This window comes from Mixophyes fleayi, chromosome 5 (genome assembly GCF_038048845.1).
Source record: "Mixophyes fleayi isolate aMixFle1 chromosome 5, aMixFle1.hap1, whole genome shotgun sequence".
NCBI lineage: Eukaryota > Metazoa > Chordata > Amphibia > Anura > Limnodynastidae > Mixophyes > Mixophyes fleayi.
The window spans coordinates 278829035-278973213 of NC_134406.1; the positions used below are offsets into that span (position 1 = coordinate 278829035).

Consider the following 144179-nt stretch of genomic DNA (forward strand, 5'->3'; position numbering starts at 1 on the left):
ATAATGATGTAATATACAGTATAGAGATGGCGTACGTGTATATAATGATGTAATATACAGTATAGAGGTGGCGTACGTGTATATAATGCTGTAATATACAGTATAGAGGCGGCGTACGTGTATATAATAATGTAATATACAGTATAGAGGTGGCGTACGTGTATATAATGCTGTAATATACAGTATAGAGGCGGCGTACGTGTATATAATGATGTAATATACAGTATAGAGGTGGCGTACGTGTATATAATGCTGTAATATACAGTATAGAGGCGGTGTCCCTGTATAATGCTGTAATATACAGTATAGAGATGGTGTACGTGTATATAATGATGTAATATACAGTATAGAGGCGGCGTACGTGTATATAATGATGTAATATACAGTATAGAGATGGCGTACGTGTATATAATGCTGTAATATACAGTATAGAGATGGCGTACGTGTATATAATGCTGTAATATACAGTATAGAGGTGGCGTACGTGTATATAATGCTGTAATATACAGTATAGAGGTGGTGTACGTGTATATAATGCTGTAATATACAGTATAGAGGTGGCGTACGTGTATATAATGATGTAATATACAGTATAGAGGTGGCGTACGTGTATATAATGATGTAATATACAGTATAGAGGTGGCGTATGTGTCTATAATGATGTAATATACAGTATAGAGGTGGCGTACGTGTATATAATGATGTAATATACAGTATAGAGGTGGCGTACATGTATATAATGCTGTAATATACAGTATAGAGGTGGCGTACGTGTATATAATGCTGTAATATACAGTATAGAGGTGGCGTACGTGTATATAATGATGTAATATACAGTATAGAGGCTGCGCCCCTGTATATAATGCTGTAATATACAGTATAGAGGCGGTGTTGCTTTATATAATGATGTAATATACAGTATAGAGGCGGCGTACGTGTATATAATGCTGTAATATACAGTATAGAGGCGGCGTACGTGTATATAATGATGTAATATAGAGTATAGAGGTGGCGTACGTGTATAAATTGCTGTAATATACAGTATAGAGGCGGTGTCCCTGTATAATGCTGTAATATACAGTATAGAGATGGCGTACGTGTATATAATGATGTAATATACAGTATAGAGGTGGCATACGTGTATATAATGCTGTAATATACAGTACAGAGGCGGTGTCCCTGTATAATGCTGTAATATACAGTATAGAGGCAGCTTCCCTGTATATAATGCTGTAATATACAGTATAGAGGCTGCGTACGTGTATATAATGCTGTAATATACAGTATAGAAGCGGTGTCCCTGTATAATGCTGTAATATACAGTATAGAGGCAGCTTCCCTGTATATAATGCTGTAATATACAGTATAGAGGCGGCGTACGTGTATATAATGCTGTAATATACAGTATAGAGGCAGCTTCCCTGTATTTAATGCTGTAATATACAGTATAGAGGCGGTGTCCCTGTATAATGCTGTAATATACAGTATAGAGGCAGCGTCCTTGTCTATAATGCTGTAATATACAGTATAGTGGCAGCTTCCCTGTATTTAATGCTGCAATATACAGTATAGAGGCGTCATCCCTGTATATAATGCTGTAATATGGAGTATTGAAGGAGTATCCCTGTATAATGCTGTAATATACAGTATAGAAGCTGTGCCCCCGTATAATGCTGTAATACACAGTATTGAGGCAGAATGCTCGGATCTTGGCCTCAGCTGACAATCCAGAGAGAAATAATTGCAGCAGCTCAGACTGGATTGAGAACAGAGGAGCGATCACATTGTGTAATCTTGTTTCTATACAACAACTAATCCTGATCCCATTTCACTAGCGTGTAGCTTCCCGTAAATAACACAATTGTCTGCATCTCTCATATTATTACTGTGTCTAATGTCTGTTATTACATCCAGTAATGTCCTGTTTTCATGCAGGGAAACTATAATGAATAGTATATTATAATAATGCTGTGTGTGTGTGTGTGTGTGTGTTATTATGCAGGGTGTAATTACAAGTCTGGCAGTGAATGGGTTACACGTATGACACACACCAGCCAGTCGCACTGTTAAATCGCTCTGATTAATTCTCAGCTGCTGATTGAGAAACTCAGGAATTCCAGAGGAACCTGCCCCCCCCCCCCCCCCAGCTTGGTGAGGATCGAGGGGGCTTTTCACGTTACTCAGAACCTCCTGTTATGTAGCTGTTGTATGTTATATATTTTCCCCAGCTGACATATTGTGTTGACTAATTAATAATATTTTCAGGAACCAATGAGAATAAAATCTCTATAACTCAATTCTGATTCTGTGTCTCAATAAACTGGGAGATGATCTGGATGATTATTAGAGGTGGTAACTGCACTATACATCTGAACTATTATTGTCTGTGTGTCTCCATAGTAAGATATAGAGGTTCAGGGTCTTACATTCTCAAGTACGCTGCAAAATCCAGAGAGAGAAATGTACATGAAGGCAGCTGCTTGTTGTTATATTACCACTGAGCCTCTCCTTCTGCAGTCACTGCGAGGAGCTCTGCTTTTGGAGGGAGTGAGGAAATGTTTTAGGTCAAAATACAATCATAAAAGTATTTTAAAATATATATTATATGACTACAGGTACAAGCTATGGATTGACTACTGCATACTAACAGGGCCGGATGAAGGGAATGGAGGCCCCTGGGCTAAGGGGGCCTCCATTCCCCCGTGAGGACCCCCCCCCGTGATCCGAGCCGCCCCCAAGGCACTTACCTCCTTCTCCTGGCATTGCGGTCCTTCCCCGGTGCGCTGTACGCTCCTTACTGAGGAGATCTCGTGAGAATGAGACTCAGGAGATCTCCTCAGTATGGAGACTACAGCGCGCCGGGGAAGGACCGCAGTGAAAGTGCTCAGCAGCATTGATCGCGCCGGGGGGGCGCCCCCGCCCCCGCCCCATCAATACTGCTGCTGAGCACTTTCAAGGGCCCCCTGGATGCCCGAAGCCCCTGGGCTGTAGCCCAGTTAGCCCTAGGGTTAATCCGACCCTGCATACTAACCATCAGAATGAGCCCAGCTTCTCTATGATAATAACCAGATAGAGCTCAGTTCCTGTATACTAATCACTAGATAGGGCTCATTTCCTGTATACTAGTCACTAGATAGGGCTCAGTTCCTGTATACTAATCACTAGATAGGGCTCAGTTTCTGTATACTAATCACTAGATAGGGCTCAGTTCCTGTATACTAGTGACTAGATAGGGCTCAGTTCCTGTATACTAGTCACTAGATAGGGCTCAGTTCCTGTATACTAGTCACTAGATAGGGCTCAGTTCCTGTATACTAGTCACTAGATAGGGCTCAGTTCCTGTATACTAGTCACTAGATAGGGCTCAGTTCCTGTATACTAATCACTAGATAGGGCTCAGTTTCTGTATACTAATCACTAGATAGGGCTCAGTTCCTGTATACTAATCACTAGATAGGGCTCAGTTCCTGTATACTAGTCACTAGATAGGGCTCAGTTTCTGTATACTAGTCACTAGATAGGGCTCAGTTCCTGTATACTAGTCACTAGATAGGGCTCAGTTTCTGTATACTAATCACTAGATAGGGCTCAGTTCCTGTATACTAATCACTAGATAGGGCTCAGTTTCTGTATACTAATCACTAGATAGGGCTCAGTTTCTGTATACTAATCACTAGATAGGGCTCAGTTCCTGTATACTAGTGACTAGATAGGGTTCAGTTTCTGTATACTAGTCACTAGATAGGGCTCAGTTCCTGTATACTAGTCACTAGATAGGGCTCAATTCCTGTATACTAGTCACTAGATAGGGCTCAGTTCCTGTATACTAATCACTAGATAGGGCTCAGTTTCTGTATACTAATCACTAGATAGGGCTCAGTTCCTGTATACTAGTCACTAGATAGGGCTCAGTTCCTGTATACTAATCACTAGATAGGGCTTAGTTCTTGTATACTAGTCACAGATAGGGCTCAGTTCCTGTATACTTATCACTAGATAAGGCTCAGTTCCTGTATACTAGTCACTAGATAGGGCTCAGTTCCTGTATACTAATCACTAGATAGGGCTCAGTTCCTGTATACTAATCACTAGATAGGGCTCAGTTCCTGTATACTAGTCACTAGATAGGGCTCAGTTCCTGTATACTAATCACTAGATAGGGCTCAGTTCTTGTATACTAGTCACAGATAGGGCTCAGTTTCTGTATACTAGTCACTAGATTGGGTTCAGCTTCTGTATACTAGTCACAGATAGGGCTCAGTTCCTGTATACTAGTCACAGATAGGGCTCAGTTCCTGTATACTAGTCACAGATAGGGCGCAGTTTCTGTATACTAGTCACTAGATTGGGTTCAGCTACTCTAAGATAATCACCAGATAGGGCTCAGTTTCTGTATACTAGTCACTAGATAGGGCTCGGTTCCTGTATACTTGTCACTAGATAGGGCTCAGCTTATGCTAGTCTATTCCCTGGAGATTAGTGTACAACAGATCCCATTCCCTATTGACCAGTGTACAATAGATCCCATTCCCTGGTGACCAGTGTACAATAGATCCCAATCCCTGATGACCAGTGTACAATAGATCACATTCTCTGGTGACCAGTGTACAATAGATCCCATTTCCTGTTGATCAGTGTACAATAGATCCCATTCCCTGTTGACCAGTGTACAATATAATCCATTCTCCAGTGACCAGTGTACAATAGATTCCATTCTCCAGTGACCAGTGTACAATAGATTCCATTCTCCTGTGACCATTGTACAATAGATTCCATTCTCTGGTGACCATTATACAATAGATCCCATTCTCCGGTGACCAGTGTACAATAGATCCATTCTCTGGTGACCATTGTACAAAAGATCCCATTCTCTGGTGACCATTGTACAAAAGATCCCATTCCCCAGTGACCAGTGTACAGCAGATCCCATTCCCTACTAATCAGTGTACAATAGATCCCATTCCCTGGTGACCAGTGTACAATAGATCCCAATCCCTGATGACCAGTGTACAATAGATCCCATTCTCCGGTGACCAGTGTACAATAGATCCCATTCTCTGGTGACCAGTGTACAATAGATCCCATTCTCTGGTGGCCAGTGTACAATAGATCCCATTCTCTGGTGACCAGTGTACAATAGATCCCATTCTCCGGTGACCAGGGTACAATAGATCCCATTCTCTGGTGACCAGTGTACAATAGATCCCATTCTCCGATGACTATTGCACAATAGATTCCATTCTCCGGTGACCATTGTACAATAGATTCCATTCTCCGGTGACCAGTGTACAATAGATCCCATTCTCTGGTGACCATTGTACAATAGATCCCATTCTCTGGTGACCAGTGTGCAATAGATCCCATTCTCCGGTGATCAGGGTACAATAGATCCCATTCTCCGGTGACCAGGGTACAATAGATCCCATTCTCCGGTGGCCAGTGTACAAAAGATCCCATTCTCTGGTGACCAGTGTACAATAGATCCCATTCTCTGGTGACCATTGTACAATAGATTCCATTCTCCGGTGACCAGTGTACAATAGATCCCATTCTCTGGTGACCAGTGTACAACAGATCCCATTCCCTACTGATCAGTGTACAATCGATCCCATTCTCTGGTGACCAGTGTACAATAGATCCCATTCTCTGGTGACCAGTGTACAATAGATCCCATTCTCCGGTGACCAGGGTACAATAGATCCCATTCTCTGGTGACCAGTGTACAATAGATCCCATTCTCCGGTGACCATTGCACAATAGATTCCATTCTCCGGTGACCATTGTACAATAGATTCCATTCTCCAGTGGCCAGTGTACAATAGATCCCATTCTCCGGTGACCAGTGTACAATAGATCCCATTCTCTGGTGACCAGTGTACAATAGATCCCATTCTCTGGTGACCAGTGTACAATAGATTCCATTCTCCGGTGACCAGTGTACAATAGATCCCATTCTCTGGTGACCAGTGTACAACAGATCCCATTCCCTACTGATCAGTGTACAATCGATCCCATTCTCTGGTGACCAGTGTACAATAGATCCCATTCTCCGGTGACCAGGGTACAATAGATCCCATTCTCCGGTGACCAGGGTACAATAGATCCCATTCTCTGGTGACCAGTGTACAATAGATCCCATTCTCCGGTGACCATTGCACAATATATTCCATTCTCCGGTGACCATTGTACAATAGATTCCATTCTCCAGTGACCAGTGTACAATAGATCCCATTCTCCGGTGACCAGTGTACAATAGATCCATTCTCTGGTGACCATTGTACAAAAGATCCCATTCTCTGGTGACCATTGTACAAAAGATCCCATTCTCTGGTGACCATTGTGCAAAAGATCCCATTCCCCAGTGTACAACAGATCCCATTCCCTACTGATCAGTGTACAATAGATCCCATTCCCTGGTGACCAGTGTACAATAGATCCCAATCCCTGATGACCAGTGTACAATAGATCCCATTTGCCGGTGACCAGTGTACAATAGATCCTATTCTCTGGTGACCAGGGTACAATAGATCCCATTCTCTGGTGACCAGTGTACAATAGATCCCATTCTCCGGTGACCAGGGTACAATAGATCCCATTCTCTGGTGACCAGGGTGCAATAGATCCCATTCCTTGGTGACCAGTGTACAATAGATCCCATTCTCTGGTGACCAGGGTGCAATAGATCCCATTCCTTGGTGACCAGTGTACAATAGATCCCATTCCCTGATGATCAGTGTACAATAGATCCCATTCCCTTTTGACCAATGTACAATAGAATCCATTCTCCAGTGACCAGTGAACAATAGATCCCATTCTCTGGTGACCATTGTACAATAGATCCCATTCTCTGGTGACCATTGTACAATAGATCCAATTCTCTGGTTACCAGCGTACAATAGATCCCATTCTCTGGTGACCAACGTACAATAGATCCCATTCTCTGGTGACCAGGGTACAATAGATCCCATTCTCCGGTGACCAGTGTACAATAGATCCCATTCTCCGGTGACCATTGCACAATAGATTCCATTCTCCGGTGACCATTGTACAATAGATTCCATTCTCCGGTGACCAGTGTACAATAGATCCCATTCTCTGGTGACCATTGTACAATAGATCCCATTCTCTGGTGACCATTATACAATAGATCCCATTCTCCGGTGACCAGTGTACAATAGATCCATTCTCTGGTGACCATTGTACAAAAGATCCCATTCTCTGGTGACCATTGTACAAAAGATCCCATTCTCTGGTGACCAGGGTACAATAGATCCCATTCTCTGGTGACCAACGTACAATAGATCCCATTCTCTGGTGACCAGGGTACAATAGATCCCATTCTCCGGTGACCAGTGTACAATAGATCCCATTCTCCGGTGACCATTGCACAATAGATTCCATTCTCCGGTGACCATTGTACAATAGATTCCATTCTCCGGTGACCAGTGTACAATAGATCCCATTCTCTGGTGACCATTGTACAATAGATCCCATTCTCTGGTGACCATTATACAATAGATCCCATTCTCCGGTGACCAGTGTACAATAGATCCATTCTCTGGTGACCATTGTACAAAAGATCCCATTCTCTGGTGACCATTGTACAAAAGATCCCATTCTCTGGTGACCATTGTGCAAAAGATCCCATTCCCCAGTGTACAACATATGCCATTCCCTACTGATCAGTGTACAATAGATCCCATTCCCTGGTGACCAGTGTACAATAGATCCCAATCCCTGATGACCAGTGTACAATAGATCCCATTCTCCGGTGACCAGTGTACAATAGATCCCATTCTCTGGTGACCAGTGTACAATAGATCCCATTCTCCGGTGACCAGGGTACAATAGATCCCATTCTCTGGTGACCAGGGTGCAATAGATCCCATTCCTTGGTGACCAGTGTACAATAGATCCCATTCCCTGATGATCAGTGTACAATAGATCCCATTCTCCGGTGACCAGTGTACAATAGATCCCATTCTCTGGTGACCAGGGTACAATAGATCCCATTCTCTGGTGACCAGGGTGCAATAGATCCCATTCTCCGGTGACCAGGGTACAATAGATCCCATTCTCTGGTGACCAGGGTGCAATAGATCCCATTCCTTGGTGACCAGTGTACAATAGATCCCATTTCCTTAATGATCAGTGTACAATAGATCCCATTCCCTTTTGACCATTGTACAATAGAATCCATTCTCCAGTGACCAGTGAACAATAGATCCCATTCTCTGGTGACCATTGTACAATAGATCCAATTCTCCAGTTACCAGCGTACAATAGATCCCAATCTCTGGTGACCAGGGTACAATAGATCCCATTCTCCGGTGACCAGTGTACAATAGATCCCATTCTCCGGTGACCAGTGTACAATAGATCCCATTCTCCTGTGATCAGTGTACAATAGATCCCATTCTCCGGTGACCAGTGTACAATAGATCCCATTCTCCGGTGACCAGTGTACAATAGATCCCATTCTCCGGTGATCAGTGTAGAAAAGATCCCATTCTCCGGTGACCAGGGTACAATAGATGCCATTCTCTGGTGACCAGTGTACAATAGATCCCATTCCTTGGTGACCAGTGTACAATAGATCCCATTCTCCAGTGACCAGTGTACAATAGATCCCATTCTCCGGTGACCAGTGTACAATAGATCCCATTCTCCGGTGGTCAGTGTACAAAAGATCCCATTCTCCGGTGACCAGTGTACAATAGATGCCATTCTCTGGTGACCAGGGTACAATAGATCCCATTCCTTGGTGACCAGTGTACAATAGATCCCATTCTCTGGTTACCTGTGTACAATAGATCCCATTCCCTGGTGACCAGTGTACAATAATATAACGGACTGCACATACTAGGATTCCTTGCTGCACACAAGTCCTCTGCTGTGAGTTTATTGGTATAGAGAAAAGAAGCTGCTGCCAATAGGCTAAAATAAGCCCCTTACTAGTACCTGCGCAAGAAATACTGATCCACAACACACCTGGCCACATCCAACAAATGGGCCTCGTGTCCTATGATGCTGACACAAGATTGTGAATAGCCCACACGCACCAACGCGGTCTTTTCAGTCTTTAGTCAGTGCATCAGCAGTTTGCAGAAGATGGCGAATCTGCGGTACACAGACAAGTACATTGCGGGTTCATATTAATTATATTAACTTCTTTTATCCTTACAAACTGCCAGACAAAAATACAAATAGATTTACAGTGTATTTATTGTGAAAAGAAAATTAGGTGAAAATAAGTTTTCCTGGTCCATTAATCAACCTGTTCTGTTTATCTTATTGTTGCTTATACCATTGTGGGAAATGGATTTCCAGGGAATGTGAAGTGTCACAATTACTGTATAGAAACAGAATCCCACTTTCATGTTCATTCTCCTCCATGTAGAAGCATTTCAGTTAAGAATTTTGTTTAGTTACACTTGAAATACTTCAAATAACCCAAAGCTTCTGCAATAGTTTCTTCCACTTCACTCTACAAGTGACGTTCTTGGCGTGGGACGTAGATGTTCCCAGATGAGCTTCGTCACGTTGTAGAACGATCACAAGGATCAGCTCATACTGGTAAGTGGGTGAGAGGACCCATCTCTCTCAATAATTCTGCTGCTCTCCAGTTTGGTTCTTCATGAATGAAAATGTCTGATGTTCTCAAGAACATGTCTTCTCTTGTTACGTACATTTTGCAATATTAAGCATTAATAATTTTATACTTGGCAAATACCTGGGCATAAGAACAATGAACATATTGATAAAAGTGAATTACCTACCCCTGAACCTGCCCACTGGGTGTCGCTAGTTCAGGTCTACCCATTCTACACTTCTTAGTTGAAGCCCATAGTGTGATGTCTCCCATACCTTGATGAACTATATGATACTTGAAGAATCATCAGCTATGGAGTCATCCAAGATTTACAGTATCCTACAAGATTATAGCTGGCCTCACGTGGGTGGCCTCTGGTTCTCCTGCAAAGAACTTTGTGACATACCCCCTGAATCCATGACTCAAGAAATGCATTAAATGCTCTATGTGTCTGTACGTTTGCTTATTTAACAGCAGTCCTGGATAGGTCATCTTGGGTAATCCAGGAGTTGGATCCTTGGCTCCTGAAAAATGTTTGTTAGACAACAACCCCTGTGTGTCGAGACTGAGATTTACTTCTGTACAATTAACTTCTGGTGAAACTGATCTAATGACCAAGTTATTGTTAATACAGATGTCTCATCAATACGAACCCATGGACCTGAAGGGTTTTCCAAGTCACCTCTCTGGTAGTGAATGGATGGCTGGACCTAAGCAGGACAGTCTACAGACCCTCAGAGCTGGGACATGTTAGGTGCGGTGTGAGGAGGGAAGACAGAAACATTCATCTTCTTCTGGTTGAAGAAATGATGGGACTTCTGGAACACCACCAGACAGACACAGCTACCTCTGTATATGGCATTCTGTGTATACAGCTCTACTGCCCCTCTTATTTATAGGGATGTCACCAATTTCTAACAAGCACAATATCTTCTGGCTGGTACTGAGGTTCCTCCACTATATAAGATTAACCCTTCTGGTTATTTTTAAAGTGCCTCCTGTTGTTATTATATTTATTAGCATTCATCCTTGCCATATAGCCCTACTGTGCGCCGTGGGTCAATATTATGTTTACAAAGATTATTCCAGTCACCTGGTAAGACCATGTCCAGCTCAACATATCAGCTGTGTGTGAAGCCGTATTGACTATAAAGGGGCAGTTCTATGTATAGGAGTGTATTGGGGCAGCCCCGTGTATTAGGACAGTCCTGTGTAGTGGGGGCAGTTCTGTGTGTGGGGCAGTTCTATGTATAGGGGCAGTTCTGTGTATTGGGGGCAGTCCTGTGTATTAGGGGCAGTCCTCTGAGTGGGGGCAGATCAGGGATCTTTCTGTGATGTGAACATTCCTTGCAGACGGAATCAGTATCTCAGCCGGTTATTCAGAGAATGAGACAGAGGTGAGTGTTTCTGTATTATAGTGTATTATATGTACCACACAGCCTGTGTATAACACTGTATGTACCACACAGCCTGTGTATAACACTGTATGTACCACACAGCCTGTGTATAACACTGTATGTACCACACAGCCTCTGTGTATAACACTGTATGTACCACACAGCCTGTGTATAACACTGTATGTACCACACAGCCTGTGTATAACACTGTATGTACCACACATCCTCTATGTATAACACTGTATGTACCACACAGCCTGTGTATAACACTGTATGTACCACACAGCCTGTGTATAACACTGTATGTACCACACAGCCTGTGTATAACACTGTATGTACCACACAGCTTGTGTATAACACTGTATGTACCACACAGCCTCTGTGTATAACACTGTATGTACCACACAGCCTCTGTGTATAACAGTTTATGTACCACACATCCTCTGTGTATAACAGTTTATGTACCACACAGCCTCTGTGTATAACACTGTATGTACCACACAGCCTCTGTGTATAACACTGTATGTACCACACAGCCTGTGTATAACACTGTATGTACCACACATCCTCTGTGTATAACACTGTATGTACCACACAGCCTCTGTGTATAACACTGTATGTACCACACAGCCTCTGTGTATAACAGTGTATGTACCACACAGCCTCTGTGTATAACACTGTATGTACCACACATCCTCTGTGTATAACACTGTATGTACCACACAGCCTCTGTGTATAACAGTTTATGTACCACACAGCCTCTGTGTATAACAGTGTATGTACCACACAGCCTCTGTGTATAACAGTGTATGTATCACACAGCCTCTGTGTATAACACTGTATGTACCACACAGCCTCTGTGTATAACAGTGTATGTACCACACAGCCTCTGTGTATAACACTGTATGTACCACACAGCCTCTGTGTATAACACTGTATGTACCACACAGCCTCTGTGTATAACAGTGTATGTACCACACAGCCTCTGTGTATAACACTGTATGTACCACACATCCTCTGTGTATAACACTGTATGTACCACACAGCCTCTGTGTATAACAGTTTATGTACCACACATCCTCTGTGTATAACAGTGTATGTACCACACAGCCTCTGTGTATAACAGTGTATGTATCACACAGCCTCTGTGTATAACACTGTATGTACCACACAGCCTCTGTGTATAACAGTGTATGTACCACACAGCCTCTGTGTATAACACTGTATGTACCACACAGCCTCTGTGTATAACACTGTATGTACCACACAGCCTGTGTATAACAGTGTATGTACCACACAGCCTCTGTGTATAACACTGTATGTACCACACAGCCTCTGTGTATAACAGTGTATTTACCACACAGCCTCTGTGTATAACACTGTATGTACCACACAGCCTCTGTGTATAACACTGTATGTACCACACAGCCTGTGTATAACAGTGTATGTACCACACAGCCTCTGTGTATAACACTGTATGTACCACACAGCCTCTGTGTATAACAGTGTATGTACCACACAGCCTCTGTGTATAACACTGTATGTACCACACAGCCTCTGTGTATAACAGTGTATGTACCACACATCCTCTGTGTATAACAGTGTATGTACCACACATCCTCTGTGTATAACAGTGTATGTACCACACAGCCTGTGTATAACAGTGTATGTACCACACAGCCTGTGTATAACAGTGTATGTACCACACAGCCTCTGTGTATAACAGTGTATGTACCACACATCCTCTGTGTATAACAGTGTATGTACCACACAGCCTGTGTATAACAGTGTATGTACCACACAGCCTCTGTGTATAACACTGTATGTACCACACATTCTCTGTGTATAACAGTGTATGTACCACACATTCTCTGTGTATAACAGTGTATGTACCACATATCCTCTGTGTATAACAGTGTATGTACCACACAGCCTGTGTATAACAGTAAGCTTACACATCACGTACTGAAGCTGGGTACACACTACACGGTTTTCGTCCAATAATCGGCTCAATCAGCCGACATACGACCGCTCGTTCAAAAGTCGGGTCAGTGTGTACAGTCACACGATGGTGGAAAGTCTGCCCAAGTGGACGATTATCGCCTCATTTGGTTGGTCGCATCGTTTAATATTTTCGTTCCAATCTCGTTTCCGCTGTGTAGTGTATAAGCTTCCGACCGATCCACAACAGTGAGTACGAAATTACAGTCATTGCTCACGACAACATGGCTGTAAAAAGTCACTAACGGGACGTCCGCTCTTCCCTTTATCGTCCTAAACAAGGCTGTGTGTATGCAGTCCATGGACCGAGCGATCGGAACATCGATCGCATTTAAAATCGCTCAGCATAAAAAGTTGGTGGAAAATTCTGTAGTGTGTACCCAGCTTTAGTTTAGGATTTTGTGTTTATTGTTTAGTTTGGCATTTTATGTATTGTATTTGTGTAACTATATCAGTGTGTAAATATTTGTTTTCTTGTTGACAATTATGTATATTGTATGTGTGTGTGGTCATAGTGCGTGTATATGTGTAATAGTGTCATAGTAAATGTACATGTGTGATGATGTCATAGTGCGTGTACGTATGTGATGTGTCATAGTGTGTGTACATGTGTGATGTGTAGTGTACGTGTGCGATGGTGTCATAGTGCGTGTATGTGTGCGATGGTGTCATAGTGTGTACGTGTGTGACGTGTCATAGTGTGTGTGTACGTGTGTGATAATGTCATAGTGCGTGTACATGTGTGATGTGTAGTGTATGTGTGTGATGTGTCATAGTGTGTGTACGTGTGATTTGTCATAGTGTGTGTACGTATGTGATAGTGCATGTACGTGTGTGATGGTGTCATAGTGCGTGTACGTGTGCGATGGTGTCATAGTGCGTGTACGTGTGCGATGGTGTCATAGTGCGTGTACGTGTGCGATGGTGTCATAGTGTGTGTACGTGTGTGATGGTGTCATAGTGCGTGTACGTGTGTGATGTGTCATAGTGCGTGTACATGTGTGATGTGTCATAGTGCGTGTACGTGTGCAATGGTGTCATAGTGCGTGTACGTGTGCGATGGTGTCATAGTGCGTGTACGTGTGCGATGGTGTCATAGTGCATGTACGTGTGTGATGTGTCATAGTGTGTGTACGTGTGCAATGGTGTCATAGTGCGTGTACGTGTGTGATGTGTCATAGTGCGTGTACATGTGCGATGGTGTCATAGTGCGTGTACGTGTGCGATGGTGTCATAGTGCGTGTACGTGTGTGATGTGTCATAGTGCGTGTACGTGTGCAATGGTGTCATACACAGAGGCTGTGTGGTACATACACTGTTATACACAGAGGCTGTGTGGTACATACAGTGTTATACACAGAGGCTGTGTGTCATAGTGCGTGTATATGCGTGAGATGTGTCATAGTGCATGTACATGTGCGATGTGTCATAGTGTGTGTACATGTGTGATGTGTCATAGTGCGTGTACGTGTGTGATGTGTCATAGTGTGTGTACGTATGTGATAGTGCATGTACATGTGCGATGGTGTCATAGTGCGTGTATATGTGCACTGGTGTCATAGTGCGTGTACGTGTGCGATGGTGTCATAGTGCGTGTACGTGTGTGATGTGTCATAGTGCGTGTACGTGTGCGATGGTGTCATAGTGCGTGTACGTGTGTGATGTGTCATAGTGCATGTATGTGTGCGATGGTGTCATAGTGCGTGTATATGCGTGAGATGTGTCATAGTGCATGTACATGTGCGATGTGTCATAGTGTGTGTACATGTGTGATGTGTCATAGTGTGTGTACATGTGTGTGATGTGTCATAGTGCGTGTACGTGTGTGATGTGTCATAGTGCGTGTACATGTGCGATGTGTCATAGTGTGTGTACATGTGTGATGTGTCATAGTGTGTGTACGTGTGTGATGTGTCATAGTGTGTGTACGTGTGCGATGGTGTCATAGTGCGTGTACGTGTGTGATGTGTCATAGTGCGTGTACGTGTGTGATGTGTCATAGTGCGTGTACGTGTGCGATGTGTCATAGTGCGTGTACGTGTGTGATGTGTCATAGTGCGTGTACGTGTGTGATGTGTCATAGTGCGTGTACGTGTGTGATGTGTCATAGTGCGTGTACGTGTGTGATGTGTCATAGTGTGTGTACGTGTGCGATGGTGTCATAGTGTGTGTACATGTGCGATGGTGTCATAGTGCGTGTACGTGTGTGATGTGTCATAGTGCGTGTACGTGTGCGATGGTGTCATAGTGCGTGTACATGTGTGATGTGTCATAGTGCGTGTACGTGTGTGATGTGTCATAGTGCGTGTACGTGTGTGATGTGTCATAGTGCGTGTACGTGTGTGATGTGTCATAGTGCGTGTACATGTGCGATGGTGTCATAGTGCGTGTACGTGTGCGATGTGTCATAGTGTGTGTACGTGTGTGATGTGTCATAGTGCGTGTACGTGTGTGATGTGTCATAGTGCGTGTACGTGTGTGATGTGTCATAGTGCGTGTACGTGTGTGATGTGTCATAGTGCGTGTACGTATGTGATAGTGCATGTACATGTGCGATGGTGTCATAGTGCGTGTATATGTGCAATGGTGTCATAGTGCGTGTACGTGTGCGATGGTGTCATAGTGCGTGTACGTGTGCGATGTGTCATAGTGCATGTATGTGTGCGATGGTGTCATAGTGCGTGTATATGCGTGAGATGTGTCATAGTGCATGTACATGTGCGATGTGTCATAGTGTGTGTACATGTGTGATGTGTCATAGTGCGTGTACGTGTGTGATGTGTCATAGTGTGTGTACGTATGTGATAGTGCATGTACATGTGCGATGGTGTCATAGTGCGTGTATATGTGCACTGGTGTCATAGTGCGTGTACGTGTGCGATGGTGTCATAGTGCGTGTACGTGTGTGATGTGTCATAGTGCGTGTACGTGTGCGATGGTGTCATAGTGCGTGTACGTGTGTGATGTGTCATAGTGCATGTATGTGTGCGATGGTGTCATAGTGCGTGTATATGCGTGAGATGTGTCATAGTGCATGTACATGTGTGATGTGTCATAGTGTGTGTACATGTGTGTGATGTGTCATAGTGCGTGTACGTGTGTGATGTGTTATAGTGCGTGTACATGTGCGATGTGTCATAGTGTGTGTACATGTGTGATGTGTCATAGTGTGTGTACGTGTGTGATGTGTCATAGTGCATGTATGTGTGCGATGTGTCATAGTGCATGTATGTGTGCGATGGTGTCATAGTGCGTGTATATGCGTGAGATGTGTCATAGTGCATGTACATGTGTGATGTGTCATAGTGTGTGTACATGTGTGTGATGTGTCATAGTGCGTGTACGTGTGTGATGTGTTATAGTGCGTGTACATGTGCGATGTGTCATAGTGTGTGTACATGTGTGATGTGTCATAGTGTGTGTACGTGTGTGATGTGTCATAGTGTGTGTACTTGTGCGATGGTGTCATAGTGCGTGTACGTGTGTGATGTGTCATAGTGCGTGTACGTGTGTGATGTGTCATAGTGCGTGTACGTGTGCGATGTGTCATAGTGCGTGTACATGTGTGATGTGTCATAGTGCGTGTACGTGTGTGATGTGTCATAGTGCGTGTACGTGTGTGATGTGTCATAGTGCGTGTACGTGTGTGATGTGTCATAGTACGTGTACGTGTGTGATGTGTCATAGTGTGTGTACGTGTGCGATGGTGTCATAGTGTGTGTACATGTGCGATGGTGTCATAGTGCGTGTACGTGTGTGATGTGTCATAGTGCGTGTACGTGTGCGATGGTGTCATAGTGCGTGTACATGTGTGATGTGTCATAGTGCGTGTACGTGTGTGATGTGTCATAGTGCGTGTACGTGTGTGATGTGTCATAGTGCGTGTACGTGTGTGATGTGTCATAGTGTGTGTACATGTGCGATGGTGTCATAGTGCGTGTATATGTGCAATGGTGTCATAGTGCGTGTACGTGTGTGATGTGTCATAGTGCGTGTACGTGTGCGATGGTGTCATAGTGCATGTACGTGTGTGATGTGTCATAGTGCGTGTACGTGTGCGATGTGTCATAGTGCGTGTACGTGTGCGATGTGTCATAGTGTGTGTACATGTGTGATGTGTCATAGTGCGTGTACGTGTGTGATGTGTCATAGTGCGTGTACGTGTGTGATGTGTCATAGTGCGTGTACATGTGCGATGTGTCATAGTGCGTGTACATGTGCGATGTGTCATAGTGTGTGTACATGTGTGATGTGTCATAGTGTGTGTACATGTGTGATGTGTTATAGTGCATGTACGTGTGCGATGGTGTCATAGTGCGTGTACGTGTGTAATGTGTCATAGTGCGTGTACGTGTGTGATGTGTCATAGTGCGTGTACGTGTGTGATGTGTCATAGTGCGTGTACGTGTGCGATGTGTCATAGTGTGTGTATTTGTGTATAATGTGGCATTTTGTTCAGAATTATGTTGTTGTATTTCGTATTGGAGATGTAATGTCTGGATACACCATTTTGTATATTTAAAAGAAAAGGAACTTACAATCTAATACTATAATAATCATACAATATTATAATGCTGTCACAAGGAGCTTACAATCTAGTTTTATATGGGTGATGTAGTGGGACATACAGACACCAGCACGCTGCATACATAATAACATGCGACTATAGCAGTGGTTCCCAAACTTTCTCAGTTCGAGGCACCTTTAGGGTAACCATAATTTTTCCAAGGCACCCCTAAGCCAAAATAGTTACCGGGTAGTCCCGTTTTTTAAGGAGTTTGTTATACGTTGGGTTATCCTACGTGTAAAGTCATTTCTACGCGGTTTCCTCTATTACTGTGTTTGTTTCCAGCAAAGTTTGTGGCATTAAAAATGTATTTATTTATCATTATTGTTTATAGTTATAATTCTACAGAGCTGTACGGTAAATATGTATCATTCACATCAATGTGGTTATTTTCTTATAAACTATTGAACCAAGTAAATGCTACTTCTGTTGTATCATGCACTATACTCTTCACATGATAATGTCACAATCACACTGGGGAGAATGGACTTACACCTGTTAGTAGGTGATGCTACTGAGCGCGTGGAGCCTAACACGCCCCGGTGTTCACCGGGGACCCCCGCTAGGAGGTTTGGTTTTAGCTGCGCGGCACTCAGAGGTAACTAGAGTGTAGTGGACAAGCAGAACCAGGAAATACAAATGAAGTCAATATGTGATGCAGAAGGATAGTCAGTGTAACTGAGGTCAAACCAGGAGATCCCAACTGAACCAGAACAAGAGACTAAGGATTGGTTAGGAACAAGCAAAGTCAACAACAGAAGGAGCAGTATAGAAAGGAACCAGGGGTGAAGGTAACAGGGACAGATCTAGAAGCGATCCAATATTCTGGCATTGGATCAGTACCAGAGCCTGCATTATATACGCTGCCCAGAAATATTTCCGGCGGTCGGTGATGTCCGGGACGCTTCTACTCAGCCAGCTGAAAACTCCGGGTAGGCAACGGGCGTGCACCAATAGGAACCGAAGGCGTTCATTCATGCTGCCATGGATAAGATCCAGGGTGGCACCTGCCAGTACCCTCCCTCTTACAGATACGTCCATCATTAGCCAAGATGCTCCTTCTTTGAGGAAATCTTTTCATGAATTTGGCCAGAAGACCTGGAGCTTAAGCCTCTTATGCATTAACCCAGGTCCTTTCTTGGGGGCTGTAAACCTCCCAATAACTAAGGGCTGAAGTCTCCAATAACGAATTTTAAATTCTTCTCCAAACTGGCTGTTTAAAGAATTTATTCATCACCAGCAGTTTTAACAAGGACATATGGAATACATTGTGTGCTGTAAGGGAAGAGGGTAACGCCAGCGTAAAAGTCACTGGATTAATAACTTGTAAGATGCGGCAGGGTCCAATACAACGAGGAGCCAATTTCAAGGTGGGTACCTGGAGCCTTAGATAACTAAACACTGTCTCCAACTTGCAGTATTGGTCACCGTCTCTTATTGGTGGCTTTTTTGTAGAGAAGAAACATCTTCACCAATCTGGTTTGGAACCAAATGTGAGAAAAATCACGGACAAGGGATTCCCCATCGGGAATGGTAGTGTATTTGACAGAAGAAAATACGGGCAACTCAGGGTGGTTACCAAAGATAATGATGAATGACTGAATGAGGGCACATGTACAGTCATGGCCAAAAGTTTTGAGAATGACACAAATTCTATTTTTCACAAAGTCTGCTGCCTCCGTTTTTATGATGGCAATTTGCATATACTCCAGACTATCATGTGATCAGATGAATTGCAATTAATTTCAAAGTCCCTCTTTGCCATGACAATGATCTTTATCCCAAAATCAACATTTCCACTGCAATTCAGCCCTGCCACAAAAGGACCAGTTGACATCAGGTAAGTGATTCTCTCGTTAACACAGGTGAGAGTGTTGACGAGGACAAGGCTGGAGATCACTCTTTCAAGCTGATTGAGATAGAATAACATACTGAAAGCTTTAAAAGGAGGGTGGTGCTTGAAATCATTGTTTTTCCTCTGTTAACCATGGTTACCTGCAAGAAAACATGTGCAGTCATCATTGCTTTGCACAAAAAGAACTTCACAGGCAAGGATATTGCTGTAAGATTGCATCTAAATCAACCATTTATTGGATCATCAAGAACTTCAAGGAAAGAGGTTCAATAGTTGTGAAAAAGGCTTCAGGGTGCCCAAGAACGTCTAGCAAGCGCCAGGACCGTCTCCTAAAGTTGATTTAGCTGTGGGATCGGGGCACCACCAGTGCAGAGCTTGCTCAGGAATGGCAGCAGGCAGGTGTGAGTGCATCTGCACACAGAGGGAGGCAAACACTTTTGGAGGATGGCCTGGTGTCAAGAAGTCCAGCAAAGAAGCCACTTCTCTCCAGAAAAAACATCAGAGACAGACTGATATTCTGCAAAAGGTACAGGGATTGGACTGCTGAGGACTGGGGTAAAGTCATTTTCTCTGATGAATCCCCTCTCAGATTGTTTGGGGCATCTGGAAAAACGAAGGAAAGGTGAGCGCTACCATTAGTCCTGTGTCATGCCAACAGTAGAGCATCCTGAGACCATTCATGTGTGGGGCTGCTTCTCAGCCAAGGGAGTGGGCTCACTCACAATTTTGTCTAAGAACACAGCCATGAATAAAGAATGGTACCAAAACATCCTCCAAGAGCAACTTCTCCCAACCATCCAAGAACAGTTTGGTGATGAACAATGTATTTTCCAGCATGATGGAGCACCTTGCCATAAGGCAAAAGTGGTGACTAAGTGGCTCGGTGATCAAAACATCGAAATTTTGGGCCCATGGCCAGGAAACTACCCAGACCTTAATCCCATTGAGAGCTTGTGGTCAATCCTCAAGAGACGGGTGGACAAACAAAAACCCACAAATTCTGACAAACTCCAAGCATTCAGCTAGTTTTAAGCCATGACCCCAACAAAGCACATTAGGGAAGGTACTGGTGAGAGCCAAAATACTGGCTGGGTTCAGAACTGGTTTAGGGTCAGGTGTGGTCTGATGATTCAAAGTGTCAAAGAAGAAAAGCGTAGGTTCTCTGATTCTTGGAGCCGCTTTTTATGTTCTGTTCCATTGGTAATATAATAGGTGGGTGTCACAAACTTACCTGCTCCACAGTCCTGTGTTGCTGATTTCCTCTCCCTCTGTGTAGAACTCAGCACTTGCTGGTTCGGGCGGTCACATGATCGTAGCTGGGAGGCAGCTTAGTGTTTCTGCAGAGTATATAATCCTCACTCTGAGACTATAGCAGTGTCAGAGCAACAAGTGTCTGACTCCTGGTCCTTGTTCAGTTCCTGTGCTCTCGCTCCCCGAGTTGTTATCCTGCTCATTGACTGCTTGTGTACCAGACTCCGGCTCCGTCGTGACACTCCATCTGCCTCCTGACTCTGTACCTCATTGTTCTCCTGTGTACCAGACCCCGGCTTGTCCTGACACTCCATCTACCTCCTGACTCTGTACCTCATTGCCCTCCTGTGTACCAGACCCTGGCTTGTCCTGACTCTCCATCTGCCTCCTGACTCTGTACCTCATTGCCCTCCTGTGTACCAGACCTCGGCTTGTCCTGACTCTCCATCTACCTCCTAACTCTGTACCTCATTGCCCTCCTGTGTACCAGACTCTGGCTCCGTCCTGACTCTACATCTACCTCCTGACTCTGTACCTCATTGCCCTCCTGTGTACCAGACTCCGGCTCCGTCGTGACACTCCATCTGCCTCCTGACTCTGTACCTCATTGTTCTCCTGTGTACCAGACCCCGGCTTGTCCTGACACTCCATCTACCTCCTGACTCTGTACCTCATTGCCCTCCTGTGTACCAGACCCTGGCTTGTCCTGACTCTCCATCTGCCTCCTGACTCTGTACCTCATTGCCCTCCTGTGTACCAGACCCCGGCTTGTCCTGACTCTCCATCTACCTCCTAACTCTGTACCTCATTGCCCTCCTGTGTACCAGACCCCGGCTTGTCCTGACTCTCCATCTACCTCCTAACTCTGTACCTCACTGCCCTCCTGTGTACCAGACCCCGGCTTGCCTTGACTCTACATCTACCTCCTGACTCTGTACCTCATTGCCCTCCTGTGTACCAGACCCCGGCTTGTCCTGACTCTCCATCTACCTCCTGACTCTGTACCTCACTGCCCTCCTGTGTACCAGACCCCGGCTTGTCCTGACTCTCCATCTACCTCCTGACTCTGTACCTCACTGCCCTCCTGTGTACCAGACCCCGGCTTGTCCTGACTCTCCATCTACCTCCTGACTCTGTACCTCACTGCCCTCCTGTGTACCAGACCCCGGCTTGCCTTGACTCTCCATCTACCTCCTGACTCTGTACCTCATTGCCCTCCTGTGTACCAGACCCCGGCTTGTCCTGACTCTCCATCTACCTCCTGACTCTGTACCTCACTGCCCTCCTGTGTACCAGACCCCGGCTTGTCCTGACTCTCCATCTACCTCCTGACTCTGTACCTCACTGCCCTCCTGTGTACCAGACCCCGGCTTGTCCTGACTCTCCATCTACCTCCTAACTCTGTACCTCATTGCCCTCCTGTGTACCAGACTCTGGCTCCGTCCTGACTCTACATCTACCTCCTGACTCTGTACCTCATTGCCCTCCTGTGTACCAGACCCCGGCTTGTCCTGACTCTCCATCTACCTACTGACTCTGTACCTCACTGCCCTCCTGTGTACCAGACCCCGGCTTGTCCTGACTCTCCATCTACCTCCTGACTCTGTACCTCACTGCCCTCCTGTGTACCAGACCCCGGCTTGTCCTGACTCTCCATCTACCTCCTGACTCTGTACCTCACTGCCCTCCTGTGTACCAGACCCCGGCTTGTCTTGACTCTCCATCTACCTCCTGACTCTGTACCTCATTGCCCTCCTGTGTACCAGACCCCGGCTTGTCCTGACTCTCCATCTACCTCCTGACTCTGTACCTCACTGCCCTCCTGTGTACCAGACCCCGGCTTGTCCTGACTCTCCATCTACCTCCTGACTCTGTACCTCACTGCCCTCCTGTGTACCAGACCCCGGCTTGTCTTGACTCTCCATCTACCTCCCGACTCTGTACCTCACTGCCCTCCTGTGTACCAGACCCCGGCTTGTCCTGACTCTCCATCTACCTCCTGGCTCTGTACCTCACTGCCCTCCTGTGTACCAGACCCCGGCTTGTCCTGACTCTCCATCTACCTCCTGACTCTATACCTCACTGCCCTCCTGTGTACCAGACCCCGGCTTGTCCTGACTCTCCATCTACCTCCTGACTCTGTACCTCACTGCCCTCCTGTGTTCCAGACCACAGCTTGTCCTGACTCTCCATCTACCTCCTGACTCTGTACCTTATTGTCCTCCTGTGTACCAGACCCCGGCTTGTCCTGACTCTCCATCTACCTCCTGACTATGTACCTCACTGCCCTCCTGTGTACCAGACCCCGGCTTGTCCTGACTCTCCATCTACCTCCTGACTCTGTACCTCATTGCCCTCCTGTGTACCAGACCCCGGCTTGTCCTGACTCTCCATCTACCTCTTGACTCTGTACCTCATTGCCCTCCTGTGTACCAGACCCCAGCTTGTCCTGACACTCCTCCTGCCACCAGAACCTATTACTTATTAACTATTTGTGTACCTATTCAGACTCAGTTACTCTAATTGTTGCTTCTTCCATCCCCTCTAGTGTTACACCTAGTGGCAGGTCAGGGGACCGCTAAGTCCATCCCACCTTGCGGCGGTTCTTGATGAATACCGGGGAATCCGTTGGACTCTGCATCATTGGTCGGCCAGCGCCAATCTAGGTTAGCACAAGGAATCCTACCTCTGAATTTGTTACAGCGGGAACTTGTTACCTGGAGATTATGGCACGAGTGGTCAATCCGTGGCAGGGAGTAACTGTACTGGGGTGGGGCTTGTTGGGACCGCTGCTGAACCTGCAATAAAGATACAGAAATTCCCAATGTCTGCTGGAGAAGAAAATGTGCAGGACATAATACATAAGACTAAAACCAGGAATCAGAGATTTCTGCAAAAGCATACGGGTTTCAGGAGCAAGATGGCGGAGGAGAGATGGCGGTTCTTGTTATGTGTAGGTAAAGGTGTGGAGAGAGCAACATTTTTAGGGTGTTCTTTGCTGCGCAGAGCGATCCTCACGGCCATTTCCACGCAGCTCATAGCAGAGATTGGGGCTCATCTAACACTATAACAATCTACGACGCACTCCAAGCAATGCAATAACGTCCTCTCCCTTTCATCATTCATTTAGTGCATAAGTGGGCTGAACAAAACCGTTTTCAGGAATATGGTCAGAGGTGATTCCTAGGCCCAGAAGTGGACATGCACAATATGCTATGCACCATCTAACCCTGGAAGCAATGCCCTCGTCAATGTGCCCTCCCACCGCTTTATCTTGTTTACATCCTCCTGTGGACACACTGCAATCCATTCTTCCACTCGTGTGCAGATCCTTACCTTGCCAGGAACCCCACTATCTGCCCAACGCCCCCCATCCACAACGCAAACTCTAACCCCTCACAAACACTGTAATCGTCACAACCAAATCTGTGTGCTCCAAGTATGTTCAACTCATTAGGGCAAATCAAATGTAGGAGCATGAGATCACATATATATGTGTGTTTACTGGAGTGTATATATGAGGGGGGTTATGTAGGAAGGGGGTGTATATGGTGTGTGGGGGTGTATATGTTGGGGGGTGTATATGTGTGTGGGGGGTTATATGGGGAGAGGGGTTATATGGGGTATATATAAGTGGGGGGGTTATGTGGGAAGGGGGGTTATATGGGGAGGGGGTGTATATGGGGTAGGGGAGTGTGTGTATATGGGGAAGGGGTGTATATGTTGGGGGTGTATATGCTGGGAGGATGTATATATGTGGGGGGTTATGTAGGAAGGGGGTGTATATGTGTGTGGGGTGTATATGTTGGAGGGGTTATATGGGGAGGGGGGTGTATATGTTGGGGGGTGTATATGCTGGGAGGATGTATATATGTGGGGGGTTATGTAGGAAGGGGGTGTATATGTGTGTGGGGTGTATATGTTGGGGGGTGTATATGTTGGAGGGGTTATATGAGGGGGTGTATATGTTGGGGGGGTGTATATGGGGAGGGGGTGTATATATGTGTGTGGGGAGGGTTATTATATGGGGTATATATGTGGGGGGTTATGTGGGAAGGGGGGTTATATGGGGAGGGGGTGTATATGGGGAAGGGGTGTGTATATGGGGAAGGGGTGTATATGTTGGGGGTGTATATGCTGGGAGGATGTATATATGTGGGGGGTTATGTAGGAAGGGGGTGTATATGTGTGTGGGGTGTATATGTTGGGGGGTGTATATGTTGGAGGGGTTATATGAGGAGGGGGTGTATATGTTGGGGGGGGGGTGTATATGGGGAGGGGGTGTATATATGTGTGTGGGGAGGGTTATTATATGGGGGTATATATGTGGGGGGTTATGTGGGAAGGGGGGTTATATGGAGAGGGGGGTGTATATGGGGAGGGGGTGTGTATGTTGGGGGTGTATATGCTGGGATGGATGTATATATGTGGGGGGGTTATGTAGGAAGGGGGTGTATAGTGTGTGGTATGTGGGGTGTATATTGGGGGTGTATATATTGGAGGGGTTATATGAGTGAGATGTGAGGGGGTGTATAAGTGGTTTGGGTGTGTGTATCTGGAGGGTGTATATGTTGGAGGGGTTATATGTGGAGAGGGTGTATATGTTAGGAGGGGTGTATATTATTGTGGGTGTATAGCTGGGAGGATGTATATATGTGGGGGGTTATGTAGGAAGGGGGTGTATATGTGTGTGGGGTGTATATGTTGGGGGGTGTATATGTTGGAGGGGTTATATGAGGAGGGGGTGTATATGTTGGGGGGGTGTATATGGGGAGGGGGTGTATATGTTGGGGGTGTATATGCTGGGAGGATGTATATATGTGGGGGGTTATGTAGGAAGGGGGTGTATATGTGTGTGGGGGTGTATATATTGGAGGGGTTATATGAGGAGGGGGTGTATATGTTGGGGGGGTGTATATGGGGAGGGGGTGTATATGTGTTTCGGGTGTATATGTTGGAGGGGTTATATAGGGAGGGGGTGTATATGTTGGGGGTGTATATGCTGGGAGGATGTATATATGTGGGGGGTTATGTAGGAAGGGGGTGTATATGTTGGGGGGTGTATATGTTGGAGGGGTTATATGAGGAGGGGGTGTATATGTTGGGGGGGTGTATATGGGGAGGGGGTGTATATGTTGGGGGTGTATATGCTGGGAGGATGTATATATGTGGGGGGTTATGTAGGAAGGGGGTGTATATGTGTGTGGGGTGTATATGTTGGGGGGTGTATATGTTGGAGGGGTTATATGAGGAGGGGGTGTATATGTTGGGGGGGTGTATATGGGGAGGGGGTGTATATGGGGAGGGGGTGTATATGTGTGTGGGGTGTATATGTTGGGGGGTGTATATATTGGAGGGGTTATATGAGGAGGGGGTGTATATGGGGAGGGGGTGTATATGTTGGGGGTGTATATGCTGGGAGGATGTATATATGTGGGGGGTTATGTAGGAAGGGGGTGTATATGTGTGTGGAGTGTATATGTTGGGGGGTGTATATGTTGGGGGGGTGTATATGGGGAGGGGGTGTATATGTGTTTCGGGTGTATATGTTGGAGGGGTTATATAGGGAGGGGGTGTATATGTTGGGGGTGTATATGCTGGGAGGATGTATATATGTGGGGGGTTATGTAGGAAGGGGGTGTATATGTGTGTGGAGTGTATATGTTGGGGGGTGTATATATTGGAGGGGTTATATGAGGAAGGGGTGTATATGTTGGGGGGGGGTGTATATGGGGAGGGGGTGTATATATGTGTGTGGGGAGGGTTATTATATGGGGTATATATGTGGGGGGTTATGTGGGAAGGGGGGGGTTATATGGGGAGGGGGTGTATATGTTGGGGGTGTATATGCTGGGAGGATGTATATATGTGGGGGGTTATGTAGGAAGGGGGTGTATATGTGTGTGGAGTGTATATGTTGGGGGGTGTATATGTTGGGGGGGTGTATATGGGGAGGGGGTGTATATGTGTTTCGGGTGTATATGTTGGAGGGGTTATATAGGGAGGGGGTGTATATGTTGGGGGTGTATATGCTGGGAGGATGTATATATGTGGGGGGTTATGTAGGAAGGGGGTGTATATGTGTGTGGAGTGTATATGTTGGGGGGTGTATATATTGGAGGGGTTATATGAGGAAGGGGTGTATATGTTGGGGGGGGGGTGTATATGGGGAGGGGGTGTATATATGTGTGTGGGGAGGGTTATTATATGGGGTATATATGTGGGGGGTTATGTGGGAAGGGGGGGTTATATGGGGAGGGGGTGTATATGTTGGGGGTGTATATGCTGGGAGGATGTATATATGTGGGGGGTTATGTAGGAAGGGGGTGTATATGTTGGGGGGGTGTATATGGGGAGGGGGGTTATATAATATCACTCATACCCCTAGTGGGGGCTCTGCAGGACCTTTCCCAGGGTGCTTTGCATTAGAGGAGAGGGTCTGGTCATGTGGTCTCCCCTTGTCCACATCACGTGACTGTCTGTCAGACTGATCACATGACCGGTCCTGTCCCATTCAGCCGGCTGCCCGGGGATGACAGGTGAGCCCGAAACCGGGTAACCCCTTCCCTGCCGGAGCCCGAGCCCGGGTAACCCCCCCCCCCCCCGGCGGAGCCCGAGACCGGGTAACCCCCCCCCCCCCCCCGCCGGAGCCCGAAGCCGGGTAACCCCTTCCCTGCCGGAGCCCGAAGCCGGGTAACCCCCCCCCCCCCCCCCGGCGGTGCCCGAGACCGGGTAACCCCCCCCCCATCCCCCCCCCCCACACTATCCTGTCCATCCATCATTAACCCCCTCCCTGCCGGAGGCTGCACAGATGATTCTCCTCCTACATAGCAGTGATTACCCCCCTGTAACACCCGGAGTGTTGGGGATGTATTAGTATTAGTATAGTATAGTATTAGTATTAGTATAGTATTAGTATAGTATTAGTATAGTATAGTATTAGTATTAGTATTAGTATAGTATTAGTATAGTATTAGTATTAGTATTAGTATAGTATAGTATTAGTATTAGTATAGTATAGTATAGTATTAGTATAGTATTAGTATAGTATTAGTATTAGTATAGTATTAGTATTAGTATTAGTATAGTATTAGTATTAGTATAGTATTAGTATTAGTATTAGTATAGTATTAGTATTAGTATTAGTATAGTATTAGTATAGTATTAGTATAGTATAGTATAGTATTAGTATAGTATTAGTATAGTATTAGTATTAGTATAGTATTAGTATTAGTATTAGTATAGTATTAGTATTAGTATAGTATTAGTATTAGTATTAGTATAGTATTAGTATTAGTATAGTATTAGTATTAGTATAGTATTAGTATTAGTATAGTATTAGTATTAGGAAATATTATTATCCACAATAGATGAGAAAGTTCATTTAATTAAAAATAAACTAAACTAACCTGCAGTACCAGCTGTGACCACAGGGAGCACCAGACACTCACCATGGTGTAATATACAATATAATGTATGTGTGACAAGATGGACCTCCTATGCCCCCCTGTCCATGTTGCTGGGGATAGACTGGGCTTTCCTTTCCCTGTCCCCTTTCTTTATCCCAAATTGCGCCCCTCTTACCTGCGGCCACCGTTAGGCTTCTTCACAATGTGTTTTAGTAGCGCTTCTACATTCTACAGGCAACGCCTACTGCGCCCGGCATGATCATTCAACACATTCGATAATGTTCTGCTTTTTAAACAGTCAGATTTAGCGCTATGTCAGGGATGAGAAGTTCAGATAATCCATGTCAGGATAAGTGTTGTCGGATATGTGACAGTTGCTACAATGACTACCACCTCTGTAACCAATCCAGGTGCTTCATGCAGCCTGCACATAAATCAGCCTAGAGGGGTTTAACACCTTTTGATATTGAATGTTTACCATTCAGGATGTAATGTATGCAAGATTAGAGAATAACGCAATTTAATTTACAAAATTCACAGCAATCTGTGATATCCTAATTTACTTGTATCCTGAGTCTACATTGTTCAGACAGATTCTAAGATACAGGAAGAAAACCTACACAGGATCGAAAGGTAACAGCCTCCTGCTTTGTTGGTCACTTCACAAGAAAATACTTAATTTGCATGATTAGTCTGACTTCAGAAGTTACAAAACAATTTCCTCCCAACATTTTCCTATTGTATCAGAAATCAGTACATTTGTAATACAATCATATAACACACAAGTTAATCCGTGCATGATACTCATGCATTCTAGTCAAATCAAGCTACTTAAGGTGTTAAAAAGGTTCTTGTCATGCACTTGGGCCATAGCCCAGGCCTCCTTAGGGGAAGAGCGTTACTTCCCGACGTAAGCGCCCTTTTTTAACGTGGTTTTGTCCACATGTCACCACCTCATCATTCTTCTCCATCACCTCATCCTTCATTTTCATCGCCACATCTATCCAGATGTCTATCCAGACACAGGGATCTCTCTCAGCGGTCCTGAGTATCACACTCCTCTCACTCTGTCACCCCCGGCAACCACCAACCACTCCCCACTGTCACCCCCGGCAACCACAAACCACTCCCCACTGTCACCCCGGCAACCACCAACCATCCCACCTGTCACTTCTCCTTCAAGAAATATATATATATTTTTTTTAAATCTTTATAAACACTTTTAACAATTAACAAATTAAATTAACAAATTAAAAACATCTTAGTATACCAAATTTCAGCCCTTTCTGAATTTTTTCCCCCACACACACTAAGAATTTAGTAGGTCAGTGTATAACTCCGCCCAGCAGGTGGCGCTGCAGCTTGGTTTTATTTTTTACACACACACACACACACACACAGACTAATACACGCCACTAGACATTTATATTATAGAGTATCAAAAATCAATACATTTGCAATGATATACAGAGGTGCACTGCACTCCTAATTAAAATGAATATCTACAATAAGTTATTTCTACGTGATCCAGCCACACTCCTCCCCCCCCTTGTCCATGCGAGCAACCAGCGGGTCATATCCCCACTATTTGGCCCCTGGTTCCAAAGTCTCTTGGGGCTACCAGAGGTGACCCGGGGGATTCAGCTCTTCCTGCCGAGATAGTCATAAGCTTGAAGTGCAAGGCTCCAACGCAAGAATCAGCCATTCTCCCCTGAGGTGTGTTGTAGCCACTTTAAAGGATTATGATCAATCACCAGAGTAGAATGTCATCCATACAAATAAGGTTGAAGTTTCTTGTCTGCCCAAACAAGTGCAAAACATTCCTTTTCAATTGTGGCATACCCCAAATCCCTGTTTTTTGCTCAAATAGGCCACAGGGTGCTCCTGCCCATCTGGCCCCACCTGGCTAAGTACTGCTCCCAGTCCATACTGTGACGCGTCAGTTTGCACAATAAAGTCCTTGTCATAATTGGGCACCAACAGTACTGGAGCACGAACCAGGGCTTCCTTTAATGATTGAAATGCCAGCTCACAAGCAGGTGTCGAGTCAACTATCTTGGGGAGTTTCTTCTTAGCGAGATTGGTCAGGGGCTTGGCTACAGTACTAAAGTCTGGGAAGAAACGTCTGAGGTACTCTCTGGTCCCTAAGAAGGCCAGTACTTGTCTTTGGGTTGTGGGGTGGGGCCAGTTTTGGATTGCCTCTACCTTAGCTGGTTCTGGCTTAACCCTACCTTCCCCCACACGATGCCCAAGGTACTGTACCTCTGATATCCCCATTTGACACTTGTCTGCTCTGATGGTCAGACCTGCCCACTGAATTTTTTTGCCTGCCGCAGGATTTACTGAAAATGGCAATGTCATCCAAGTAAGGCTGAGCAAAGCCCTTACATCCTTCCAGCAGTTAATCAAGTACCCGCTGGAATGTGGCTGGCACGTTCTTCATCCCACATGGCATGGACTTAAACTCAAACGTGCCAAATGATGTGATGAACGTCGACTGTCCCTGAGCCTCGGGGGTCAGCGGTATCTGCCAATACCCCTTGCTCAAGTCAAAGGTTGAGATATACTTTGCTCCAGCTAACTCGTCTAACAGAGCGTCAATGTGGGGCAGGGGATAGTCATCAGAACATGGTCACCTCGTTCAACCAGCGGTAATCTGCTCAAAACCGCGTTGTCTTGTCCTTCTTGGGAACCAATACAACGGAGGATACCCATGGACTATGCGATTTCTGAATGACACCTAGTTCAAGCATCGCCTGCACATCACCGTATATACATTCCTTGGCCTCTGGTGAGACCCAATAAGCGGGTTGCCTAATTGGCCTTTGCTCACCAGTGTTCACGTGGTGCATCACCAAGGAAGTCTGGCCGGGCTTCCTACTGAACTGAGTCGCAAAGGGCCACAGCACTGCCTCAAGCTGCTCCGTCTTGCGGGCACTCAACTGCTCAGCCCAGCCCACTTCCTCCACACCACTTTCACCTCTGGTATCCGGGAGGAGGTCAGGTAGTGGCTCACTTCCTGGTTCCTCAGTCGCTAAGCAGCAATCCGCTACTACCGACTCCACGCGCTCGTGGTATGCCTTCAACATATTCACATAGGCATTTTGAGACCTTTACGATCCAGCCCAGGCAGCCTGGAGCTTCGTGGGCATCAGAACAAGGACCTTCTGCCCTACCTCAAATACTCTGTCGTAAGCGCCCTAGGTTAGCTTGTGCAAACCCCATGAGATTCTCTCACCGATCTCTGAGCTTCAACACATAATCCGCCACAGAGACATCCTGGGTGGGTAGCTCCCCTTCCCAAGACACCCGCCACAATTCAAGGGGTCCATGGACTCTGCAGACATACAGTAGTTTAAAAGGGGAGAAACCGGTAGACTCCTGCGGCACTTCCTGATAAGCAAACAGGAGGTGTGGCAGGTAATGTTCCCAGTCCACTCCCCCTACGAAATTATAATTGCCCATAGCATGTGCTTCAGAGCCCCATTGAACCGCTTGCATTGTCCGTTAGTCTGAGGACGGTAGGGAGCGGTACGGAGTTGCTGCACTCCACACTTTGCCCAGAGACACTGCACCAATTTACTCATGAACTGTGTCCCTTGATCGGTTAGGATCTCACAAAGGAACCCTACTGTACTTGCTGAAAAGGTTCCCCAATTATTGGCAAGGACAAGAGGGGAGCACGAGCACTGGGGTGCCCGAGACGCTGGCACACATCACAGGACTTACAGTAGGCCTGGACGTCGTCCGACATTCCAGGTCAGAGAAAGTTCTTTGTCAGGCACTTCAGTGTTAAGTCTCTTCCCTGGTGTCCTGCCATAGGGATTTTGTAGGCAGCTGACATCAGTTGTGCGTGAAAGCTCTGTGGAACCACCAGTTGAACTTGCTCCCAGACTATTCTATCCCCATCTACCTTCCTAGCTACACGGTACAGCAACCTTTACACCATGTCACACTCCCCATCTCCATCCCCGGAAGGCCGCTGCCTGCTTGGTGCCTCATGCCTTCCAGGGAGGGAACCGTCGGCTGAGCTGCCTTAAAATCTTTCCTGCTGCCCTCACTATCATCTAAGTCAGGACACTCTGCATTGGGGTCTATGTGGGGCTTATTAGGATCAGTGAAAGTGCGGTCATTCAAAGGGAAGTCGCGGTGGTCAGCTTTACTTCCTGTCCAGCACCCATTCTTTCACCTCCGGTTCTTGGCACATCAAGTCTATTAACTCCTCCACGGTCTGGGCTCCCCTCTCCCACTTCCGGGCAGACTCCCACAGCAGCTTGACAAACTCCTCATGGGTGGCGTGGAGGTTCTGGGCAAGGTCCCGGAACTTTTTTTGCCGATAGCTGTCTAGAGTAATAGTGTAACTATAAAGGAGTGCCTTTTTTACTATATCATAGTCCGCACAGTCCTCTGAGGGCAGCCCACAGTAGGCCTCCAATGCACGTCCTTGCAGTGTGGGCACCAAATGCTTAACACATTCCTCTCTGGTTACAGCGTGTAGTCTGCAGGTCCTTTCAAATACTTGCAGGTGCTTATCAATATTTCCAACATTGTCCTCAATTTTAGGACAAGGTAAAGACGATAGCCCTGATTCCCTATGGGTCGTCTCCCCCCTGGGCTGTACCTCTGGTGCCCTTCCCTCTTGGTGCCATGCCTCGATGACCTGTGCTCAGCTACAGTCGCATTGTCCCCTAAGGACGCCAGCTGCATCTTTAGCCCGGCAGCCCTGCGCTCATCATAGGACAGAGGGGCTGGTTCTCCAGGTACAGTCTGTTGAGAAGAGGTTGCAGCTGTCTGGGGGTCTGGTTCACCTTGTTCCCAGTTTTCAACTGGGCCGCCTCCGGGGTACCATTCTCTTGGTGCCACTCTCATCTCCGCTGTGTTTGGTGAATGGCTGATATCCAAGCCCTTGGCACTGCACAGAGTCTCAAGGTCCGCCCTGGACACATTGGCGTAATCAGACATCCTGTGCATTCTCCTGGCTGCAGTTATTTTTCTCCCCAATAACTCGGCTCTCCTGACTGGTGCACAAAAAGCCACCTGGGGTTATCCCACCGCTGTCACCAGAAATCTGTGACATGATGGTCCGCCTATGCCATCCTGTCTGTGCTTGCTGGGGACTGGCTGGGCTTGCCTTGCCACCGTCCCCTTCCTGTATCCCAAATTGCGCCCCTCTAACCGCAATAAGAGGAGTCTGCTGCCACCACAAGGCTCCTTCCCCAGCACCTAGAACCAGTTCCTTCTGGGTAACTTTTGCTGCTAGTGTACCCATTCGCTGGGCACCTGGACTGGGGACCTGACCTCTTGCCTTCAGATCAGGGTTGCTGTGGATGGTTCCCCCTGACCTATCACACTGACCAAAGCTGCAAGGTAACGGGCAGAGCGTTGGTACTGGATGCTGGGTCCCCAACCTCAGTACCTACGTAGGCGTCAAAGCAGGATCTTAAATCAGTGATGTTTTATTAATTCAAATGTCCTAATAAGGAGAACTACACTAGTTTGTGGTACTAGTAATCTTCAGAAAGGTACAGATGGAATAATACTGCTTGGTCAAACAGTGCTCCTTTTTATAGAGATTTAAAGACATACCCTGGCAAGAGGTAATCCAACCTTCTGCCCCTCTAACAAATCCAGGTGCTTCATTCTGCCTGCACATAAATCAACCTGGGGGGGTTTAACACCTTTTTACATTGAATGTTTACCATTCAGGATGTAATATTCTCTCATCTTGAATTTAATGCAATTTAACTTAGAAAATTCACAGCAATCTGGGATATCCTAAATTACTAATATAAAAAATCAGTACATTTGCAATGATGTACAGAGGTGCACTGCACTCCTAATTAAAATACATATCTACAATAAATTATTTCTACGTTGTCTAGCCACAGCATGAATATGTGTATTATACTTGTGTAATATACAATATAATGTATGTGTGATATGTGTAATTTACAATATAATGTATGTATGATATGTGTATTATTCTTGTGTAATATACAATATAATGTATGTGTGATATGTGTAATATGCAATATAATGTATGTGTAATATGCAATATAATGTATGTGTGATATGTATATTATACTTGTGTAATATACAATATAATGTATGTATGATATGTGTAATATGCAATATAATGTATGTATGATATGTATATTCTTGTGTAATATACAATATAATGTATGTGTGATATGTGTAATATGCAATATAATGTATGTGTGATATGTATATTATACTTGTGTAATATACAATATAATGTATGTGTGATATGTGTAATATGCAATATAATGTATGTATGATATGTATATTATACTTGTGTAATATACAATATAATGTATGTGTGATATGTGTAATATGCAATATAATGTATGTATGATATGTATATTATACTTGTGTAATATACAATATAATGTATGTGTGATATGTATATTATACTTTTATAAGACCAAACTTTGCAGGGATCCATGGTGAACACCAGGGATGTGTTAGACACTGCGCTTCTTTGTCCAGTTGCGTCAACTGCTAACAGTCTAGCAGTTATACGTCCATTCTTCCTAGTGATTTGTGACAGAATGCTTTGCCCAAGAAAAGTATGGGTGGTGCTGGAGAACAATCTGCTGATCTGCTTCAGCATCCAGCATTACAGGTGAAACAGCAAGAATTGAATCAGGCCCAGCACCTTCATTGCCTGCAAGGGCTGGATACTATTCAGGTGTTTCTGACTCTGCCTGTACAGGTCGCCTCTTCATCTGCACCGGCCCTGGTGTTTCCTACTGACTCCAATTAGCATATCCCTACTCCAGACAAGTTTGATGGAGGTCCCAAGAAATGCCGGGGATTTCTTAACCAATGTACGATCCAGTTCAAACTCCCCCCCAAGAAACTTCTCTTCTGACAGAGCGAAGTTTGCGTCTTTCTAAGCTCTCACTTGGATATCCTCCTATGCAAACAGAACAATGCTATTCTGTAGAATTCCTCAGCATTCATGGAGGATGTCAGAAAGAACTTTGAGCCTGGCAGAGTTTTTTCGTCGCTTCCATTTTTTTAAGCTCTGGCAGGGCTTCATGATGTTGGGTTAATATCCTCTGCAATTCTGCACAGTAGCCTCTAAACTTGAGTGGAACAATGAGTCCTTAATGGCGGCCTTTTAGCAAGGCATGACCTACCGGATTTAGGATGAACTAACCTCCAAGGATCTTCCTTTGGAGCTAGACCAATTAATCTCCCTATGTGTCAGGGTTGACATTCACTTCAGGGAGTGGATTCAGGAAAGGTCTCCCGACGGCTTTTAGTTCAAATGGTGTTCAGGTTCATAACCCTTGAGCTCATGCAAGTGGGTCACTCCATCTTTTGCATGAGGAGCAAGTGTGGACATTCAAGAACAATTATTATTATCGTTTATTTGTAAGGCGCCACAGTGCTCTGCAGCACCGTACAGTAGGGAAAACAAGCCATACATAAAACAAGGACATACAAGGCAGACAAAATAAATGCAGACATAAAAACAAAGGGTATGGAGGACCCTGCTCATTAGACAGCTTACATTCTAAGTGGAAGAGGGCACAGCTGAAACAAGAGGAGCGAATGTGGCTCAGAGTGGAGATTGGGACAGTTTGTGAGGGTGCATTAGTGTGAATAGTATCATCAAGGATAAGCTAAGCTTTAAAAAAAATAGATGTTTTTTAGAGAGCGTCTAAAGATTTGTACGTTGTGGGAAAGTCTGATTGGGCGTGGTAGGGAATTCCATAAGTGGGGAGCAGCATGGGAGAAGTAGGCGCAAGTGAGAGGAGGATACCAGAGACGAGACAAGGTGAAGGTCAGAGGTAGATCTAAGAGGGCGGGAGGGAGGGTATATTGATATGAGATGTGAGATGTATGAAGGGATGGTGTTGAGGGCTTTGTAGGTAAGGGTGAGTAATATGAATTTGATTCTGGAGGACACGGAGCCAGTGTAGGGATTTGCAGAGTGGTGCAGCAGATGGGGAGCGGTGAGAGAGGAAGATCAGTCTTGAAGCAGCATTTAGGATGGATAGAAGTGTGGATATATGGGTGTCAGGAATGCCAGATAGCAGGAGGTTGCAGTAGTGAAGACGGGAGATGATGAGAGAATGGATAAGAGTTTTGGTAGCATGTTGAGTAAGAAACATGCCTTGCCAGTGTGTCTCAATGTCCCGAGAGAATATAAACAGTCCCGATATCTCAGGAGGAATACAGGCAGTCGCGATGTCTCGGGAGGAATACAGGCAGTCCAGATGTCTCTGGAGGAATACAGGCAGTCCCGATGTCTCTGGAGGAATACAGGCAGTCCCGATGTCTCGGGAGGAATACAGGCAGTCCCGATATCTCGGGAGGAATACAGGCAGTCCCGATGTCTCGGGAGGAATACAGGCAGTCCAGATGTCTCTGGAGGAATACAGGCAGTCACAATATCTCGGGAGGAATACAGGCAGTCCCGATGTCCCGATGTTTGCCATATATCCAACAGTTTTTTAGGAGTATTCGTAGGGGACTATAAAGAGATAATAGGGTGACAATAAAGTGGTAGTGGGGTGGCTGTAAAGTAGAAGGTTGCATATAAACTGTTAGTAGGGTGGGATTGAATGTTTTACTGATTAGATGATACAAGGGATCTTAATAGGGGGCAGTTACAAGACCCCAGTGCTGCCTGTGTTCTCTGTTATATGTAAAGTGGACAATTCGGAGCATTTATGTGGTTCTTACGTATCGGACACAGGCTTATAATTATTATATATCATTAAATAATCATAAAACAGCACATACTATAAAAAGATACACATTGTGGTTACTGTTTACTGTGCTTTACAAATCAGTCAAGTAATTTGCAGGGACAGAGAGGATTTTGGTCCAGGTGGAGGTCTTTGTACTGGCTGCCATATATATGTATATAGGAGTGGAGATGTACGAGTAGTTGGACTGAGGATATATCCTGTAATTTCTGCCTTGTAACTGAGCAACTGTCAGAGACCCCCTCTCACTACCAATGTCTGACTGTCCGAGATGAGTACAGGCAACCAACAATGCATGTCCAGCCACGTGTAATGTTTGTCCACATGTAATGTAATGGCCAGCTTCGTGTAATGTCCAGCCACATGTAATGTTTGTCCATATGTAATGTCCAGCCACATGTAATGTAATGTCCAGCCACATGTAATGTAATGTCCAGCATGTAATGTAGTGTCCAGCCACATGTAATGTAATGTCCGGCCACATGTAATGTCCAGCCACATGTAATGTCCAGCATGTAATGTAATGTCCAGCCCCATGTAATGTAATGTCCGGCCACATGTAATATCCAGCCACATCATCATCATCATCATCATCATTTATTTATATAGCGCCAACATATTCCGTAGCGCTTTACAATTGGGGACAAACGTAATAAACTAATAAACAAACTGGGTAAAACAGACAAAGAGGTGAGGAGGCTGCTCGCAAGCTTACAATCTATGGGACAATGGGAGATTGACACATGAGGTTAAGTATACATTTTGCATCTTGGTCCAGCCAGACTGCAAAGGTAAGGTGACTCATAAGCTAAATGATCCTGTCACACAACAATGTTGGTCCGGGGGTAGTTGTCTTGTGTGAAATTGTGTAACAGGCTAAAGGTAGTGAGGTTAAGATGGTGGTTGAGGAATATTATAAGCTTGTCTGAAGAGGTAGGTTTTCAGAGAACGCTTGAAAGTTTGTAGAACAGAGGAGAGTCTTATTGTGCGAGGGAGAGAGTTCCATAGAGTGGGTGCAGCCCGAAAAAAGTCCTGTAACAGGGAATGGGAGGATGTTATGAGGGTGGATGAGAGACGCAGATCTTTTGCAGAACGGAGTTGCCAAGTTGGGAGATATTTTGAGACAAGAGGAGATGTATGTTGGTGCAGCTTTGTTGATGGCCTTGTAGGTTAGTAAAAGTATTTTATATTGGATTCGGTAGAAGACAGGCAGCCAGTGTAGAGACATACAGAGTGATTCAACAGAGGAATAGCTATTTGCAAGGAAAATCAGTCTTGCCGAAGCATGCAAAATAGATTTTAGGGGTTTGAGTCTGTTTTTGGGAAGACCAGTAAGGAGGGAATTGCAATAGTCAATGCGGGAGATGATTAGTGCATGAATTAAGGTTTTAGCAGTGTCTTGTGTGAGATATGTGCGGATTCTGGAAATGTTCTTTAGATGTATGTAACATGATTTAGATATAGAGTCAATGTGGGGAACAAAGGATAGGCGTGAATCAAGGATTACACCTAGGCAGCGAGCTTGTGGGGTGGGATTTATGGTCATGTTATCAACAGAGATAGAAATGTCAGGTATGCTCTTGTTGGCGGGTGGGAATATTATTAACTCTGTTTTAGAAAGATTAAGTTTGAGTTGACGAGAGGACATCCAAGATGAAATGGCAGAAAGACAGTCAGTTACACGGGACAACACAGATGTCGAGATATCAGGAGAGGATAGATAGATTTGGGTATCATCCGCATAGAGATGATACTGAAAGCCAAAGGAACTTATTAGATTTCCAAGAGAAGCGGTATAGATAGAGAACAGCAGAGGACCTAGCACCGAGCCTTGTGGTACTCCAACTGATAGGGGAAGCGGAGCAGAGGTGGCTCCAGAGAAATTAACAGTGAAAGAGCGATTAGAGAGGTAAGATGAGAACCAGGATAGAACTGTGTCTTGAAGACCTAGGGATTGCAGCGTTTGTATGAGAAGAGAGTGGTCAATGGTGTCAAATGCAGCCGAGAGATCAAGGAGAATTAGGAGAGAGTAATGGCGTTCAGTCTTAGCAGTGATCAGATCATTAACAACCTTGGTCAGCGCAGTCTCTGTGGAGTGTTGAGAACGAAAGCCAGACTGAAGAGGATCCAACAGGTTGTTTGCGGAAAGAAAGCGTGTGAGGCGAGTGTAGGCAAGTCTCTCTAGAAGCTTGGAGGTGCAAGGGAGCTGAGAGATGGGACGGTAATTTGAGAGAGAGTTTGGGTCGGAGTTTTGTTTTTTTAGAATAGGAGTAATCACTGCATGCTTGTATAGTGATGGAAAGATGCCAGTAGAGAGTGAGAGATTACAGATTTGAGTTAGAGGTGAAATGAGCACAGAAGACAGGGATCTACCAATTTGCGAGGGAATAGGATCAAGAGGACAGGAGGTAGAGTAGGAAGATAAGAAGAGCGTAGAAATTTCCTCTTCATTTGTGGGGTCAAATGAAGAAAGGGTGTCAGAGGGTAGTGGGAAGGAAATGAGCTGATGGCTTGTTGAGGAAGAGGATACCATTTCTAGTCTGATCTTGTCAATCTTGTCCTTGAAGTAGGAAGCAATATCCTGAGCACTGATAGTAGATGGAGGGTTCGGGGTGGGAGGATTGAGAAGATGATTAAATGTATTGAAAAGGCGTTTGGGGTTAGAAGCCTGAGCATAGATAAGAGATTGAAAGTATGTTTGTTTTGCAGTGTCCAGAGCATTTCGATAGGAGTGGTAGACAGAAGTATATGTGAAGAAGTCATTAGAGCTTCGAGATTTACGCCAGTGACGTTCTGCTTTACGGGACAGTTTTTGAAGATTTCGTGTTGCTTTGGTGTGCCACGGTTGACATCGAAGTCGACGTGTAGTATGAAGTGTCGCTGGAGCCACTTGATCAAGGGCCGTTGCTAAGGTTAGGTGAAAATGAGGTACTGCCATCTCAGGGGATGAGAATGTAGAGATAGGGGAGAGAAGGTGTTGGAGAGAGGTGGAAAATTGTTGAAGATTAATAGAATTAAGATGTCTACGAGTATGAGGAGGCTTGGTTGAGTAAGACAGTAGAGAGGTTAGAGCAGTGGGGGTGAGAGTGTAGCTGATAAGGTGATGATCCGAGAGGGGGAAGGGTGTGTTAAGAAAATTAGAAACTGAGCATAGTCTAGAGAAAACAAGATCAAGGCAGTGGCCATCCTTATGAGTAGATGATTCAATCCACTGGGAGAGGTCAAGTGAGGATGTTAGAGAGAGTAGTTTGGAAGCAGCTTTGGAAGGTGGGTTATCAATGGGGATGTTGAAGTCACCCATGATGATGGTGGGGATATCTGAAGATAAGAAGTGAGGGAGCCATGCAGAGAAATCCTCAATAAATTGTTGGTGTGCTCCAGGGGGACGATAGATCACCGCAACACGTAGGGAAAATGGATTAAAAATGCGAATAGCATGTACTTCAAAAGATGTGAACGTGAGTGATGGGACATTTGGTAGAACTGTGTATGTGCACTGTGGGGAGAGAAGTAGTCCAACCCCACCTCCTTGTCTGCCTTCAGGTCTGGAGGTGTGGGTGAGATGGAGGCCACCATGTGAAAGTGCTGCAGGTGAGGCAGTGTCTGATTGCATGAGCCATGTTTCTGTTATTGCCAGAAGGTTGAGGTTTTTTGAGAGGAAGAGATCATGAACGGAGGTAAGTTTGTTACAAACAGAGCGTGCATTCCAAAGGGCACATTTAAAGGACTTGGGAAGAGAGGGGAGACAGGTGATGTGTTTGAGGTTTGCTATAGAACGGTAGTGTTCTGATGTATGTGTGTGTGAGGAGTGTGGGGGACCTGGATTAGGTGATATATCACCAGCTAATAGAAGCAGAGTGAGCGAAAGATAGGCAAGGGGATTGTAAGATGTGTGACCTTTTATTTTCTGGCGACAGGTGGAGGCTGTACTTGTTAGAGATAATAAATAGGATAACAGTTCATGGGTGTTAAATAGAGGTGAGTGGAGTAATGCAGGTGCAATATGAACAAATTTGTGTGTTGGTGGAGGGGTGAAAGATGACACAGTCCTAAAGATCATGCCATGAAATGAGACTAAGAAAAGCAATTTGTGAAACATTGTGATAAAAGGGGTAAAAGCAACAAGCAAGGGTATTTTAAGAATTACCTCTTAGCGGTCTTCCATATAAATAGACAAGTAGTGCAGAAATAGGCTGTGGCAGATGCAGCTTATTGCTGGGAGTAAAATCCAGTCAAATGTAGTCCAATGTTTGTCCAACTGTGTTGTCTAACTGTGCATTTTCGTCCACTTTGTGAGAAAATCCCACTTAGTGTAGAAATCACACACGTCTAACCCCACATGTAATGTTTGTCCACATGTAATGTCCAGCATGTAATGTAATGTCCAGCCACATGTAATGTCCAGCCACATGTAATGTAATGTCCGGCCACATGTAATGTTTGTCCATATGTAATGTCCAGCATGTAATGTAATGTCCGGCCACATGTAATGTTTGTCCATATGTAATGTCCAGCATGTAATGTAATGTCCAGCCTCGTGTGGGGCCTGATTCATTAAGGAAAGTGAAGCAAAAAAAAAAAATACTTTTGCACCTTGGCAAATCCACGCTGCATTGGAGGGGGAGGTAAATTTAAAATGAGGGGACAGATTTGTAGTTGGGGCAAGGCATGTCCTAAATTAACGTTAAGTTTCAGTGTAAAAATAAAGCTATCAAGTATTTGTGTGGCACATGAAAAAGCCGTCAGTATTTTCCCTACATGTAAAATAATAAACTAATTTGCACTCCCCGCATTGTAATATGGTTTGTCCAGGAGAAAACTTACTCCTTTTTTTGTTTTACTTTGCTTAATGAATCAGGCCTGTAATGTCCAACTATGTGCCCCCGTACCCGTAATATACCAGCTATGTGCCCCCGTGCCTCTAATATACCAGCTATGTGCCCCGTGCCTCTAATATACTAGCTATGTGCCCCCGTACCCGTAATATACCAGCTATGTGCCCCCGTACCCGTAATATACCAGCTATGTGCCCCCGTGCCTCTAATATACCAGCTATGTGCCCCCGTGCCTCTAATATACCAGCTATGTGCCCCCGTGCCTCGAATATACCAGCTATGTGCCCCCGTACCTCTAATATACCAGCTATGTGCCCCCGTACCTCTAATATGCCAGCTATAATGCCCCCGTGCCTCTAATATACCAGCTATGTGCCCCGTGCCTCTAATATACCAGCTACGTGCCCCCGTACCTCTAATATACCAGCTATGTGCCCCCGTGCCTCATATACCAGCTATGTGCCTCTAATATACCAGCTATGTGCCCCCATTCCTCTAATATACCAGCTATGTGCCCTCGTGCCTCTAATATACCAGCTATATGCCCCGTGCCTCTAATATACCAGCTATGTGCCCCGTGCCTCTAATATACCAGCTATGTGCCCCGTACCTCTAATATACCAGCTATGTGCCCCCGTGCCTCAAATATACCAGCTATCTGCCCCAGTACATCTAATATACCAGCTATGTGCCCCCGTATCTCGAATTTATCTGCTACGTGTCCTCGTACATCTAATATACCAGCTATGTGCCCCCGTTCCTCTAATATACCAGCTATGTGCCTCCGTGCTTCTAATATACCAACTATGTGCCCCCGTGCCTCGAATATACCAGCTATGTGCCCCCGTACCTCTAATATACCAGCTATGTGCCCCCGTACCTCTAATATACCAGCTATCTGCCCCAGTACATCTAATATATCAGCTATGTGCCCCGTACCTCGAATTTATCTGCTACGTGCCTTTGTACCTCTAATATACCAGCTATGTGCCCCCATACCTCTAATATACCATCTACATGCCCCATACCTCTATTATTCCAGTGATGTGCCCCAAATACAGCAGCTATGTGGCCCGTACCGCTAATATTCCAAAAAATGCACAAAGTGCTGCATAACCGTAAAATATAATCCCTATGCATCCATGCATTATGTACCTTTCCTATGTCCCGATGCTTAACATGCAGATGTGTGTCCCATAACCATTAAATCACTGCCATATGCTCTAAGTGTCTATATATTAGTCCTGTGCCCCCATACCTCCTCTTCTTCCCAATCCTACCTCATCCCTACTGTTACTCTTCACTGCTACCTTATCCCTGCTTTTCTTTCCCACCACTACCTTATTGCATTTTCTGCCCACTTCTATTCTATCCCTCCTTTTCCCAATATTATTCTATCCCTGCTTTTACATCCCACTATTATTCTATCTCTACTCTTTCATTTATCTTCCATCTTATCCCAAATATTATTTTCCATCCCACGTCTACCTTCCGTTTCCTGAAAGGTTTTTTTTTATATCTGCCCTATATGAAGGGGGTGCAATGTTCTCAGCTCACCTATATAAAGAGGTGCAGTGTTCTCAGCTCCCCTATATACAGGGGTGCAGTGTTCTCAGCTTCCCTATATAAAGAATTGCAGTGTTCTCAGCTCCTCTATATAAATGGGTGCAGTATTCTCAGCTCCCCTCTGTAAACAGGTGTAGTGTTCTCAGCTCCCCTATATAAAGAAGTGCAGTGTTCTCAGCTCTCCTCTGTATATAGGTGCAGTGTTCTAAGCTCCCCTATATAAAGAGGTGCAATGTTCTCAGCTGCCCTATATAAAGGGGTGCAATGTTGTCATCTTCTCTATATAAAGGAGTGCAGTGTTCTCGGCTCCCCTATATAAAAGGGTGTAGTATTCTCGGCTCCCCTATATAAAGGGGGGAAGTTCTCACCTCCCCTATATAAAGAGGTTCAGGTTTTTTTTAGCTCTCCTATATAAAAGTGTGTAGTATTTTCAGCTCCCCTTTATAAAGGGGTACAGTGTTCTCAACTCCCCACTGTAATGGGGTGCAGTGTTCTCAGCTCCCCTATATAAAGAGGTGCAATGTTCTCAGCTGACCTATATAAAGGGGTGCAATGTTGTCATTTCTATATAAAGGTGTGCAGTGTTCCACCTCCCCTATATAAAAAGATGCAGTGTTCTCAGTCCCCATATATAAAGAGGTGGAATGTTTTCAGCTGCCCTATATAAAGCGTGCAGTGTTCTCAGCTCCCCTATATAAAGGGGTGCAATGTTCTAGTCTCCCCTCTGTACCAAGGTGTAGTTTTCTCAGCTCTCCTATATAAAGGCAGTGTTCTCAGCTCCCCTTTGTACAGAGGTGCAGTGTTCTCAGCTCCCCTATATAAAGGGGTGCCGTGTTCTCAGCTCCCCTCCGTACAGAGGTGCAGTGTTCTCCACTCCCCTATATAAATGGGTGCAACATTCTCAGCTCCCCTTTGTACAGATGTGCAGTGTTCTCCACTCCCCTGTATAAAGGGGTGCAATATTCTCAGCTCCCCTCTGTACAGAGGTGCAGTGTTCTCAGCTCCCCTATATAAAGGGGTGCAGTGTTCTCAGCTCCCCTCTGTACAGAGGTGCAATGTTCTCTCCCCTATATAAAGGGGTGCTGGGATGTTTATACCTCCTCATCTCTCCTTATTATAGAACTCATCTCACCTACAGACATCACTTGCTTTATATGAAGCGTTACATACATTACAGACACAATTATACATGTCCAGTGATCTCTGAAATTGAAAGTATTTGGTGTAAGACATTTTCTCCTCCTGTCAGTAATATTAATTATTGGGGTTTCAGCCAGTCTATGTGCGGGTGAAGGTTTGCTGCCCTGTCTCCCCTGCTCTCAATAACTGAACGGGTCACCTGATCTTGCATCTGCTGAACTACAATGTTGTGTATTGTTGTCTCAGGTTATGATGCCCCAACGCCTCCCACGGCGAGAGCGCGATAAGGAGAAGGGCTGACAAGGAGCCTCATTCTGAAGCTATATTGACGCTTCTCCCTTAGACTGGATCTGCAGCGTCACTCTCCGTTATCATCTCTGTCTGCCATGAGCAGCTCCCAGGTGTCCACTGAGATCCACGAGATTGTGTCATCTGCTATCCAGAATGTGAGTACCAGCCATACATTAGTCACGTCTCTATCCAGAATGTGAGTACCAGCCATACATTAGTCACGTCTCTATCCAGAATGTGAGTACCAGCCATACATTAGTCACGTCTCTATCCAGAATGTGTACCAGCCATACATTAGTCACGTCTCTATCCAGAATGTGAGTACCAGCCATACACTAGTCACGTCTCTATCCAGAATGTGAGTACCAGCCATACATTAGTCACGTCTCTATCCAGAATGTGTACCAGCCATACATTAATCACGTCTCTATCCAGAATGTGAGTACCAGCCATACATTAGTCACGTCTCTATCCAGAATGTGAGTACCAGCCATACATTAGTCACGTCTCTATCCAGAATGTGAGTACCAGCCATACATTAGTCACGTCTCTATCCAGAATGTGTACCAGCCATACATTAGTCACGTCTCTATCCAGAATGTGAGTACCAGCCATACATTAGTCACGTCTCTATCCAGAATGTGAGTACCAGCCATACACTAGTCACGTCTCTATCCAGAATGTGAGTACCAGCCATACATTAGTCACGTCTCTCTCCAGAATGTGAATATCAGCTATAGGTAGATCAGCCCTCTATCCAGAATGTGAGTACCAGCCATACATTAGTCACGTCTCTATCCAGAATGTGTACCAGCCATACATTAATCACGTCTCTATCCAGAATGTGAGTACCAGCCATACATTAGTCACGTCTCTATCCAGAATGTGAATATCAGCTATAGGTAGATCAGCCCTCTATCCAGAATGGGAGTACCAGCCATACATTAGTCACGTCTCTATCCAGAATGTGAGTACCTGCCATACATATGGCAGACGGTTATCTATAATATATATGTACTTGGTATTTATAGGTCAGGCCTCTATCTATAGTGTATATACTGGGTGTTTATAGGTCAGGCCTCTATCTATAATTTATATACTTGGTATTTATAGGTCAGGCCTCTATAATGTATATACTGGGTGTTTATAGGTCAGGCCTCTATCTATAATTTATATACTGGGTGTTTATAGGTCAGGCTTCTATCTATAATGTATATTCTGGGTGTTTATAGGTCGCGCCTCTATCTATAATGTATATACTGGGTGTTTACAGGTCAGGCCTCTATCTATAATGTATATACTGGGTGTTTATAGGTCAGGCCTCTATAATGTATATACTGGGTGTTTATAGGTCAGGCCTCTATAATGTATATACTGGGTGTTTATAGGTTAGGCCTCTATCTATAATGTATATACTGGGTGTTTACAGGTCAGGCCTCTATCTATAATGTATATACTGGGTGTTTATAGGTCAGGCCTCTATAATGTATATACTGGGTGTTTATAGGTCAGGCCTCTATAATGTATATACTGGGTGTTTATAGGTTAGGCCTCTATCTATAATGTATATACTGGGTGTTTATAGGTCAGGCCTCTATAATGTATATACTGGGTGTTTATAGGTCAGGCCTCTATATTGTATATACTGGGTGTTTATAGGTTAGGCCTCTATAATGTATATACTGGGTGTTTATAGGTCAGGCCTCTATAATGTATATACTGGGTGTTTATAGGTCAGGCCTCTATCTATAATGTATATAATGTGTTTATAGGTCAGGCCTCTATCTATAATGTATATACTGGGTGTTTATAGGTCAGGCCTCTATCTATAATGTATATAATGTGTTTATAGGTCAGGCCTCTATCTATAATGTATATACTGGGTGTTTATAGGTCAGGCCTCTATCTATAGTGTATATCATACTTGCCAACTCTCCCTGAATGTCAGGGAGACTCCCTGAAATAGGGGTGATCTCCCTCACTCCCTGAAGAGTCTGGCATTCTCCCTGATGCTGAGCCAGTACAAGACGTGGTTGGCTTCGCCATCTGTGGCATGATGACACAGTTCAGAAATTGTGTCCTATGTCCATGTATTGATGCCTATGGAGGTGGCCATTTTCATGGAGACCAAGATTTAATCAAAGACTGACAGGTAAGACAACATGACTTCAGTAATGGAGACAGAAATGTAAAAGACATTTCAGTCTCTAGAGATTCAGTAGCTGCTTTTCTTTAACGCATAGTTGCCTACTCTCCCGTAATGGCTTAATGACGCAAATATCCCGTCATCTTAGCTCGTTTAGAGGGCAGGGCCAAAATGATGCAATTTGACAAGCGCCGAAGCTCCGCCCCCACACGCCCACCTCCCCCGGGATCTCCCTGAAGCCAACGAGGGAAAGTTGGCAAGTATGGTGTATATACTGGGTGTTTATAGGTCAGACCTCTATCTATAATGTATATACTGGGTGTTTATAGGTCAGGCCTCTATAATGTATATACTGGGTGTTTATAGGTCAGGCCTCTATAATGTATATACTGGGTGTTTATAGGTCAGGCCTCTATCTATAATGTATATACTGGGTGTTTATAGGTCAGACCTCTATCTATAATTTATATACTGGGTGTTTATAGGTCAAGCCTCTATCTATAGTGTATATACTGGGTGTTTATAGGTCAGGCCTCTATCTATAATGTATATATTAGGCCTTGTAAAATAACATACGAGGTATGTCTATTAAATTACGACAAAACAGTCAGAACTGGTTATAACTCCATATGTAGTAACCTTGAACCTGCATGACAGCTGCAACACTCTATGACGTTCAGTTGGTTGTGTTTTCTGTAGAGTGATGAAAAAAAGTTTAAAAGTTGAACAACGTGTCAATTTGAAATTTTTAGTAAAATTGCACAAAACACCAACAGAATGTTTTCAGATGCTTACTACGGCCTGTCGTGTGCGCCTGTGTTTGAGTGGCACAAAGATTTAGTAAGTGACGTGACAATGTCGAAGATGATAGACGACCTTGTACTTCAAGAACCAGAGAAAATCTAGAAAAAATCAGTCAGATTGTTTGAAAAGACGCCGTACGAATGATAGCTGAATCCGTGAACATTGACAGACACCGTATGGAAAATTTTGTGTGAGGACCTTAACATGACGAAAGTTTGTGCAAAGATGGTCCCAAGGGTTCTCACACCAGAGCAAAAAGAATGTCGCAAGGAATGTTGTGTTGACATTCTGCAGCAACTTGACACAGACCCAAACCTGTGTCATAAAGTAATCACTTGTGATGAGACCTGGATCTTCCAGTACGATCCTGAAACCAAAAGACAGTCAATGCCTGGAAAACACCGTCATCACTAAGGATGAAAAATCTTGTCAAAATTCAAAGCAATGCTCATTGTTTTTTTCGATATCAAGGGTGTAATTTTGGAGGAATGGGTTCCAGAAGGCACAACAGTTAATCAGCATTATTATAAGGAAGTTTTGCAAAAGCTAAAAGAGTCAGAAATAAACAGCCGCAACTGTGGAAAAACGGTTCTGTCTTCACCAGGACAATGCTCCTGCTCACACAGCACTTTCTGTGAGGCAGTTTATGACCGACAGACACATTACTACACTTGAACATCCTCCATATTCGCCCGGTTTAGCACCTTGCGATTTTTATCTTTTCCCAAAAGTTAAATCAGAGCTTAAAGGGACACATTGTGAGTCAGTTGATGCTGTAAAGAAGAAAACGGCAGATATGTTGAAACAAGTGACAGAAATGGATTTGCTCCGTGTCTTCGACCAGTGGAAAACAAGACTACAGCGACGTATTAGTGCAAATGGAGAGTATATTGATGGGGACAAACATTAAATTTGTAATACTAATAAATAAAGGTGAGTTATTTAATCAGTTTCGTTATTTAATAGACATACCTCGTATATATTTCATATGCAGCATCTGTCACTAAGTTCCTCTGTACATACATGTATCACGCTGTGTGTATGACGACTTGAAGCCATGTAAAGTGTTCTGTGAGGATCAGATTCCACCCATAGGGAACAAGGAGATGAATCCTCTCCTCACTGGGCAATAGAAGACGTGACCTCTGCTGCCCCCTGCTGGCTGGAACTAGTATTAGTATTGTTCGTCTGCTGTGATAGCTCCATCAGGTATTGGGGGACAGTGATGAAAGCTCCTTATGGACAAGATACATAGGGGTCCTAAAACATAGTGAATTATTAATAATAATAAACCCAGAATCTAACATGCTGTGAGCTCTGCAGGAAGCCCCTTATAGCAGTTATATACAGTGAACACATAGGGTAAATGTCCGGGCTTTACTTGTATGTAATACAGGGGAGTCGTACCGCTAATCTTAGCGGGTGGTGTCCGCTATTCTGAAACTCGGGAAACAAGTTAATCACATTTTAGGAGACATTTGGGGCTTTTACCATTTAGTTGTATTAGACACCCCCCAGAGGAGTCGTCATGGAAACAGTGATACATTTTCGGGTCTAGGTGGTGACACATTTGGCTAGATTCGGGACAGTTGGGTGGATAACCAGATAGCTGAGTACTTAACCTCGGAGGTATTTATTGTGGGCTGGATACACAGTTATTGTAAGTGCCAACTGTCAATGGTTGGTTGGGGGCCAACGGCAGATTTGTTATTGAAACGTGTCCCCTTCTACCCTCTCTAGTTATGTTGCCTCTCCGATTTGTGGGGGTGTGTCTGGTTCAGATCAAAGGAAAAACAAACGGCACTTTAATAACAAAAACAAAATAGCGGAGATTCTCCCCTGGCAGGAAATGTGGAGTCAGCACCAGGACACAACACAAGTCAGACCAGAGTTGTCTGAGGACGAAGTATCCAAAATACCACAAATTAAAATTGCATTATATATACTTAGTGTTGTTCATGGTGTTACTGCAATATGTAGTTATTTACTGAGAGAGAAAGGGGGAAGAGGAGAGAGAGATTGCAGAAATTTAGAAAGCAGCAAAATTCACCCAAAAAATTTAAATATAATGAAAATATCTAAAAATGAAAACCAGAAAACAAAATAACAAATTACGAAATAATAATCCAGGGAGAAAATGGAGATCCGTAGTCAGTCCAGATATTTAGGAGCCAGTGTTGGGGTTATTTCTCACTCTATCACTTTACACCCGTGTGTTAGGAACCCCTCCAGCCGGCACAACACAGCCCGGAGTCTACTCTGCCAGTCAGGTGTTCACTGGAGCCCCTGATGGTGGGGACAGACTGGGCTGCAGACTGACAGAGGGTCGTGAAGTGTGCACCGGCTGGGGAGAACCCAGGCAAGCGGAGTGGAATCCAAGCAGAGGTCAGGGGCCGGCAGCAGACAACAGTACGAATAAACAAGCTGAGGTCAGGGGTCACGAACAGACAGGGAGGTCGGTATTCAAGCCAGAGGTCAGGGTCACGAGATTCACAAGCAAAGTCCAAATCCAAGCCAAGGGTCATACACGGGTAACAGTCCAACAGGTTTTCACCAATTTCAGGCAGAAGCAGGAACAGGAGCAGATTAAGCAGACAGGAACTGGACGCTATAACCGGCAGGGAGGCTAAGCCCTCCCTGCCTAATATACAGAGTTTGGCCAATCAGGGCTTAGCCCTGAAATACATCCCAGATGCGCTACCCAGCTAAATTAGCCCGCAGGCTACACTAGCGCATGCGCCCGGCTGCCTCACTTGCCGGGGCGCATCATTTGTTATACACGGCGTCCGGCCATTGCCTTGGCAACGGTCGGGCCCGAGAAACCGGAAGTGATGCCCCGGTCGTCATGGAGACGGCCGGGACGTTCACAGACACCGGAAGTGAGTCGCGGCGGTGCCCGAGGCCGCCGCGGCTCCTAACAGTACCCCCCCCCCTTGAGGAGGGGTCAAGGAACCCCGACACCCAGGTTTTTTAGGGAATTTTTTGAAGAATTCTCTTAAAAGTTTTGTAGCATTAAGTTTCCTTCGCGGGACCCAGGACCGCTCCTCCAAGCCGCGATTCCTCCACTGTACCAGGAAGTGCACCTGACCCTGTATGTTCTTAGAATCGAGGATCTTCTGAATTATGTATCTTTGAGGTTTATTCCGATTCTGTACATGCAGACTTGGATGCTGGGATTGACTTGGGTATAGCACAGGTTTGAGCAAAGAAGAATGGAACGTGTTTGGTATCCTTAATGAGCCAGGAATTTTCAACCTAAATGCCACGGCATTGATCTGCTTAACAATGAGAAACGGACCGATGAATTTAGGACCCAATTTCCTGCAGGGCTGTCTGAGCCTAATATTTCGTGTAGAAAGCCACACTTTCTGGCCCACTTTGAGGGAGCAGGTGGTACAGTGGCGATCCGAAAAAATTTTCGCAGAAAATGAAGCCCGTCTTAAGGCAGATTGCACTTTTTTCCAAATGACCTGGAGGTCAGCAGCTGTGGAGCGAATCTCCGGAATACCAGCGGATCTGAGGGAATACAAGGAATTTGATCTGGGATGAAAACCAAAGTTGCAATAGAATGGTGAGATTTGTGTAGATGAATGATATGAATTGTTATAGGCAAATTCTGCCCAAGGCAATAAGGACGACCAGTTGTCGTGAAATTCAGACGTGTAGCACCGTAAAAACTGCTCCAAGGACTGATTAACCCTTTTAGTCTGCCCATTAGACTGCGGGTGGTATGCAGACGACAGGCTAATCTTGATTCCAAGCAGGGTACAAAAGGATTTCCAAAACTGTGCTATAAATTGCGAACCACGATCCGACACGATATCGGTAGGAAGTCCATGAAGACGGAATATATGCTGGATAAACAGCATAGCCAAATCTCGGGCACTAGGGAGCCTAGGTAACGGTATGAAATGTGACATTTTGCTGAAGCGGTCAACTACCACCCATATGGTGTTATGTCCTGCAGAGAGTGGTAGATCGACTATAAAGTCCATTGATAAATGTGTCCAAGGCTTCGCAGGGATGGGCAATGGAACCAATTGGCCTGTAGGCCGACTCCTGGGGACTTTATTCCTGGCACAATTATCACAAGAGAGGACATAACTTTTGACGTCAGCAGACAATGATTGCCACCAGACTGTTCGGGAGAGAATCTCCAGCGTTTTCTGAACTCCAGGATGTTCAGCAGTCTTACTATTATGTGCTTCTGCAAGAACCGCCTTCCTTAAATGAACCGGAACAAAAGACGTCCCTCTGGCATATTATCAGGAGCTAGTCTTTGGAACCTTTGAAGTGTTGTGCTCAGGTCTTGAGTTAGCCCGGCATGAATTATGGAAGAAGGAATGATGGGTTCCGGATTAGTAACTGGAACATGGTGTGCCAAGAAGCTCCGAGATAGCGCATCTGCCCGGACATTTTTAGAACCTGGTCGGTAGGTGATTATGAAATTAAAACGGGTAAAGAACAGCGACCAACGGGCCTGTCTGGGGTTCAGGCGTTTGGCCGATTGTATATATTGCAAGTTTTTATGGTCCGTGATAACAGAAATTTGATGTATTGCACCCTCCAGCCAATGTCGCCACTCCTCAAAGACCCATTTAATGGCCAGTAGTTCCCTATTGCCCACATCATAGTTGGCTTCGGCTGAAGAGAACTTACGTGAGAAGTAGGCACATGGGTGCAGACGGTGAGTATGAGAGTCCTTCTGAGATAATATAGCACCGACATCAGAGGCGTCGACTTCAAGAACAAACGTTTTTTTAGGATCTGGGTGTCTAAGGACCTGAGCGGATACAAAGGCCTTTTTCAAGTTTTCAAATGCAGCTATTGCTTGAGCCGACCGATTAGCGGAATCCATTCCTTTGCGGGTCAGGGTGACAATAGGAGCCGCAATATCAGCAAAGCCATGAATGAACCTTCTATAATAATTAGCGAAGCCCAGGAACCTCTGCACCGCCTTGAGATTATTTGGTTGCACCCAATCCAGGATAGCTTGTACCTTGGTTGGATCCATAGAGAACCCTTCTGAAGAAATTACGTAACCTAGGAAGGATACCTTCTGCACCTCAAACTCACACTTTTCTAACTTGGCGTAAAGGTGGTGTTCTCGCAATTTCTGTAGGACCTGTTTGACATGACCCCGATGTATAGTTAATGATTTGGAGTAAATGAGAATGTCGTCTAAATAAACAACCACAAAATAATCGAGAAACTCCCGTAGCACTTCATTAATCAGGTCTTGAAACACAGCAGGTGCATTACTGAGGCCAAACGGCATGACCAGATATTCGTAGTGGCCAGAGTGTGTATTGAATGCCGTCTTCCATTCATCTCCCTCTCTGATGCGGATGAGGTTGTACGCTCCACGGAGATCGATTTTGGTGAAGATGGTGGCACCTCTTAACTGATCATATAACACTGAGATGAGAGGGAGAGGATAGGTGTTCTTGACTGTAATTTGATTGAGACCCCGGTAATCAATGCAGGGCCGCAGTCCACCATCTTTTTTTGACACAAAGAAGCATCCGGCACCTACAGGAGATTTAGATGGCCTGATGAACCCCTTCTCAAGATTCTCCTCAATATAAGCCTGCATGGACTTGGTCTCGGGACCAGAGAGAGAATACAAGCGCCCCTTCGGTAACTTGGACCCAGGAATTAGCTTGATGGCACAGGATAGGGCTTGATTGCGGTAGGGTGAAAGCCCAGGTCTGGGGGTCACCTTGCAGGAGGGAGATGACAATTCCAACTCTCTGCTGTTCCGAACCAGAAGACTGAGGTCTCAGCCGAAAATAGAGTTTGCAACTTTCTTTAAAATTCCAAAACAGGGCTCTATTTCCGGAGAACCGATCCGGCAAGTTTAACTTGGGTTCAACAACAGAACTGGAAATGGGCAATGTAGACTGGGATTTCTCCTCTTGAGAGGACAACCGCTGGGACAACCCCTGGACCGTTTGGTACAGGGTCTCAACATGACCTGCTAGGGCTTGAAATGGAGACGATTTGGTTCCGCTTTCATCCATCGTAAACTTGTCTCCAGAACGTCTGTTTTTGGGCCAGTTATAATGTTAGGAACCCCTCCAGCCGGCACAACACAGCCCGGAGTCTACTCTGCCAGTCAAGTGTTCACTGGAGCCCCTGATGGTGGGGACAGACTGGGCTGCAGACTGACAGAGGGTCGTGAAGTGTGCACCGGCTGGGGAGAACCCAGGCAAGCGGAGTGGAATCCAAGCAGAGATCAGGGGCCGGCAGCAGACAACAGTACGAATAAACAAGCTGAGGTCAGGGGTCACGAACAGACAGGGAGGTCGGTATTCAAGCCAGAGGTCAGGGTCACGAGATTCACAAGCAAAGTCCAAATCCAAGCCAAGGGTCATACACGGGTAACAGTCCAACAGGTTTTCACCAATTTCAGGCGGAAGCAGGAACAGGAGCAGATTAAGCAGACAGGAACTGGACGCTGTAATCGGCAGGGAGGCTAAGCCCTCCCTGCTTAATATACAGAGTTTGGCCAATCAGGGCTTAGCCCTGAAATACATCCCAGGTGCGCTACCCAGCTAAATTAGCCCGCAGGCTACACTAGCGCGTGCACCCAGCTGCCTCACTTGCCGGGGCGCATTGTTTGTTATACACGGCGTCCGGCCATTGCCTTGGCAACGGTCGGGCCCGAGAAACCAGAAGTGACGCCCCGGTCGTCAGGGAGACGGCCGGGACGTTCACAGACACCGGAAGTGAGTTGCGGCGGTGCCCGAGGCCACAGCGGCTCCTGACACCATGTTACTTGTTGTCCAGATTATAGTAAGGGCTGAAGCTCTCATCTATCTGTATCTGTGCAATCTCTCCAAATTACAATATATCCCAATGTGTCATTAATATGGACCATACGTGCTCAGTAAGGAGGTTCGTACTGTAATCTGGACAACAAGTAACACGGATGTAAAGTGTGAGAGTGGATAATAACACCCGACAAGCAGATAACTAACACCGGAACATTGAGACTTTCAGGGCACCACATACAACATTAAGTATTGTGAAAAGCGTGCCTGTGCCTACACATCGCTCCTCACACCGGCTTCTGCTGAACCACTTTGACTTTTATTTACTTGTCAGGATGGATAAACAATCTTGGCAGTGTCTTTAGCAATCACATCAAACATATTCACAGACATAAACACAGTCCCATAGCCCTAAAAGCTGGTCATCAAAGTTAGGTCCCTAACTGGTCACTGGACACTTGTTGGCATCAGTCTCTCTCTCTCTCTCTCTCTCTCTCTCTCTCTCTGTGTCTCTCTCTCTCTCTCTCTCTCGAGAGAGAGAGAGACACCCTCTCACTTCCTAACCCATATTAATCCCTTCATATGTGTAAAGTAGGTTATTTGTAACACAAATGGCCCTTATGTCTGCGATATGATTGTGAGCTCCACTGCTACAGGGGACTAATTTGCCTGATTGTAAAGCGCTGCAGAATATGTTGGCGCTATAATAATAACAATAGCGTGTTTCTCCCCGGCAGACATCGCCCCATTGTCCTACTAATCCATGTCCCACAAAGACAGACGCATTTGTGCAAATATAGGTTCACATTACGTAAGCACTTTGGGAGGAACGCGTTGCTAGGGGTTATTATTAACACTTATTTATATAATGCAATTGGGGACAAACCGTAAAATAAAATAAGACCGGATATTAACAAACAAAGCGATAAGAGGGTGCTGCTCACCAGCTTACAGTTTGATGTATGAGGGTAAGTGCCACTTATTGTATATTCGTCCAGCCAGATTGTCTTACGGGCAAGTGCTTATTGGGGCTCTATGAACCAGTCACACAACAATGTTGGGGGTCAGAGGTTGGTTTGAGTATAGAAAGTCTTGTGTAGATGTGTTGGTGGGGGGGGTAATCGCGTAGATTGATCTAGGGAAGCTTACAGGATGATTTGGGAATTTGATTGCTTGAAGATTAAGAGGATTTGGATACAGATTGGTTGTGGGGAAGAAAGGACAGGTCTGACTCATAGATGACCCTTAGGCATCGAGCTTGGGGGATAGGATTTATTGTCATGTTGCCCACAGATATAGAGCTGTCAGATAGGTAACTTCTGTGGGATTGTGGGAATATTGTCTGCTACGTTTTTTTGAAAAATTGAACTTGAGGTGCTTAGCGGACATCCAAGAACAATTGGCAGAAAGATGACCAAAAATATGGTGAGAGATTTGGGGAGGTTAAATAAATTTGTGTATCATCCGCATAGAGATGATACTTAAATCAAAAGGAGCTTATTAGTTTCCCTAGAGAAGTGGTGTAGATAGAGAATAGCAGAGGACTGTCACGGCTCAGGGTATTTATGGATCCCTTTTGCCACTACTTAGATGTTATAGCAGTGGATGGTGGAGGTTGAACAAAACACAGAAGATGTTAGTAGCGTTGCAATATAGTATATTGATAGATGGTATAACAGCAACAGTATAAGATATGTACAACTCAGCAAGCTGAGTACACGGCAGTTCACAAAATACAATGAAATCACGAAACAAGTTCAGTTGGTAACCAATAACAACGGCATGAAGATTAAACGCACATAACTTGAATAACTGAACTGGCTACTAGCTTGGCAATATCTTCTTGATAACAGTCCAGCAACTAATAATTAGCAGAGTAATAATAATAGCTGTGCCAAACATAGAACCACAGATGACAAGGTAACTTGATTGTAGTTCAGTAAAGAATACAGGCAGCCGAGCAGAGAGGTAGTTGAGCCAATCAATATGAGTGCAGATGTAATGGGCAACTCACGAGCCAGTTCAGTGTGTAGATGTAGAAGTCCAGCACACAGGTAACAGCAGTAGGAGATTCAGTAAGCAGTGTGGAACTACAAGTACCAGGTATGATGGTTGTAGATGTAGTAGTCCAGCACACAGGTAACAGCCATATGAGATTCAGTAAGCAGTGTGGAACTACAAGTACCAGGTATGGTGGTTGTAGATGTAGAAGTCCAGCACACAGGTAACAGCAGTAGGAGATTCAGTAAGCAGTGTGGAACTACAAGTACCAGGTATGATGGTTTGTAGATGTAGAAGTCCAGCACACAGGTAACAGCAGTAGGAGATTCAGTAAGCAGTGTGGAACTATAAGTACCAGGTATGATGGTTGTAGATGTAGTAGTCCAGTACACAGGTAACAGCAGTAGGAGATTCAGTAAGCAGTGTGGAACTACAAGTACCAGGTATGATGGTTTGTAGATGTAGAAGTCCAGCACACAGGTAACAGCAGTAGGAGATTCAGTAAGCAGTGTGGAACTATAAGTACCAGGTATGATGGTTGTAGATGTAGAAGTCCAGTACACAGGTAACAGCAGTAGGAGATTCAGTAAGCAGTGTGGAACTACAAGTACCAGGTATGATGGTTGTAGATGTAGTAGTCCAGTACACAGGTAACAGCAGTAGGAGATTCAGTAAGCAGTGTGGAACTACAAGTACCAGGTATGGAGGTTGTAGATGTAGAAGTCCAGCACACAGGTAACAGCAGTAGGAGATTCAGCCTAGACCAAGGTAGACTGAGTAACACGAAGATCAGGCAATGAGCCCATAACCTTGGGAGGTTCATATAGTGCTCCAGGACCAATGAGGTTTAGGGAGTGGTCCAGATCACCGTAGCTAGGAATACCTGTGAAAGTAATGTCTCTGAAAGAGAAGCAGAATCATGGTTCTTAAAGGGAAAGTCACAGAGCCGGGACCTGACTATAGGACCGGCGTGTGACAAAGACCTAGCACTGAGCCTTGTGGTCTCCAACTGATAAAGGAATCGGAGTAGAGGTGGATCCAGAGAAATTAACACTGAAAGAGCGATTAGATAGGTGGGATGGGAGGGTGGAAGCCTGAGCAGAATTTCAATAGCAGTGGTAGATACCGGTATATGTGAGGAAGTGCTTAGAAGAACGATACTTTCGCCTATGTTGTTCTAGTTAGCGAGAAGCCATTGTGTTTCTTTAGTGTGCCACACCTCATATCGTGGTCAATGTGGAGTGTAAAGTGTAGATGGAGCTACCTGATGGATCTAGGGTTTGATTATGATGTGGCCAGATCAGGAGAGGAGAATGTACGCATTGAGAAGTTGTTGCAGAGAGGTGAGAACTGAGATTTCTATGGGAAGGGGGGGGGTCTATAAAGTGGCAGAAGTAGGAAGTGAATAGTTCCATAATATATCAAAATAACTTCAGTTTTTGTTCTAAGCTGGTTGTGAAAGGGTTGGCAGTTTTATAGAATATTTACCAGAAATTCCTGCTTCAGCCACTTTTATTCACCCCAAACAGGATGATTTTCATCTGCTTGGGCTGCCGAGGGCATTGTAGGGTGTTAGGTGATTCCCATGATGCTTTGTCCTCAGATAACAGTGCTGAGATCATGGCTTTGGTTCTGACCAAGGCCCTCTCTGTCTGTAACATGTATGTTCTCCCCATGTTGGTTCTCTGGTTTGTGTGTGTGAATTTCCAATGGAACAGGGGCTGATGTGGGTGATTAGACATATTACATTGCTGGGAAACATGGTGGTGCTGTTTAACTAACCGGTAATGAATAATGATTGAACCTACGTTGGTGAAACCAGAGGGATGATGGGAGATGTTGGGACTAGTCAGGATTTTCTGGTTATTTTTCTGCCCTTCTCTTCCCATCACTTCCTGTCACTGTCTCCCTGATTACTTGTGTTTGTACTCTTGTTAATCAGTAACTCCAGCCTGTGATCCGCAGTCTCGCCTGGGTACACCTCGGGTCTTTCTGAGTGGGAGCTGGTTAATTCCAGCTCTGGAGGTCTTAGAATTATCTAGCTGTAGATTATGGACATCAGTTATTATTATAGATGTTAAACGGTTAAACCTGGACCCACGCTCCTGCCTGTGAAGGGGTTAATCGTCTCTGTGTCTTCCTGACTTGTGTGTGACAGACGTGTGCTCCATGTGTGTGAGTCAGGAGCTCTCTTCCCTACAAAGTCTATGGATTTCCTTCTGAACCAGGTGAGAGGCTGCAGACATGCATGGGGTTACTGGGGGGAAGCTGCGTATCATGTGTGTCCCCTCCTCACCCCCCTGAGTGAGCTCCCAGCCCATGGAATGTAAGTGCCCAGATGGTGGTCATCTAGGCACGTCCACGTATTTATATAATTTGGGCAGATCGGGGGCCTTCCAGGCTGAGTACTAGACAAGTGTGATAAATGGGTGGAGCGAGCACTTTTTTAGGGGGTTCTCTGCTTTGTGGGAGGGCTAGCATCTCACAGGTGCCAGAGATCGGGGCTCATCCTATTCTATACATTTTGCACCTCCCTTTGCGCTGGGTGGATAATTAGATGCACTTACACAGAGAAGCATTGTGGGTCTGCGCTGTCTGTGTCATTCTTTTAGTGTTTTATTATTTTTCTCACCTGTGATTCTTTGTGTTTCATCATATACAAAGACTGCTGGCTCCACAGTCTTCTTTCAGTATGGGGTATTGATTACAGAGATTATTGGTCTCTACGCTGTCGATAGATCTAACAATGGGGATTCACATCGTTACATTGAAAGATCACCGCTAATTGCTGATTTGTTGCTCTGGTTACTGCTTGTGGCAGTGTGCTGATAAATGACAACCTGTGGCAGTGTGCTGATAAATGACAACCTGTGGCAGTGTGCTGATAAATGACAACCTGTGGCAGTGTGCTGATAAATGACAACGTATGGCAGTGTGTTGATAAATGACAACCTGTGGCAGTGTGCTGATAAATGACAACCTGTGGCAGTGTGCTGATAAATGACAACGTATGGCAGTGTGTTGATAAATGACAACCTGTGGCAGTGTGCTGATAAATGACAACCTGTGGCAGTGTGCTGATAAATGACAACGTATGGCAGTGTGTTGATAAATGACAACCTGTGGCAGTGTGCTGATAAATGACAACCTGTGGCAGTGTGCTGATAAATGACAACCTGTGGCAGTGTGCTGATAAATGACAACGTATGGCAGTGTGTTGATAAATGACAACCTGTGGCAGTGTGCTGATAAATGACAACCTGTGGCAGTGTGAAGGTAAATGACGTTAGACATACACACGTTGCAGCAGGTTAGTGACTTGGGGTCTTTATCTGCAGGTCTTCTATACAGAGCCTCGTGTTTGGGAGATAACAAGGCTTCGTGTGTCACCTTAGGTAGCACGGACGCTCATTAGTTGTCTCTGCACCCAGCCATACAGAATTGGTGGGAGATATAGATACTTGTTATATGAGATTACCTTTTCTCATAATTTATATCTTCCACATAATCTAGGAAATCAGAAAGTCAGAGGCGTAAGCAGACATTTCTGGGCCCTTAGCATTGTTTAAGGGCCCCTGTGACGGGGAGGCAGGTGACCCCAATGTGGTAGTTACATCCACTTACCCGAGTGACATCTGAAACTCTCTCTGGTTGTCTGAGTAGAATAATGTGACTAGACCAGTGGGTCCCAAACTTTCTCAGGCACCTTTAGGTGCTTCTCACCTGCCCTGGCCGCGGCACCCCTGTGAGATCGCTGCGGCACACAGTTTGGGAACCACTGGACTAGACTCTGCTGAGCACAGCCCTAATGAGCAGACTGACCTGTACTGCCATAGACACTGTGCAAATGCTAAACCACCAAAGTGTCCAAATATATCTGTGCTGTATAAAACACTTAGATAATGCGGCATTTGCTATGAATACTTTGTGATGGTCCAAGTACCTAATACCAGTGGAGGAGAGGGGTAAACGCTTTGTTTTGTGGAGACACATACGGGGGATGTAGGGGCCTCTGACCGGAGCTAGTTCTAGGGGGGAGGTTTAGAAATTTTATTACCACCTAAATTACTGTTACCGAGGTCTTTGCTGATACCGAGATCTTTACTGATACCGAGATCTTTAGTGATATTAGATCTATAGTGATAAGGGATCCAAAATCGTCGCAGTTGAGGCCAAATGCGAAGCAGCAACTGTTTTAACATGCGCCCCCCTGGTTTGCACTTGCCCCTGCACGTATACGTCTTGGCCCCAGTCTGCACCTGTGCACAATTGCGCAAACACTCCCTTACTGTACTGTGTTAGAGCACCCCCAGAGGAAGACTGGTGACAGTGCAGATTCACGCCACTCTTCATGTGTTCATATGTGTGCGCCCACTTTTCTGGGCTACGCATACTGGTGTGGTACACATTGTGTCAGTGGAGCGTTTGTGCAATGAGACATTTATATCTCCGACCTCCCATTGTTCTGCGTTTCTTGGTCTCTATGCATCTGCTGGAAAGAAGCCAAATACACAATCTGGGAATGATATAGATATAAAGACTGATACGGGTCAAAGGGACGACAGAGATAGTCTTAATGAGTCAGGGTGACTGGTGGGAATGTCGGAGCTGTAGGTACTGCTAAGGTTTACTGATAAGTGGATTATAATTGACTGCGTGCAGCACTGTATAGGAAGGAGTAAGATAAACTCCCAGATATTAAGTCACCTTGCACTATATCACAGAGGACACAGTCCAGGAGGATCAGTCGCTCTGGGGATTGTCACTAATTCATTTTCTATTCTTTTATGTTCTCAGTAGATGAGGGAAGGGCGTGTGCGGGAGTAACATATGTTCCGATATAACACGTTAACCATAATGTCTGCAATATGGTGGTTCCATAATGAAAGCAGCAATTATAGGAGGCAGTGGCCACCTCAGAAATCCCGGGGAAAGTCCAATATGAGACGTGTTGTAAATCTGACGGTTATATTTGCTGTATCCAAAGCAATAGAAGGAATGAGAAGTCACCTAACAAATGAATTCAGATTAATGACTCTGCGTCTTGATATCAGATAGATCTGGGTCCAGAGTTTAGGACATCTTTAGATCACTGTTAATTAGTGAGTTGGGCCTTTAGTTATTATATTGACATTGGTCTGAACCTATCAGTGTTGGTTTAGTGGGAAATGTTCTTCTAAAAAGTAACTCAAAATCAGCAGTTTTTGGATGTAGCAGGTTGTGGAATTCTTTGTAGTATTTCACAGTACTTGCGGACCCCCTGATTGACCCTTACTAGGGTGATTGTTTCCTCGTAGGGAGATCTGTGTTCTGAGGGGAACGTACTCCAGAATTGCTTCAATGGCTTTGTCCTAGTTATCTCCTACAGAACTGTACGATATGAATCTATGCAGTGATACAATGTTGTATTGATCCTGACGCACATCCCTAGGATGTGTCTTGTTATGGGAGTCAGTGTCAGAGGTTTGTGCAGTTGGGGTGAACTGACCTCCGTCAGAGCAACCTTCCCATCCAAGGAGGCATCTGATTACCCCGTTCATGTTATACAGCACTCGCTGCTGAAGGGATTGGTGGCCCAGAAACTGTTTAATAGCAAAATCACCTTCACTATTACTGGGGTATGTTATGGTCCCATGTGGTGACCATCCAGAATCGTACAATATGTATCACAGTGTAACCCTGAGGAAGCGGTGATGATCCCTACTGAGGACTGTAGAACCTGTATCACAGTGTAACCCTGAGGAAGTGGTGATAATCCCTACTGAGGACTGTAGAACCTGTATCACAGTGTAACACTGAGGAAACAGTGATAATCCCTACTAAGGACTGGAACTTGGATCACAGTGTAACCCTGAGGAAGCAGTGATAATCCCTACTAAGGACTGGAACTTGGATCACAGTGTAACCCTGAGTAAATAATGATAATCCCTACTAAGTGCTGTAGAACCTGGATCACAGTGTAACCCTGAGGAAGTGGTGATAATCCCTACTATGGACTGTAGAACCTGTATCATAGTATAACCCTGAGAAAGCATTGATAATCCCTACTAATGACTAGAACCTGTATCACAGTGTAACCCTGAGTAAACAATGATAATCCCTACTAAGTGCTGTAGAACCTGTATCACAGTGTAACACTGAGGAAGTGGTGATGATCCCTACTAAGGACTGTAGAACCTGTATCACAGTGTAACCCTGAGGAAGCAGTGATGATCCCTACTAAGGACTGTAGAACCTGTATCACAGTGTAACCCTGAGGAAACAGTGATAATCCCTACTAAGGGCTGTGAACCTGTATCACAGTGTAACCCTGAGGAAGTGGTGATAATCCCTACTAAGGACTGTAGAACCTGTATCACAGTGTAACCCTGAGGAAGCAGTGATAATCCCTACTAAGGACTGTAGAACCTGTATCACAGTGTAACCCTGAGGAAGTGGTGATAATCCCTACTAAGGACTGTAGAAGCTGTATCACAGTGTAACCCTGAGGAAGCAGTGATGATCCCTACTAAGGACTGTAGAACCTGTATCACAGTGTAACCCTGAGGAAGTGGTGATAATCCCTACTAAGGACTGTAGAAGCTGTATTACAATGTAACCCTGAGGAAGTGGTCATAATCCCTACTAAGGAATGTAGAACCTGTATCACAGTGTAACTTTGAGGAAGCAGTATTAGTCCCTACTAAGGACTGTAAAACCTGTATCACAGTGTAACCCTGAGGAAGCAGTGATGATCCCTACTAAGGACTGTAGAACCTGTATCACAGTGTAACCCTGAGGAAGCAGTGATGATCCCTACTAAGTGCTGTAGAACCTGTATCACAGTGTAACCCTGAGGAAGTGGTGATAATCCCTACTAAGGACTGTAGAAGCTGTATCACAGTGTAACCATGAGGAAGCAGTGATGATCCCTACTAAGGACTGTAGAACCTGTATCACAGTGTAACCCTGAGGAAGTGGTGATAATCCCTACTAAGGACTGTAGAAGCTGTATTACAATGTAACCCTGAGGAAGTGGTCATAATCCCTACTAAGGAATGTAGAACCTGTATCACAGTGTAACTTTGAGGAAGCAGTATTAGTCCCTACTAAGGACTGTAAAACCTGTATCACAGTGTAACCCTGAGGAAGCAGTGATGATCCCTACTAAGGACTGTAGAACCTGTATCACAGTGTAACCCTGAGGAAGCAGTGATGATCCCTACTAAGGACTGTAAAACCTGTATCACAGTGCAACCCTGAGGAAGCAGTGATGATCCCTACTAAGGACTGTAGAACCTGTATCACAGTGTAACCCTGAGGAAACAGTGATAATCCCTACTAAGGGCTGTGAACCTGTATCACAGTGTAACCCTGAGGAAGTGGTGATAATCCCTACTAAGGACTGTAGAAGCTGTATCACAGTGTAACCCTGAGGAAGCAGTGATGATCCCTACTAAGGACTGTAGAACCTGTATCACAGTGTAACCCTGAGGAAGCAGTGATGATCCCTACTGAGGACTGTAGAACCTGTATCACAGTGTAACCCTGAGGAAGCAGTGATGATCCCTACTAAGGACTGTAGAACCTGTATCACAGTGTAACCCTGAGGAAACAGTGATAATCCCTACTAAGGGCTGTGAACCTGTATCACAGTGTAACCCTGAGGAAGTGGTGATAATCCCTACTAAGGACTGTAGAAGCTGTATCACAGTGTAACCCTGAGGAAGCAGTGATGATCCCTACTAAGGACTGTAGAACCTGTATCACAGTGTAACCCTGAGGAAGCAGTGATGATCCCTACTAAGGACTGTAGAACCTGTATCACAGTGTAACCCTGAGGAAGCAGTGATGATCCCTACTAAGGACTGTAGAACCTGTATCACAGTGTAACCCTGAGGAAGTGGTGATAATCCCTACTAAGGACTGTAGAACCTGTATCACAGTGTAACCCTGAGGAAGCAGTGATAATCCCTACTAAGTGCTGTAGAACCTGTATCACAGTATAACCCTGAGGAAGTGGTGATAATCCCTACTAAGGACTGTAGAAGCTGTATTACAATGTAACCCTGAGGAAGTGGTCATAATCCCTACTAAGGAATGTAGAACCTGTATCACAGTGTAACTTTGAGGAAGCAGTATTAGTCCCTACTAAGGACTGTAAAATCTGTATCACAGTATAATCCTGAGGAAGCAGTGATAATCCCTACTGTGGACTGTAGAACCTGTATCACACTGTATCCCTGAGTAAACAGTGATAATCCCTACTATGGACTGTAAAACCTGTATCACAGTGGAACCCTAAGGAAGTGGTGATAAACCCTGCTAAGGACTGTAGAACCTTTATAACAGTGTAACCCTGAGGAAGCAGTGATAATCCCTACTGTGCACTGTAGAACCTGTATCACACTGTAACCCTGAGGAAGCAGTGATAATTCCTACTAAAGACTGTAGAACCTCTATCACAGTGTTACCCTAAGGAATTATTGATAATCCCTACTGTGGACTGTAGAAGATGTATCATAGTATAATTGTGAGGAAGCAGTGATAATCCCTACTAAGGACTGTAGAACCTGTATCACAATGTTACACTGAGGAAGTGGTGATAATCCCTATAATGGATTATAGAATCTGTATCACAGTGTAACCCTTAGGAATCGGTGATAATCCGTATTAAGGGCGGTAGAAGCTACATCACAGTGTAACCCTGAGGAAGTGGTGATAATCCCTACTAAGAGTTGTGGAACCTGTATCACAATGTAACCCTGAGGAAGCGGTAATAATCCCTACTAAGGACTGTAGAACCTGTATCACAGTGTAACTGAGGAAGCAGTGATAATCCCTACTATGGACTGTAAAACCTTTATCACATTGTAACCATGAGGAAGTGGTGATAATCCCTGCTAAGGACTGTAGAACCTGTATCACAGTGTATCCCTGTTTCGTTATGACCCGGGATGTGGGTGGACGATGTTACCCGGGATGTGGGTGGTCTTCGTGCTGTACAAAGAGCGCAGTGACCCAGTATATGTACAATATACAACATGATTTCTATCCTACGTTTACTGGTCAAAGCATACAATTTGCACATGTGTTATGTTGTGGTGACACAAGTGACATTGGTGAGATTGTCAATATTTGTCGTTGAAAAAACATTGATATGTCTTAATGTCACTGCGTCCTTGTGTCGCTCTAGATACTGATAAGCTACGAGGGGAGGAATTGTCCCCACAATGTCACCCTACCAGTGTCTCCTCCCTCCTACCTGTTCTCACTCACAGTTCTGTCACTCCTGGTCTCTATCCACCAGCCATGGAGCAGGTAAGTGCCCCTGGGCACCCATCCCTCGCCCTCTATGACCCAAAGCTTTCTCCCCCCTGTCCTACTTATATTCTCCTATGATGAATATTCCACACTCACTGCCTGTCATCCATCGTTTTCCCCACCGTTCATCTTACCTCTCATATGTTCCCACTTGCTCCCTTTCATCCCTTCTTGCCCCCTAACCCTTTGTTGCCAACTGTCTGAAATGTCCCAGGTATTATTGGTTTGTTTTTGGGAGTGTTGATACCGACCATATACACAGTACTGTCTTCTCAGGGCTCGTACACACATCTGATTCCTTGTACATTGCGCTGGCACTTGATGCGCGATCAATAACGTGGCATTGTGTTGTCTGTACATTAAAGCAAAGCGAATACTGCAACAAGTATAGACATTTCCTTCCGCTTACATTCCATTTGTTTTTTTAAACTATTCGCTCAAAGTGCATTTAATAAACTTTAATGATGCACATTAAGGGAGTCACATAGCGCTTTCTCTTACTGCAGTCTGCTCTTAGACTGAGATGTAAGTCCCTGAAATGCATCTAGGAGGCGTATCTCATGTGGTAGCTCTCCCCCCTGGTGCTGATGATCATCCGCATGGAACTTGTTGTGTGTTTGGAAATAAAAATACACTTGTCCACCCCCCCGAAAAAAATAAGCCTTACCAACCCAAGAACAGTCAGTTTAAGCAGGTATTGGCAAAATCATGGTGAAACAAAGCCGAAATGACCAGTACCAGCACTAGGCTATGCCAGGGCTGGTGGCAGTATAGTGTGGTCAGAAGGGGGCCGGATTCCCCAGGGAGGGGAGGACATCGAACCAGCCCCATGATAAACAGCAAGAGGGCTGGTCCCACACCCCTGGAGCAGTGGGTTTGGGTTAATTGTTCCGAAAATAGATTTAATTAACCATATTGTCCATGGTGCACTACAGGTCCCACCATTATGTGTTTGCACACGCTGATGCTTGTAGTACTACAAATGCCAGCAGAACTATAGCTGTCAGGGCATGCTGGCACATGGTGAACCACGAGTGCCAGAATGCCCTAGCATCCAGGGCCTTCTAGGACCTGTAGTGCACCAGGGGATTATGGAAATAAAACACCGTTTTAAAAATACATTTATTTGAAATAAAAACACTCTTAGACATCGCATTTATCCTCTTTATTGCTGGGATTCCCGGAACAATGACACACTGGCACTGGGAGTCCGAGAACAATGACACACTGACACTGGGGGTCCCAGAACAATGACACACTGACACTGGGGTCCCAAAACAATGACACACTGACACTGGGGGTCCCAGAACAATGACACTATGACACTGGGGGTCCCAGAACAATGACACACTGGCACTGGGGGTCCCAGAACAATGACACACTGACACTGGGGTCCCAAAACAATGACACTATGACACTGGGGGTCCCAGAACAATGACACACTGGCACTGGGAGTCCCAGAACAATGACACACTGGCACTGGGAGTCCCAGAACAATGACACTATGACACTGGGGGTCCCAGAACAATGACACACTGACACTGGGGGTCCCAGAACAATGACACTATGACACTGGGGGTCCCAGAACAATGACACACTGGCACTGGGAGTCCCAGAACAATGACACACTGGCACTGGGAGTCCGAGAACAATGACACACTGACACTGGGGGTCCCAGAACAATGACACTATGACACTGGGGGTCCCAGAACAATGACACACTGGCACTGGGAGTCCCAGAACAATGACACACTGACACTGGGGGTCCCAGAACAATGACACTATGACACTGGGGGTCCCAGAGCAGTGGCACTCTGATAGTTGGGTCCAAGCTATAAAAGGGTTAAGCACCACGGATGTAAACTCCAAAGCTTGTGTTGTAGGTGAACTCATCAATCTTCGAAATAACTCTGCAAATGATATTACAATATAACCTGATCATGCATATTCCTGCGGATGAGTGAAAGCCATGTACGGGAAAAGCTGTGTCTAGTCAATGTACACTATAAAGGCCCATTATACACAGCATGTCCTGAAAAATATTATTGATAGTATTGTTAGTAGTTCTAGTTGCCATAGATCCTGTGAAGGCCGTGGGGGGAAGTATATATCAGCTGACAGAGAGGAATGTACTGACAACGTGACTATGACCTTATCTTTCAGAAATACGTCTTTGTGTCATCCACGAGTCTGGATGCAACTTTGCATTTTCCAGATCACATTAGTTATGTGTGTTGTGACATTTTCAGCACCTTCAGTGGTTTGTAAAACAAATGGAATAACGTTTCTAAGCATCTTTTGCTCTGTTTATTAGGAAATAGAAGGAGGAATTGGTTGTTACATGGCACATTGGAACAAACTACAACTAGTACGTCTTCTCAGACCAGGCAAAGGGTGAATGTACATCACTGTGGGCCTCTACATTGATATTGGATTCAGTGGACCAAGCACATTGATGTGTGGAATATTACATTCTGAACATAGTATTATATATATATATATTCATATTCACACCCTGCCGGTCCTCTTATCCATTTATCTCTCAGCAGCTGTAAATATTCTAGTAATAGCTGTTATGTAACTCAGACTTTTTAGGTATAATGTGTGAAGCGTCAGTATAGTAATATAGTAAAACATTGTGACAACCTCTCATTTTACCAATTGTGATTCTTGCAGCCACCACCTGAAGTTTCTCCTCAGGCGTCACTGAATTACGATGATGAAGGAGACGTTATCCAGGCCCTGGTTGTGGAAAGATTTGAAGATATTCTACAGGAAACTCATCCTCGCACCCCAACTGAGCTGGGCAAGAGTTACAGTGAGGAGGACTTTCAGTGTAAGACATACCCAGAAAAACTAGAAATGTCCTGTGTACAGAAGAAGTATCAGTGAGTGCCAGGGAACAGAAGTAGAGGGAATGCCAGGAGAACAGTAGAGGGAGTGCCAGAAGGACAGGGGTAGAGAGAGTGCCAGGAGACCAGGAGTAGAGGGAGTGTTGGGAGACCAGGAAAAGAGGGAGTGCCGGGAGACCAGGTGTTGGGGGAGTGCCGGGAGACCAGGAAAAGAGGGAGTGTTGGAAAAACAGGAGTAGAGGGAGTACCGGGGGACCAGGGGTAGAAGGAGTTCCGGGAGACCAGGAGAAGAGGGAGTGGCGGGAGGACAGGGGTAGAGGGAGTGCCGGGAGAACATGAAAAGAGGGAGTGCCAGAAAAACAGGAGTAGAGGGAGTGCCGGGAGACCAGGGGTAGAGGGAGTGACAGAAAAACAGGAGTAGAGGGAGTACTGGGAGACCAGGGGTAGAGGGAGTGCCAGAAAAACAGGAGAAGAGGGAGTGCCGGGAGGACAGGGGTAGAGGGAGTGCCAGAAAAACAGGAGAAGAGGGAGTGCCGGTAGGACAGGGGTAGAGGGAGTGCCGGGAAACCAGGAGTATGGGGTGTGCCAGGAGACCAGGAGAAGAGGGAGTGCCAGAAAAACAGGAGTAGAGGGAGTGCCGGGAGAGACCAGGGGTAGAAGGAGTGCCGGGAGAACAGGAGTAGGGGGTGCGACAGGAGACTAGGGGTAGAAGGAGTGCCGGGAGACAAGGGGTAGAAGGAGTGCCAGGAGACCAGGGGTAAAAGGAGTGCCGGGAAACCAGGAGTATGGGGTGTGCCAGGAGACCAGGAGAAGAGGGAGTGCCAGAAAAACAGGAGTAGAGGGAGTGCCGGGAGACCAGGGGTAGAAGGAGTGCCGAGAGACCAGAAGTAGGGGGTGTGACAGGAGACTAGGGGTAGAAGGAGTGCCGGGAGACCAGGAGTAGGGGGTGTGCCAGGAGACCAGGAGAAGAGGGAGTGCCTGGAGACCAGGTATAGAAGGAGTACCGGGAGACCAGGAGTAGGGGGTGTGCCAGGAGACCAGGGGTAGATGGAGTGCCGGGAGGCCAGGGATAGAAGGAGTGCCTAGGAGACCAAGAGTAGGGGGTGTGCCAGGAGACCAGGGATAGAAGGAGTGCCGGGAGGCCAGGGATAGAAGGAGTGCCTAGGAGACCAGGAGTAGTGGGTGTGCTAGGAGACCAGGGGTAGAAGAAGTGCCGGGAGACCAGGAGTAGGGGGTGTGCCAGGAGACAAGGAGAAGAGGGAGTGCCAAGAGACCAGGGGTAGAAGGAGTGTTGGGAGACCAGGAGTAGGGGGTGTGCCAGGATACCAGGAGAAGAGGGAGTGGCAGAAGAACAGGGGTAGAGGGAGTGCCAGGAGAAGAGGGAGTGGCAGGAGACATGGGGTAGAGGGAGTGCCAGGAGAAAAGGGAGTGGCAGGAGACCAGGGGTAGAAGGAGTGCCAGGAGACCAGTGGTAGAGGGAGTGTCAGGAGACCTGGAGTAGAGGGAGTGTTGGGAGATCTGGAGTAGAGGGAGTGTTGGGAGACCAGAGGTAGGGGGGGGGGGTGTGTCTGGAGACCAGTGGTAGAAGGAGTGTCGGGAAAAATTTACTTTATTTCCTTAAACTATTCTGTGTAGGATTCATGAAACAAAACTAAATTTCACTAATTGTTAACTTCATTGACTTGTAATCTGCCATTATTCTTTCCATATGAATTCATCATCATCACCATTTATTTATATAGCGCCACTTATTCCGCAGCGCTGTACAGAGCGAGAAGTGAGATTGATAAGCAGAATCGGCTTAGAATCCAGTTATATCCTAGATTGGTTCCATGGTTATAGCAATAATGCAGATGTTGCGATTATCATTATATTCAGCCCCAGCACACAAGTCAATGGATTTGCACCTATTTTGGAGAAATTTGTATCCATTCCAGATAAATATTTTGTGTGAATAATTGTGCACAGTTATCAGTGTCACAAAGTAATCAATCATTGTGCTTTTCATTTGACGGTTTTAGCTCTGTCCTAGTACTTTGGCTGCTATGTGCTGTCCATAGCATGTCTTTCATGTCCAGCGGGATAATAATTCTGTGAAAAACATGACTGCATATATGCACCGAGGAATTGTGGGTAGCGGCATGCAGAGTATGAACATTTACATTAGTCATGTCAAGAGGATTTTTTACTCCATTTGGGGTTCACTGCTTACCATGGGGTATAGAGGGCGCTGTGCTCGAAGAAAAGCACTACTGCAACCTAAATACTTGTCTGGCCTGCTCCTCCCATCTATGATGTATGAAGACCCTTCAGTTTTTTAATTAACACAGCATCAACGATAGTACTGAAAGAGCAATCTAACAAGAACCACACTCAACCGAAAAACAGAACGAAGAACATAAAGGGGTGGGACTGCAGGGTCTCCCATATGGATTCAGGGAAATTGATTTTTACGGTGAGGTCAAATATGCTCTTTATTCATTCCATTTGGGGGATACTGCTTACCATGGGGATGTTCCAAGCTGCTCCTAGGGGTCGAATAGGATGTAATATCTTCCAGAACTGGAGTTCCCTTTGAGAGATAAGCCTGACAGATGGTAGCCTTAATCTACCTCACAAATGTCTGTTTTGTTGCCGGTCATACTCTCTTTTGTGTGTTGTACAGAACAAGGAGGCTCTCTGTTCTATGCGAAGAAGCCGAACTATCCACATAGATCTTCAAGGACTTAACCACATCAACTTGTGGATCGAGTCTTCATGCCGAGATGCCAAGTCCTGGCCTAGTGCAGGGATAAAAATATCTTGGTTGAGATTACATTTTTGACACCACTTTGGGCTTGAAAGTCTTGATGCGCAGAACAGCTCTGTCGTTGTGAAAGAAATGAAATGTTAACCTACAAAACAGGGCAGCCCTTTCAGATACTCATTTCGCTGAAGTGATGGCCAGCAAGAATGAGGTCAACAGATTCCAGTGGCTCGAAAGGTTGTTTCTCTTAGAGGTAGAACAATGGGTGGTTTCACATGAAGAACCCCCTGAACAAAGGTCTGGACCTCAGGTATAGCAGCCAGTTTTATCTGGACGAAGAAGGATAACGCCGACACCTGGACTTTTGAGCGGAACTAATCTCAACCCCCTCCCCCCGTCCAAGCCATCCTGTAAGAAGGACAAGAAGCAAGCCAATCTAAAGAAAGAAGGGGGATCACCCTTTTGTTCACACCAGACAATTTAAGTTTTCCACTTTCTATTATAATTTTCATAAGAGGTTGGCTTCCTGGCCTTGATCATGGTCTGCCTGACCTTCTCAGAGAGACCCTTTGTATGTAGAGTGATGGCCTCACCCGCCATGCTGTCAAAGTGAGCTGTGCTAAGTACTGCTGGTAAAATGGGCCTCTGAGTGGTAATGTCCACATTGTTTCTGCCACCATACTTATATCTTTGGTGTACCATGATCTTCTTGTCCAGTCTAATGCTCTCAGAAATGCTGGCAAACCCTCTCTCTCTGCCTTCAGTACCCGAGGTAGCATGGGAATCGGGGGGAAATGATAAACTAGCTGGTATTGCCAGGGAACCATCTTTGCATGCACTAGGAGTGCTTGCAGATCTATGGTTCTTGCACAGTACCAAGCTACCTAGTGGTTTAGCCGAGAGTCCATCATGCTGACCTCCGACTGACCCCACTTCTCTACAATTTATTGGAATATCTTTGGGTGGAGGGACCATTCCCGGGATGAATGGCATGCTGACTCAAGAAGTCAGCCTCCACACTTGGGATAAATATCGCTGAGTTCGCTGGGACATGATGTTCCTCCCTGCTCATGATCCTGGCTGCCTTCTTCATCGCTAGAGGACTTATGGTCTCCACTTGGTGGTTTATATACAACCATGGATTCAGATGGGTCTGTTCTTCAAGAGGGAATGAGCCTGCAACAGAGCATTTAGAACTGCTTTTAGCTCAAGGATGTTTATCCTTGCTTCCTTTCGGGACCAAATTGGCATTGGACCTCGACAACTTGGCTAGAATCTCGTTCCGGAATGTCCAAAAGTAAAAGTGAGCAAACTGCACCGCTTTGAAGCAAGATACCATTCTCTCATCAGCTTCATGCAATGGAGGATGGAGACTTGCCTGAGGGGCAACAAGACTTTTACTTGTTTTTAAACAGCCAGAATCTTCTACTCTAGTGAAAACAGTCTCTGACGCATGGTGTCGAAGAGGACACCCAGAAAAACCATGCGCTGGGCTGAGATAAGACTGGACTTTTGATAGTTTATCACCCAGCTGTGCGGTTACAGCATTTTGCTGTCAGGGGAAGAGGGGCGGAATTCACCTTTTATCAAAAAGGTCGTCAAGGCACAGTATGACCATCACCTCTTTGGACTTTTAAGAGAGCTTCCATGACAGCCATAACTTTGATAAATACCCTTGGTGCTGTAGTCAGACCAAAGAGTGGTGCCCTGAACTGATAATGGAATAACTTGAGAATGCTGAGATGTCCTACCCATATTGATAGGTGGAGATTCAGATCCTTTATGTCCATGGAGGCAAGACATTTTTCTCACTCCATGGCGTTGATCACTGGTCATTCAGACTTCGTCCTGAATTTGTCCACCCTTAAGTGTAACTTTAAGGAGTTTGGACCTGAGTCATTAAGAAGAGCAAAGGATAAAAAAGGAGTAACTCCGCACCTTGGCAAAACCATGTTGCATTGGTTATCAATTATTTTGGGGGAATTCAATTGACCTCTTTCTCACAAGAGTAACGCGGCCCGCGCACTATTATTGTTAGTACGGTAATTTCAACGCTAATTTTTGCTCGCAGCTCGGAGAGCCGCGACCAGAAATCCTCGTTAAAATTACCGTATTACCAGTAATAGTACACGGACCACGTTACTCGTGAGTCAGTTGAATTCCCCCCTTTGTGTGCAACATGACAGAAAAGCCAGTATTTTTTCATGTGCAAAATAATAAACTAATTTGCACCCCTTACATTGTAACATGGTTTGTCCAGGAGAAAATTTACTCCTTTTTTTGCCTTGCTCTCCTTAATAATTCAGGCCATTCAAGTTCAGGATGGGTCGGAAAAACAACGCCAGTTTCTGTACAAAAAATAGGTTTGAGTAGTAACCCAAACCCTCCTGCTCCTTCGGGACTGCTCCTTGCCGGCCAGTCTCGCTTTGTCTTTTGGAAGAGGAGTGGAAAAAACGCTTTGAGGCAATCACAAGAGGTCTAAGATATAACCTCTTTTCACTATGCCTTCCACCCGTACATCTGAAGAAGAACGGGTCCACTTGTCTCCCTGAATCGCACCTTCTTCCTAGGAGGAGAGTTCCGCATTGGAATCTCTTAAAAAAATGGACCTGGGGGTGAACTTGGCGCTTATGAGGTTTGGTGGACGACAAAGTCTTCAGCAATCTTTCCAGCAGGGAAGACACACATGCCAGACCCTGGACAGACTTCTCAGATTTTTCTGAACAAGGTGGCTCCTGGACTGCAGCTACAGAGTGAGAAGTCCGAAGAGCTGAGGTGTCCTGAGAACGAGGGGTCGTTGCTGGAATCCCTAAGGAAGGATTAGGTAGGTTATGTTCATCTATATTTGCCGGATACTCTGCATGCTGTGTCATTTCCACAATGGACTGAGACCAGGTCGCGTCTATCCCAGATATGTGGGAAGCTTGGTTCAAAGTCTCACAAGCTGTGCATCGGGCATCTGGTTCCAAACATCCATTTGGTAACTTACCCTGGCATTTGGAACAGCACATATCTTGGATCTGGGTGCAGTCCCTTTTTCTGACATAAGAAAAGAGAGAGAGAGAGACGCCTTAGAACACAAGACAAGAGAGTGAGCTGGCAGGCTATAGCACACAGAGTAGTTAACAGAAATAAAGAGCCTACAGCTCTCAATAACCCAAGAAGGAAAGAGAGAGTAGTGACAACGCAGACTGGTTAAATAACGTTAAGCAGATAGAGCAGTGACCAGTATAATGGGTAAAGTCAGAACACACATGAAGAGCCAGAGTACAGCAGGTTAGCACCGCAGAGCTGAGCAGTCTGTGAGAAATGGCGGGCCAAGATGGATGTGCTCCCCCTGTGGTCCAAGCATGGCACTGTGCAAAAAGATTCCCCACCATTTATTGTTCCTAGTACGGGGCTTGCTTTCTGCAGCCCCCACCTGACCACAGCCTGTGCAATGCCCCATGCAAGCCGAGGTGGACCGCTGCTAGTCAGTCTCAGTCATTTCCTTCCTGTGATTGACACTGACTCCTGTCAGAGCCACGGTTTCCTAGACTGCGGTCCTGCGTCTCACGGCACCTCAGTCACGGACATAAGGTCCCTGGAACCAGCTCTGTCACACCTGACCATGTGACCTGTTTTGGGAGCCCATATAACAAGAGAACAAGAAGCTTCTGAACGGCGCTTGTACCTTCTCTGCAACAGTTAGTTCAAATAGTTATAAAAAATATAATAAATGAATTACAAAGCAAACAAATGGTGCCCTACTCCTTACTGGTCGGTGTGCAGTGTCCATGCACCAAATAAAAACTGAAGGGTTTCAGTATAGGGTGCACAAAGGAGGAGGAGCCAGACAAGGCTTTAGGTTACAGTAGTGCCTTACTCCCAGCACAGCGCCCTCTACACCCCATGTTAAGAAGTGTCCTCCAAGTGGAATGACTGAGAAATAAACTTATTTTAGAGGGAGCACTCGTTAGATACTCGTTAGATATTTACAGCACATTTAATACCCAGATATCCACAGATATTTCACACACAGAAATGAAGTGACGGACTTACCTCTGCTGACAGTAATTTATATATTTATTTATTGTCCTTCAGATCATCGTCAGTCCTCACATCACATCCACCATCCCCTCTCATCCCACCTCCCCACCGACTGCTCTAGTCGGGATTCTCGAAAGCACAAAAAGAAGAGGAAGAAGCAGAGAAAGAGCTCAGTCCCAGGAGACACCCCTGGAACCATTCAGGAGAGGGAGGAAGAGGAGGAAGAGGACACTGAGGGAGAGAAAACTCCCGATGAAGGGACTGAAGCAGCGGACATACTGGTGATATATGTTATATATATATGGAGGTGGTCCATGTTGACCTGTAATATATATGTGCATGCGTGATATCTGTGCTCTGTACCATTAGCTCCCACCCCTCCCAGTATACACAGGCACAATGCTTTGGAGAACATCCCTCATAACGTTAGTATCCTCCCAGCAAGCTCTGCACAGCTTTAGCTCCTTTTATTTAAGGCAATCCTTGGAGTTCTCCTGGGACAAACATGTAAGTAAATACTCCAGACCGCTGGAGTACTCTGCTGACATTACTTCCCGTTACTTGTGCAGCATCAGCAGGTTGAGCTGCCCTGGTCACAGACTGTCTTTTCAAGAAACATCCCAACAATGATCTCGGTCACTGAGGTCACCATCCTGGCAGCCCACCCTTCCATATATGACCCTAAGCGTCCTTTGCCCTTTCATTAAATGGGTCCATGGTACAGAGGACAAGTCACTCCTGGTGGGAATGATTTAACTGTGGCCCCTCTATTCCTGTGACCGCAGTTCTTCCCAGTGGAGGAGAATGTCGCTCAGAGAGATTCTGGGATGGCGCCGGTCTCACTCGCAGATGGTGGAAGCAAGGAGCAGAAATCACAGGCATCAGGGTAAGAGAGACAAATTAAGGGCTATACCAGGTATATGGAGATGCCTCACGCCAGGTAGGAAACTGATCGGTTTAATTCTCGGCCTGCGTAGAATGTAGTCAGGGCTGCACGGATACAGGTTAGTTGTCAGGCTGTATGGATATAGGTTAGTTGTCAGGTTGTATGGATATAGGTTAGTTGTCAGGTTGTATGGATATAGGTTAATTGTCAGGAGGCACAGATGCTGGTTAGTTGTCAGACTGTATGGATAGGTTAGTTGTCAGGAGGCACAGATGCTGGTTAGTTGTCAGACTGTATGGATAGGTTAGTTGTCAGGCTGTATGGATAAGTTAGTTGTCAGGTTGTATGGATATAGGTTAGTTGTCGGGTTGTATGGATATAGGTTAATTGTCAGGAGGCACCGATGCTGGTTAGTTGTCAGGCTGTATGGATATAGGTTAGTTGTCAGGAGGCACCGATGCTGGTTAGTTGTCAGGCTGTATGGATAGGTTAGTTGTCAGGCTGTATGGATAAGTTAGTTGTCGGGTTGTATGGATATAGGTTAATTGTCAGGAGGCACCGATGCTGGTTAGTTGTCAGGCTGTATGGATATAGGTTAGTTGTCAGGCTGTATGGATATAGGTTAGTTGTCAGGTTGTATGGATATAGGTTAGTTGTCAGGAGGCACCGATGCTGGTTAGTTGTCAGGCTGTATGGATAGGTTAGTTGTCAGGACTGCAGGATATAGGTTAGTTGTCAGGACTGCAGGATATAGGTTAGTTGTCAGGAGGCACTGATGCTGGTTAGTTGTCAGGCTGTATGGATAGGTTAGTTGTCAGGCTGTATGGATATAGGTTAGTTGTCAGGACTGCAGGATATAGGTTAGTTGTCAGGTTGTATGGAAATAGGTTAGTTGTCAGGTTGTATGGATATAGGTTAGTTGTCAGGAGGCACCGATGCTGGTTAGTTGTCAGGCTGTATGGATAGGTTAGTTGTCAGGTTGTATGGATAGGTTAGTTGTCAGGCTGTATGGATAGGTTAGTTGTCAGGTTGTATGGATATAGGTTAGTTGTCGGGTTGTATGGATATAGGTTAATTGTCAGGAGGCACCGATGCTGGTTAGTTGTCAGGCTGTATGGATAGTTTAGTTGTCAGGCTGTATGAATATAGGTTAGTTGTCAGGCTGTATGGATAGGTTAGTTGTCAGGCTGTATGGATATAGGTTAGTTGTCAGGTTGTATGGATATAGGTTAGTTGTCAGGCTGTATGGATATAGGTTAGTTGTCAGGTTGTATGGATATAGGTTAGTTGTCAGGAGGCACCGATGCTGGTTAGTTGTCAGGCTGTATGGATAGGTTAGTTGTCAGGACTGCAGGATATAGGTTAGTTGTCAGGACTGCAGGATATAGGTTAGTTGTCAGGAAGCACTGATGCTGGTTAGTTGTCAGGCTGTATGGATAGGTTAGTTGTCAGGCTGTATGGATATAGGTTAGTTGTCAGGACTGCAGGATATAGGTTAGTTGTCAGGACTGCAGGATATAGGTTAGTTGTCAGGGCTGCAGTATATAGGTTAGTTGTCAGGACTGCAGGATATAGGTTAGTTGTCAGGCTGTATGGATAGGTTAGTTGTCAGGTTGTATGGATATAGGTTAGTTGTCAGGCTGTATGGATATAGGTTAGTTGTCAGGCTGTATGGATAGGTTAGTTGTCAGGCTGTATGGATATAGGTTAGTTGTCAGGAGGCACCGATGCTGGTTAGTTGTCAGGCTGTATGGATAGGTTAGTTGTCAGGACTGCAGGATATAGGTTAGTTGTCAGGACTGCAGGTTATAGGTTAGTTGTCAGGCTGTATGGATAGTTTAGTTGTCAGGACTGCAGGATATAGGTTAGTTGTCAGGACTGCAGGATATAGGTTAGTTGTCAGGACTGCAGGATATAGGTTAGTTGTCAGGACTGCAGGATATAGGTTAGTTGACAGGACTGCAGGATATAGGTTAGTTGTCAGGACTGCAGGATATAGGTTAGTTGTCAGGACTGCAGGATACAGGTTAGTTATCTGGGTTGATACAGGTTCGTTTACAGCTGCTCTCGGGTAGTCACTGTAACCTTGTTGCATGTTGTGATGTATCTATGTGCGTTTTACCTGCTGCTGTCCATGGATGTCCTCTGGGACCCCTCTCTGTGGGTTATAGCATCACAATGTCTGTTATAGAGAGGTTTGGCATATGCATTTAGCATTGTGTCATCTAACTATTTACTATCTATAGGTTTAATCAGTGTAGTGTAATATTGTTACTTATTTGGAATTGATCATAACAAGCAAGAAACGTCTTGATGGTGAATGCTGTATATTCAGACCCCCTCCCCTCCACGTCTAATGACCGGTGACCTCTGAATGTTCTGTGTATTTACAGAGAGGAACATGGAGCGTCTACCTCTCCGGGGGCTGATGGAGCTATCAGTACACGCCTCCCTCATCGGCAGCCCCCCCACCGCAGTTACAGCCTTACAGAACGTCGAAGAATCGGTAGCATGACCCATCCCGAAGATGCCCATTACCATCTTGTGCCAACTGATGAGACTGAGGCCCAGACGCTGGCATCAGCTGACCTGGACTACATGAAAAGTGAGTGGTGACATCCCCAGTGCATGTGAAGGAGGGAGGGGGGTTTCATTATGGGGATGCAGACCCAGTATTTCTCCAGACCCCTGAGAACACTGTCAAATGCCCTCTAGACCATGAGAACACTGCCAAATGCCCTCTAGACCCCTGAGAACACTACCAATGGCCTCCAAGCCTCTGAGAACACAGCCAAATGCCCTCTAGACCATGAGAACACTGCCAAATGCCCTCCAAGACTCTGAGAACACTACAAAATGCCCTCCAAGCCTCTGAGAACACTGCCAAATGGCCTCCAAGCCTCTGAGAACACTACAAATGGCTCCAGACCCCTGAGAACACTACCAATGGCTCCAGACCCCTGAGAACACTACAAATGGCCTCCAAGCCTCTGAAAACACAACCAATGGCTCCAGACCCCTGAGAACACTACCAATGGCCTCCAAGCCTCTCAGAACACTACCAATGGCTCCAGACCCCTGAGAACACAGCCAAATGCCCTCTAGACCATGAGAACACTGCCAAATGCCCTCTAGACCCCTGAGAACACTGCCAAATGGCTTCAGACCCCTGAGAACACTGCCAATGGCCTCCAAGCCTCTGAGAACACTACCAAATTGCTCCAGACCCCTGAGAACACTGCCAAATGGCTCCAGACCTTTGAGAACACTGCCAAATGCCCTCTAGACCCTGAGAACACTGCCAAATGGCTCCAGACCCCTGAGAACACTGCCAAATGCCCTGTAGACCCTGAGAACACTGCTAAATGCCCTCTAGACCCTGAGAACACTGCCAAATGGCTCCAGACCTTTGAGAACACTGTCAAATGCCCTCTAGACCCTTAGAACACTGCTAAATGCCCTCTAGACCCTGAGAACACTGCCAAATGGCTCCAGACCCCTGAGAACACTGCCAAATGGCTCCAGACCCCTGAGAACACTGCCAAATGGTTCCAGTTCTCTGAGAAAACAGCCAAATGCCCTCTATGGGGGGCAGCCTCTGTACTTTCGACCGGTGATCATTACTTTGTAGTATCCTTCCTTTGAGCCATTGGATTCGGTGAATCTCAAATTCTTGCATGGAAGACAGTTCTTCTCCTGGCTGTCTCTACAGCTAGGCGAGTTTCTGAGCTGTGGGGGCTCTGTCCTGTAAGTCTCCCTTCCTCATTTTCCATGAGGACAGGGCTGTACTTAGGAGTAATCCTTCTTTCCAACGCAAAGTCGTTTTCAGGTTCCACCTGAACCAGGATATAGCAGTTCCGACTTTGCATCAAGGTAGATCTCATGATAAGGAGGGCTCTCTTCATTCTCTGGGCGTAGTCAGGGCTCTCAGAACTTATGTCAGTAGCCCAAGGAGGCGCGCTCTACAGAGGACCTGTAAGGACAGGTTATCCTGTCCCTGAGAATGTGAGGGCTCATTCTGCTAGGTCTGTGCGGTGCCTCCTTTTCGGCCCTGGTGTTCAGTGCACACATGTATTGAATTCTACAGGTTTAACACTTCTGTGTCCAGAGATGATATTTTTGGATGTAAAGTTCTGCATCAGAGTACCCTCCTTTTAGGGACAGCTTTGGGACGTTCCCAGTGGCCTCCTAGGATGAATCCATGGGGGACACTGGACGCCCGGCCTTTACATTCCATCTGCTTTTGCCTGTTCTTGTTGTAGTTAGACAACAATAGTTTATTTCTAGTCCTCTGCTTGCTACCAGCCAAAGGGGGTATCGAGGGGAAGCAGCTGGAGCTTATACCGGTTAATTTAATTTGCTCCAGCTCCATTTCACCACACTCCTTGTCCAGTGTCCCCCTTCACATTAATTGTCATTGCCATACAGACTGGAGGAAGATAATTGCCATTTAATTTCTAAAGGGATAAATAATGGATGTGGAGGTGTTCAATTAAATTTTTTCTTCATATGGTAAATGCAACTTTCATCTTTTATTAATAAACTGTTATTCTTCATTGTATATCGGTTCCTCTTACCGTATTGGTATGCAACATAATAATGTATTATAACGTGTTCTTATTACATTATTAAGTTGTGTGCAAATAGGGTAAGTACACACACCGGTATGCCTGGGATAGGTACTACTGTTTTGTAGTTGTTTGCCCACTAGCCAGGCTATGCGCCCTCTGTAATCCTATTTAAATATCTTGTTCCACAATACAAAATCTTATTTTTACATATGGACAAAATACAAGTTGCACGAGTGCGCCCAGTCCACATTTAGTTATAATTCACCCAACTTTTCCCATCTACACTCTACCATCTGACATACACATCAAGGCGGTTGCAAAACAACAAACATGCTGGAGAGATGCCTGTTTCATAATTAACTTGTAGGGGTCTCATTTACTAAAGTAAGAGCACTTACCAACTTCCCAACTACCATGTTTTGGATGTCATGCCGTCTACTTCTGCCCCACAATTTCTCAGGTCACCGGTTTGAGGACCTTCCTGCCGTGCGTAGACATCTTGTCCGCAAGAGTAAAGGACATGTAATCCACATCAACAAAGACCACAAAGAGAGGCATCCACACCGCAAAAGTGTGACGCTACAACCCCATGAGGTGAGGGCAGAGTGTGTCCTTGTGTAACACGGGGAGGACGGGGTGCGTGTTTGTGTAACACAGGGAGATCGGAGTGCGTGTTTGTGTAACACAGGGAGGATGGAGTGTGTGTTTGTGTAACACAGGGAGATCGGAGTGCGTGTTTGTGTAACACAGGGAGGACGGAGTGTCATAACATCTCTCCTAAACCCGGCAGGTATTTGTGGAGCTAAATGAGTTAGTTGTGGACAAGCACCAGGAGCTGCAGTGGAAAGAAACCGCTCGCTGGATAAAGTTTGAGGAGGATGTTGAAGTTGAGACCGACCAATGGGGAAAACCACATGTGGCTTCTCTGAGTTTCCGCAGCCTGCTGGAGCTAAGACGGACTCTGTCACAAGGTAACTAAGAGATCACACAGGACGTGGAGGGGTCAGGGGTAGTAGAGAGAAATCGTTCAGTGATCGGTGACTGATAATGGTTGGAGAGAGAGAGAGAGAGAGAGAGAGAGAGATGGGTATTACAGGAAGTATGTGATGGTGGCGGTACTGGACAGAAGTCTGGGGGTGCAGGGATTATAGGGTGATATGTAGGGGTATTAGAGAGATCTGGAGGTGCAGGGATTATAGGGTGATATGTAGGGGTATTAGAGAGATCTGGGGGTGCAGGGATTATAGGGTGATATGTAGGGGTATTAGAAAGATCTGGAGGTGCAGGGATTATAGGGTGATAGGTAGGAGTATTAGAGAGATCTGGAGGTGCAGGGATTATAGGGTGATAGGTAGGGGTATTAGAGAGATCTGGAGGTGCAGGGATTATAGGGTGATAGGTAGGGGTATTAGAGAGATCTGGGGGTGCAGGGATTATAGGGTGATAGGTAGGGGTATTAGAGAGATCTGGGGGTGCAGGGATTATAGGGTGATAGGTATGGGTATTAGAGAGTTCTGGGGGTGCAGGGATTATGGGGTGATATGTAGGGGTATTAGAGAGATCTGGGGGTGCAGGGATTATAGGGTGATAGGTAGGGGTATTAGAGAGTTCTGGGGGTGCAGGGATTATAGGGTGATATGTAGGGGTATTAGAAAGATCTGGAGGTGCAGGGATTATAGGGTGATAGGTAGGAGTATTAGAGAGATCTGGAGGTGCAGGGATTATAGGGTGATAGGTAGGGGTATTAGAGAGATCTGGAGGTGCAGGGATTATAGGGTGATAGGTAGGGGTATTAGAGAGATCTGGGGGTGCAGGGATTATAGGGTGATAGGTAGGGGTATTAGAGAGATCTGGGGGTGCAGGGATTATAGGGTGATAGGTAGGGGTATTAGAGAGATCTGGGGGTGCAGGGATTATAGGGTGATAGGTAGGGGTATTAGAGAGTTCTGGGGGTGCAGGGATTATGGGGTGATATGTAGGGGTATTAGAGAGATCTGGGGGTGCAGGGATTATAGGGTGATAGGTAGGGGTATTAGAGAGTTCTGGGGGTGCAGGGATTATGGGGTGATATGTAGGGGTATTAGAGAGATCTGGGGGTGCAGGGATTATGGGGTGATATGTAGGGGTATTAGAGAGATCTGGGGGTGCAGGGATTATAGGGTGATAGGTAGGGGTATTAGAGAGATCTGGGGGTGCAGGGATTATAGGGTGATAGGGGTATTAGAGAGATCTGGAGGTGCAGGGATTATAGGGTGATAGGTAGGGGTATTAGAGAGATCTGGAGGTGCAGGGATTATAGGGTGATAGGTAGGGGTATTAGAGAGATCTGGGGGTGCAGGGATTATAGGGTGATAGGTAGGGGTATTAGAGAGATCTGGGGGTGCAGGGATTATAGGGTGATAGGTAGGGGTATTAGAGAGTTCTGGGGGTGCAGGGATTATGGGGTGATATGTAGGGGTATTAGAGAGATCTGGGGGTGCAGGGATTATGGGGTGATATGTAGGGGTATTAGAGAGATCTGGGGGTGCAGGGATTATAGGGTGATAGGTAGGGGTATTAGAGAGTTCTGGGGGTGCAGGGATTATGGGGTGATATGTAGGGGTATTAGAGAGATCTGGGGGTGCAGGGATTATGGGGTGATATGTAGGGGTATTAGAGAGATCTGGGGGTGCAGGGATTATAGGGTGATAGGTAGGGGTATTAGAGAGATCTGGGGGTGCAGGGATTATGGGATGATAGGTAGGGGTATTAGAGAGATCTGGGGGTGCAGGGATTATAGGGTGATAGGTAGGGGTATTAGAGAGATCTGGAGGTGCAGGGATTATAGGGTGATAGGTAGGGGTATTAGAGAGATCTGGGGGTGCAGGGATTATAGGGTGATAGGTAGGGGTATTAGAGAGATCTGGAGGTGCAGGGATTATAGGGTGATATGTAGGGGTATTAGAGAGATCTGGGGGTGCAGGGATTATAGGGTGATAGGTAGGGGTATTAGAGAGATCTGGAGGTGCAGGGATTATAGGGTGATAAGTAGGGGTATTAGAGAGATCTGGGGGTGCAGGGATTATGGGGTGATATGTAGGGGTATTAGAGAGATCTGGAGGTGCAGGGATTATGGGGTGATAGGTAGGGGTATTAGAGAGATCTGGAGGTGCAGGGATTATGGGGTGATAGGTAGGGGTATTAGAGAGATCTGGAGGTGCAGGGATTATGGGGTGATAGGTAGGGGTATTAGAGAGTTCTGGAGGTGCAGGAATTATAGGGTGATATGTAGGGGTATTAGAGAGATCTGGGGGTGCAGGGATTATAGGGTGATAGGTAGGGGTATTAGAGAGATCTGGGGGCGCAGGGATTATGGGGTGATAGGTAGGGGTATTAGAGAGTTCTGGAGGTGCAGGGATTATAGGGTGATATGTAGGGGTATTAGAGAGATCTGGAGGTGCAGGGATTATAGGGTGATAAGTAAGGGTATTAGAAAGATCTGGAGGTGCAGGGATTATAGGGTGATAGGGGTATTAGAGAGATCTGGGGGTGCAGGGATTATAGGGTGATAGGTAAGGGTATTAGAGAGATCTGGAGGTGCAGGGATTATGGGGTGATAGGTAGGGGTATTAGAGAGATCTGGGGGTGCAGGGATTATAGGGTGATAGGTAGGGGTATTAGAGAGATCTGGAGGTGCAGGGATTATAGGGTGATAAGTAAGGGTATTAGAAAGATCTGGAGGTGCAGGGATTATGGGGTGATAGGTAGGGGTATTAGAGAGATCTGGGGGTGCAGGGATTATAGGGTGATAGGTAGGGGTATTAGAGAGATCTGGGGATGCAGGGATTATGGGGTGATAGGTAGGGGTATTAGAGAGTTCTGGGGGTGCAGGGATTATAGGGTGATAGGTAGGGGTATTAGAGAGATCTGGGGGTGCAGGATTTATAGGGTGATAAGTAAGGGTATTAGAGAGATCTGGGGGTGCAGGGATTATAGGGTGATAGGTAGGGGTATTAGAGAGATCTGGAGGTGCAGGAATTATGGGGTGCTAGGTAGGGGTATTAGAGAGATCTGGGGGTGCAGGGATTATGGGGTGATAGGGGTATTAGAGAGATCTGGAGGTGCAGGGATTATAGGGTGATATGTAGGGGTATTAGAAAGATCTGGGGGTGCAGGGATTATAGGGTGATATGTAGGGGTATTAGAGAGATCTGGGGGTGCAGGGATTATAGGGTGATAGGTAGGGGTATTAGAGAGATCTGGGGGTGCAGGGATTATGGGGTGATATGTAGGGGTATTAGAGAGATCTGGGGGTGCAGGGATTATGGGGTGATAGGGGTATTAGAGAGATCTGGAGGTGCAGGGATTATGGGGTGATAGGTAGGGGTATTAGAGAGATCTGGAGGTGCAGGGATTATAGGGTGATATGTAGGGGTATTAGAGAGATCTGGAGGTGCAGGGATTATAGGGTGATATGTACGGGTATTAGAGAGTTCTGGAGGTGCAGGGATTATAGGGTGATATGTAGGGGTATTAGAGAGATCTGGAGGTGCAGGGATTATAGAGTGATATGTAGGGGTATTAGAGAGTTCTGGAGGTGCAGGGATTATAGGGTGATATGTAGGGGTATTAGAGAGATCTGGAGGTGCAGGGATTATAGGGTGATATGTAGGGGTATTAGAGAGATCTGGGGGTGCAGGATTTATAGGGTGATATGTAGGGGTATTAGAGAGATCTGGAGGTGCAGGGATTATGGGGTGATAGGTAGGGGTATTAGAAAGATCTGGAGGTGCAGGGATTATGGGGTGATAGGTAGGGGTATTAGAGAGTTCTGGGGGTGCAGGAATTATAGGGTGATAGGTAGGGGTATTAGAGAGATCTGGAGGTGCAGGGATTATAGAGTGATAGGTAGGGGTATTAGAGAGATCTGGAGGTGCAGGGATTATAGGGTGATAGGTAGGGGTATTAGAGAGATCTGGGGGTGCAGGGATCATGGGGTGATATGTAGGGGTATTAGAGAGTTCTGGGGGTGCAGGGATTATGGGGTGATATGTAGGGGTATTAGAGAGTTCTGGGGGTGCAGGGATTATGGGGTGATATGTAGGGGTATTAGAGAGATCTGGAGGTGCAGGGATTATGGGGTGATATGTAGGGGTATTAGAGAGATCTGGGGGTGCAGGGATTATAGGGTGATAGGTAGGGGTATTAGAGAGATCTGGGGGTGCAGGGATTATGGGATGATAGGTAGGGGTATTAGAGAGATCTGGGGGTGCAGGGATTATAGGGTGATAGGTAGGGGTATTAGAGAGATCTGGAGGTGCAGGGATTATAGGGTGATAGGTAGGGGTATTAGAGAGTTCTGGGGGTGCAGGGATTATGGGGTGATATGTAGGGGTATTAGAGAGATCTGGGGGTGCAGGGATTATGGGGTGATATGTAGGGGTATTAGAGAGATCTGGGGGTGCAGGGATTATAGGGTGATAAGTAGGGGTATTAGAGAGATCTGGGGGTGCAGGGATTATAGGGTGATAGGTAGGGGTATTAGAGAGATCTGGAGGTGCAGGGATTATAGGGTGATAGGTAGGGGTATTAGAGAGATCTGGAGGTGCAGGGATTATGGGGTGATATGTAGGGGTATTAGAGAGATCTGGGGGTGCAGGGATTATGGGGTGATATGTAGGGGTATTAGAGAGATCTGGGGGTGCAGGGATTATAGGGTGATAAGTAGGGGTATTAGAGAGATCTGGGGGTGCAGGGATTATAGGGTGATAGGTAGGGGTATTAGAGAGATCTGGGGGTGCAGGATTACAGGCACTGGGTGATGAGTAGGGGTACTGGAGAGTTGTGGGGGTGCAGAATATTAGAAACGGTGTGAAGGTGCAGTGGTTTCAATGATAGTTATATGTAGCTCCTCTTTCCACCACTAGGGGCTGTTCTTCTCGACCTGGACCAAAGAACTCTTCCAGGAATTGCTCATCAGGTCGTGGAACAGATGATTATCAGCGACCAGATAAAGGCAGAGGACCGAGCAAATGTACTCAGAGCTTTACTACTAAAACACAGGTACACAGATGTATGCATTGACACTGTACAAATATTATATATCACCACTGTGTGTGTATCCAGATATCCACACGCCTGTGTACAAACATGCTTGGCCAAAAGTTTTGAGAATGACACAAATATTATTCACAAAGTCTGCTGCCTCAGTTTTTATGATGGCAATTTGCATATACTCCAGAATGTCATGAAGAGTGATCAGATGAATTGCAAAGTCCCTCTTTGCCATGACAATGAACTTTATCCCAAAAACAACATTTCTACTGCATTTCAGCCCTGCCACAAAAGGACCACCTGACATCAGGTCAGTGATTCTCTCTTATAACACAGGTGAGAGTGTTTGCAAGGACAAGGCTGGAGATCACTCTGTCATACTGATTGAATTAGAATACAGATTGGATGATTTAAAAGCATGGTGGTGCTTGAAATCATTGTTCTTCCTCTGTTAACCATGGTTACCTGCAAGGAAACAGTTGCAGTCATCATTGCTTTGCACAAAAAGGGCTTCACAGGCAAGGATACTGCTGCTAGTAAGATTGCACCTAAATCAACCATTTATCGGATCATCAAGAACTTCAAGGAGAGAGGTTCAATAGTTGTGAAGAAGGCTTCAGGGTGCCCAAGAACGTTCAGCAAGCTCCAGGAGCGTCTCCGAAAGTTGATTGAGCTGCGGGATCGGGGCACCACCAGTGCAGAGCTTGCTCAGGAATGGCAGCTGGCAGGTGAGAGTGCATCTGCACGCACAGTGACGTGAAGACTTTTGGAGGATGGCCTGGTGTCAAGAAGGCCAGTAAAGAAGCCACTTCTGTCCAGGAAAAAGATCATGGACAGACTGATATTCTGCAAAAGGTACAGGGATTGGACTGTTGAGGACTGGGGTAAAGTCATTTTCTCTGATGAATCCCATTTCAGATTGTTTGGGGCACCTGAAAAAAACGCTTGTCCAGAGAAAGAAAGGTGAGCGCTACCGTCAGTCCTGTGTCATGCCAGCAGTAAAGCATCCTGAGACCATTCATGTGTGTGGTGCTTCTCAGCCAAGGGATGGGGCTTACTCACAATTCTGCCTAAGAACACAGCCATGAATAAAGAATGGTACCAATACATCCTCCAAGAGCAACGTCTCCCAACCATCCAAGAACAGTTTGGTGATGAACAATGTCTTTTCCAGCATGATGGAGCACCTTGCCATAAGGGAAAAGTAATAACTAAAGGGTCGGGAATCAAAACATAGAAATTTTGGGTCCATGGCCAGGAAACCCCCCACACCTCAATCCCATTGAGAGCTTGTGGTCAATCCTCAAGAAGCGGGTGGACAAACAAAAACCCACAAATTCTGACAAACTCCAAGCATTGTTTAGGCAAGAATGGGCGGCAATCAGTCAGTATTTGGCCCAGAAGGTGATTGACAGCTGCCAGGGCGAATTCCAGAGGTCTTCAAATATTGACTCTTTGCATAAACTTAATGTAATTCATCAACATCATTTATTTATATAGCGCAACTAATTCGACAGCACAGTACAGAGAACTCATTCACATCAGTCCCTGCCCCATTGAAGCTTACAGTCTAATTTTCCTAACATACACAGACAGACAGAGAGAGAGACTAGGGTCAATTTTATAGCAGCCAATTAACCTATTAATATGTCTTTGGAGTGTGGGAGGAAACCAGAGCACCCGGAGGAAACCCACGTAAACACGGGGAGAATATACAAACTCCACACAGATATGGCCATGGTCGGGAATTGAACTCATGACCCCAGTGCTGTGAGGCAGAAGTGCTAACCACTAAGCCACCGTGCTGCCCCATTGTCAATAAAAGCCTTTGACATTTATGAAGTGCTTGTAATGTTACTTCAGTATAACATAGCAGCATCTGACAAAAAGTTCTAAAAACACTGACGCAGCGAACTTTGTGAAAACCAATACTTGTGTCATTCTCAGAACTTGTGGCCATGACTGTACATGCAGATAGCTGCACTCAGTGGTTAATAATACGATGAATGTTTATTTATTATTCAGTCACCCAAGTGATGAGAAAGATTCCTCCTTCTCACGGAACATTTCAGCCGCCAGTCTGGGGTCTCTGCTGGGACATCACAGCACTAATCATATTTCTCAGAACAGTGAACCCAACTTAACCGACCCCCTGATGAGCGGAGATAATTCGGAACACGAGACTAAAGTTGACATAGAACGAGAGGTGAGATTTATACCATGAAATGGGAGAGATGAGGGTGTGAAGAACCATTATAATCTGAGTATGGTAAAATGATACTCTATGTTCTCTGTGTGTTATACAGCGAGAATCTCTTCCTTCTCTACCCACAATCCAACGCTCAAAGTCGAAACATGAACTGAAGCTTCTTGAAAAAATCCCTGAAAATGCCGAGGCTAGTGTGGTGCTGGTTGGTGAGTGCGCGAGTTTGTCTGTAGGCATTTGCCTGGGACCTGTCGATATGAGCTGGTGGTATGGAACCATAAGGTGATCTTCAGACGCAACATTCGAAGCCATAGGAGACTTTGTATGTAGAAAAGTCATACAGTTTCATAACGGTTTGTCCAATAATATTGGAGCAGACAACTATAAGACAGATGATTGACAAGTGATAATAGGTCACATAAACTGAGATCAAGGACTGAGCAGGCTGATCGTGGTTGTACCAAGCCTGGGCTGTCATGATTCCTTTCTTATATGTATGGTAGATCGAAGGTCATCGCTCCCACTGTGTAGTAAAATGTCTTAAGGAGATTCCACTTTTAGGACCCCCCCCTTGTAACCTGGTTCCTCCCATACCTTATAGGAAACACTCTATTCCTACTGCACCGGAAGCCAAGGCAGCGTTACAGCCTGGGCTGTCATGATTCCTTTCTTATATGTATGGTAGATCGAAGGTCATCGCTCCCACTGTGTAGTAAAATGTCTTAAGGAGATTCCACTTTTAGGACCCCCCCCCTTGTAACCTGGTTCCTCCCATACCTTATAGGAAACACTCTATTCCTACTGCACCGGAAGCCAAGGCAGCGTTACAGCTCACATCAATGCTGGACTTGGTCATCTTCAACAGAGCTCCATCCAAAGAGTTCTATTGAAGAGTATGGTTTCTAATAACAGGCTGTGAGCTGCGGGTGACAGGGGTCTCTGCAGGGTGCATACTCCCTATTTTCCACATTTTACAATAAAAGGAGGTTGTTCAAAAGTGGACAATCCCTTTTAAGAAAAAAAATGACAGGTGAAAAAAATAAATGAGTATGTGAGGTAATAGGCTGATTAAATGATAAAAACAGAAGTGGGATCTGCAGATCCCTCGCTCCTGATCGTTAAGAGCTATCCAATGTGGATCCACAGTTTAATATAATATTGCTCGGTGCTGGAAATATCTTATGTTCAGTATTAGCCAGTGAGTAGTAGAAGCTGTGTTATTGTGCGTGGATGACGGCTACCATCTGGTTTGCTACTCAGGTTGCGTGGAGTTCCTCAGCCAGCCTACCATGGCGTTTGTGCGATTGCAGGAGGCGGTGGAGCTGGACTCTGTGCTGGAAGTTCCCATACCCGTGCGTTTCCTGTTCATCCTCCTGGGTCCCAGCACATCCAACATGGACTATCATGAAATTGGGAGGTCCATCTCCACCCTCATGTCGGACAAGGTGGGACTTCCTTTCCAATTATTGTTTGTCTGTAATGCAATGAGTTTTACGCAACTTTAATTTGTAATGTCTGTAAATAGTTTAGTTCCGTCTTCTGTTACATCCTGTCCTAAGCTCCTCACTCCTTCCTGACTCCCCGTCCAGCCCCCACTCCTTCATGACTCCCCCTCCAGCCCCCACTCCTTCATGACTCCCCCTCCAGCCCCCACTCCTTCATGACTCCCCCTCCAGCCCCCACTCCTTCATGACTCCCCCTCCAGCCCCCACTCCTTCCTGACTCCCCCTCCAGGCCCACACTCTTCCCTGACTCCCTCTCCAGTCCCTCACTCCTTCCTGACTCCCCATCCAGCCCCCACTCCTTCATGACTCCCCCTCCAGCCCCCACTCCTTCATGACTCCCCCTCCAGCCCCCACTCCTTCATGACTCCCACTCCAGCCCCCACTCCTTCATGACTCCCCCTCCAGCCCCCACTCCTTCCTGACTCCCCCTCCAGCCCCCACTCCTTCATGACTCCCCCTCCAGCCCCCACTCCTTCATGACTCCCCCTCCAGCCCCCACTCCTTCATGACTCCCCCTCCAGCCCCCACTCCTTCATGACTCCCCCTCCAGCCCCCACTCCTTCATGACTCCCCCTCCAGCCCCCACTCCTTCATGACTCCCCCTCCAGCCCCCACTCCTTCCTGACTCCCCCTCCAGGCCCACACTCTTCCCTGACTCCCTCTCCAGTCCCTCACTCCTTCCTGACTCCCCATCCAGCCCCCACTCCTTCATGACTCCCCCTCCAGCCCCCACTCCTTCATGACTCCCCCTCCAGCCCCCACTCCTTCATGACTCCCCCTCCAGCCCCCACTCCTTCATGACTCCCCCTCCAGCCCCCACTCCTTCCTGACTCCCCCTCCAGCCCCCACTCCTTCATGACTCCCCCTCCAGCCCCCACTCCTTCATGACTCCCCCTCCAGCCCACACTCCTTCCTGACTCCCCCTCCAGGCCCACACTCTTCCCTGACTCCCTCTCCAGTCCCTCACTCCTTCCTGACTCCCCATCCAGCCCCCACTCCTTCATGACTCCCCCTCCAGCCCCCACTCCTTCATGACTCCCCCTCCAGCCCCCACTCCTTCCTGACTCCCCCTCCAGGCCCTACTCCTTCATGACTCCCCCTCCAGCCCCCACTCCTTCCTGACTCCCCCTCCAGGCCCACACTCTTCCCTGACTCCCTCTCCAGTCCCTCACTCCTTCCTGACTCCCCGTCCAGCCCCCACTCCTTCCTGACTGCCCTTCCAGGCCCCCACTCCTTCCTGACTCTCCCTCCAGCCCCCACTCCTTCATGACTGCCCTTCCAGGCCCACACTCTTCCCTGACTCCCTCTCCAGTCCCTCACTCCTTCCTGACTCCTCCTTCCCCCCACTCTTTTCTGACTCGCCCTCCAGCCCCCCACACCTTCCTAACATCTTTTCCCACGCTTCGCTCCTTCCAGTCTCCCTCTCCCATCCCCACTCCTTCATGACTCCCCCTTCATACCCCCCATTCCATCCTGACTCCCTGACCAGCCCCCCACTCCTTCCTGACTCCCTGACCAGCCCCTACTCCTTCCTGACTCCACCTTCTGCCCCCTACTCCTTCCTGACCCCACTCTTTTCTTACTCTTGCTGGAGATTTGAGTCATTCAGTTCTCATGGGCAGAATAAAGCTGATCTTGTCTATCGTACACATTCATAAATATCTGACCTTCCACATTCAAAGCTTTAATTCTATCACCACTGCATATCTGTGTGTATGTAGCATAATGGAAACATGAGATATTGGTTCATATTTTGACCAAAACATTTAAGCCTGCCTCAATGGTACCTCAGTCATGAGGTCTCCAAGAATGTGTTCCGGGCACTGCATTCTAGTGGTGGATCAGCTTCAGCCTTATGGCTCCGAATGACGTTGCTGCTCCAGGGGTTTGTGAAACTGATGATACATATATTACTTTGGACTGTGTCCATATTGCATTAAGTTTCTGGCAGAACTCTGCTAGCAGTAATCAGTGTATACTGCAAAGACTTCAGCACTTTACTGCGCTGGAGAATATATGTTCAGTGATACTGTTGCCATCACTGCTGTAATCGGATTCATTGGATTGCTACACATATATTGATTTCCATAATTTTGATGCAAGATCGGACATTGGTAATATTATTATTCTCCCATTGCCTTCTACTGTAGTTATATTATAGTTGATTACAATGCATTGTGCAATTCATTCCTGCAACTTGGTGGGGGAGTCTATTGGGGTCAGCTTATCATTAATGTCATCATTTGACCCCTTCTGGCACTGATGACTTTAAGCGGTGGTAAAACATTTTATATTATTATCCCATTCGTTGTAATCCATTACTGACCGTTGCCCGTGACACAAATTAAGCAGCTCTACCCGGCTGTGGGTGTTATCAAAAGCAGCTGCAAAGGTCTGTAAGAACCGAGATAGATTTGGATTGCCTCATTCCAAGTATGTGGTAGCCCAGGGCAAAGCTTCTCCCTTAAGGAGAGCTAATAGCATTCTGACCTCCAAAGGATTCATGTAATAATTATCTGGCTTCTAATGAAAGATTAGGTGGCATTGGGCAATATAATGTGAGTAAACGTCTCCGGCATTGTGACCTTGAGGTGCGGGATCAGTAATCACTGGAGAGTAATCTGGCTGGTCTGGCGCTACCGTGGCTCCAACAACATCCAGGTGTCAATGCACCACCACAAACCAGGCCCAAATCAGCATCTCCCCAAAGATAGCTGCTCAGCTCCATCTCTTGCCAGTTTGTCAACACTAAAGATGTCTGGCAGTGATGAGTGTGAACCTTTTTTGTCACTGAAACCTTCCCTTCCATGTTTGTAAATGGTTCTGATATCTTTCCAGGCTAAAGCAGTTTCTCCGAAATTGCCAGTGAGCTGAGCTTACAAATACAATCACATAGAACATACACTAATACTACAGAGCCAAGAGAAGAACACTTCAGTCATCACTTTGGAAACCTGTTTGCTTTCATTGTCCATGTATCAGTTACTCCATGTTTTTATGTATCATCGCAAAACCCTCCATAAATGTATCCTGTCCAACAAGTAATTGTTACCCCACTATCTGCCCTGTCCTTTCCTCTGTCCCATACCACATTATTGCCATTATTAGTGTCCTGTATGTCCCCTATATGTCTACCCTTTGTCTGCATGACAATGCTCCTTACTGTCCTGTCTCTGCCCTTTGTCTGTCTAAGTGTACATTGGATTCTCTCCTTTGTCTCCTACAATTGTCTGTGTCCTCTGTACTTATATGTGAGGGACAGTAAAGAGGACTGGAGCTGTTAGGGGCCAGTAAAGGGGACTGGAGCTGTGAGGGACATTGAAGGGGACTGGAGCTGCGAGGGACGGTGTAGAGGACTGGAGCAGTGAGGGACGGTGTAGAGGACTGGAGCTGTGAGGGACATTGAAGGGGACTGGAGCTGTGAGGGACATTGAAGGGGACTGGAGCTGCGAGGGACGGTGTAGAGGACTGGAGCTGTGAGGGACGGTGTAGAGGACTGGAGCTGTGAGGGACATTGAAGGGGACTGGAGCTGTGAGGGACATTGAAGGGGACTGGAGCTGTGAGGGACATTGAAGGGGACTGGAGCTGTGAGGGACATTGAAGGGGACTGGAGCTGTGAGGGACATTGAAGGGGACTGGAGCTGTGAGGGACAGTGAAGGGGACTGGAGCTTCGAGGGACGGTGTAGAGGACTGGAGCTTTGAGGGACAGTGAAGGGGGCTGGAGCTGTGAGGGACATTGAAGGGGACTGGAGCTGCGAGGGACGGTGTAGAGGACTGGAGCTGTGAGGGACAGTGAAGAGGACTGGAGCTGTGAGGGACAGGAAAGGGGACTGGAGCTGTGAGGGACATTGAAGGGGACTGGAGCTGTGAGGGACATTGAAGGGGACTGGAGCTGTGAGGGACATTGAAGGGGACTGGAGCTGTGAGGGACATTGAAGGGGACTGGAGCTGGGAGGGACATTGAAGGGGACTGGAGCTGTGAGGGACATTGAAGGGGACTGGAGCTGTGAGGGACATTGAAGGGGACTGGAGCTGTGAGGGACATTGAAGGGGACTGGAGCTGCGAGGGACGGTGTAGAGGACTGGAGCTGTGAGGGACAGTGAAGAGGACTGGAGCTGTGAGGGACAGGAAAGGGGACTGGAGCTGTGAGGGACAGTGAAGGGGACTGGAGCTGTGAGGGACATTGAAGGGGACTGGAGCAGTGAGGGACGGTGTAGAGGACTGGAGCAATGAGGGACGGTGTAGAGGACTGGAGCAGTGAGGGACGGTGTAGAGGACTGGAGCTGTGAGGGACAGTGAAGGGGACAGGAGCTGTGAGGGACGGTGTAGAGGACTGGAGCTGTGAGGGATTGTGAAGAGGACTGGAGCTGTGAGGGACATTGAAGGGGACTGGAGCTGTGAGGGACATTGAAGGGGACTCGAGCTGTGAGGGACATTGAAGGGGACTGGAGCTGTGAGGGACATTGAAGGGGACTGGAGCTGTGAGGGACAGTGAAGGGGACTGGAGCTTCGAGGGACGGTGTAGAGGACTGGAGCTTTGAGGGACAGTGAAGGGGGCTGGAGCTGTGAGGGACATTGAAGGGGACTGGAGCTGCGAGGGACGGTGTAGAGGACTGGAGCTGTGAGGGACAGTGAAGAGGACTGGAGCTGTGAGGGACAGGAAAGGGGACTGGAGCTGTGAGGGACGGTGTAGAGGACTGGAGCAGTGAGGGACGGTGTAGAGGACTGGAGCTGTGAGGGACATTGAAGGGGACTGGAGCTGTGAGGGACATTGAAGGGGACTGGAGCTGTGAGGGACATTGAAGGGGACTGGAGCTGTGAGGGACATTGAAGAGGACTGGAGCTGTGAGGGACGGTGTAGAGGACTGGAGCTGTGAGGGACAGTGAAGGGGACTGGAGCTGTGAGGGACAGAATAATGAAAAACAAATTACTCATTTTTACTTTCTGTTATGTTTCTCTCGTATTGGTTTCCATGTAATAACCTTAAGCTGAATATCTTGTTCTCTTCTCTTTTCCTATTCTCTCTGTGTTTTCCACTCAGACCCCAGTCTCACCTTTCTATTCCTTCCGGTGTGTTTGACTCTATAGCTATAACTACTTGTCTTCCCTTTAGTGACCCTTCTCCTTTAGTACCTATGTGATCCTCCCTGTGTCTCCTCCTCAGTCATTCCACGAGGCTGCCTATCTTGCTGATGATCGCCAGGATCTCCTCTATGCCATTAATGAGTTCCTGGACTGCAGTGTGGTCCTACCTCCCTCCGAGGTGATGGGAGAGGAGCTTCTGCGCTCTGTGGCGCTGTTCCAGCAAGAAATGCTCAGAAGACGCCATGGCCAGGAGAAGAAGGTCCAAGAGGAAACCAGCATTCCACAAGATAAAGGTGATATGTCACAATCCCTGTTCTCCTCTTACCGTATTTCACCTTATTGTTCATATACCTTCTATAGAAAATAAAGAAACGTGAAAGTGGAGAATTAGAGCTCAGGGGGCAAATGTATCAATGTGCGATTTTTTTCTCATCGTTTTCAAATTGTTGCAAATCGCTCGAGATTGAAGGCGATTTTATCTTCAAAGTCGCTTTATATATTAACCTGCGATTTTGAGATTTCTAAATTCCAATCTCCGGCGATTTGTATCGATTTTAAAACACCTATTCCACCGGGGGCTTAGTCAAACCGAGTTCACTGTGAAATTTGCCAGAATAAACACGCTGCTTAGACGAGATTACTGCTGCCCAATGTTAACATAACAGGAGGCACAATAATTATGAGGGTAATCGTGATTTCTTGTTTAGAGGAGCAAAAAGTATTATTAACTTCTTTGCTGGGACCAAATTATTTTATGAAAAAATTAGTGGGCCAAATTTCATTAATGATTAAATGTAAGGGAAACATGTTTTAGTTTATTATATTATTATAGCTATTTCATTACCAGTGGGGCAATATAATTTTTTTCTGATATGGCAACACTTAATCTTTCCAGATGTGGACACCATTTAAAGTACATACTTGTGGTACTACAAGTGTCAGCATGCACTCCCATGATGTGTTTGCTAATCTCACCTATCCAAAGCAGCTTGTTAATTATTTCGATTTTTACAGTGATCTCGGGTGAGTTTGCAAAATTGCAGCTTCATACATATGGGGACTTGTATTCTTACAATGGGCAAAAGTAGGGAGGTCGATATGTAACGTGTCCATTTTGGTTACATCACTTTACTGGTGATTTTACTATCAACTTGCACTTTCCTACATCGGGGGGTTCAAAGTCGTCCAAGAAAATCATTGAAAAAGGCAAATGACAGCTTGATACATTGAAGCCTGTGAGTTAGAGGTGGTTCTACACTAACACATCACTCTCATCAATTATTAAACCCATTGTCAAATGCTCCTTCTGGGCCTGAGTCATTAAGGAATGTATCTGTGTTTTTTTTGAGTGTATCCTCTGCAAAATCAGTCTGCGCCTGTGCAGAGCTGGCTGGTTTAGGAGTACAAAATCACTTATTACAGCCTAGAATTAAGGGGATGGAACAGGGTGGGGAATGGGTGGATTCACGTAGACAATGTACAGTTAGATAGTTCCTGTTCAGGCATGTTCACGTCAGCTTCAGCGCTGGATTTCTGCCGCTTCTCCTGCTCCAGCTAGTGGTCTAGTCTAAGTGCTTGCGCCAGTTCTGGCGGCATTACATCTGAGGGTCCCGCCAGCACTAGACAGTGTTAAAATAAATTTAAAAACAGCATGGCCCGCCTCCCTCGCTCCCAAACAGATTAACCCTAGTGCTGCCCGTCTAGGCTGGGGGGAGGGGGGTGGATCGTGGGGAACCCGCAGAGTGTTCTCCCACATGATTTCCTTACTTAACTTACAACTCACTGTATGGTAACTGGGCTTGTTAGTAAATCAGGGCCTCATATGCCAGGGTCTGTGCTCAGTGCTGAGATAAATGGTTTTCCACCAACATGTGAACCTGGCAGTAGTAGAAATCAGAAGTACATTTTAAACAAGTTGAACTCATCCCCCCCTCCCCCAATTCTATAATCCTACATTTGACTCCCATTACTCTCTAATCTCTCTTCTCTCTCTGACTTATCATCACCTCATTCCCTTCTATTATCTCTTCAATCTCTGATCACTCCTCATCTTCTGTCTCCTCTTATATGTTTTGACTCTCCCTTGTCTCTGTCGTCTCCCTTTTTCCACCTGTAGCTCTTCTTACAAAGATAGCCGTGTCGGGAGATGGTGGAGACGATCCCCTGCGGAGGACTGGCAAACCATTTGGGGGTCTTGTGCGAGATATCCAGAGACGTTATCCAAAATACGTCAGTGATTTCCGCGACGCTCTGGATGCGCAGTGCATGGCTGCTGTCATTTTCATCTATTTTGCAGCACTATCACCGGCGATTACTTTTGGGGGCCTGCTGGGTGAGTAACCGTTCATCATTGTGTACCTCGCACTAATACACATGTTTATATTGGTTTGCGTGTGGGATGATAACAGTGGTATGTTAGTTGGTTTCATCAGAAACGTATCACTCCTGTTCTTAACTTCAAATTCACATTCCTGTCTCTCAGTCTCAGACATTTCTCAGTCCTTAGTCTGTAATAGTCCATGTCAGTCATCTATGTCCTCACATTTCTCTCCAATGGTTTCTAAACCTCCTCCTGGTACATCTCTCCATCCCTCCTTAGGTGAGAAGACAGGTGGTCTGATTGGCGTGTCAGAACTTATCATTGGAACCTGTTTACAAGGGATAATATTTTGCCTCTTGGGGGCACAGCCACTACTAATTGTTGGATTTTCAGGACCATTACTGGTGTTTGAAGAAGCATTTTATTCGGTAAGGTTTGTATAAAAGGTTTGATGGGAAGGTATGAATATATAATGAGGGTCTAGAGACCTTTGATGGAGTAATGGAGATGTACAAAGGTGAGACCAATTTATACACAGAATACAAACCTCTTGAGAGGTGTGATGGAGCCTGGGAATATGAGATTTGGTGGAAACAAGGAATATATTATGGGATGGCTGGGGGTGATAAATATATAAATTAATTAGGGATAGGAGAAGAAAACTAGAAGTACACTGGGAGACTTTTTACTGTATCTGAAGATGAACTTGCATCATAAGAAATCTCACAATTCACTTTTCTTCTTCAGTTTTGCTCACATAATGGTCTAGAGTACTTGGTTGGGCGTGTGTGGATCGGTGTATGGCTCATTGTGATTGTTGTGGCCACAGTTGCCTGTGAGGGCAGTTTCCTGGTTCGGTTTGTCTCACGCTTCACACAGGAAATCTTCTCAATCCTCATTTCCCTCATCTTTATCTACGAGACGTTTTTCAAGCTCTTTAAGGTAAGATCTTGTGTGTCTCTCTGAGGTTTTTTGGCTCTCCTTTAAATGCTCTGTGCCAGCCCAGTACCCACATGTTCATTTTGTCTCACCTCATAGCTGAGCTGTGAGCCATGTCCTCCACCTGTCATCCCCTCTGTGAGCCCTGCCCTTCACCTCTCACCCAACCTGTGAGCTCTGCCCTTCACCTCTCATCCAACCTGTGAGCTCTGCCCTTCACCTCTCACCCAACCTGTGAGCTCGGCCCTTCTCCCAACACCCAACCTGTGAGCTCTGCCCTTCACCTTTCACCCGACTTGTGAGCCCTGCCCTTCTCCCAACACCCGACCTGTGGGCCCTGCCCTTCACCTCTTACCCGACCTGTGAGCCTTGCCCTTCACCTCCCACCTGACCTATGAGCCCTGCCCTTCACCTCTTACCTGACCTGTGAGCCCTGCCCTTCTCCTCTCATCCGACCTGTGAACCTTGCCCTTCACCTCTCACCCGACCTGTGAGCCCTGCCCTTCACCTCTCACCTGACCTGAGCTTTCTTTTTCATCACTCAAGTGATCCATGAGTCCTCTCCTCCACCGCTAACCTTACCTGTGAAATCCTATACTTCATCTCTCAGGTGGTGTTTTAGCTGTGTTCACCTCTCTGTGAGCCCAGTCCTCCACATCTCACTTCTTGTGAGAGCCCCTCATTAATCTCTCTTCTGTATGTGTTATGTCTTTATTACTTTCCCTTATTTCCAGGTCTTTCAGGAGCACCCTCTCACTAATTGCAGCTCCAAGAACCTGACAGACTTTGAGCCCATGAATGAGACTCTTGGTCCACAACAAAATAGTTCAGAGTCAACGGTGTCTACAAAAATCACAGGGCAACCAAACACTGCTCTCCTGTCACTAGTACTGATGGCTGGAACTTTCTTCATAGCTTTCTTCCTGCGCAAGCTGAAGAACAGCAGCTTCTTTCCTGGAAGGGTGAGTGAGCGCTCACTACAATGAACTGTACTTATCACACTCATAAACTATACAGTGTCTGTGCTAGATAGTATATACTAAGCAATATGTTACTATTAATTCCTGATAATATTATGAACTTGCCCAAATACAGTGACTCATATGCAGAGAGTACATTTATGTGTTTATTAAAAATGTTCCTGAAAAATTGTATGCAAGCTGTGATGTCCTTGTCTACAGAGCCTTTCTCCTTCCACATCTGTATCTTCTCCAGGTTCTTCCTCCTTCCAAATCTGTATCCTCTCCACGTCCTTCCTCCTTCCACATCTGTATCCTCTCCAGGTCCTTCCACATCTGTATCCTCCCCAGGTCCTTCCACATCTGTATCCTCTCCAGGTCCTTCCTCCTTCCACATCTGTATCCTCTCCAGGTCCTTCCTCCTTTCACATCTGTATCCTCTCCAGGTCCTTCCTCCTTTCACATCTGTATCCTTTCCAGGTCCTTCCACATCTGTATCCTCTCCAGGTCCTTCCACATCTTTATCCTCTCCAGGTCCTTCCACATCTGTATCCTCTCCAGGTCCTTCCATATCTTTATCCTCTCCAGGTCCTTCCTCCTTCCACATCTGTATCCTCTCCAGGTCCTTCCACATCTGTATCCTCTCCAGGTCCTTCCACATCTGTATCCTCTCCAGGTCCTTCCTCCTTCCACATCTGTATCCTCTCCACGTCCTTCCTCCTTCCACATCTGTATCCTCTCCAGGTCCTTCCACATCTGTATCCTCTCCAGGTCCTTCCATATCTTTATCCTCTCCAGGTCCTTCCTCCTTCCAAATCTGTATCCTCTCCAGGTCCTTCCGCCTCCGTCCTGCTCAGGTTCTTCTCTATATCACCCTGTCTCTTACTGCTCTTTTATTGTTGTCCTGTTCAGGGTCTTCTTCTGTAACTACGACTCTTGCTCTCCATCTCTCACTTTTCTTTATTGATTTAATTGGGTGTTTCAGGTACGACGCGTCATAGGAGATTTTGGAGTTCCTATTGCTATACTTATCATGGTGCTTATGGACTTCAGTATTACCGACACTTACACTCAGGTGAGTGTCACCATCCAGAAAACATAATCATTAAACCCATAGACAGCCGCTGGTGACCCCCTCTTCTTGTGTCTGCAGAAACTGAGTGTCCCGAGCGGGTTCAAAGTGACCTCACCAGATAAGCGGGGCTGGGTGATGAACCCCCTGGGAAATGTCCAGCCGTTCCCCATCTGGATGATGTTTGCAAGTGTTCTTCCAGCTATACTGGTCTATATCCTGATCTTTATGGAGACCCAGATTACCACGTGAGTAAAACTAGTTGTCCTCAATATCCTGGTCTTCAGATAATCTCCTAGCGATACTCCATATTTGTGATAACCAGTGCTATTTCCCGACAGGTTAATTATTAGTAAGAAGGAGCGGATGTTGGTGAAAGGGTCAGGATTCCACCTGGACTTACTGCTGATTGTGGCAATGGGTGGAATATGTGCCCTCTTTGGGTTACCATGGATGGCCGCTACCACGGTACGCTCTGTCACTCACGCCAACGCTCTGACCGTTATGAGTAAGGCGGTGGCTCCTGGTGATAAACCGAAAATCCAGGAGGTAAAAGAGCAGAGAGTCACTGGGCTGCTGGTGGCCCTTCTAGTAGGTAAGTAACTGCCTATCTTCATTATCTACTTTTATCCTGTATAGACAGCTGCACAGTACCACTGCTCTGGTTCTTTATGTTGGATGGAATTCTCAATATCTGTTCTTATGTGTGGACAACTGTGGCATAGAACACGCCAAAGCACTGTCCAGGCCTGTAGTACACAGTACAACTCTATCCTTATATGCTACATAAACTTCTCAGTATTGGTGTTTACTCTGTATATATAGACAAATGCACAGTACCACTTCTCTTGTCCATATCCTGGGCATATTGCCAGTATCTGCTGTTCTGTATATAATGATCAGGGATACAAGTGTAACTACTGGTCGGTAATGTGATGTATTCCCTTGGGGGGATGTTGAATGGTGGTAAGATATATAAGCTGCAGGGTGTTAGTCAGGGTGTAAGTGACGTGATTTGCTAACATACAGAGATTTAGTATCACACTGCTAGGAAATGCATATTGCATCTTCGATCTCGGTAGCGACCAATTCACTGACATTTAAGTGTAATCTAGAGAGGAGTTTGATGACGGCTGTCTGCAGAGTAACAAGGACCAGCCCATTACCTGTAGCACCATGAACTCTACCTGTCCACCTGCAAGAGGAGAATTATCCAAATAATATTACTACTAATTCTTCCCCTATATCCCATTCCATATATTACAGGGGACAGTCTAAATCCAGTTTCCTCTACATTATAGATCTGTAATACGCTGATATACCCGTTATACACCACTTACATTGGATGTATTATTTCCAGCACTGCCCACCCACTGCACAGTGTAGGGACTCTGTTCGACTGTCACCACCCAGGGTGTAGGGACTCTGCCTGACTGTCACCACCCAGGGTGTAGGGACTCTGCCTGACGGTCACCACCCAGGGTGTAGGGACTCTGCCTGACTGTCACCACCCAGGGTGTAGGGACTCTGCCTGACTGTCACCACCCAGGGTGTAGGGACTCTGCCTGACGGTCACCACCCAGGGTGTAGGGACTCTGCCTGACGGTCACCACCCAGGGTGTAGGGACTCTGCCTGACGGTCACCACCCAGGGTGTAGGGACTCTGCCTGACGGTCACCACCCAGGGTGTAGGGACTCTGCCTGACTGTCACCACCCAGGGTGTCGGGACTCTGCCTGACTGTCACCACCCAGGGTGTCGGGACTCTGCCTGACTGTCACCACCCAGGGTGTCGGGACTCTGCCTGACTGTCACCACCCAGGGTGTCGGGACTCTGCCTGACTGTCACCACCCAGGGTGTCGGGACTCTGCCTGACTGTCACCACCCAGGGTGTCGGGACTCTGCCTGACTGTCACCACCCAGGGTGTCGGGACTCTGCCTGACGGTCACCACCCAGGGTGTAGGGACTCTGCCTGACTGTCACCACCCAGGGTGTAGGGACTCTGCCTGACTGTCACCACCCAGGGTGTAGGGACTCTGCCTGACTGTCACCACCCAGGGTGTAGGGACTCTGCCTGACTGTCACCACCCAGGGTGTAGGGACTCTGCCTGACTGTCACCACCCAGGGTGTAGGGACTCTGCCTGACGGTCACCACCCAGGGTGTAGGGACTCTGCCTGACTGTCACCACCCAGGGTGTAGGGACTCTGCCTGACGGTCACCACCCAGGGTGTAGGGACTCTGCCTGACGGTCACCACCCAGGGTGTAGGGACTCTGCCTGACTGTCACCACCCAGGGTGTAGGGACTCTGCCTGACTGTCACCACCCAGGGTGTAGGGACTCTGCCTGACGGTCACCACCCAGGGTGTAGGGACTCTGCCTGACTGTCACCACCCAGGGTGTAGGGACTCTGTTTGACTGTCACCACCCAGGGTGTAGGGACTCTGCCTGACGGTCACCACCCAGGGTGTAGGGACTCTGCCTGACGGTCACCACCCAGGGTGTAGGGACTCTGTTTGACTGTCACCACCCAGGGTGTAGGGACTCTGCCTGACCGTCACCACCCAGGGTGTAGGGACTCTGCCTGACGGTCACCACCCAGGGTGTAGGGACTCTGCCTGACGGTCACCACCCAGGGTGTAGGGACTCTGCCTGACGGTCACCACCCAGGGTGTAGGGACTCTGCCTGACGGTCACCACCCAGGGTGTAGGGACTCTGCCTGACGGTCACCACCCAGGGTGTAGGGACTCTGCCTGACGGTCACCACCCAGGGTGTAGGGACTCTGCCTGACGGTCACCACCCAGGGTGTAGGGACTCTGCCTGACTGTCACCACCCAGGGTGTCGGGACTCTGCCTGACTGTCACCACCCAGGGTGTAGGGACTCTGCCTGACGGTCACCACCCAGGGTGTAGGGACTCTGTTTGACCGTCACCACCCAGGGTGTAGGGACTCTGCCTGACCGTCACCACCCAGGGTGTCGGGACTCTGCCTGACGGTCACCACCCAGGGTGTCGGGACTCTGCCCGACTGTCACCACCCAGGGTGTAGGGACTCTGTTCGACTGTCACCACCCAGGGTGTCGGGACTCTGCCTGACTGTCACCACCCAGGGTGTAGGGACTCTGTTTGACTGTCACCACCCAGGGTGTAGGGACTCTGCCTGACTGTCACCACCCAGGGTGTAGGGACTCTGTTTGACTGTCACCACCCAGGGTGTAGGGACTCTGCCTGACGGTCACCACCCAGGGTGTAGGGACTCTGCCTGACGGTCACCACCCAGGGTGTAGGGTGTAGGGACTGTTCCTTTGGAATAAGTTTGGAGGTTTGGTTTCTCTCTTTCAACCATTTCTCCCTCCACAGGTCTCTCTATTGTGATTGGGGACGTCCTTCGTAAGATCCCACTGGCCGTGCTGTTTGGGATATTCCTGTACATGGGGATTACCTCACTCAATGGCATCCAGTTCTATGAGCGAGTTAAACTCTTACTAAAGCCCCCGAAACATCACCCGGATGTCATCTATGCGAAGAAGGTTCGTTGTGTCGTGGTGGGCGGGACACTTGTACATTATAAGTGGGAGCAGGAGATCCGTACTGTGTTAACCCTGTGTAAGCTGTGTGGTACAGCACTCAATAAGAACATAATTATAGTGTTTTATCAGGCTGGTAACTTGGGGGGTCGGTCCTTACACAGGCACCCCAAAATACTGCCTTTTGTGCCTGTGATTAACTGTAATGTACCCAGAGCAGCAGCTACAGTAATTACACACGGCAGCGTCCATGTCATTTCTGGCAAATAAGCGCAATACAGCCGCATGTATGTGACTGGCATGATCCAATAGAAACCTAGTAGTCAGATGAACACACTGGACTGTTGTCCAATAAGATTCAGCCACTTCTGTCACATGGGCGAAGGATCTTACAGACTTGTCTCCTCTCTCCGTATTCTCACATGTGGAGGTGGAAGTATCAGATGAAGGACAGTCCCAGCCCTATAACAGGTCAGAGCATCGGGGAACATCAGTGCTCTCCCCAGGAAAGTTTGCCAGCCGGGTGGCATTAATAAGCAGCCGGATGGAGGCAGTTGTAACATTTTGCAATGATAATGAAAAATGTTGTAGGTTATTGCTCACACCTGCCAGGACTGGTCAGACGGGTGGTCAGTGAACACTGCTGGCTGTAGTGCTCACATAGTGTCTGTTATAATAGGAGAAACAATGGTTTATTCTACTATAATAGGGCTCTGCTGGGCTCCAAGAGCCGGGTGGAGCACTGAGGAAACAGTTGCTGGGAGAACACTGAACATGTTTAGTGATATTACCCAGTATGTGTCCTGGGAATTATACGCTGACAGTGACTGTAGATTATAAGTGATAATATATATGAGGTTCCTCCCATCAGGTCCGCACGCTCCGGATGCATCTATTCACAGCGTTCCAGCTGGTGTGTCTGGCGGTTCTCTGGGTCGTCATGTCCACGACTGCGTCACTGGCTTTCCCCTTCATCCTCATTCTGACCGTTCCACTGCGGCTCTTCCTACTGCAGAGGATCTTCACTGAGCGCGAGCTGAAATGCGTGAGTCCCGCCTCCTTATTCATGATCTCCGTCCTTCCCACTGTCATTCCTATCAGCAGCCACACCCTTTTATTTAGCTCCACCCCTGGAAATGCCTCCAATCAGCAGACACCTCCAATGTTCTTTTTCATACTATTCTGATAGTGAGAACAGATTATATATGATATGTTTATATTTACACAGAATTCTGCCTACTCGATATATACAATACTGGGTCACAGGTAACAGGTGAGATAGGATATCACTCCCATACAATATGTCACTATGTAACTATATACAGAACAATACAGGATCACAGGTAACAGGTAAGATAGGATATCACTCCCATACAATATGTCACTATATAATTATATACAGAACAATACAGGATCACAGGTAACAGGTAAGATAGGATATCACTCCCATACAATATGTCACTATATAACTATATACAGAACAGTTCTTTAATAATTTCCTTTTCTGAAAACAGCAAAGTAACATAAGCTTTCTATGGTAGAATTCATCTGTTTATCAATATATGAACTTCCTTGTACATTCTTACTCTAATTGTAGCAAGTTCATATATTAATAAACAAATTAATTCTACCATGGGGAATGTATAGATTATTGTCCACCCAGAGTCCTCAGTGCTGCAATCACCTCTACGGGAAACCACCGTACTGAAGATGTGGTATCTCTTCAACTAATGTTCCTCTCTCCACAGTTGGATGCTGATGATGTGCAGCCGATATTTAATGAGCAGGAGGGTGTAGACGAGTATAATGAAATGCCCATGCCAGTATAATTCCACGTTTTCCCTGTGCCTTGGACTATGGATAACTGTGACATTCCTGCTGCGAATCCTCATTACAACATATAAAAACTGGAACCAGAAGTTTCACCTGCAAGCAATCATGTGTAGAAGCAGCTGTACATGTGTGTGCTCCTCGGGGGTGTAGTTTGATACGGGAGAATATAGTTCTTTGGGGGTGGAGCTCACTAGGATGTACAAGCAACTTGTAGGTATGAAGAACTTACGGTGTTTGCAGCTGAAAACAAACATTGAGCAAGCGACACCTCCCAGAGACGTCCCTCCGAGGTGATACTGTGACCTGGGAGGAAAATGGACAGAATTTATGGGAGAACGAATTGTGCCAATTCCTCAGAATAAAAGGTTGGGCCTCTGGCTTCTTATGGAGATGAAGTCAGGGAACCATAATTACATTTATTGGAGGAGGCGATTTTACCTCTGTTGGTTACTTCAGGTGTGCTAACAGCCTCCATAATAAGAGCACAGTGCTCTTCTGGGTGTAATAATGAAGTGTATCACCACGTGCAGATTATATTTACAGGTGATATTTAAAGTTATTTTTGTCTTAAAGATGTACATGTCCAAATTATTTGTAATAGTATTAATATAAACTCGTTATGATTATACAGTGCAGCATGGTGGTGACACAAAAAGGTTGAGGTATGAGTCAGATACAATATTATGACATCATGCAATAAAACAATAGATCGTATTCCGTAAAAATGTGCATAGATAGATTTGCTGGAAAACACTGGGAAAACTTTACAGCACAATAGCTGCCCTCTGTAGGTCCTATCTGCAGTGTTAGGAGGGTCAGTTTCCTCATTTTCCAAAACCTGTAGATCCTACATACAGTACCAGCAGGGTCAGACTCCTCACACCTTCCTCAAACCGTCTGTAGATCCTACATACAGTACCAGCAGGGTCAAACTCCTCACACCTTCCACAAACCTTCTGTAGATCCTACATACAGTACCAGCAGGGTCAAACTCCTCACACCTTCCACAAACCTTCTGTAGATCCTACACACAGTACCAGCAGGGTCAGACTCCTCACACCTTCCTCAAACCTTCTGTAGATCCTACATACAGTACCAGCAGGGTCAGACTCCTCACACCTTCCTCAAACCGTCTGTAGATCATCCTACATACAGTACCAGCAGGGTCAGACTCCTCACACCTTCCTCAAACCGTCTGTAGATCATCCTACATACAGTACCAGCAGAGTCAGACTCCTCACACCTTCCACAAACCTTCTGTAGATCATCCTACATACAGTACCAGCAGGGTCAAACTCCTCACACCTTCCACAAACCTGTAGATCCTACATACAGTACGAGCAGGGTCAAACTCCTCACACCTTCCACAAACCGTCTGTAGATCCTACATACAGTACCAGCAGGGTCAAACTCCTCACACCTTCCACAAACCTTCTGTAGATCCTACATACAGTACCAGCAGAGTCAGACTCCTCACACCTTCCTCAAACCGTCTGTAGATCCTACATACAGTACCAGCAGGGTCAGACTCCTCACACCTTCCTCAAACCGTCTGTAGATCCTACATACAGTACCAGCAGGGTCAGACTCCTCACACCTTCCTCAAACCGTCTGTAGATCCTACATACAGTACCAGCAGGGTCAGACTCCTCACACCTTCCTCAAACCGTCTGTAGATCATCCTACATACAGTACCAGCAGAGTCAGACTCCTCACACCTTCCACAAACCTTCTGTAGATCATCCTACATACAGTACCAGCAGGGTCAAACTCCTCACACCTTCCACAAACCTTCTGTAAATCCTACATACAGTACGAGCAGGGTCAAACTCCTCACACCTTCCACAAACCTGTAAATCCTACATACAGTACCAGCAGGGTCAGACTCCTCACACCTTCCACAAACCTTCTGTAGATCCTACATACAGTACCAGCAGGGTCAAACTCCTCACACCTTCCACAAACCTTCTGTAGATCCTACATACAGTACCAGCAGGGTCAAACTCCTCACACCTTCCACAAACCTGTAGATCCTACATACAGTACAAGCAGGGTCAAACTCCTCACACCTTCCACAAACCTTCTGTAGATCCTACATACAGTACCAGCAGGGTCAAACTCCTCACACCTTCCACAAACCTTCTGTAGATCCTACATACAGTACCAGCAGGGTCAAACTCCTCACACCTTCCACAAACCTGTAGATCCTACATACAGTACAAGCAGGGTCAAACTCCTCACACCTTCCACAAACCTTCTGTAGATCCTACATACAGTACCAGCAGGGTCAGACTCCTCACACCTTCCTCAAACCGTCTGTAGAGCCTACATACAGTACCAGCAGGGTCAGACTCCTCACACCTTCCACAAACCTTCTGTAGATCATCCTACATACAGTACCAGCAGGGTCAAAGTCCTCACACCTTCCACAAACCTTCTGTAGATCCTACATACAGTACCAGCAGGGTCAAACTCCTCACACCTTCCACAAACCTTCTGTAGATCCTACATACAGTACCAGCAGGTTCAAACTCCTCACACCTTCCACAAACCTTCTGTAGATCCTACATACAGTACTAGCAGGGTCAAACTCCTCACACTTTCCACAAACCTGTAGATCCTACACACAGTACCAGCAGGGTCAGACTCCTCACACCTTCCACAAACCTGTAGATCCTACATACAGTACCAGCAGGGTCAAACTCCTCACACCTTCCACAAACCTTCTGTAGATCATCCTACATACAGTACCAGCAGGGTCAGACTCCTCACACCTTCCACAAACCTTCTGTAGATCATCCTACATACAGTACCAGCAGGGTCAAACTCCTCACACCTTCCACAAACCTTCTGTAGATCCTACACACAGTACCAGCAGGGTCAGACTCCTCACACCTTCCACAAACCTTCTGTAGATCCTACATACAGTACCAGCAGGGTCAAACTCCTCATACCTTCCACAAACCGTCTGTAGATCCTACATACAGTACCAGCAGGGTCAAACTCCGCACACCTTCCACAAACCTGTAGATCCTACATACAGTACCAGCAGGGTCAGACTCCTCACACCTTCCACAAACCTTCTGTAGATCCTACATACAGTACCAGCAGGGTCAAACTCCTCACACCTTCCACAAACCTTCTGTAGATCCTACATACAGTACCAGCAGGGTCAAAGTCCTCACACCTTCCACAAACCTGTAGATCCTACATACAGTACAAGCAGGGTCAAACTCCTCACACCTTCCACAAACCTGTAAATCCTACATACAGTACCAGGAGGGTCAAACTCCTCACACCTTCCACAAACCTTCTGTAGATCATCCTACATACAGTACCAGCAGGGTCAGACTCCTCACACCTTCCACAAACCTGTAGATCCTACATACAGTACCAGCAGGGTCAGACTCCTCACACCTTCCACAAACCTTCTGTAGATCCTACATACAGTACCAGCAGGGTCAAACTCCTCACACCTTCCACAAACCGTCTGTAGATCCTACATACAGTACCAGCAGGGTCAGACTCCTCACACCTTCCACAAACCTTCTGTAGATCCTACATACAGTACCAGCAGGGTCAGACTCCTCACACCTTCCACAAACCTGTAGATCCTACATAAAGTACCAGCAGGGTCAGACTCCTCACACCTTCCACAAACCTGTAGATCCTACATAAAGTACCAGCAGGGTCAGACTCCTCACACCTTCCACAAACCTGTAGATCCTACATACAGTACCAGCAGGGTCAAACTCCTCACACCTTCCACAAACCTTCTGTAGATCCTACATACAGTACCAGCAGGGTCAAACTCCTCACACCTTCCACAAACCTTCTGTAGATCCTACATACAGTACCAGCAGGTTCAAACTCCTCACACCTTCCACAAACCTTCTGTAGATCCTACATACAGTACTAGCAGGGTCAAACTCCTCACACCTTCCACAAACCTTCTGTAGATCCTACATACAGTACCAGCAGGGTCAGACTCCTCACACCTTCCACAAACCTTCTGTAGATCCTACATACAGTACCAGTAGAGTCAAACTCCTCACACTTTCTACAAACCTGTAGATCCTACATACAGTACCAGCAGGGTCAGACTCCTCACACCTTCCACAAACCTTCTGTAGATCCTACACACAGTACCAGCAGGGTCAAACTCCTCACACCTTCCACAAACCTGTAGATCCTACATACATTACCAGCAGGGTCAAACTCCTCACACCTTCCACAAACCTTCTGTAGATCATCCTACATACAGTACCAGCAGGGTCAGACTCCTCACACCTTCCACAAACCTGTAGATCCTACATACAGTACCAGCAGGGTCAGACTCCTCACACCTTCCACAAACCTTCTGTAGATCCTACATACAGTACCAGCAGGGTCAAACTCCTCACACCTTCCACAAACCGTCTGTAGATCCTACATACAGTACCAGCAGGGTCAGACTCCTCACACCTTCCACAAACCTTCTGTAGATCCTACATACAGTACCAGTAGAGTCAAACTCCTCACACTTTCTACAAACCTGTAGATCCTACATACAGTACCAGCAGGGTCAGACTCCTCACACCTTCCACAAACCTTCTGTAGATCCTACATACAGTACCAGCAGGGTCAGACTCCTCACACCTTCCACAAACCTTCTGTAGATCCTACACACAGTACCAGCAGGGTCAAACTCCTCACACCTTCCACTAAACCTTCTGTAGATCATCCTACATACAGTACCAGCAGGGTCAGACTCCTCACACCTTCCACAAACCTTCTGTAGATCCTACATACAGTACCAGCAGGGTCAGACTCCTCACACCTTCCACAAACCTTCTGTAGATCCTACATACAGTACCAGCAGGGTCAGACTCCTCACACCTTCCACAAACCTTCTGTAGATCCTACACACAGTACCAGCAGGGTCAAACTCCTCACACCTTCCACTAAACCTTCTGTAGATCATCCTACATACAGTACCAGCAGGGTCAGACTCCTCACACCTTCCACAAACCTTCTGTAGATCCTACATACAGTACCAGCAGGGTCAAACTCCTCATATCTCACATTCATCTTACGTCCTTTATCGCATTTAGTCATTTTACAAGCAGAAGCTGATATCTTCACATTTCCAACAAGCTTCCTTCTCAGTCATTATACCAACATAAATACTATTTCTTATATCTCCCACATACTCCCTGCAGGTTTTACATTCATTATACCAGAAATATTTACCCCTTCACACTTTCCATAATCCTCCTGTGTGTCTAAGACTGGGTATACAATATAGGTTTTTTTACCTGTTTATCGGGCCAATCACACGATAAACGACGGTTCAGCCCGATATCACATTAGTGTGTACGCTCCAACGATGAAGATTATCGTTACATAGCACATTGTATCGTTTCATTTGATTTTATAAACAGGCTAAAAATCTCGTTCAACGATGGAACGGTGTTGTTCCAATCCTGCAGTGTGTAAGCACTCAGAACCGGCAGTGTCCATAGATCTCTATGGAGTGTACAGGGTCACAATCGTTTCATCCGATGGTTATGACAGATGAAGATCTGAAGGTAAATCTTGTAAAACATGTTTAGTGTGTACACAGGAATCGGCTGCTGATCGGGACTTTCAGTCAGTGGTAAAATCATTAAAAGTTGTTGGGAGAACCTTTCTGTAGTATGTATCCAGCATTACAATACTTATACCAGAAAGATCCCTTCACACCTTCCATAATCCTCCTGTAGGTCTTACATTCATTGTACCAGCAGGAACCTCATGTACATTATACCAGTCGTAGCTGAACCCTCATATCTCCCACAAACCTGGAGTAGATCTTCCATTCATCATACAAGCAGCACCTGATCCCTACACATCTGAAGCCTGTAGATCTTATATATTATACCAGTAGGAACTGATCCTTCATATATTTCACAAACCTCCTGTAGATCATATATTCATTATAAAAGCAGGAGCTGACTCCTTCACATCAACCAGAAACCTTCAGTAGATCGTACGTACATTAAGCCACAAACCTCAATCTTACAGACCTGTAGGAGCCCAAAACATGTCAAACAAACCTTCTACATACACAATGCCAGCAGGATCCTATTAATAACGTCTCCTACAAACCTCACACTGCTGTATAATGAGCACTGCAATGGGGATTACATCACACTGCATTATAACGACAGCACTGCATTGAGTATTATATAACACTGATGTATGAGAGCATTGTATTGAGTATTATATAACATTGCTGTATAATGAGAGCATTGTATTGGGTATTATATAAGATTTTTGTATAAAGAGCACTACATTGAGTATCATATCACACTGCATTATAATGAGAACATGAGTATTATATAACATTGTTGTATAATGAGAGCACTGCATTGAGTATCACATCACACTGCATTATAACGACAGCACTGCATTGAGTATTATATAACACTGATGTATGAGAGCATTGTATTGAGTATTATATAACACTGCTGTATAATGAGAGCACTGCATTGAGTATTATATATCAGTGCTGTATAAAGAGAGCACTGCAATGAGTATCACATCACACTGGTTTATGAGTACTGTACTACCTATAACTGGAGTAAAGAACATAGCACAGTATACTACGTATTCTGCCACACACTGCACTCTTCCTGTATTACATCCTGTATAGTTGTAGGTTGAAGCTTCCTCTCACTGTCGGATGTTTCCACCCCTGGTACCACCCTAACTCCCTATCGTACTGTCCGTTACACTGAGCACCAGCCAGACCAGAAGCAATATGAGAACATGCTTGTATTTTATTTAAATGGATTATTCAAAAGTAGAACAAATAAAACTTTAAGTTTGATAAACGTGGCCACTGAGAGTGACGTACTTGTGTTCTGGCGTAAAGTGATTTGTTAACTAGTTACCAGTAAATCAGTCTCATCTTCTACATATTTATTGGTATTACAGACAATACAGTAATCTGTTTTCAATGTCCTACATATGATGTACAGTTGCCTCTAATCGCTGTATATTACTTGTATATAACTGGACCCCTGAGGACGTCCCCCCACGCACCTGGCCTTGTACTATTCTTGGGGGCTGAGTAGCGTAATGGGTGCAGACTTCAGCTGATGCATGTAAGAAATGACTAGTTATCATCGCACTAGATTGTAAGCTCACAAGCAGCTTTGGTTTCACGTCAGCACTTAATTTATGTACCTTGTTTATCACACTTTTATGTCTGCTTTAATTTTCCCACTGTCCGGTGCTGTAGAACTATGACTGGATGGACTTACTGTGTCACCCAGTCTTTGGATAGGAACCTTAAAGTTTTATCTGTCCCTCCTTCCTACTATCAGTAACCGACTGTTACTGACCACTCGTACTGGGGTCACCTGTCACTCACTGACTGTTACTGACCACTCCTACCGGTGTCACCTGTCACTCACTGACTGCTACTGACCACTCCTACCGGTGTCACCTGTCACTCACTGACTGTTACTGACCACTCCTACCGGTGTCACCTGTCACCAGACACTAACTGACTGTTACTGACCACTCCTGCCGGTGTCACCTGTCACCAGACACTAACTGACTGTTACTGACCACTCCTGTCGGTGTCACCAGACACTCACTGACTGTTACTGACCACTCCTGCCGGTGTCACCTGTCACCAGACACTCACTGACTGTTACTGACCACTCCTACCGGTGTCACCTGTCACTCACTGACTGCTACTGACCACTCCTACCGGTGTCACCTGTCACTCACTGACTGCTACTGACCACTCCTACCGGTGTCACCTGTCACTCACTGACTGTTACTGACCACTCCTGCCGGTGTCACCTGTCACCAGACACTCACTGACTGTTACTGACCACTCCTACCGGTGTCACCTGTCACCAGACACTAACTGACTGTTACTGACCACTCCTGTCGGTGTCACCTGTCACCAGACATTCACTGACTGTTACTGACCACTCCTACAGGTGTCACCTGTCACCAGACACTAACTGACTGTTACTGACCACTCCTACCGGTGTCACCTGTCACCAGACACTAACTGACTGTTACTGACCACTCCTACCGGTGTCACCTGTCACCAGACACTCACTGACTGTTACTGACCACTCCTACAGGTGTCACCTGTCACCAGACACTCACTGACTGTTACTGACCACTCCAGTCGGTGTCACCTGTCACCAGACACTCACTGACTGTTACTGACCACTCCTACCGGTGTCACCTGTCACTCACTGACTGCTACTGACCACTCCTACCGGTGTCACCTGTCACTCACTGACTGTTACTGACCACTCCTACCGGTGTCACCTGTCACTCACTGACTGCTACTGACCACTCCTACCGGTGTCACCTGTCACTCACTGACTGTTACTGACCACTCCTGCCGGTGTCACCTGTCACCAGACACTCACTGACTGTTACTGACCACTCCTACCGGTGTCACCTGTCACCAGACACTAACTGACTGTTACTGACCACTCCTGTCGGTGTCACCTGTCACCAGACATTCACTGACTGTTACTGACCACTCCTACCGGTGTCACCTGTCACCAGACACTAACTGACTGTTACTGACCACTCCTGTCGGTGTCACCTGTCACCAGACATTCACTGACTGTTACTGACCACTCCTGTCGGTGTCACCTGTCACCAGACACTAACTGACTGTTACTGACCACTCCTGTCGGTGTCACCTGTCACCAGACACTCACTGACTGTTACTGACCACTCCTACAGGTGTCATCTGTCACCAGACACTCACTGACTGTAACTGACCACTCCTACCGGTGTCACCTGTCACCAGACATTCACTGACTGTTACTGACCACTCCTACCGGTGTCACCTGTCACCAGACACTCACTGACTGTTACTGACCACTCCTACAGGTGTCACCTGTCACCAGACACTCACTGACTGTTACTGACCACTCCTACCGGTGTCACCTGTCACTCACTGACTGTTACTGACCACTCCTACCGGTGTCACCTGTCACTCACTGACTGTTACTGACCACTCCTGCCGGTGTCACCTGTCACCAGACACTCACTGACTGTTACTGACCACTCCTACCGGTGTCACCTGTCACCAGACACTCACTGACTGTTACTGATCACTCCTACCGGTGATACCTGTCACCAGACACTGACTGTTACTGACCACTCCTACCGGTGTCACCTGTCACCAGACACTGACTGTTACTGACCACTCCTCCCGGTGTCACCTGGCCCCACACTCACTGACTGTTACTGACCACTCCTACTGGTGTCACCTGTCACCAGACACTCACTGACTGTTACTGACCACTCCTACCGGTGTCACCTGTCACCAGACACTCACTGACTGTTACTGATCACTCCTACCGGTGTCACCTGTCACCAGACACTCACTGACTGTTACTGATCACTCCTACCGGTGTCACCTGTCACCAGACACTCACTGACTGTTACTGACCACTCCTACCGGTGTCACCTGTCACCAGACACTCACTGACTGTTACTGACCACTCCTACCGGTGTCACCTGTCACCAGACACTGACTGTTACTCACCACTCCTGCCGGTGTCACCTGTCACCAGACACTCACTGACTGTTACTGATCACTCCTACCGGTGTCACCTGTCACCAGACACTCACTGACTGTTACTGATCACTCCTACCGGTGTCACCTGTCACCAGACACTCACTGACTGTTACTGACCACTCCTTCCGGTGTCACCTGTCACCAGACACTCACTGACTGTTACTGATCACTCCTACCGGTGTCACCTGTCACCAGACACTGACTGTTACTGACCACTCCTACTGGTGTCACCTGTCACTCACTGACTGTTACTGACCACTCCTACCGGTGTCACCTGTCACCAGACACTGACTGTTACTGACCACTCCTACCGGTGTCACCTGTCACCAGACACTGACTGTTACTGACCACTCCTGCCGGTGTCACCTGTCACCAGACACTCACTGACTGTTACTGACCACTCCTACTGGTGTCACCTGTCACCAGACACTCACTGACTGTTACTGACCACTCCTACCGGTGTCACCTGTCACCAGACACTCACTGACTGTAACTGACCACTCCTACCGGTGTCACCTGTCACCAGACACTCACTGACTGTTACTGATCACTCCTACCGGTGTCACCTGTCACCAGACACTCACTGACTGTTACTGATCACTCCTACCGGTGTCACCTGTCACCAGACACTCACTGACTGTTACTGACCACTCCTACCGGTGTCACCTGTCACTCACTGACTGTTACTGACCACTCCTACCGGTGTCACCTGTCACCAGGCACTGACTGTTACTGACCACTTGTACTGGTGTCACCTGTCACCAGACACTCACTGACTGTAACTGACCACTCCTACCGGTGTCACCTGTCACCACTCACTGACTGTTACTGACCACTCCTACCGGTGTCACCTGTCACCAGACACTCACTGACTGTTACTGATCACGCCTACCGGTGTCACCTGTCACCAGACACTCACTGACTGTTACTGATCACTCCTACCGGTGTCACCTGTCACCAGACACTCACTGACTGTTACTGACCACTCCTACCGGTGTCACCTGTCACCAGACACTCACTGACTGTTACTGATCACTCCTACCGGTGTCACCTGTCACCAGACACTGACTGTTACTGACCACTCCTACTGGTGTCACCTGTCACTCACTGACTGTTACTGACCACTCCTACCCGTGTCACCTGTCACCAGACACTGACTGTTACTGACCACTCCTACCGGTGTCACCTGTCACCAGACACTGACTGTTACTGACCACTCCTGCCGGTGTCACCTGTCACCAGACACTCACTGACTGTTACTGACCACTCCTACTGGTGTCACCTGTCACCAGAAACTCACTGACTGTTACTGACCACTCCTACCGGTGTCACCTGTCACCAGACACTCACTGACTGTAACTGACCACTCCTACCGGTGTCACCTGTCACCAGACACTCACTGACTGTTACTGACCACTCCTACCGGTGTCACCTGTCACCAGACACTCACTGACTGTTACTGACCACTCCTACCGGTGTCACCTGTCACTCACTGACTGTTACTGACCACTCCTACCGGTGTCACCTGTCACCAGACACTCACTGACTGTAACTGACCACTCCTACCGGTGTCACCTGTCACCACTCACTGACTGTTACTGACCACTCCTACCGGTGTCACCTGTCACCAGACACTCACTGACTGTTACTGACCACTCCTACAGGTGTCACCTGTCACCAGACACTGACTGTTACTGACCACTCCTACTGGTGTCACCTGTCACTCACTGACTGTTACTGACCACTCCTACCCGTGTCACCTGTCACCAGACACTGACTCTTACTGACCACTCCTACCGGTGTCACCTGTCACCAGACACTGACTGTTACTGACCACTCCTGCCGGTGTCACCTGTCACCAGACACTCACTGACTGTTACTGACCACTCCTACTGGTGTCACCTGTCACCAGAAACTCACTGACTGTTACTGACCACTCCTACCGGTGTCACCTGTCACCAGACACTCACTGACTGTAACTGACCACTCCTACCGGTGTCACCTGTCACCAGACACTCACTGACTGTTACTGACCACTCCTACCGGTGTCACCTGTCACCAGACACTCACTGACTGTTACTGACCACTCCTACAGGTGTCACCTGTCACCAGACACTCACTGACTGTTACTGACCACTCCTACCGGTGTCACCTGTCACTCACTGACTGTTACTGACCACTCCTACCGGTGTCACCTGTCACCAGACACTCACTGACTGTAACTGACCACTCCTACCGGTGTCACCTGTCACCACTCACTGACTGTTACTGACCACTCCTACCGGTGTCACCTGTCACCAGACACTAACTGACTGTTACTGACCACTCCTACCGCTGTCACCTGTCACCAGACACTCACTGACTGTTACTGACCACTCCTACAGGTGTCACCTGTCACCAGACACTCACCGACTGTTACTGACCACTCCTACAGGTGTCACCTGTCACCAGACACTCACCGACTGTTACTGACCACTCCTACAGGTGTCACCTGTCACCAGACACTCACTGACTGTTACTCACCACTCCTACAGGTGTCACCTGTCACCAGACACTCACTGACTGTTACTGATCACTCCTACAGGTGTCACCTGTCACCAGACACTCACTGACTGTTACTGACCACTCCTACTGGTGTCACCTGTCACCAGACACTCAATGACTGTTACTGACCACTCCTACCGGTGTCACCTGTCACCAGACACTGACTGTTACTGATCACTCCTACCGCTGTCACCAGACACTCACTGACTGTTACTGACCACTCCTACAGGTGTCACCTGTCACCAGACACTCACTGACTGTTACTGACCACTCCTACCGCTGTCACCTGTCACCAGACACTCACTGACTGTTACTGACCACTCCTACCGGTGTCACCTGTCACCAGACACTCACTGACTGTTACTGACCACTCCTACCGGTGTCACCTGTCACCAGACACTCACTGACTGTTACTGACCACTCCTACCGGTGTCACCTGTCACCAGACACTCACTGACTGTTACTGACCACTCCTACCGCTGTCACCTGTCACCAGACACTCACTGACTGTTACTGACCACTCCTACCGGTGTCACCTGTCACCAGACACTCACTGACTTACTGACCACTCCTACAGGTGTCACCTGTCACCAGACACTCACTGACTGTTACTGACCACTCCTACCAGTGTCACCTGTCACCAGACACTCACTGACTGTTACTGACCACTCCTACCGGTGTCACCTGTCACCAGACACTCACTGACTGTTACTGACCACTCCTACCGGTGTCACCTGTCACCAGACACTCACTGACTGTTACTGACCGTTCCTACCGGTGTCACCTGTCACCAGACACTCACCGACTGCGAATGCCAACTACGTAATAGTTGTAGGAGGACAGTGCTGCCACCACCAGGCTCCTTCACCGGTACTTGGAACTGCTTCTGTGTAACTGGTATTGTCTGTTACCGGGTTACAGGCAGACCGTTGACACTGAGACGTTGGGTTCAATGTAGGACAACCGGGGAAGAGATTAGAGCTCTTATCTGTTGGTCAGAGGATATACCAGACAATAGGTATCAGGCAAAGTCTTGCAGCAGTGATGTTTTATTGATCAAAGGTCCTTATAAGGACTGTTACATACTATTAGAGGTACTAGTGATCATTCAGAAGTACAGATAGTATATATTGTACATGGACTACAGAGCTCTTTATATAGTTTTAGGCAAATAACCTGGCAGGATCTAATCCAGTACGTGCATCACACCTTTAACACTGTAACTAGCGGCAGGGGGGAGTGTACCCCACCCCCGCCCACGAGCTGCCAGGGAGAGGGGAGGGGGCTCAGCCTCCTCTCCACCCCTGGTGCCACCATCTAGGGCTGAAGATTCATCTTTAAATCTCCGGCCTAAGAATAAACCCAGGGTATGGCTCCCCCAGTAGCCAAATTTAGCTCTAGACCCCAGGGTGCATTATCTTTAGCTCCAGTATGTTTTTTGGCATGACCCCGGTGTCTCCTGGATTCATTTGTCCTGTAATACAGTGGCTGGATCCTGGGAAGGGGCCAGCTACCAGAAAGAACAATGCCAAGTCCAAACTCTGAGCCCTGTGCCCTGACTGTGCTGGGCCCTCTCTCCTGTGCCCGGATGTATCGCCTGAACACCCACTTTCATCATTCCTTTCATACTCTATATTTTTATCATTCCCTAATGCTACAGGATTATCTCAGCACCATCAACAATCTATATCAGCCTAGCATCACCTAGATAAATGGATGGAGATCCTGGAACCTGCTGATTGGGCAACTATTTTAGACAAACTGCAGGCTCTTCTTCTTCCCATCTACATACAACCAATGCACTTAAATTGGTGCCGTTTTGGTCTGATGTCACCTCATTAAATCAGTAACAGAGAGTCAATGCAAGGCAGTGAAAGGTATCAGACACAGGCAGCTCATTCAGTCGGCAATAATCTACTGTTGTCTTGTCCTTCTTGAGAATCAATACAATGGAGGATGCCCAGGAACTGCGCAATGACTGGATCACAGTTAAGCATCTCCTGCACCTTCCTATATACACAAACTACTAAATTTATCCTACTAAATTGAGTCACAAAGGGTCAAGCACTGCCTCAAGCTGTTCCCTGTTGTGGGCAGTCAACTGCTCATTCCACCCCGCTTCTTCTATGCCACCTTCACTTCTGGCATCCGCGAGGGGTCAGGTAGCGGATCACTTTCTGGTTCCAAGTCTTCTGCCTGATCTGCACTTCCACCAGTTAAGCCTGCGCAAGCACCATGAGATTTTCTAACCAATCTCTGAGCTTTAACACATTCTCCACCACAGAGATATCCTGGGTGGGTAGCTCCCCTTCCCAAGACTCCCGGAACAGGGCATTAGGTTCCTGTACTCTGCGGGCATACAGTAATTTGAAAGGGGAAAAACCGGTAGACTCCTACAGCACCTCCCGATAAGCAAACAGGAGGTGTGCTAGGTGGCGTTCACATGCCCCCCCCCCCCCTCGAAGTTACAAATGCCTGCAGCATAAGCTTCAGAGCGCCATTGTACAGCTTGCACAGTCCATTAGTTTAAGTATGGTAGGGGTTGGTACAGAGCTGCCACACTCCACACTGGACCAGGCCACTCATGAACTACATCCTTTGATCAGCTAAGATTTCTATTCTGCCAAATATTCCTAGGAACGCATCCGCTACCTTTTTCGCAGTGACGGCTGACAGAGCCACAGCCTCTGGACACAGGGCAGCATAATCTACCACAGTGATGATGTACCTTTTTGCTGATCAACTGGGCACAGGTAAAAGACCTAAAATGTCCACGGCCACTCACTGGATAGGTTCCCCAACTACTGACAAGGACCTGAGGGAAGTGGAAACATTCTGCTGCCTAAGCCGCTGACACACATCATCCGACACTCCAGGACAGAAAAGCTCTGTGTCAGGCTGGCATAGTTCTATGGGCAGGAGCATCACCACTGCTAGCGGACGTAGTCTTTAAAGAGGCAAAGAGCTGGCTGGTTTCTGAAGATCTAGCAGCTTGAGCATTTTCTTCTGGGTTGGCTGATGCTGTGGTTGCTGGGATGGCTGGTATCTAGCAATTGTGGTTGTTTCCTCTGGGCTGTTATACTGGTGAAGATCCTGAAGACTAGTCAGCAGCTTATCTCCGGGTAATAGAGTTAAGAAACACGGTCACAATTCCACCCCCAACATTGATGCCTAAGACCACATCGGTTAGTCCATCCATGGTGGCAAAATCACACAACTCCTGGCCATCTCCCCAGTCCAGATAGACCCTTCTAGCACTTCCCTTTCAAGTCCATCTGCCCCAGTAACTTTGCAGTGTGACCCTATTTGGACTGGCTTCAGGTTTATCCATGTTTTTGGGGGGCCTTTTGGCCAAACAAGTGGCTCTTGATGCCTAGTCACCATTGATCATTCCAGACTCCAAATTGCTGGCACTGGTGGAAACAGTCTCTACAGGCCTAATAAACAAGTCAGCAGGGCCCCAGGGCTTGGATTAGTAATAATAATGCGCGGTCACAATTCCACCCCCAACATCGTTGCCCACAATCACAACAGTTCGGAGGCCATCCATAACGGCAACATCTTGCAACTCCTGTCCAGATACACCCTGGTCACAGATACTTCCTACTCCAGTCCATCTTCCACGGTAACTTTGGCAGTGCGACCCTACTATACAGCAGCAGGATCAATAAGATGGGGACTCATGACAGTGATTGAGCTCCCTAAATCTTTAAATCTTTCTACCTGCAGGGGTCCTACTTGGACGGCCTGCAGGTTATGCCTCATTTTTTGGGGGTATTTTGGACACACAAGTGACTCTCTCCGCTTAGTCACCTTCAGTCACGCCACACTCCGTTGGGCTGGTAGGGGTGGCCCCAGGACTCAGATTAGGGGCACAAGTCTGGGTTGCTGGGGCTGTGGGGCAGTTCATCCATAGGTGACAGATTTTTCTGCAGTTGTAGCACTTCTTTTCCACATACAATAATGTGGAAATAGAGCTGGCGCTTGCAACTAAATGAATAAACTAAATAATGAATAAATCAGTTATCCCCGCAATTCCGGAGATTCAATGTAACCAAAGTCCGTTTCAAATTCACTTTTCTCCACAGATGTGTATACATCACATCATAGCGTAACATATATCATCAAATTCATTAGAATCAAAACACCAAAATATTCTGGTGCATAATTAACCATACAAAAGCAACACCACGTGAGGGGTTTTATCCCCTTTTGGGTTTAAACTTACAAGATGTAAATCTTGAACCAGTGTAATTCAGAAGTGCTATATAGTTGTCCTCATAGCTGTATGAATCTACTCCTTCTTGTAATCTCCTTATAGTATGTACCCAGAAAAAAGATTTTGCTGATAGTGCATTATCTTTTGTAAAAAACTTTTAATGCACCAATTACATATAAAAACGTGAAAAATATAAAAAAACGTAATGGATCTGAAAAACTGGAAAATTCGGGCTATCCATAATCGGAAAACAACAACACCAGTAAGGCTGGACTCTTACCCCATCTCAGATGGATACACACGTGTAGATAAAACAACTACCCCGAACGACCGGGTTGCCGGCTCGTTTTCTCCACAGCCTATAGAGACTTGGACCGCGTCCAATCCGTCCAGTGTAAGCTCCTTTCCTGGTGCCCGCCCCCTATTGGCAAATAGAGGGCTGCTTCCACCTTGTCCGCGAAGGTATACCAATCCATTTATGATATCACTTCTTTTCCAGCCTGGGCTCTGGTGGTTTCTGATAACTCCCAGGTACAGGGCGGTAAAGTAGCTGGTAAGTGGTGGATACTTGCTTTTGTGGTTGAGTAGAAGAGTGGTGTCTTCCTGATTGTATAGTCCTTCGTGGTTGGCTGGTAAATGGCAATTCTGCCAATCATGTACTGATCCACCAACTGAGCGGCTTCTTCCAAGGTGGCTGGCCTCCTGTCCAGCACCCATTCTTTCAACTCTGGTGCACACAGGTGGTGAAACTGTTCTTGGCACATTTAGTCAATTACCTCATCCATAGTCTGGGCACCAGCTCCACACACCCACTTCCTGGCGGACTCCCACAGAAGGTTGGCAAACTCCTCATGGGTGGCATGGGGGTTCTTGGCTAAGTCCCAGAACCTTTGTTGGTAGGTCTCTGGGGTAATAATGTACCGATGAAGGAGGGCCCTTTTTACTATATCAAAGTCCACACTGAGTACAGCGTGTAGTCTGCAGGTCCTTTCAAATATGCGCAGATCAACATTCCCAAATCTCCTCAAATTTAGGGTAATCCTGATCCCCTAGGGAGCATTTCCTCCCTGAGCTGCACAGCTGTGCCCTTTCATCTTGGCTCTATGCCTAGATGACCTGTGTCCGCTTAGCTTGAGTCACATTGTCCCCTAAGGCCACCAGCTGGATACTTGGCCCTGCACTTATCATAGGACTGAGGGGCTGGCTCTGCCGATACCCTTTGTTGAGAAGAGGACACTGCTTTCTGTCACAGGACAGAGGGGCTGAGTTGAGAAGAGGAAGCTGCTCTCTGGAGGTGTCATAACCCAGGCTCTCAGGTTCTGTCAGTTACCTCTTCTCTGCCTTTCCAAGTTGTCCCTGCGGTCCTCAGGCTCTGCTGGTTAAAGACCTCTATGTAAGATGCTGTCCAGTCTGTCTCCACTCCAGAGATCCCTCCAGAATCAGAGTTTGGGTGCGGCCATCTTGGATTCAGTCACATGATTCCTCTTAGCCAATCAGTTGATAACAGCCTCCATTTCAGATTCCCTCCAAAACCAGTCCATGGAAGCTGCCATCTTGGATATAGTCACCTGATCCATCTCAGCAATTCAGAGTGCTGCTTCTGCCCAGCTGACTGCAGTCTCCAATCAGGAATCAACAACAACTATAAAAAGGACTTCCTGGAGCCCTTACCCGTTGCCAGTACAACGTTGTATTTCAGGAGCCAACCTGGTTCCCAGCAGTTTGCAGTCTCACTATCTTGCTACAGTCTTGCTACTAACCCAGCTCTGACAGTACAGTCTGCACTCTGGTCCCATTCTGGTTACAGCAACCCTCTTCCAGCATTTTGGTTCTATTCTGGTTACAGTCCGGTTCAGCAATCCAATTCCTGTTTGCTCTCCTCTGCTAGTGTAATCACCATCTGCACCAGTCCTGTCACGAACTAGGTAGTTGGAAGGCCTCACCTGCTGGTATCAGCGCTGCTATGTAAGGAGGCGCGGAGTCTAACCATCCCCAGGTTTTCACCAGGGAACCCCGCAAGGAGCATTGGACGTGTCGGTCGCGGCCCTCCCAGGTAGCTACCAGCAAGGTCTGGTGAACAATCGTAGTCGACAATCCGGGGTCAAAACTGAGCGGGCAAAAAGGTACCGAGGAGACAGGCAAGAGAGTAGTCAGAGAGCCAGGGGTCAAAGCCAGGAGATCCAAACAGAAGCCAGGGAGAATCCGAAGAGAGTGGTCAGGCAGGCAGGGGTCAAATCCAGGAAGACTAAACAAGCACAGGAGCAAAACAGGAGCCAAGAGACTTGGACTAGAGGAAGACTAGATACTTTAGCACCCTAGTGGTGCCAGAGACTAGTTTAAATACAGGTGCTCCCTGTTTCATTGATGGACGTGGAGGTCCACCAGGAAGTGCCGCTTGGCATCTCCGTTGCCTAGCATGCGCCCGAACTTCCTCCCCTGGCCGGAAGTGATGTCCCGTTACTAGGCAACGGGGCGAGCGGCTGGGGAGAGAGTGTCCATCCCCGGCACCAGGTAAGTGTGCGGGACGGCGCCTGACAAGTCCATTCACTACATGCAGAGGAACATTATCAGGTTTGTCCACGTAGTCACCAGTCCAGCTCACGAGACACATCCCAGTTTGGGTACAGACAGATCCTCAGGCGTGACGGGGTATGGTGCACTTTCTTCCTGTTTGTCAGCTAGGCTGTTGCCTTGGCCATCAGCTTCCTCCTCCGGGGGACCATGCTGTAGGTCTCATTCTCTCATCTCCTACCAGGTTGGCGAATCGCTTGGCATTGCACATAGTCTCCAGGTACGCCTTGGACATGTTGGCATACATGGATATCCTGTGCGTTCTTCTGGCTGCAGTTATTCCTCTTCTGAATAACTCTGCTCTCCTGACTTTTGCACAAAAAGCCTCCTGGGGTTATCCACCAGAAATCTGTGACAGGATAGGCATCCTATGCCATCCTGTCATGTTGCTGGGGACCGGCTCCTTCACTGGCACCTGGAACTGCTTTCTTCTGGGCACCCCCTTGCTGCTAGTGCACCCACTTGCTGGGCACCTAGCCTGGTACACTTGACCTCTTACTTCAGATAAGGGTTGCTGTTCATGGTTTCCCCTGGTCTCTCCCTATGGACCAGAGCTGCAGTACAGGACTTATCCTGTTGGGTCCTCAGGAGGCGCTCCAACTTGTGGATTCATTTGAATCCAGGAAACTGCTCTGCAAGCTGGTTGCTGGGGGAATTTACTCCTCAGCCGCCCCCTCGGCCATTGCTGGACTTGGGCTGCTTCTGCAGCCCCCACTAGATTGGCAGGGAATAGAGGGACCCCCCTAGAATCCCCTGGACTCTGGTTTCCAGACTGGAGACTGGAACTCCAAGAGCCTCCAGGAAGGACCCAAATTCCACTGGACCACCAGGGAAAAGAGCAATTCTTTTATTAGGATTAAATAAATTTATAAACACACTGTGACAGGATGGACCGCCTATGCCACCCTGTCTGTTGTTGCTGGGAAACGGCTGGGCTTACTTTGCCAACGTTCTCTTTCCTTATCCCAAATGCGCCCTCTTGCTGCAGTAGGAGGGGCATACAAATGCTGCCACCACTGGACTCCTTACCGGAATCCAGAACCGGGTTTCTTCTGAGTAACTGATGATGCTAATGAACCCTGTTACTGGTGTACCTGGGCTGGTACTCCTGACCTCTTCCTATAGATCAGGGTTGCTGTGGATGGATCCCCCTTGGCCTATCACACTGACCAGAGCTGCTGGGTAGCAGGCAGAGCGGTGGTACCGGAAAAGCTGTGTCCAACCTCAGAAACAGCCGGAGAACGGATTAGATTTAGGGTCTAATCTGTAGGTCACAGGAATACAGCAATACTGAAGATGTTTTCAAGCAGGTCTTTGAAGCAAGATGTGTATTTGCTCTCACACTGGTTGGAGGTACCAGTGCTAAGGTCAGATGAAATCAGAGGAACAACTTTTCAATACAAGCCAGTGCCTTTTATACAGTTTCGACACAGGCTATTTTTAGAATCAGAAAGCAATATGTTTCCACAAACATGGATTTACATGCATTGCAAAGCCAACAATATTTACACTTATCTATGAAATTCTAGAGACGCTGTGATGTCATGCATCACATGCTGTTTACAATGTTCAGAAAGGTTTGAACATTTTGGACAAAGACCACACAGTAACAACCTCCTGCTGGGCATTTGGCCAGTGCAGGCATTTGACACTTCATCAAAAAACTTAGTTAGCATTTCCTGCCATCAGACTCCCTCCCCATATGCCTAATTGGAGGTTTCCACTAGCAACATTACAAACCCCAAACAATGACACTTCCATACAAAACACATCCCAATACACAAAAGACCTCCATTCATAAAGGCTCATTGTATCAGATATATAAATCAGAAACAAGGCATTTCCTTTAGAAAGGTTAAAACAGAAAAACTAATTTGCTACCCTGGTCTTAGAAATAACGAGTTCCTACCTCAAAATATACACAATATCAAAAATAAGTGCTTGTGCAATTATATAAACAAGTTCCCCGCGCTATTTCCTTTAAATAAATTTATACCAGAAGTTATTTATCAGTGACCCAGACACACACACGTTTAAATTCTATGTGGCTAGCACTGGGCCTTTTCTACGCAACATGCCAGTTATTTACAGGCGCTGCAGCGCCATACAGCAGATTTACCCATCTATGTAAATATACATTTCTACGCTCCCAGGTACTCTGCGCATGGGGTTAACCTCTTCAATGCTGCAGCTCCAGGTATTACTCTGCAGCACAGTCAAAATAGTTTAATTTATGAAATATATTTTTAATAGTTACGCTATACATACAGCGCCTGGCACTGGTAAATTAACCTCTCTGACGCCAGGTAGTAACCCTACCGGCTCTGGAGCACATTACAAGACGGCCTCTGCCCATGTGAACAAAGGACATGGCCACAGTATGTAGAACAGGCGGTGACAGATAAGTGTGGTCATTGCTTGTTGCTGATATTGAAAGGTTAAAGATCTCTCCACTACAGGACACGCACATCCTTTGGGGAGAAGAAAGTCCCAGCTCCTGAATATAGTCATGAATATTACTAGTTCCCATCAAAATCCCACATATACAAACTAGTCGCCTGGTACTAGCAGCTAGCCCAAATAGGATGCATTTATACTTGTCTACTTTCAGGCAGTGCAATCCGGGTGAGCTGCGCGGTCAATCGCGTCATTTTGGCCAGGGAATTGCGGGATGCGGAAGACTTGCCTGCTCTCCCTGGAGTCCATGAGACCGATCCGTATTACGGGAGTCTCCCGGACATTCTGGGAGAGTTGGCAAGTATGTGCATGATGGGTCACTGGGAATTTTGTGACAATATAATTGCCAGAGGGAGGATTGATAGAGAAGATGGAGTCTCACCTGAAAGAATAATATTGTTATATGAGAAACAAGATGGCATTTTGAGAGGTCTGTGCTCACTTCATTGTACACGTGCAAACTGCAGACGTGATATTAAGCTCAGCTAACATTGCAGCTCCTTCGAATCTAATTAGGTGTGTGTTAAATGTTATAATCTAATTATGTATTAGCTGAGCTCAATCTTTTTAGCTGTCAAACTTTTACCACTCTTTATCAGTGAGGTCTTGCAGAGCCAAAATGCATAGAATCAATGCTATGTCTACAGTATATTTCTGATGTAACCTAAATATATTAACCCTAAGCTTATTGTACAGACTATATAAACCTGTCTGTAAATGTCTGTTTGTTACAAGTTCAGAGACCCACGCTGCATGTTCAACATAAACCCTGTCTTCATTTGTTCCATCGTGTTAGTTATGTTGCAAATGGAAGACTGAAAAGTGGGATTCATTTCGGACTAAATATATACTGGATCCAAGACTAGATTATAAGGAAACTAGGGGTAAATGTATTAAGCTCCGGGTTCTTCAACACCCGCGAGTTCGGCGTCTTCAGTGCTTAAATTTAAAGCGGCGCTGCCATGTAAAGGAAAGCTTAATACATTTACCCCTAGAAGTCATTGAGAATGAGCATATAAACACACTCAGCTGTCATGGAACTACATTATAATACACAAAGTGATGTTAATATAAGTCATATATGTATCAAGTTGAATAAACAATATCTGTAGAAATAGATGTGATGTCATCGGGTATAACCAATGAGTTCTCATTGGAACATTGTGTATTATAAGAATAATGCACATCCCTACTGTAAATTATACAGATATTAAAAGTCACCGTGGACGGTTTAGGGCCTGATAAATGCACGTGTCTGTAATTTATAGTAGGCATGGTATTATCCCATACAGATTCTACAGGAAATATTCTATACAACAATCATCATTTATTTATATAGCGCCACTAATTCCGCAGCGCTGTACAGAGAACGCACTCACATCAGTCCCTGCCCCAATGGAGCTTACAGTCTAAATTCCTTAATATACACAGAGACAGAGAGAGAGACTATGCAAATTTTGATAGCAGCCAATTAACCTAGCAGTATGTTTTTGGAGTGTGGGAGGAAACGCGGAGCACCAGTGGGTTTCCCACGCAAACACGGGGAGAACATACAAACTCCACACAGAAATAACGTAATACTGAAAGATAAACTCTACAGCTATATATTACAGGAGAGTTACGGTTTGTAGCTCAACCCATTTTCACCACGACCAACTGAACATTATAAACAGTGTGGCAGGATCACGTAGAAATAATTTATTGCAGAATGTATTTCAATCAGAGGTGCAGGCACCAATGTATATAATTGCAAATGCACTTATCGTGTTACAATGGGCTGTGTTTCTATGAAAGTGTCATTGTTTGGGTTTGTATCTTTGCTAGAGGGAATTTTGTTTGCCGATAGCAGGAAATGCAAAGTATGTCTCTATTTATGTGAAATGACAAACACCTGTTTAGCCTGTATACCAGCAGGGGGCCGCTGTCTGGTGTGTCTGCATCTCAGATAATGCAAGCATCAAGTTTTAGCACATACAGAGAAGTGTAAATATTGTTAGCTTTGCATTGCCTGTAAATCCATGTTGGGAAACATTGTATCCTGATACTAAAAATAGCTCAGATGTTGCTGAACCATTTCGGGTCAGGGTGCTGGCTTACCCTACCATGAGTTATGTCAGAACTGTATACAAAGTGAGCTGTTTGAGCATGTGTAATGTATCATTCTTGTACCATTTATACTTCTGTAAATATCGCCAGTACCCCAGACTGGCGTGTGAACTGTCCTTCTTAGGACTACTTGAGCTAATAAACCATCTTTTGCTTCAAAGACCTGCTTGGAAACTTCTCCGTGCTGAAATTCCTGTGACCTACAGATTAGACCCAACTCTAATCCGTTCCCGGCTGCTCTTCGATTTGGAACCAGATTTCTGGTACCACCGCTCTGCCCGCTACCCAGCAGCTCTGGCCAGTGTGATAGGCCAGGGGAAATCCATCACAGACACCGATCCATAGTAAGAGGTCAGGGGTACCAGCCACGTACACCAGTAACAGGAGCGAAGTGTGAGGGGGGAGGCTAGGGTGATGTGGGCTCGGAGTGATGGGGGCATGAAGTGAGGGGGGGTGCTCAGGGTGATAGGGGCATGGTATGTGTGGGGGGGGGGGGTCATGGTGATGGGGACTCGGAGTGATAGGGTGATGGGAACGTGAAGTGAGGGGGATGCTCAGGGTGATAGGGGCACGGTGTGTGTGTGTGGTTGGTTCAAGGTGATGGGGGCTCGGAGTGATGGGAACGTGGTGTGAGGGTGATATGAAAGAATCCTTATCGTCTTGGGGCACCTATAGCTTGAGCACTAAAGCCAAGCTAGGAGTTGCTGTAGCATTGGTAGAGTAGGGTACGGCAGTGTTCACACATGGAGTGGGGGTGTAAGACTTCAGCTTCGGGGCTTCATACCATCATGGGTCCATTCAGACAGATAACACAGGTAAACACATTTTCTTACAAGTTTTAATAGAGGGATAGAAAAAAGGGCATTATTTTATGGTCGCTCAGACGTTATGTTAGAAATGTGAAGACATCTGATCATAATAAAATAAACCCTGACCCCCATCAGTGCAGAAAATACAGAAATTACCTCCATAAATTATAACAATTAACATCACTGGAGGTAAAAGTGTTTTATGTTGCACATTATGAAGTCACTTTACCTCCACTATTATAGAATTCCCTAACTGTACCCGTCCTCCTACTCTATCAATATCTACCCGATTTCTTTCTATTAAAAACCTGGAAAAAAAAAATAAACATTTTGAAATAAAATAACCTACATTCTGTTCCATAAAGCTGACGCCCTCACAGCCGTCCCAACAAACATTATCACCAACATAGCAATCACATGTCAGTCAATTATACTGTCTGCCCTCACAGCGTTACAGCATCAGTTCCACCCTGGTCGTGCGTCAGTGCCCGTCACGCCGCCAGCCCCCCCCGACAGCTCGTGCGTCAGTGTCCGTCACGCCGCCAGCCCCCCCCCCCCCCCGACAGCTCGTGCGTCAGTGTCCGTCACGCCGCCAGCCCCCCCCCGACAGCTCGTGCGTCAGTGTCCGTCACGCCGCCAGCCCCCCGACAGCTCGTGCGTCAGTGTCCGTCACGCCGCCAGCCCCCCGACAGCTCGTGCGTCAGTGTCCGTCACGCCGCCAGCCCCCCCGACAGCTCGTGCGTCAGTGTCCGTCACGCCGCCAGCCCCCCCCGACAGCTCGTGCGTCAGTGTCCGTCACGCCGCCAGCCCCCCGACAGCTCGTGCGTCAGTGTCCGTCACGCCGCCAGCCCCCCCGACAGCTCGTGCGTCAGTGTCCGTCACGCCGCCAGCCCCCCCGACAGCTCGTGCGTCAGTGTCCGTCACGCCGCCAGCCCCCCCGACAGCTCGTGCGTCAGTGTCCGTCACGCCGCCAGCCCCCCCCGACAGCTCGTGCGTCAGTGTCCGTCACGCCGCCAGCCCCCCCCGACAGCTCGTGCGTCAGTGTCCGTCACGCCGCCAGCCCCCCCCGACAGCTCGTGCGTCAGTGTCCGTCACGCCGCATGCCCCCCCCCCCCCCGACAGCTCGTGCGTCAGTGTCCGTCACGCCGCCAGCCCCCCCCGACAGCTCGTGCGTCAGTGTCCCTCACGCCGCCAGCCCCCCCCCCCCCCCGACAGCTCGTGCGTCAGTGTCCCTCACACCGCCAGCCCCCCCCCCCCCCGACAGCTCGTGCGTCAGTGTCCGTCATACAGCCAGCCCCCCCGACAGCACATGCGTCAGTGTCTGTCACGCCGCCAGCCCCCCCGACAGCTCGTGCATCAGTGTCCGTCATGCCGCCAGCCCCCCCGACAGCACGTGCGTCAGTGTCCGTCACACCGCCAGCCCCCCCGACAGCTCGTGCGTCAGTGTCCATCACGCCGCCAGCCCCCCCGACAGCTCGTGCGTCAGTGTCCGTCACGCCGCCAGCCCCCCCCGACAGCTCGTGCGTCAGTGTCCGTCACGCCGCCAGCCCCCCCGACAGCTCGTGCGTCAGTGTCCGTCATGCCGCCAGCCCCCCCCAACAGCACGTGCGTCAGTGTCCGTCATGCCGCCAGCCCCCCCGACAGCTCGTGCGTCAGTGTCCGTCACGCCGCCAGCCCCCCCGACAGCTCGTGCGTCAGTGTCCCTCACGCCGCCAGCCCCCCCGACAGCTCGTGTGTCAGTGTCCGTCACGCCGCCAGCCCCCCAGACAGCACGTGCGTCAGTGTCCCTCACGCCACCAGCCCCCCCGACAGCTCGTGTGTCAGTGTCCGTCACGCCGCCAGCCCCCCCCCCCTCCCCCGACAGCTCGTGCGTCAGTGTCCGTCACGCCGCCAGCCCCCCCGACAGCTCGTGCGTCAGTGTCCGTCACGCCGCATGTGAAGCACAGTAGCGATATCTCCCAATGTTTGTTCTTCTGGTTTTTCCACTGTTGGGCGAGCGTAACGGCAGTTTGTCCCTGGTCTATGATGGCCGCTGTGTCTCATTCTTCTACGTCTTATGAGATCTGTACATGTTCTCCAGTCATTCCTAGTGTCTGAGGAGCTATCTACGGTATGAAGAGAAAGCTATAACCGTCACCAGCAGGGTGATGAGAGCCAGGCTCGCAGTGGCTGTAGCCGTAAATAAATGAGGGTACTGAAGCTGGCAGTACCACATTATGAATAGAATCAGTCCAAGTAATGGTACCAACAGACTGCCAATGTTTAGAGGAACCTGGTCAAGTTCAGCACCACTCTGTCCTGGAGCTGATGCATGCTGGGAGATGTGACAATGCAACACACAGTTGTCCATAAGCTGGAGAGAAGCAACGGTCTGCGAGTCATTGCGGAGAAGATGCCCCTGATAGATAAGACGGACGCGCGACTCCTGTCCTGGAAACTGGCTCCTGCAAGAGGAAGCAGACAAGGAAATGTGAACATACCGAGGAGAGAATCATACAACATGATGTCATATATCTGCTGACACACTGCTCGCTGCCTCAGCTCTAACCCATGTGTTATTATCACACTGCAGAACACTGTGATAAACGGTTGTTACACAGTTCCCGGGAGGATGAGGAACATTCTACAACTCGATTATCAGAACCTGAAATACTGATTTACATCTACATACAGGACACAAACCCCGAAACACGGGAGATGATCTACACCAGTTATATGTCGCACAGGAGGCTTTTGCCATAAGTTGGTTGAGATTGTTAAAAAATGTGTTAAATCTGTTCCTCTCTGTAGTTCCCACAAGGACGCGGTCAGGGCAGGGTTTAGTCTGGGTTGTTACTTTGCCCTCTTTGGATACAGCCCGATAGGTCTGTGTGTAACTCACAGATGTGAGTGGAGCCGTTCAGGGACTCGCAGAGTTCTCACGCGGCTCTCCAAGCCGGCAGTAACATAACACGGCCACTGGATGCCCAGCAACAAGCCCCCATCTGAAATATATGGACAGAAGTATCTGGCCACACCTGTTAATTATTGAATTGTACAAAAGAAAAAAATACCCAGCGCTGGTTGCAATAATATATAATGTAAACCTTAATTGTATAATAGCAGGATATACAAATAACGGATACCCACACCTGCAGCCGGCCAATATCAATATCACACAGTACACATAACTAACAGATGACAGCGCTGGTGTGTACACTGTATCAAATTTATTTAAAACATAAATAAAATAATTGTTACAGGAGGACTCCATGCACGAGAGGGTGATTATGACCATCTAGGTCCAGCAAGGTACCGTGGTATACATCTGTGGACTATAAGATTACACTGCATGTGCTAGGAGCACGATGGCTTCAATTATTCATTTCCGCTGATGTTTCTGCACACACCTGATTACTGATATTCGGAGTAATATTCCAACTCTCGCAGGAGTAACATCGGTTAAAGATTTCCAGGACTGTGTTGCAATCAGCTCCATCTGTTGATTAATTAATCTGGAACTATAGTCTGATCATATACTCTCCATTGGATTTGCATTACGATCTTTGGAGCATTTCAATGAGATATAAGGCTCCAACTCTCAAGCTCTAACCACGCTATTATTTTATTTTATTCATAACAATTATTTTATGTATGTTGTAAATAAATTTGATACAGTGTACACACCAGCGCTGTCATCTGTTTTTCTGTTAATTATTGAATTGAGGTGTTTCAATCAGACCTGTTGCCAGAGGTGTATAACATCCAGCACCAGCCATGCAGTCTCCATTTGCAAACATTTGTGATACAAAATGGGCCGTTCTAAAGAGCTCAGTCACACCAAGCGCGGTACTGTGATAGGATGCGCGGTACTGTGATAGGATGCGCGGTACTGTGATAGGATGCGCGGTACTGTGATAGGATGCGCGGTACTGTGATAGGATGCGCGGTACTGTGATAGGATGCGCGGTACTGTGATAGGATGCGCGGTACTGTGATAGGATGCGCGGGTACTGTGATAGGATGCGCGGTACTGTGATAGGATGCGCGGTACTGTGATAGGATGTGTGATACTGTGATAGGATGTGTGATACTGTGATAGGATGTGTGGTACTGTGATAGGATGTGTGATAGGATGTGTGATAGGATGTGTGATACTGTGATTATTACAAAGTGGAAGCATTTAGGAACAACAGCAACTCAGCCACGAAGCAGAAGACCAGGTAAAATCACAGAGCGGGGTCAATGACTGTTAAGGTGCATGGTGCATAAGAGTCACCAACGCTCTGCTGATTCCATAGCTGAAGAGTTGTGAACTTCCACTGGCATTAATATAAGCACAAAAACTGTGCGTCAGGAGCTTAATGGATGGGTTTCCATGGCCGAGCAGCTGCATACAGCCTTACATCACCAAGACCAATTTCAAGCGTCAGATAAGTGGTGTAAAGCACACAGACACTGGACTGTGGAGCAGTGGAATCGTGTTCTGTGGAGTGATGAATCACACTTCTCTGTTTGGCAACCAGATGGGCAAGTCTGGGTTTGGTGGTGTTAGGAACTTACCTTGTTCCCGTTCCGCTGCGCTGTCAGCGGGAGCTGACAGTGGTGTCCATATCTTCAGCGCTTCTTCTGTTAGCGCTGCCGCACTTCCGGCTTCTCTCTGCTGCTGATCATGTGACTCCTGGGCGGGGGATTCAAACTCCTATATCTTCCCTGCTCTGACACGCTGCCTGTGTCAGAGCAATGTGTTTCCTGTTCCTGGCTACAGTTCCTGTGTCCTGACTCCTGTGAACCTGCTCCCTGTTTACCCCTCTATTCCTCCTACTCCTGTGTACCTACCTGGCTGTGACCTGACTATTCTCTGGATCTTCCTCTGGCACCGTATACCCGATACCTTCTGTGTACCGACCCGGCTGTGTTACCAACGATTCTCTGGATCTCCCTCTGGCACCGTATACCTGATACCTTCTGTGTACCGACCCGGCTGTGTTACCAACTATTCTCTGGATCTCCCTCTGGCACCGTATACCTGATACCTTCTGTGTACCGACTCGGCTGTGTTACCAACTATTCTCTGGATCTCCCTCTGGCACCGTATACCCGATACCTTCTGTGTACCGACTCGGCTGTGTTACCAACTATTCTCTGGATCCTGCCATGCACCCATTGCCTCCGTGCATCTACCGGTTACTGTTCCAGACCTACTACGCCTGGAATTAACGGTTAGTGCCTGTACTTGCACCGCATTGCCTATTTTCTTGTCTGCCTGCCATCACTTAGAACTTTCTCCCTTACGTCAGTAGGCTAATCTGGGGGCCGCGACCTGCGGTTCTTCGGCAGCTAAGCCCACACTACCTTGCGGTGGTTCTTGGTGAAGACCGGAAGGCCGTTAGACTCCGCGCCCTAGGTAAGCCTGTGCTAATATTGACTAAGGCATCAGAATCGTAACAGGTGGATGCCGGGAGAACGTTACCTGACTGACTGCATTATGCCAACTGTGAAGTTTGGTGGAGGAGGGATAATGGTATGGGGCTGTTTTTCAGGGTTTGGGCTAGACCCCTTATCTCCAGTGAAGGACAATCTTAATGCTTCAGCATACCAAGTCATTCTGGACAATGCTGTGCTTCCAACTTTGTGGCAACAGTTTGTAGAAGGCCCTTTTCTATTCCAACATGACTGTGCCCCAGTGCACAAAGCAAGGACTACAAAGACATGGTTTGATGAGTTTGGTGTGGAAGAACTTGACTGGCCCGCACAGAGCCCTGACCTCAACCCCATCGACCACCTTTGGAATGAACTGGAACGGAGATTGTGAGCCAGGTCTTCTCATCCAACACCAGCGTCTGACCTCATAAATGCTCTACAGAATGAATGGGCACAAATTCCCACAGAAACACTCCAACATCTTGTGGAAAGCCTTCCAAGAAGACTGGAAGCTGTTATCACTGCAAAAGGGGGACCAACTCCATATTACAGTATATGTATTTGAATACAATGTCATCATATTCCCTGTTGGTGTATTGGTCAAGCGTCCGAATATTTTTGTCCATATGTCCATATAGTGTACAGTCATGGCCAAAAGTTTGGAGAATGACACAAGTATTGGTTTTCACAAAGTCTGCTGTGTCAGTGTTTTAGACCTTTTTGTCAAATGTTGCTATAGTAAATTACAAGCATTTCATAAGTGTCAAAGTGACAATTACATTAAGTTTATGCAAAGATTTAATATTTGTAGTGTTGATCCTTCTTTTTGAAGACCTCTGCAAGTCGCCCTGGCAGCTGTCAATCACCTTCTGGGCCACATACTGACTGATTGCCACTCATTCTTACCTAATCTTGGAGTTTGTCAGAATTTGTGGGTTTTTGTTTGTCCACCCGCTTCTTGAGGATTGACCACAAGTTCTCAATGGGATTAAGGTCTGGGGAGTTTCCTGGCCATGGACCCAAAATTTCGATGTTTTGATTCTCGAGCCACTTAGTTATCACTTTTGCCTTATGGCAAGGTGCTCCATCATGCTGGAAAAGACATTGTTCATAACCAAACTGTTCTTGGATGGTTGGGAGAAGTTGCTCTTGGAGGATGTATTGGTACCATTCTTTATTCATGGCTGTGTTCTTAGGCACAGTTGTGAGTGAGCCCACTCCCTTGGCTGAGAAGCAGCCCCACATATGAATGGTCTCAGGATGCTTTACTGTTGGCATGACACAGGACTGATGGTAGCGCTCACCTTTCCTTCTCCGGACAAGCGTTTTTATAGATGCCTCAAATAATCTGAAAGGGGATTCATCAGAGAAAATGACTTTACCCCAGTCCTCAGCAGTCCAGTCACTGTACCTGTTGCAGAATATCAGTCTGTCCCTGATGCTTTTCCTTGAGAGAAGTGGCTTCTTTGCTGGCCTACTTGACACCAGGCCATCCTCCAAAAGTCTTCGCTTCACTGTGCGTGCAGATGCACTCACACCTGCCTGCTGCCATTCCTGAGCAAGCTCTGCACTGGTGGTGCCCCGATCCTGCAGCTGAATAAACTTTAGGAAACGGTCCTGACACTTGCTGGACGTTTTTTGGGCGCCCTGAAGCCTTCTTCACAACTATTGAACCTCTGTCCTTAAAGTTCTTGATGATCTGATAAATTGGTTGATTTGGGTGCAATCTTACTAGCAGCAATATCCTTGCCTGTGAAGCCCTTTTTGTGCAAAGCAATGATGACTGCAACTGTTTCCTTGCAGGTAACCATGGTTGACAGAGGAAGAACAATGATTTCAAGCACCACCCTCCTTTTAAAGCTTCCAGTCTGTGATTCTAACGCAATCAGTATGACAGAGTGATCTCTAGCCTTGTCCTTGTCAACACTCTCACCTGTGTTAATGAGAGAATCACTGACCTGATGTCAGCTGGTCCTTTTGTGACAGGGCTGAAATGCAGTGGAAATGTTGTTTTTGGGATAAAGTTCATTGTCATGGCAAAGAGGGACTTTGAAATTAATTGCAATTCATCTGATCACATGATAGTCTGGAGTATATGCAAATTGCCATCATAAAAACGGAGGCAGCAGACTTTGTGAAAAATAGAATTTGTGCCATTCACAAAACTTTTGGCCATGACTATGTCCTGGTGCTTCACAAAAATGAAGGAAGCCTCTGGAAAGAGCACAGTCGCTGGCTTTCCCCACGTCAGTGCGGTTTCTGTTGCCTTCGCCGCCGAATTGAGAGAAACTACAGTCCAGAAGATGATCCAGGGAGAGTCCACCAGGGAGAGTCCACCAGGGAGAGTCCACCAGGGAGAGTCCACCAGGGAGAGTCCACCAGGGAGAGTCCACCATGGAGAGTCCACCATGGAGAGTCCACCATGGAGAGTCCACCATGGAGAGTCCACCATGGAGAGTCCCACCATGGAGAGTCCACCATGGAGAGTCCACCATGGAGAGTCCACCATGGAGAGTCCACCATGGAGAGTCCACCATGGAGAGTCCACCATGGAGAGTCACACTTCCCTACTAAATTAGTAAACACATCAAGAATATGTGAACGCTGTGGAAACCTTTTGTGTTGAATCCATTTGTTGTTTTAGTGCCAATGATGTATGAAATGTGATATTACAGTTCCATATCATGAGAGAAAGAGAAGTTCCTCCGGACTCACCCACAGCAGGCAGATAATGTAGGACATCTCTCACTTTCAGATAACAATGTAGCAAATGACAGAAACCAGAATGTGAACAGCTAAGAATGAGCTAAAGGCTAAATTGAATGTTTTTTTTACTTTTGGGGGTAAATGTATGAATCTCCGGATTCTTCATCTCCGGCGTGTTCAGCCTCTTCAGCGCTTAAATTTAAAGCGGCGCTGCATTGTAAAGGGAAACTTCCCTTTATAATGCAGCGCCGCTTTAAATTTAATCGCTGAAGAGGCTGAACACGCCGGAGATGAAGAATCCGGAGATTCATACATTTACCCCTTGGTCTTTTTTGTGTATCCTCTTACTCTCAGCCTCTTACATTGCTCTCTAAGGGAGTTAATGTTCGCACTGAAATCAAATCAGCAGAATCAAAAGATTATGTAGCAAGTTATTAGCGAACATTATGGAGACATACTGATTAAAACTGCAAAGAAAATAATATATGTTTATGAAAAAAACACAATATAAAATGCCACATGAATGTGAATACAGGAGCGTCTCCTACCTTTACATCAGCAGTGATACAAATAATTGTCCAACCTTGGTTCTAAGCTCCCAGGAAACAACCCCCTTCGTAGCAATATTTCTCCCCACTTCCCCATTCTCTGTCAACTCTTTACACACAATGAAAGGAGACTGGGGCCGCAAGGAAGGCGACAAGGAGGCCGCAAGGAAGGCGACAAGGAGGCCGCAAGGAAGGCGAGAGAGATAGACTGATCAGTACACTGAGGCAGAAAGAATAAATCATATATGGAGGATGAGGAAGTAAATTCACTCAAATTATTTTCTACTTACCGCTTGATGTGAAGGACAGTGTCAGACATTCGGACAGTCACCACACGTTCTGTGTCATTCAAGAACTTCAGGCGCAGTGTTATGGATTCCTGATCATCGGTAGAGCCCCCCTCTGCCTGGGTGTGGGGTCCCCTGTGCCTCAGGGACGGTGACTCACTATTCTGTGATGGCGAGATAGGTTCTGTGTAACCAGATATAGAATCAGTACCCAGAGCAGGTTCCCCTGTGATATGAGCGGGCTCAGGGCTTGGAGGAGTGACCCTGTCAGTAAGTAGGATCGAAGAACCGGTCTCATCGTTACTCAAGGCGCCATCACTGTCAGGATTTGGATCGTGGTCGGCACTAAATACAGGATCTCTGGCTGTTCCTGCTGAGATACGTTTCTTCCTGATCCGGTTTGGACATCACCTGAGTGAGATGACGAGTGTGCTGGACTCCGCTCAGCAGTGTGAGTAGAGATCCATGCCAGGACAATCACAATGAGTAGGAGAAGAACAGCAAAGAGGAGCGTAACCTCATCATCAACACCTTCAATGAGAGCCATGGAGGTTACACTGCGGAGGAAAGGAATATAACACTGTTTGTATATGTTATTAGTCTGTGACACCGACTGTCCCCCGCCCATGCACTGTACACGACACCGACTGTCCCCCGCCCCATGCACTGTACACGACACCGACTGTCCCCCGCCCCATGCACTGTACACGACACCGACTGTCCCCCGCCCCATGCACTGTACACGACACCGACTGTCCCCCGCCCCATGCACTGTACACGACACCGACTGTCCCCCGCCCCATGCACTGTACACGACACCGACTGTCCCCCGCCCCATGCACTGTACACGACACCGACTGTCCCCCGCCCCATGCACTGTACACGACACCGACTGTCCCCCGCCCCATGCACTGTACACGACACCGACTGTCCCCCGCCCATGCACTGTACACGACACCGACTGTCCCCCGCCCCATGCACTGTACACGACACCGACTGTCCCCCGCCCCATGCACTGTACACGACACCGACTGTCCCCCGCCCCATGCACTGTACACGACACCGACTGTCCCCCGCCCCATGCACTGTACACGACACCGACTGTCCCCCGCCCCATGCACTGTACACGACACCGACTGTCCCCCGCCCCATGCACTGTACACGACACCGACTGTCCCCCGCCCCATGCACTGTACACGACACCGACTGTCCCCCGCCCCATGCACTGTACACGACACCGACTGTCCCCCGCCCCATGCACTGTACACGACACCGACTGTCCCCCGCCCCATGCACTGTACACGACACCGACTGTCCCCCGCCCCATGCACTGTACACGACACCGACTGTCCCCGCCCCATGCACTGTACACGACACCGACTGTCCCCCGCCCCATGCACTGTACACGACACCGACTGTCCCCCCCCATGTACTGTATAGACTCTCCCCCCCCCCCACATGTACTGTACATGACAGACTGGCCCCCGCCCCATGCACTGTACATGACACCGACTGTTCCCCGCCCCATGCACTGTACATGACACCGACTGTCCCCCCCCATGTACTGTACATGACACCGACTGTCCCCCCCATGTACTGTACATGACACAGACTGTCCCCCCTACATGTACTGTACATGACAACAGACTGTCCCCCCCACATGTACTGTACATGACACAGACTGTCCCCCCCCACATGTACTCGTACATGACACAGACTGTCCCCCCCACATGTACTGTACATGACACAGACTGTCCCCCCCCCACATGCACTGTCCATGACACAGACTGTCCCCCCCACATGCACTGTCCATGACACAGACTGTCCCCCCCCCATGTACTGTACATGACACAGACTGTCGCCCCCCACATGTACTGTACATGACACAGACTGTCCCCCCCCCACATGTACTGTCCATGACACAGACTGTCCCCCCCCACATGCACTGTCCATGACACAGACTGTCCCCCCCACATGCACTGTCCATGACACAGACTGTCCCCCCCACATGCACTGTCCATGACACAGACTGTCCCCCCCCATGTACTGTCCATGACACAGACTGTCCCCCCCACATGCACTGTCCATGACACAGACTGTCCCCCCCCATGTACTGTACATGACACAGACTGTCGCCCCCCACATGTACTGTACATGACACAGACTGTCCCCCCCCAACATGTACTGTCCATGACACAGACTGTCCCCCCCCACATGCACTGTCCATGACACAGACTGTCCCCCCCACATGCACTGTCCATGACACAGACTGTCCCCCCCACATGCACTGTCCATGACACAGACTGTCCCCCCCCCATGTACTGTACATGACACAGACTGTCCCCCCCCACATGTACTGTACATGACACAGACTGTCCCCCCCCATGTACTGTACATGACACAGACTGTCGCCCCCCACATGTACTGTACATGACACAGACTGTCGCCCCCCACATGTACTGTACATGACACAGACTGTCCCCCCCCACATGTACTGTACATGACACAGACTGTCCCCTCCCACATGCACTGTCCACGACACAGACTGTCCCCCCCACATGCACTGTCCACGACACAGACTGTCCCCCCCACATGCACTGTCCACGACACAGACTGTCCCCCCCACATGCACTGTCCATGACACAGACTGTCCCCCCCCATGTACTGTACATGACACAGACTGTCCCCCCCCCACATGTACTGTACATGACACAGACTGTCCCCCCCATGTACTGTACATGACAGACTGTCCCCCCCACATGCACTGTCCATGACACAGACTGTCCCCCCCACATGTACTGTACATGACACAGACTGTCCCCCCCCATGTACTGTACATGACACAGACTGTCCCCCCCCATGTACTGTACATGACACAGACTGTCCCCCCCCACATGTACTGTACATGACACAGACTGTCCCCCCCTCACATGTACTGTCCATGACACAGACTGTCCCCCCCCATGTACTGTACATGACACAGACTGTCCCCCCCACATGCACTGTACATGACACAGACTGTCCCCCCCACATGCACTGTCCATGACACAGACTGTCCCCCCCACATGCACTGTCCATGACACAGACTGTCCCCCCCATGTACTGTACATGACACAGACTGTCCCCCCCACATGTACTGTACATGACACAGACTGTCCCCCCCCATGTACTGTACATGACACAGACTGTCCCCCCCCATGTACTGTACATGACACAGACTGTCCCCCCCCATGTACATGACACAGACTGTCCCCCCCCATGTACATGACACAGACTGTCCCCCCCATGTACTGTACATGACACAGACTGTCCCCCCCATGTACTGTACATGACACAGACTGTCCCCCCCCCACATGTACTGTACATGACACAGACTGTCCCCCCCCCACATGTACTGTACATGACACAGACTGTCCCCCCCCCACATGTACTGTACATGACACAGACTGTCCCCCCCCCACATGCACTGTCCATGACACAGACTGTCCCCCCCACATGCACTGTCCATGACACAGACTGTCCCCCCCACATGCACTGTCCATGACACAGACTGTCCCCCCCCACATGCACTGTCCATGACACAGACTGTCCCCCCCCATGTACTGTACATGACACAGACTGTCCCCCCCCACATGTACTGTACATGACACAGACTGTCCCCCCCCACATGTACTGTACATGACACAGACTGTCCCCCCCATGTACTGTACATGACACAGACTGTCCCCCCCACATGCACTGTCCATGACACAGACTGTCCCCCCCACATGCACTGTCCATGACACAGACTGCCCCCCCCATGTACTGTACATGACACAGACTGTCCCCCCCCACATGTACTGTCCATGACACAGACTGTCCCCCCCATGTACTGTACATGACACAGACTGTCCCCCCCCACATGTACTGTCCATGACACAGACTGTCCCCCCCACATGTACTGTACATGACACAGACTGTCCCCCCTCACATGTACTGTCCATGACACAGACTGTCCCCCCCCATGTACTGTACATGACACAGACTGTCCCCCCCACATGCACTGTACATGACACAGACTGTCCCCCCCACATGCACTGTACATGACACAGACTGTCCCCCCCACATGCACTGTCCATGACACAGACTGTCCCCCCCACATGCACTGTACATGACACAGACTGTCCCCCCCACATGCACTGTCCATGACACAGACTGTCCCCCCCACATGCACTGTCCATGACACAGACTGTCCCCCCCACATGCACTGTCCATGACACAGACTGTCCCCCCCATGTACTGTACATGACACAGACTGTCCCCCCCACATGTACTGTACATGACACAGACTGTCCCCCCCACATGTACTGTACATGACACAGACTGTCCCCCCCCACATGTACTGTACATGACACAGACTGTCCCCCCCCCCATGTACTGTACATGACACAGACTGTCCCCCCCCCATGTACTGTACATGACACAGACTGTTCCCCCCCCACATGTACTGTACATGACACCGACTGTCCCCCCCATGTACTGTACATGACACAGACTGTCCCCCCCCCATGTACTGTACATGACACAGACTGTCCCCCCCATGTACTGTACATGACACAGACTGTCCCCCCCCCACATGTACTGTACATGACAGACTGTCCCCCCCCACATGTACTGTACATGACACAGACTGTCCCCCCC

General features: G+C 47.0%; 2 protein-coding genes and 1 long non-coding RNA gene across 5 annotated transcripts in view; 2 read left to right on the forward strand and 1 right to left on the reverse strand.

The window, feature by feature from the left end:
* Positions 1 to 10929: 10929 nt before the first annotated feature.
* On the forward strand, positions 10930 to 106965 carry SLC4A2 (solute carrier family 4 member 2). Of its 3 annotated transcripts, none has more exons than XM_075214312.1 (23): positions 10930 to 10989; positions 44607 to 44806; positions 68358 to 68517; positions 75363 to 75589; positions 76094 to 76194; positions 78588 to 78799; positions 81226 to 81359; positions 81556 to 81736; positions 86672 to 86807; positions 88824 to 89004; positions 89105 to 89213; positions 90265 to 90449; positions 95678 to 95891; positions 97715 to 97930; positions 98198 to 98346; positions 98666 to 98860; positions 99592 to 99819; positions 100802 to 100891; positions 100970 to 101136; positions 101230 to 101483; positions 104252 to 104421; positions 105290 to 105463; positions 106167 to 106965. In XM_075214312.1, the coding sequence occupies exons 2-23, from the start codon at positions 44747 to 44749 to the stop codon at positions 106245 to 106247; spliced, it is 3624 nt and encodes a 1207-aa protein (XP_075070413.1). In that variant the 5' UTR covers positions 10930 to 10989; positions 44607 to 44746; the 3' UTR covers positions 106248 to 106965. The 3 variants fall into 3 exon arrangements, with proteins under 3 accessions (XP_075070413.1, XP_075070412.1, XP_075070414.1); XM_075214311.1 differs by lacking the exon at positions 10930 to 10989 and adding an exon at positions 27134 to 27202; XM_075214313.1 differs by lacking the exons at positions 10930 to 10989; positions 44607 to 44806 and adding an exon at positions 58251 to 58606.
* Positions 106966 to 112419: 5454 nt separating this feature from the next.
* LOC142157924 (uncharacterized) lies at positions 112420 to 113108 on the forward strand. The gene is made up of 2 exons (XR_012692699.1): positions 112420 to 112525; positions 112600 to 113108. It is a non-coding gene; the product is annotated as an uncharacterized LOC142157924 (long non-coding RNA).
* A 19307-nt stretch (positions 113109 to 132415) lies between these two features.
* TMUB1 (transmembrane and ubiquitin like domain containing 1) overlaps positions 132416 to 144179 on the reverse strand; it is a 12448-nt gene continuing 684 nt past the window's right edge. The window contains 3 exon segments of the mRNA XM_075214314.1: positions 132416 to 132999; positions 139503 to 139825; positions 139828 to 140056. Coding sequence (XP_075070415.1) covers positions 132657 to 132999; positions 139503 to 139825; positions 139828 to 140046 — 885 coding nt within the window. The 5' untranslated portion in view covers positions 140047 to 140056 and the 3' untranslated portion in view covers positions 132416 to 132656.

Excerpts from the sequence above, each read along its gene's own strand:
- SLC4A2 (XM_075214312.1), top strand. The coding sequence starts at position 44,747 with ATGAGCAGCTCCCAGGTGTCCACTGAGATCCACGAGATTGTGTCATCT. Across the intron at positions 95,892-97,714 it reads CAGCATTCCACAAGATAAAG|CTCTTCTTACAAAGATAGCC; the intron begins GTGATATGTCAC and ends TTCCACCTGTAG. Across the intron at positions 101,484-104,251 it reads GCTGGTGGCCCTTCTAGTAG|GTCTCTCTATTGTGATTGGG; the intron begins GTAAGTAACTGC and ends CTCCCTCCACAG.